At 39.6% G+C, this 141,493-nt stretch overlaps 5 protein-coding genes across 20 annotated transcripts in view; 2 read left to right on the top strand and 3 right to left on the bottom strand.

The window, feature by feature from the left end:
* Nucleotides 1–20,869: 20,869 nt before the first annotated feature.
* Nucleotides 20,870–34,977, bottom strand: ics (ras suppressor protein 1). Its single transcript, XM_053790060.2, has 7 exons — nucleotides 34,794–34,977; nucleotides 33,325–33,496; nucleotides 31,651–31,772; nucleotides 30,990–31,072; nucleotides 30,114–30,228; nucleotides 29,430–29,562; nucleotides 20,870–25,168 (listed from the first exon to the last, which is right to left on the bottom strand). Exons 1-7 carry the CDS (start codon nucleotides 34,900–34,902, stop codon nucleotides 25,072–25,074), a joined length of 831 nt encoding a protein of 276 aa, XP_053646035.1. The 5' UTR covers nucleotides 34,903–34,977; the 3' UTR covers nucleotides 20,870–25,071.
* A 4,779-nt stretch (nucleotides 34,978–39,756) lies between these two features.
* Nucleotides 39,757–42,647, bottom strand: LOC138854411 (glutamine-rich protein 2-like). 3 transcript variants are annotated; one of them, XM_070097462.1, is made up of 2 exons: nucleotides 40,392–42,647; nucleotides 39,757–40,361 (listed from the first exon to the last, which is right to left on the bottom strand). In XM_070097462.1, the coding sequence occupies exons 1-2, from the start codon at nucleotides 42,399–42,401 to the stop codon at nucleotides 40,041–40,043; spliced, it is 2,331 nt and encodes a 776-aa protein (XP_069953563.1). In that variant the 5' UTR covers nucleotides 42,402–42,647; the 3' UTR covers nucleotides 39,757–40,040. The 3 variants fall into 3 exon arrangements, with proteins under 3 accessions (XP_069953563.1, XP_069953565.1, XP_069953564.1); XM_070097464.1 differs by having other exon boundaries at nucleotides 39,757–40,421; nucleotides 40,782–42,647; XM_070097463.1 differs by having other exon boundaries at nucleotides 39,757–41,921; nucleotides 42,222–42,647.
* Nucleotides 42,648–47,266: 4,619 nt separating this feature from the next.
* Nucleotides 47,267–83,052, bottom strand: LOC128698026 (platelet-activating factor acetylhydrolase). Of its 6 annotated transcripts, XM_053790057.2 has the most exons (11): nucleotides 82,866–82,993; nucleotides 79,555–79,588; nucleotides 73,876–74,010; nucleotides 72,271–72,368; nucleotides 62,650–62,767; nucleotides 58,254–58,413; nucleotides 57,824–57,935; nucleotides 53,306–53,508; nucleotides 51,886–52,059; nucleotides 51,523–51,671; nucleotides 47,267–48,057 (listed from the first exon to the last, which is right to left on the bottom strand). In XM_053790057.2, exons 3-11 carry the CDS (start codon nucleotides 73,934–73,936, stop codon nucleotides 47,930–47,932), a joined length of 1,203 nt encoding a protein of 400 aa, XP_053646032.1. In that variant the 5' UTR covers nucleotides 73,937–74,010; nucleotides 79,555–79,588; nucleotides 82,866–82,993; the 3' UTR covers nucleotides 47,267–47,929. The 6 variants fall into 6 exon arrangements, 4 of the variants coding, with proteins under 4 accessions (XP_053646032.1, XP_053646031.1, XP_053646028.1 ...); XR_008408405.2 differs by lacking the exons at nucleotides 79,555–79,588; nucleotides 82,866–82,993 and adding an exon at nucleotides 77,768–77,906 and having other exon boundaries at nucleotides 51,523–51,618; XR_008408406.2 differs by lacking the exons at nucleotides 79,555–79,588; nucleotides 82,866–82,993 and adding an exon at nucleotides 77,768–77,906 and having other exon boundaries at nucleotides 47,267–47,696; nucleotides 51,523–51,618.
* A 13,509-nt stretch (nucleotides 83,053–96,561) lies between these two features.
* Nucleotides 96,562–118,879, top strand: GatC (glutamyl-tRNA(Gln) amidotransferase subunit C, mitochondrial). 3 transcript variants are annotated; one of them, XM_053790050.2, is made up of 6 exons: nucleotides 96,566–96,746; nucleotides 97,768–97,977; nucleotides 99,562–99,695; nucleotides 102,488–102,647; nucleotides 107,935–108,003; nucleotides 118,166–118,879. In XM_053790050.2, exons 3-6 carry the CDS (start codon nucleotides 99,581–99,583, stop codon nucleotides 118,335–118,337), a joined length of 516 nt encoding a protein of 171 aa, XP_053646025.1. In that variant the 5' UTR covers nucleotides 96,566–96,746; nucleotides 97,768–97,977; nucleotides 99,562–99,580; the 3' UTR covers nucleotides 118,338–118,879. The 3 variants fall into 3 exon arrangements, with proteins under 3 accessions (XP_053646027.1, XP_053646026.1, XP_053646025.1); XM_053790052.2 differs by lacking the exon at nucleotides 107,935–108,003 and having other exon boundaries at nucleotides 96,562–96,746; XM_053790051.2 differs by lacking the exon at nucleotides 97,768–97,977 and having other exon boundaries at nucleotides 96,565–96,746.
* A 9,175-nt stretch (nucleotides 118,880–128,054) lies between these two features.
* The window catches only part of wupA (wings up A), a 53,757-nt gene continuing 40,318 nt past the window's right edge, over nucleotides 128,055–141,493 (top strand). The window contains exon 1 of one of the 7 annotated variants that reach the window (XM_070097488.1): nucleotides 128,055–128,325. The gene's annotated coding sequence lies outside the window, so the exon portion shown is untranslated. The remainder of the gene's footprint in view (nucleotides 128,326–141,493) is intronic. The other 6 variants (XM_053790048.1, XM_053790049.2, XM_053790046.1 and 3 more) reach the window with 6 other exon arrangements.

Below are 141,493 nucleotides of genomic sequence, written 5' to 3'. Positions count from 1 at the left end.
TGGGAGGCACAAGTCGAAACTGCAGTAGCCAGGGTAAAGGTCCTAGAATTTGAGGTAAACAGGCTGAAGCAAGTCTCAGGGGTAGTGACCAGAGAAGACACACCATACAATGATGAGAGGCTGAACAGGAAGGAAGGAGATATGAATTATGCTAAGGTCATATCAGCCTGCAAAGAAGGGCCAAGGGGTGGAAGGGAAGAGCAGATGTGTGCAGATGGAGAGGGAGATAGGTCGAATGCTGAGGCACAACCATGCTACCAAGAGCCACTGGAAAAATCAAGGGAGAAAATGACCACATACAGACAGGAGCCAGAGTCACAGAGGAAGAGACAATGGGAGGAGGAAAGGGCAAAATCAGTGATTATCCATGGGCTTCGGGAGAGAGAGGAAAGGACACACACTAAAAGACGGCAGGAAGAAAGAAAGGAGATTGAGAAAATCATCACGGAAATAGGGGGAGAAGACATGGATGAGATTGTAAATTTTCAGAGAATAGGGGGGTACTTGAAGGGGAGAAACCGACCGATCAAGCTGATTCTCAGGACAGAAACAGTGCGGAACAGGATCCTCCAAGAGAAACCACGGTTGAAAAGTTCGGAAGAGTACAAGAAGGTGTTCCTAGACAGAGACAGAACACAAACAGAGAGAAAGCAGCTGAGGGAGAGGACAAAAAAGCGAAAGGAGCTAGGAAAGGAGACAAGGATGGAACCAGCAGAGGTCAGTCAGAGCAGAACAGAGCAGCAAGGGCAAGCACACACACAACTATCCTCAGAACCCCACAACCTATCACACCATCCCAACACACAATACAATCCATACCCACAGCTTCCACCCAACCCCCAACCATAGAATCCCACAGTATGCTACCAGGTCTCCCACCCCCACAGGCCCCCCAAACCACAGTGTTGGAAAGGAAACTGAAGGTATGGTACACAAACGCTGATGGAATAACAAACAAGTGGGAGGAGTGGTACGAAAGAGTCAAAGAGGCATCACCAGACATCATAGCGATCACAGAAACCAAGCTTACAGGTATGATAACAGATGCCATCTTTCCAGTGGGATACCAGATCCTGAGAAAAGACAGAAGGAACAGGGAGGTGGAGGAGTGGCAATGCTGATCAAACACCGATGGAATTTTGATGAGCTGGAGAGAGGAGACAGCGGAGAAGAAAGTGATTACATAGCGGGAACGCTTCACTCTGGTGGTCCCAAGGTGATAATTGCAGTGATGTATAACCCACCACAGAACAGCAGGAGGCCAAGGCAAGAGTATGACGAGAGCAATAGAGCGGTGGTTGACACACTGGCTGCAGTGGCCAGAAGAGCTCATGCATGCAGGGCAAAGCTCCTGATCATGGGCGACTTTAACCACAAGGAGATTGAATGGGAGAACTTGGAGCCACATGGGGGCCAAGATACATGGAGGGCTAAGATGATGGAGGTGGTACTGGAAAACTTCATGTACCAACACTTAAGGGACACTACAAGAGAGAGAGGAGAGGATGAACCAGCAAGACTGGACTTAGTATTCACCTTGAGTAGTGCAGATATTGAGGACATCACATATGAAAGACCCCTTGGGGCCAGCGATCATGTGGTTTTGAGCTTCGAATACACAGTAGAGCTACAATTGGAGGGGGAAGCAGGAAGGCCAGGACAAATGAAACCAAACTACAGGAAAGGGGACTACACAGGAATGAGGAACTTCCTGAATGAGGTTCAGTGGGACAGAGAACTGGCAGGGAAGCCAGTTAATGAGATGATGGAATATGTAGCAACAATGTGCAAGGAGGCTGAGGAGAGGTTTGTACCCAAGGGTAACAGGAATAATGAAAAAGCCAGGATGAGCAAATGGTTCACCCAAAGATGCAAGGAGGCAAAAACCAAGTGTGCTAGGGAATGGAAGAAATATAGAAGACAAAGGACCCAGGAGAATAAGGAGAGCAGTCGTAGAGCCAGAAACGAATATGCACAGATAAGAAGGGAGGCCCAACGTCAATATGAAAACGACATAGCAGAAAAAGCCAAATCTGACCCGAAGCTGTTATACAGCCACATCAGGAAGAAAACAACCGTTAAGGACCAGGTAATCAGGCTAAGGAAGGAAGGAGGAGAGACAACAAGAAATGACCGTGAAGTATGTGAGGAACTCAACAAGAGATTCAAAGAAGTGTTCACAGAGAAGACAGAAGGGGCTCCAGAAAGACGGAGAGGTGGGGCACACCACCATGTGCTGGACACAGTGCACACAACCGAGGAAGAAGTGAAGAGGCTTCTGAGTGAGCTAGATACCTCAAAGGCAATGGGGCCAGATAACATCTCTCCATGGGTATTGAGAGAGGGAGCAGAGGCGCTATGTGTACCCCTAACAACAATATTCAATACATCTATCGAAACAGGGAGATTGCCTGAGGCATGGAAGACAGCAAATGTGGTCCCAATCTTTAAAAAAGGAGACAGACATGAAGCACTAAACTTCAGACCAGTGTCACTAACATGTATAGTATGCAAAATCATGGAAAAGATTGTCAGGAGAAGAATGGTGGAACACCTAGAAAGGGATGATCTCATCAACAGCAGCCAACATGGTTTCAGGGACGGGAAATCCTGTGTCACAAACCTACTGGAGTTCTATGACATGGTGACAGCAGTAAGACAAGAGAGAGAGGGGTGGGTGGATTGCATATTCTTGGACTGCAAGAAGGCGTTTGACACAGTTCCACACAAGAGATTGGTGCAAAAACTGGAGGACCAAGCAGGGATAACAGGGAAGGCACTACAATGGATCAGGGAATACTTGTCAGGAAGACAGCAGCGAGTCATGGTACGTGGCGAGGTGTCAGAGTGGGCACCTGTGACCAGCGGGGTCCCACAGGGGTCAGTCCTAGGACCAGTGCTGTTTCTGGTATTTGTGAACGACATGACGGAAGGAATAGACTCTGAGGTGTCCCTGTTTGCAGATGACGTGAAGTTGATGAGAAGAATTCACTCGATCGAAGACCAGGCAGAACTACAAAGGGATCTGGACAGGCTGCAGACCTGGTCCAGCAATTGGCTCCTGGAGTTCAATCCCACCAAGTGCAAAGTCATGAAGATTGGGGAAGGGCAAAGAAGACCGCAGACGGAGTACAGTCTAGGGGGCCAGAGACTACAGACCTCACTCAAGGAAAAAGATCTTGGGGTGAGTATAACACCAGGCACATCTCCTGAAGCGCACATCAACCAAATAACTGCTGCAGCATATGGGCGTCTAGCAAACCTCAGAACAGCATTCCGACATCTTAATAAGGAATCGTTCAGGACCCTGTACACCGTGTACGTTAGGCCCATATTGGAGTATGCGGCACCAGTTTGGAACCCACACCTAGCCAAGCACGTAAAAAAACTAGAGAAAGTGCAAAGGTTTGCAACAAGACTAGTCCCAGAGCTAAGAGGTATGTCCTACGAGGAGAGGTTAAGGGAAATCAACCTGACGACACTGGAGGACAGGAGAGATAGGGGGGACATGATAACGACATACAAAATACTGAGAGGAATTGACAAGGTGGACAAAGACAGGATGTTCCAGAGATTGGACACAGTAACAAGGGGACACAGTTGGAAGTTGAAGACACAGATGAATCACAGGGATGTTAGGAAGTATTTCTTCAGCCACAGAGTAGTCAGTAAGTGGAATAGTTTGGGAAGCGATGTAGTGGAGGCAGGATCCATACATAGCTTTAAACAGAGGTACGATAAAGCTCAAGTTTCAGAGGGAGTGACCTAGTAGCGATCAGTGAAGAGGCGGGGCCAGGAGCTCGGACTCGACCCCTGCAACCTCAACTAGGTGAGTAACTAGGTGAGTACACACACACACACACACACACACACACACACACACACACACACACACACACATGGGTCATAAACACGCAGGTTTACCCTCAAATTCCTAAGGTGATTAAACTCACCGAAATTTGTTGACTTTATGGACTAACTAGTGTGCTCGTGTGTGTGTGTGTGTGTGTGATGAGTAGTTGAGTGTTAGTTCTTGGACCCGCGTCTTAAGAATCTATCGACTGGCGTTGTTCATTCCTGGCTTCATGAAACTCATCATACCTACTCTTAAAGCTGTGTATGCAGTATTCTTCCATCACTTCCTTAATCGCCTCGTCCTGCTGTCCCCTCCATCATGTCCTTCATATTTTCAATCCTTCTCTGCTTCTCTGAGATTTTATGTCCGAATCATGTCTCCTCTGATCCTATATTCCACTTATTGAGGAATACAGAGACAGACAGTATAATAACCTATGTGACATGTCAAGATATCTTACTGATGAAAATAAGATACCAGACATATTAAGCAGAGTTCCTAAATTTACTTGTAACAGATAAGTGAACTGTAGTTATAAATCCAGATGTACACCTGTTAACCCTCTTGGGGCCTAGTTCCTGGGCCTTTTGTGTATCCATATGCTCTCGCGCTACCGTCCACAGGATGGATATGGGGTGCAAAATAAACTTGCCACTTCGGTAGCAAAATCTAAAAAAAAAAAAAAAAAAAAAAAAAACTGGTTCTTCTCTCTTCTGAGGTTGTTAAGCTCGACGTCTTTAACCTTTTCTTTAAGCTCCGGTTCTACTCTCCTTGCATAGTTTTAACCATAATTATCTAAGTTTCTGAACATGCCTTTAAATATGTATTCTCCGTGTAAGCGCTGCTCACTCTGTCATAATCTTGACACTTCATGTAAAATTCTAATTAACTCTTCATTGTGCTCCCTCAATGCATTTCCAGGATTTTCTAACCTCGCCTAAACCGCTGATGTTTCGTGGTCTGTGTGTACCTTCAGTGATATGTTCGACATGCTGTTAACTTCCGGAGCTTTCACTTTACGCTTATGTTCATATTAGAGTTCTGGCTCTGGTACTCGTTCTCGAGGGAACTTATCTTCGTAATTCGAGTTGCAGTTGGAGTTGGGTTTGCAAGGGGGTCGAGTCTCTGTTACTGGTCCAGTAGCTTTACCTAGAGTAGGCTGTCATTTGTGATTCCTGGCCTAATGGGACCCGTCATATCTTATCTTGACACTGTGTATAGTGTTACCATTCACTCCTTCCTCATTTAACTTACGACTATGAATTTGAAAAGCTAGGTATCGTAATCATTACAGCCACCACCCACTACTACCACAACCACCCACTAACACCACCACCACCACCCACTGCCACCACCCTCTACCACCACCACCCACTGCCACCACCACCCACTGCCACCACCCTCTACCACCGCCACCATCCACCACTACCACAACCACCCACTATCCACCACTCACTTCCATCCACCAACAGCACCATCATCACCTACCCCCACAAACCCCCACCACCACCGCCCACCTACAACACTATCACCACCCGCTATCACCCATTACCACCACCCACTGCAACCCACCACCACCACCACTTACTACCACCCACCACCATCACTCACTACCACCACCCACTACCACCCACCAATACTACCCACTACCACCCACCACCACCACAACCACCCACTACCATCACCACCCACTACCACCGCCATCCACCACTACCACAACCACCTACTATCCACCACTCACTTCCATTCACCAATACTATCCACTACCACCCACTATCACCCACCACCACTCACTACCACCACGCACTACCACCCACCACTACTACCACAACCACCAACTACTACCACAACCACCCACTACCATCACCACCCACTACCACCGCCATCCACCACTACCACAGCCACCTACTATCCACCACCCACTACCACCCACCAATACTATCCACTACCACCCACCAATACTATCCACTACCACCCACCAATACTATCCACTACCACCCACTATCACCCACCACCACCACCACTCACTACCACCACCCACTACCACCCACCACTACTACCACCCACTACCACCCACCACCACCACTCACTACCACCCACCACTACCACCCACCACCACCACCCACCACTACCACTCACCACCACCACTCACTACCACCCACCACCACCACTCACTACCACCACCCACTACCACCCACCACTACTACCCACTACCACCCACCACCACTCACTACCACCCACCACTACCACCCACTACCACACTCACCTCCACAGAAGGCTTTGTTACTCCACGATCGATGTCTCCTCGACATGCATGCTTCACTCCAAGGCTGAGTGCAACCCTTGAGTGGACACACTTACACTTCCCAAGTCTGAGTATGACTTAGACACTTACACACTTCCAAACCAAGTGGACCATACACTTGAGAACATAATCGCTCACTGGCACTTCAGACCCATTTATTGATCTTTACGAATAATTCACAAGATTGTGGGATTAATTTTAGCTCTGGTTGTATTATTATTCCTGGAGGAGTATATGTATATGAGACAGCAGTATACTGGAGTAAGCTGGTGAGGAGGAGAGTGTGCTGTGTGTGTCTACCTGGTGTATACTGACACGGAAACTGGCTTTGGACTCCTGCTAATTCCATGCCCCTCCCACTATCCCTCTCCTACCCTCCCAATCCCCAACCATTCTTCCCTCTACCCCTCTCCTACCCTCCCAATCCCCAACCATTCCTCCCTCTATCCCTCTCCTACCCTCCCAATCCCCAACCATTCTTCCCTCTACCCCTCTCCTACCCTCCCAATCCCCAACCATTCCTCCCTCTACCCCTCTCCTACCCTTCCAATCCCCAACCATTCCTCCCTCTACCCCTCTCCTACCCTCCCAATCCCCAACCATTCCTCCCTCTAACCCTCTCCTACCCTCCCAATCCCCAACCATTCCTCCCTCTATCCCTCTCCTACCCTCCCAATCCCCAACCATTCCTCCCTCTGCCCCTCTCCTACCCTCCCAATCCCCAACCATTCCTCCCTCTATCCCTCTCCTACCCTCCCAATCCCCAACCATTCCTCCCTCTATCCCTCTCCTACCCTCCCAATCCCCAACCATTCCTCCCTCTACCCCTCTCCTACCCTCCCAATCCCCAACCATTCCTCCCTCTATCCCACTCCTACCCTCCCAATCCCCAACCATTCCTCCCTCTATCCCTCTCCTTCCCTCCCAATCCCCAACCATTCCTCCCTCTATCCCTCTCCTACCCTCCCAATCCCCAACCATTCCTCCCTCTATCCCTCTCCTACTCTCCCAATCCCCAACCATTCATCCCTCTATCCCTCTCCTATTCTCCCAATCCCCAACCATTCCTCCCTCTATCCCTCTCCTACTCTCCCAATCCCCAACCATTCCTCCCTCTATCCCTCTCCTACTCTCCCAATCCCTAACCATTCCTCCCTCTATCCCTCTCTCCTACCCTTCCAATCCCCAACCATTCCTCCCTCTATCCCTCTCCTACTCTCCCAATCCCCAACCATTCCTCCCTCTATCCCTCTCTCCTACCCTTCCAATCCCCAACCATTCCTCCCTCTATCCCTCTCTCCTACTCTCCCAATCCCCAACCATTCCTCCCTCTGCCTCCGACTCTCCCTTCATCGACCCTCTTTCCTCCCTTGTCTCTCCTATCTCCCTCACTTTTATATTTTATTACATAACTCCAGCTCTGTTGCAACAAAATCTTTGAGGCTAAGTCTACTGAAGTCTTCCAGCTCAGGTTTATACTACTGATGTGGAAAATTACATTTATCTGAATGTAACTAATTATGTACATAACAGTAAATGATAACAAAGATTATTATTTATCAATGTTACATAGACAAGTAGGAATCTGGGACACCTAGGTCGCAAAAAGTGTCCCCCTTCGATACCTACCACTGTTATAACCACAAGTTGCTCTGGACCTATTAATTAAATGAAATATACATCACCAGGAATACTGGTAAATATATAAATTTGTGGACTGTATATTAAAAATAATAAATGGTTATATATATACACAATTACGTAACAGAAGGAAAATATATCTTAATATCACTCACCAATTTGACTGGAGATTAATGTGTATCATACTCAGAAAAACCTCACTCTAACTAAATCTATGAAAATAATGCTGGCCAGAATTACACACAAATCTAGAGAGCTTATCTGAGGTTCCTGGAGCTGTCTTGTCCAGTCGTCTGATATCTCAAGTTATGCAGGAATGCACATCCACCAATTTCGCCTCCTATTTGAGAGGTGTCAACACAATTTTAACCTCTAGAGCACGAAAAATTCTTCCCATTACACCAACGTTTGTACAAAATTCAAAAACCAAAATGGCGACTGACCCCCCCCCCCCAGCCGCAGGTTTCCCATTTTCGATAACATACTTCTTTTAAAAATACAATATAGGGCATCTATTTACCTATAAATTACCGTATTTCCGGAAAATATGTACAGTATTTTCCACACTGCGGCCAGGCGGAGGTCGTTGCAAAACGACTCAAATTGCTGATTTGGCAACGGTGGGGGACCTGGATACATATAGGATCTGGCATCCACACGGTGACATATTACACAAGATTTAATCACCCTTTTTACACTTTGCCGTCCTTGTGGAATCCAGAAAGTTTCCCTAATACAATTTAAGGTATCTTGTACCCCACCATGCATTACATTTTTATGGGCATTTAGAACAATCAAATTTGTTAGATGATGAGTTTTGGGCAGTAAGATAGGGTGTTTAGCATAATCACCCAATTCAGCATTTTGTAACCTAACTCTGCACCTAATTATATTGTTCTCTAAATACAGCCCCAATTTCTCTATTATGGAACCATTCATAATTTTTCCTTCCATCATCAATTTAATCTCATTTCCATAGACTTCCTCCTGTACCATCTTTATCCAATACTCAAGAGGTTCTAAAAACTTAAATGAAATATTCATCTTGATTAGAAATTTAAACACCAACTTAGTTACATTGATTAGTTTGGGTAAAGAAGAATACCTATTTATATGAATGGCTAAGGAAGGACAAACTATTGGAGTGGTGGTCACAGCAATTTCAACAGGAGCAATATACGCCTTTCGTACAGGCCAATTAGCTTTATTTACCAACCAACTCGGTCCTTTAAACCATGATACAGCATTTACAAATTTAGCATAAGGTAAACATCGAGACAAGAAATCAGCTGGATTCTCCCCACCAGGTATACCTGGACTTTACCTGGAGAGAGTTCCGGGGGTCAACGCCCCCGCGGCCCGGTCTGTGACCAGGCCTCCTGGTGGATCAGAGCCTGATCAACCAGGCTGTTGCTGCTGGCTGCATGCAAACCAACGTACGAGCCACAGCCTGGCTGGTCAGGAACCGACTTTAGGTGCTTGTCCAGTGCCAGCTTGAAGACTGCCAGGGGTCTGTTGGTAATCCCCCTTATGTATGCTGGGAGGCAGTTGAACAGTCTCGGGTTCCTGACACTTATTATATGGTCTCTTAACGTGCTAGTGACACCCCTGCTTTTCATTGGGGGGATGTTGCATCGTCTGCCAAGTCTTTTGCTTTCGTAGTGAGTGATTTTCGTGTGCAAGTTCGGTACTAGTCCCTCTAGGATTTTCCAGGTGTATATAATCATGTATCTCTCCCGCCTGCGTTCCAGGGAATACAGGTTCAGGAACCTCAAGCGCTCCCAGTAATTGAGGTGTTTTATCTCCGTTATGCGCGCCGTGAAGGTTCTCTGTACATTTTCTAGGTCAGCAATTTCACCTGCCTTGAAAGGTGCTGTTAGTGTGCAGCAATATTCCAGCCTAGATAGAACAAGTGACCTGAAGAGTGTCATCATGGGCTTGGCCTCCCTAGTTTTGAAGGTTCTCATTATCCATCCTGTCATTTTTCTAGCAGATGCGATTGATACAATGTTATGGTCTTTGAAGGTGAGATCCTCCGACATGATCACTCCCAGGTCTTTGACGTTGGTGTTTCGCTCTATTTTGTGGCCAGAATTTGTTTTGTACTCTGATGAAGATTTAATTTCCTCGTGTTTACCATATCTGAGTAATTGAAATTTCTCATCGTTGAACTTCATATTGTTTTCTGCAGCCCACTGAAAGATTCGGTTGATGTCCGCCTGGAGCCTTGCAGTGTCTGCAATGGAAGACACTGTCATGCAGATTCGGGTGTCATCTGCAAAGGAAGACACGGTGCTGTGGCTGACATCCTTGTCTATGTCGGATATGAGGATGAGGAACAAGATGGGAGCGAGTACTGTGCCTTGTGGAACAGAGCTTTTCACCGTAGCTGCCTCGGACTTTACTCTGCTGACGACTACTCTCTGTGTTCTGTTAGTGAGGAAATTATAGATCCATCGACCGACTTTTCCTGTTATTCCTTTAGCACCCATTTTGTGCGCTATTACGCCATGGTCATACTTGTCGAAGGCTTTTGCAAAGTCTGTATATATTACATCTGCATTCTTTTTATCTTCTAATGCATTTAGGACCTTGTCGTAGTGATCCAATAGTTGAGACAGACAGGAGCGACCTGTTCTAAACCCATGTTGCCCTGGGTTGTGTAACTGATGGGTTTCTAGATGGGTGGTGATCTTGCTTCTTAGGACCCTTTCAAAGATTTTTATGATATGGGATGTTAGTGCTATCGGTCTGTAGTTCTTTGCTGTTGCTTTACTGCCCCCTTTGTGGAGTGGGGCTATGTCTGTTGTTTTTAGTAACTGTGGGACGACCCCCGTGTCCATGCTCCCTCTCCATAGGATGGTAAAGGCTCGTGATAGGGGCTTCTTGCAGTTCTTGATGAACACGGAGTTCCATGAGTCTGGCCCTGGGGCAGAGTGCATGGGCATGTCATTTATCGCCTGTTCGAAGTCATTTGGCGTCAGGATAACATCGGATAGGCTTGTGTTAACCAAATTTTGTGGCTCTCTCATAAAAAATTCATTTTGATCTTCGACTCTCAGTCTGGTTAGCGGCTTGCTAAAAACTGAGTCATATTGGGACTTGAGTAGCTCACTCATTTCCTTGCTGTCATCTGTGTAGGACCCATCTTGTTTAAGTAGGGGCCCAATACTGGATGTTGTTCTCGACTTTGATTTGGCATAGGAGAAGAAATACTTTGGGTTTCTTTCGATTTCATTTATGGCTTTTAGTTCTTCCCGCAATTCCTGACTCCTATAAGATTCCTTTAGCTTGAGTTCGATGCTTGCTATTTCTCTGACCAGTCTCTCCCTACGCATTTCAGAAATATTGACCTATTTTAGCCGCTCTGTTATTCTTTTCCGTCGCCTGTAAAGGGAGCGCCTGTCTCTTTCTATTTTACATCTACTCCTCCTCTTTCTTAGAGGAATAAGCCTTGTGCATACATCGAGTGCCACCAAGTTAATCTGTTCTAGGCATACGTTGGGGTCTGTGTTGCTTAGTATATCTTCCCAGCTTATATCGGTTAGGACTTGGTTTACTTGGTCCCACTTTATGTTTTTGTTATTGAAGTTGAATTTGGTGAATGCTCCCTCGTGACTAGTCTCATTATGTCGGTCTGGGGCTCCACGCATACATGTCTGAACCTCAATTATGTTGTGATCTGAGTATATGAATGGGTCCTAAGAAGCAAGATCACCACCCATCTAGAAACCCATCATTTACACAACCCAGGGCAACATGGGTTTAGAACAGGTCGCTCCTGTCTGTCTCAACTATTGGATCACTACGACAAGGTCCTAAATGCACTAGAAGATAAAAAGAATGCAGATGTAATATATACAGACTTTGCAAAAGCCTTCGACAAGTATGACCATAGCGTAATAGCGCACAAAATGCAAGGCTCCAGGCGGACATCAACCGAATCTTTCAGTGGCCTGCAGAAAACAATATGAAGTTCAACGATGAGAAATTTCAATTACTCGGATATGGTAAACACGAGGAAATTAAATCTTCATCAGAGTACAAAACAAATTCTGGCCACAAAATAGAGCGAAACACCAACGTCAAAGACCTGGGAGTGATCATGTCGGAGGATCTCACCTTCAAGGACCATAACATTGTATCGATCGCATCTGCTAGAAAAATGACAGGATGGATAATGAGAACCTTCAAAACTAGGGAGGCCAAGCCCATGACACTCTTCAGGTCACTTGTTCTATCTAGGCTGGAATATTGCTGCACACTAACAGCACCTTTCAAGGCAGGTGAAATTGCCGACCTAGAAAATATACAGAGAACCTTCATGGCGCTCATAACGGAGATAAAACACCTCAATTACTGGGAGCGCTTGAGGTTCCTAAACCTGTATTCCGTGGAACGCAGGCGGGAAAGATACATGACTACATACACCTGGAAAATCCTAGAGGGACTAGTACCGAACTTGCACACAAAAATCACTCACTACGAAAGCAAAAGACTTGGCAGACGATGCAACATCCCCCTAATGAAAAGCAGGGGTGTCACTAGCACGTTAAGAGACCATACAATAAGTGTCAGGGGCCCGAGACTGTTCAACTGCCTCCCAGCATACATAAGGGGGATTACCAACAGACCCCTGGCAGTCTTCAAGCTGGCACTGGACAAGCACCTAAAATCGATTCCTGACCAGCCGGGCTGTGGCTCATACGCTGGTTTGCATGCAGCCAGCAGCAACAGCCTGGTTGATCAGGCTCTGATCCACCAGGAGGCCTGGTCACAGACCGGGCCGCGGGGGCGTTGACCCCCAGAACTCTCTCCAGCTAAACTCCAGGTAAACACCAGGAATACTGGTAAATATATAAATTTGTGGACTGTATATTAAAAATAATAAATGGTTATATATACATATACACAATTACATAACAGAAGGAAAATATATCTTAATATCACTCACCAATTTGACTGGAGATTAATGTGTATCATACTCAGAAAAACCTCACTCTAACTAAATCTATGAAAATAATGCTGGCCAGAATTACACACAAATCTAGAGAGCTTATCTGAGGTTCCTGGAGCTGTCTTGTCCAGTCGTCTGATATCTCAAGTTATGCAGGAATGCACATCCACCAATTTCGCCTCCTATTTGAGAGGTGTCAACACAATTTTAACCTCTAGAGCACGAAAAATTCTTCCCATTACACCAACGTTTGTACAAAATTCAAAAACCAAAATGGCGACTGACCCCCCCAGCCGCAGGTTTCCCATTTTCGATAACATACTTCTTTTAAAAACACAATATAGGGCATCTATTTACCTATAAATTACCGTATTTCCGGAAAATATATACAGTATTTTCCACAACTGAAATCTCCCAGCTCAGACTGACACTACTGAAATCTTCCAGGTCAGGCTGACACTACGGAAATCTCCCAGCTCAGACTGACACTACTGAAATCTTCCAGGTCAGGCTGACACTACTAAAATCTTCCAGGTCAGGCTGACACTACTAAAATCTTCCAGGTCAGGCTGACACTACGGAAATCTCCCAGCTCAGGCTGACACTACTGAAATCTTCCAGGTCAGGCTGACACTACTAAAATCTTCCAGGTCAGGCTGACACTACTAAAATCTTCCAGGTCAGGCTGACACTACTAAAATCTTCCAGGTCAGGCTGACACTTGAAATCTTCCAGGTCAAGATGACACTATTAAGATCTTCCAGGTCAGGCTGTCACTAGTGAAATCTTCCAGGTCAGGCTGACACTAGTAAAATCTTCCAGGTCAGGCTGACACTAGTGAAATCTTCCAAGTCAGGCTGACACTACTAAAATCTTCCAGTTCAGGCTGACACTACTGAAATTTCCCAGCTCAGACTGACACTACTGAAATCTTCCAGGTCAGGCTGACACTACTAAAATCTTCCAGGTCAGGCTGACACTTCTAAAATCTTCTAGCTGAGGCTGACACTACTGTAGTCTCCCAGCACCTCCTGTGTGGTGGAATTTATCAGAGAAACATGTAGTCAGTACAAAATGTGCATGAATATCATTAACAATTAGGTATTTTGCCATATCCTGTAGGATTTGCATAAAGGTCTCTCTGAAAGGTGGATGTTGGGACACTAAGGTACAATGCTACAGTGTATGGCCATGTCTGTGCCCATATACTTTGCATTTTGTCATTGATATCTCCATACAACCCGTCCTGCCAGAGATGCTCATAGCTTAGCATTAGTCTAACATTAAAAACATCTTGCAATCTACTGACATTGTTACTTTCTCTGTAGACATGTTTAACTTATCACATTTCATTATGATGGAACTGATTGGCTAGTTCCTATCTGTACTATTCTAATTTCTTCAGACTCTTTTGCCAGTTTTTTTCTGGCAGTATTTATTAAACTTCTATTTGAGAAATCAAATTTATATTCGAAAATTTCTTTATTTAATGCTTCTCTGGCTAAGTTATCATTTTTGTCGTGCTTCTGGAGGACTATTTGTTTATTTGTTTATAGCTTCATACACAAGCATGTTACATTCAGGTCTCAGGTTATTTAGAACATGTAGTGGGCCCGTGACCTGGTAGGCAACACTCACTTCACACGCTGAGTGCCTGTAGTTCGATCCCCGGCGAGGGTGGAAACATTAGGTGTGTTGCCTTACACCTGGAGTCCCGGATCTTCTCAGGACCCCATGGAAATAAGTCACTTTATAATAATACTCTTTATTTCTACAAGTACATGTACAAGGTATACAGACCATAGCTGACATCAATGACTTACTACTATATAGAAAACCCCTCGTTATGCTTATTATTTCGGGCAAATTAGGTCAATTTTGACCCAGGATGAGACCCACATCAGTCGATTAACACCCAGGTACCTATTTTACTACTAGGTGAACATGGACAGCAGGTGTCTTAAGGAAACATCCTAATGTTTCCATCCATACCGGGGATCGACCCCCGGACCTACTTAGTTTATTCAGGCACAGGTATGTATTCATGTGCCTAAATAAACTAACTTACTCCTTATTGAGCCCTGCCTCCCCAGAAGTCCAGGAGGCAGAGCTCAATAGCGCTGCGCTTTGGCGGCTCTTAACAACGACACCCAAAAAAAAAAAAAAATCCACATCAGAGAACCTAAGTTGTGTGGGCGTTTGGCTCTTGTCTGGGACTAAATATATTCAGGTACAGGTACACATAAATACAGTTACAAAGTAAGTTTGTTCAGGTATACACAAATACAGTTACATAGATTATCATACATAGCAACATATGTACAGAACCTGGCATAACCCAAAAAAAGTCAGACAAAGTGACTTATTTCCATTAGGGTCCATCTGGCTTACTTACAAACTTCTAGTTTCTGTTTCTCTTGGCAGTGGAAATTAGTCACTTTTTGGGGGGTTATATTAGGTAATTTACACTATGTATGATAATTGTAATTATGTGTACCTGTACGTAAATAAACTTAATTAAGAGAACTTATCTTGTATTGCTAACATTCATGTACCTGTTATTATAAGCTGATCATTTCTTTAATGTTAATGTAAATTACTCAGTTTACCTTATTCTAGTGTATCTTTTATTGTAAATGATTTTCACACAGTTGAGTTACTTGGCTGTTTTAACTTTTAAGGCTTAAATAGATATTACAATAGATACTACAAAGACCCCAATGGAAATGTCACTGTCTGAATTTTTGGGGTTATCCCAGGTAATTTACACATGTTACTATGCATGATATAAGTGTATATAATCATGTATCTCTCCCGCCTGTGTTCCAGGGAATACAAGTTGAGGAACTTCAAGCATTCCCAGTAATTTAGGTGTTTTATCACAGTTATGTGTGCAGTGAAGATTTTCTGTACATTTTCTAGGTCAGCAATTTCACCTGCCTTGAAAGTTGCTGTTAGTGTGCAGCAATATTCCAGCCTAGATAGAACAGTACACCTGAATGTCATTCATATTTGTAGAATTGAGACACTTATGCAACATATGGGAATCTTTATTGAAGATTGTTGCATATGTGTCTCAATTCTTCAACTTGTCAGTTTTCAAAACCATTCATCATATTCATATATGTACAAACATTGTTTCAGGCTTAAGTAAAGTATTATTATTATACATAGGATGCAGCCTAAGCTGTCAGTGGTTCTTCTAATCCCAACAAAAAGATTGGGTAAATACGTTTGCCACTGAGTTTATCCCAATTGTCATGTAATGGGATTCCAAGTCCCTTGCAGTGCTTGTATTTAGTGCATAGTCTTGATTGTAACAATAATAGTAGTTGCAGTACTTGCCCTAGGTATCCATTCACTGCTTAATGGAAATAAGTCACTGAGCTTTTTAGGTTATCATAGGTAATTTATGCTATGTATAATAATTGTTTTTACATGTACCTGTGTCTAAATAAAGTTACTTCTCTTCTAGGTAAAATGCTATGTATGATTGGACTGTATAGCCCTTGTGGTTTAGCACTTCTTTTTTACTATTATAGTAATATGTACAATTGGGATGCATTTCTTTCACTGAATTAGATCAATAACTGTCTTGAACTTGACCAGCAATTCTCTGTTGCATTTTCCATCATCATTGCTTCCAGCCTTGAGGCAGGAATGGAGATGTTCCCATTACTGAACATGATGTTATCTGTTAACTATATCACCCATTGTACTTGTTTTGAGAACCCCCCCCTCCCTGTCTTGCCCTTTTATCCTTGTTTCACAATGCACTATCCATATATTTAATTGTGTCTCCAACAATAAGAATGTCCCTCCCTTTTTTTTTAGCACTGAGGCAGAAGAAAAAGAAGGTGAAAACAAGGCTTCTGACATCACTGAGCTCACACAAGAGTCAAGACACAGTACAAATCGTGCAATCATCAGGAAGAGAAGAAACCTCCAAGTAAACAGCACGTATCCTAAGAAAAAGAAGAGGGACTTCTGTGTCTGCCTTTTTTATGGAGTATGGATGTCACCCCTCTATCTTCACTTGAGTATTGATGATGACTTTTCCTGTTTTCTTTATTGCATCACTTGGCCATATCATACATAACCCACTGGGCATTTGGTTGTGGCTCCATAACAACAGCAGAATGCTGCAGAAGGCCTATTGGCTCATACTAGATAGATTCAAGTCAAACTCAGTCTCAATCACTCTTATACACTTCCAGTCAATGTTTAAAGGTAACTTAAGGTCTTGCTTCAATGACACTATCTGCAGTTGTATTATAGTGTCATTGCAATTGTGCTGTTGCCAAACCAGTCCCTTCTCTATCCCCTTTTTAAATATAAATTTGGTTAACTTGAATCCATTGCTACAAGTTTTGATTTGCTTTGATATTTTCAACATGTTATTTATATTCCTTTTATTTATTTCTGTTTTCCATTTGTACCCTAAGTCTTGTTCTGCCCTATTTCTATATCTTTCCTGAGAGTGCAAATTCGGTTCCTTCGGGCTTCAGCCTATCAAACCATGGTACTGGTGGGATTTGAACCCATGGTGAGTCGTAAAACTCCAGGCTGGCGTTCAAGCCACTCAGCCTCTATTGTAATAATGTAAAATAATGAATAATTAAAATTGACCACTCCATAACCCATGTCTAGTTTTAAGGAGTGTGTAAGCATTAGGATTAGTCTGCCCAAAATGCTCAGGCATGTTAGTGGCTTTCTTTGTGCTTAACAATATTTTATATGTAAATCACACATTCTATACTTTGCAAAGAAATAAAAATTTGAATCTGACCAGCTGGCTACAAAAAGACTCGTCCAGCTCCCATAGGGAGGTTAAATGTGTCCCACTAACCTCCTTATGGTGTATAAATATATCTAGTTGGATGAATCTTATTGTAGCCAGCTGGCCCAGTGGCTTACGCACTGGCCTGGAGTTTTATGACTCACTCACCATGTGTTCAAACCCCACCTGTTCAGTGGTCAGTTTTCAATCATGTTATTACAGTTTTGTGAGTCAGTTCAGCCTATCTTCATAGGAAAAATTTCTGACACAGGATTACCATCATTATTCTTGGTATATTTTCCAGTGCATTTATATTCTTTCTGTAATATGGAACCTGGAACTGAGAAGTGTACTTCAAATGAGGACTCCTCTTATTTATGCTTCTTGAAATGATACCAAGAATTCTATTAGCTTTATTACGAACACTTATGTACTGTTGTCTTTAAATTTCTCTTAAACTGAATTCCTAAATCTTTCATGCATTCTTTATACTTAGATTACATTATTTAGCCAAGCTTATATATAAGCAATATATATGTAGTTATTATCTTTTCTAGGATTAGAACTTTATATTTCTCTGCATTAAACTTTATCTGTCACTTCTCCAACCACAACATAATTTATCCAATTGCCCCTGTAGCTTTCTAGTGTCCTCATTGAAAACTATTTGATGGCCTGTTATAATGGTATCAGCAAACTTACTGTTGTCCCTATTTATTTCCTCATCTACATTATTTATGCATATTGTGAACAGCAAGGGTCCTGGTACTGTACTGAGCCCTGTGGCACACCTCCTGTCATGGGTCTCCATTTTGACTTCTCTCCATTTATGCAACCTCTGTTGCCTATTGGTCAGCCATTCTTTAACCCAGGAGAAAATTCTCTGCCTAAACCAAGTGCCACTATTTTCTTCATAAGTCTCTTAAGTCTCTTATGTGTAATTCTATTAAGAGACATCTCTGAAGCCCTTATATGCAATATCATTTTCTTTATCTTGATCTGCCACTTTGAATACTTTATTAATAAAGGTTAGTAAATTCATGAAGCAAGAATACCTCTTTATAAAACTGTGCCGAGATTCATTGGTCAAATTATAGCTTTCATGGTGATTTTGAATTGCATTTGCAATTATTGGTTCCATCAACTTTCCTACAATTTAAGGTAGACTGCTTGATCTATAATTTGAAGCCAGGGACCTGTCTCTTGCTTTGTAAATGGGCATCACATTTGTTCAAATTATATGGTAAGATACTCCTTTGTATTGATCGGTTGAAAAGACTAGTTAATGGTTTGCTAAGTTCCTCCTCACATTTCTTTGTCAAAAAGATTAAAAAGGCACATAATGGATCCACTGTCACATTTGTCTCTTGACCTCACTATGCTTCCCTACATATGGTAAGCTTCTCCAGGTTTCTCTGTGACTTAAAGCCCACTGTAGGTAAAACATCATCAATAAGGGACTACTTTATACTGAATTTCTTTCTCTTACCTCTTGGTTCATGGACATGGGCATGACCTACTTTAACCAGTGGTTCCCACCCACTTGTGATGTCTTAAACTGCTGCACCTCACAGTTTTTTTCCTCTTGCTCTAGTAACAGTCTCCTTCCTAATGATTGATAGATTGAAACAGCCTGCTGTAAAACTTGTAGCCAGCGAAGATATCCAGTCATAATTCCGTGACTGGACCAAAACACAAATAACCCTCACATAGGAGAGAGGAGCTTACGACTGTTCAGTCCAACTTGGACCATTTACAGTCACACTAACAGGAAGGAGAGGAGCCAGTATATATAGACAAGGTGGCAGGGACGTGGCAAGAGAGGCATAGGTAATAGTGGTAGAGGTAAGGCAGGTAGTGGAAGTAGAAGTGGTAGTGTGAAGTAGGGAGAAAGGTAGGAGGGACAAAAAAAATAGAAACAAAAGGAGGCAAAAGAGAAGGTAGGAGCCAAAGGTAGCAGGGAAGGAAGTAGTAGTAGTGGAGTCAGTCAAAGGCCATGAAGGAGGAGCACTACAGGAAAGCTAAGAGCCCACAAAGGGTAAGACCAAAACCACAAGGAGTGGAAAAAAGTGAAGGAAACACCCAAAGCAGAAGAAAGGAAACCCAAAACAAGAAAAATTAAAAAAAAAGGAAAGGAGAAGAGGAGAAAAAAGAATCAGGTTAAGTCACATGTATTCTGAAGTTTGGAGCATTTGAGAGTGTAATGTGAAAAGGAAGGTATCTGCAGAGACAAAGCCAGGACTAAGGTTCATACAAGGAAAGTTGTGTATAAGAGAGGATTCAACAAGACAGTGACTGTAAAAGTTAGAAGTAGGGTACAGTTTTAGCAGAAGACCAGTCAGTAGGATGACTGTGATCTGTAACATGACAGAAAAGAACATTGTTGGTGTCAGCAAGCCTAATACTTCTTTTATGCTCAGTGAGTGTCAGAAAGAGTACAGCCAGTTTCTCCAAAGTACTGAAAAGGACAAGAGGAACATGAAGTAGAGTAGATACCAGGGGCATCAATAGAGGGAGGAGAGGTACGAACAAGATTAGTGCAGTGGGTGTTAGTCTGGCAAAAAGTACAAAAGTAAGCCATTCTCTTTCTGACAGACTCAATGAGCACCAACACTGCTCTTTTCTGACATGTTAGAGATCAGTCATCCTATTGACTGGTCTACTGCTAAAACTGTCTACCCTACTTCTAACTTTCAAAGTCGCTGTCTTGTTGCATCCTCTCTTATACACAACTTTCCTTGTATGAACCATAGTCCTGGCTTTGTATATGCCTTCCTTTCCCATTACATTGTCAAGTGCTCCAAACTTCAGAACACATGTGACCTAACCTGATTCTTTTTTCTCTTTTTTTTCTACCTCTTCTTTCCTTCACTTTTCCACCCCCTGTGGTTTTAGTCTTACCCCTCTTAGCTCTCCTGCAGTACTCCTCTTTCATGGTCTTTGACTCCACTACTACTACTACTACTTCCTTCCCTGCTAACTTTAGCTCTTACCTTCTCTTTTGCCTCCTTTTTTTCTATTGTCCCTCCTACCACTCTCACTACCACTTCTACTTCCACTACCAGCCTTACCTCTACCACTACTTTCGTTTCTACTACCTGCCTTACCACTACCCCTCCTACCTCACTTTCCCTGTCCTGCCAGCTGACCTATATATATTGGCTCCTCCTCTCCTTCCTGTTAGTGTGACATTGTAAATGGTCCAAGTCCGACAAATGTTGTAAGCTCCTCTCTCCTATGTGAGAGTTGTTTGTGTATAACTCCTTACCAGCACTGTGTATTGCTAAAGCACATTCAGGATGTAAGGCTTAGGTTATAAAAAGACAACTATTGTAGTGCATATTTATTCATTATAAGGTTTTATACATAGAAACACCAATGATTTTATTAATACACATGTTAACTTTTACTTGCAGATACGTTCTGTGTGGTTAAATATATGTAATGGTAAGACACTGACTGCAGAAGCATCTTGAGTGGTACATTTTCCTAAAAATACATATTATTATTATTATTATAATCAAGGGGGAAGCGCTAAACCCGGAGGATTATACAGCGCCTGGGGGGGGGGATGTGGAAGGCATTCAGGCTTAATTCGGGGAACTGGAGCTCAGATCCAATTCCCTAAATCAAGAGCCCCTCACCAACATCAAGGAACCTTCCTTGAGGGGTAAAAATACATAATATATAACAAAAAATTATATCGTGTATAGTACATCCAGGACAAGTAGTCAGGTGCTGAGCAGGCAAGGTCTGAGCAGCAGGGAAGCACTCCCTTCTGGCCCATACTAGGTCTTTCTTTGTTCTTGTACAATGTGAGATATGGGTACAGAATCTCCTGGAGTGGGACAGAGCACACCTACTATTTTATGAAACTGATCCTTTTCCATTAAACAAACAAAATAGTGACATGTAGACTTCATATACACCCATAGCTCACACTACTTGAACAGAAACCTAGCATGGGCCAGCAGGCCTATTAGAGTGCTTTCCTGCCTCTCGGATCTTGCATCCCTTAACACTGGACTCCTAAGACCTCTACCATTTTGCACCTGACTACTCGGCCTGGATGCACTATAAAATTTGATGTTCTGTTGTATCTTATGTATTTGATAAAGCCAATTTGTGATGAAATGTTGTACCAATACACACACCTCTGCAACCAGTGTGTTACCCTGGAAATATTTGGACTGTTCTTCCTTTATTAGCTCCTTTTCTCTAAATGCAATATGGTACAAATCTAGAAGTGAATACAATCCCAGGACCAAAATGGTTTCTAATAAATATATCATAGCATTTGCTCACGTGTCTTCTTAAACCTTTACACTTATGTCAGTCCATTGAACTTTAAGTGTTCCCCTCACTGATTGTGTATTACAGTATTATATTCACAAAAAAGTGCTAAAATACATGGAGAGTATCATTTGCCGAATGAAATTTATAACTTAGAAATGTCGGAGGCAAGTTTCAAGTTATTTTTTAAAAATTATAAGTTTAGAACTTTTTTGTGTTAATTTGCAAGTGATAAAATATTATTACAGTATCCCCAGAGAGAATGCTAAACAAAGGGTTAAACCCTTGTGGGTTTAGCACTTAGATTTGATTGTAATAATAACAAGAGGTTGGCCTTACTGTAAAGTCAATTTCTCAAAGAACATTATTATAATCAAAAAAGCACTAAACCTTCAAGGATTACACAGCACCACCAAAGTATTACAAATAAATCATATAAGATGAATTTGAAATGTTAGCACAATAAGGCATCACAATGACATTATGAGAACAAATCATCTAAAATTAGTTTGTAATGTTAGCACAATGACTGATTACAACACACATTCAGTGTCATTATTTGCAAGAAATGTTTTTACAGATAGAGAAAATTAAATCTAGATATTTTCCTATAAAGTTCCAAAAATTAATTTGTTAAGATTAATAACTTAATCTATAACAATACAAAATAACAAATTCATATTTGGCACAAGGTTTTCCAGTCATGGACAAGGTCTACAAAACATCACATGATATACCTGTGACATACTTGTGACCAGATTCAGTTCTACTCCTGCAGTCCAGCCTGTAGCCAGACTAACCTGGCAACAGCCCGAACTGCCAGGATATTGCTACCTGGACCCGAGGCCCACCACAATCAAGTGCATTATCCTTGAACAAGGCCAATTAGTCTAAGTTTCGGCCTTGCATTTGCACACATTAGTTGTTAGGTTTCAAAAGGTGAATAAGTATCCCTGATTAATTTTTATGCTAAACTAGGTAGAGCAGAGGTATTTGTCACCACTGACAACCACCACTTCCCTGGTCAGTAAAAAACTAGTAAAAATATTCATTGGACCAAATTATTAAAGCGAGCACGAGTTCTGATGACTGACCTGTGACCTCACTCATGCAAGATCCACACTGTACCAAGCCATAGAATTCAAAATCTGAACCTGGCATAGTCAGTATTATTATTATTATTATTATTATCACACTGGCCGATTCCCACCAAGGCAGGTGGCCCGAAAAAGAAAAACTTTCACCATCATTCACTCCATCACTGTCTTGCCAGAAGGGTGCTTTACACTACAGTTTTTAAACTGCAACATTAACACCCCTCCTTCAGAGTGCAGGCACTGTACTTCCCATCTCCAGGACTCGAGTCCAGCCTGCCGGTTTCCTTGAATCCCTTCATAAATGTTACTTTGCTCACACTCCAACAGCACGTCAAGTATTAAAAACCATTTGTCTCCATTCACTCCTATCAAACACGCTCACGCATGCCTGCTGGAAGTCCAAGCCCCTCGCACACAAAACCTCCCTTACCCCCTCCCTCCAACCTTTCCTAGGCCGACCCCTACCCCGCCTTCCTTCCACTACAGACTGATACACTCTTGAAGTTATTCTGTTTCGCTCCATTCTCTCCACATGTCCGAACCACCTCAACAACCCTTCCTCAGCCCTCTGGACAACAGTTTTGGTAATCCCGCACCTCCTCCTAACTTCCAAACTACGAATTCTCTGCATTATATTCACACCACACATTGCTCTCAGACATGACATCTCCACTGCCTCCAGCCTTCTCCTCGCTGCAACATTCATCACCCATGCTTCACACCCATATAAGAGCGTTGGTAAAGCTATACTCTTATACATTCCCCTCTTTGCCTCCAAGGACAAAGTTCTTTGTCTCCACAGACTCCTAAGTGCACCACTCACCCTTTTCCCCTCAATTCTATGATTCACCTCATCTTTCATAGACCCATCCGCTGACACGTCCACTCCCAAATATCTGAATACATTCACCTCCTCCATACTCTCTCCCTCCAATCTGATATCCAATCTTTCATCACCTAATCTTTTTGTTATCCTCATAACCTTACTCTTTCCTGTATTCACTTTAAATTTTCTTCTTTTGCACACCCTACCAAATTCATCCACCAATCTCTGCAACTTCTCTTCAGTATTATTACTATCAAAAAGAAGCACTAAACCTAGGCATAGTCAGTAACATGACTATCTTAGATGAATGAGGTCAATAGAACAATCCTTGATAATACATTTACAAAATTTACTTTTATTATATTGTGAAACCAAATATTTGTTAAATACTGTACTCCCTATAAAGGTTTGCAAGAACAGGGGTTAGAGGAGAGCCATAGCAATACCTAAGGTTTGAGAATAAAAGTTACCTTGAAAGGAAAAAAAAAAAGTCACAAAAAGGCAAATAAGACTGAGAACATCAGTGGGTATAGGTGGTATTACTATGGTCTCTCTATCCAACTCTCTTGCTAACCTTTATATCAGAAAATCCTTGTTTCATGAGCATGAGTGCTTGGCTTGATAGGCATGTCAGCTTTCAGTGGATGTTGTAGTTAGTTACACCATACACTTTATGTGAGGTTAAAACATGTGTTACAGAGTAATGCACATGAAGACAATATATTAGCTATAAGCCACGTCAATACAGATCAAATTACACTCAACTGGGCACAATGTACATATAAAGTATAGAACAACACACCAGAAAGTAGATGATATGGATTCCCAAGTCACTGGAGCCTTCATTTGTGCCACATGGAAATTGTTATTACATTCAAAGGGAAGTGCTAAACCAAAGAGGACATACAAAAAGAGAGAAAAAACTCGCATACTTTTTAACCATTTCAGCATTTCACTCTAGCACTGATAAATCCAGTGATTTAAAAAGTTCTTGTCAACCTCTTTTCTACTTTATGGTTTTATTAATATATTATTATTATTACTTATACATCATGAGATCTGCAACTGGTTTTCATATACAATATATGTACAAAGTGATAATTAGATGCACTGACCCCAGAAACTTTTTTCATTGTATATACGTAGTACAGTAATTAAAAACAATAGTATTAAAAGAAGTACTGTACAGTATATAATATACCATACATCTTAAATCTATTAAAGCACAATCTTGGTTAAAGCATTTGTACAAAAGAAAACGTAGTTTCTACATATACGGCAGTGGAAGGCACAAATTTAACATGAATGTGCTCAAATTAAGCAGTTTCACGTTTGCGTGAAATCTTTCTATTCTTGGCTTCGAAGTTCTTTGGAGGTGGTTGGCTCCCAGCACCAATGTGCTTCTGGTAGAGGCTAGAAATATGGAAAATAATTATTACAAATTATCTTGTTAATTCTACAATAACATTATAAAATGATGGCTAAATCGGTATTAACAGACTAATAATTAGTATAGTATTAATATGGAGATGTCCTGTCTAAGGGCAATGTGTGGTGTAAATATTATGCAGAGAATTTGGAGTGTGAAAATTAGGAAAAGGTGTGGAGTTAATAAAAGTATTAGTCAGAGGGCAGAAGAGGGGTTGTTGAGGTGGTTTGGTCATTTAGAGAGAATGGATCAAAGTAGAATGACATGGAAAGCATATAAATCGATAGGGGAAGGAAGGCGAGGTAGGGGTCGTCCTCGAAAGGGTTGGAGAGAGGGGGTAAAGGAGGTTTTGTGGGCAAGGGGCTTGGACTTCCAGCAAGCGTGCGTGAGCGTGTTAGATAGGAGTGAATGGAGACGAATGGTACTTGGGACCTGACGATCTGTTGGAGTGTGAGCAGGGTAATATTTAGTGAAGGGAGAGAGAGAGATTTTGGGAAATGTTGAGTGAATGCGTGGGGAGTTTTGAATCAAGTGTGAGAGTAATGGTGGTTGGGGATTTTAATGCTAAAGTGGGTAAAAATGTTATGGAGGGAGTAGTAGGTAAATTTGGGGTGCCAGGGGTAAATGTAAATGGGGAGCCTTTAATTGAGCTATGTGTAGAAAGAAATTTGGTAATAAGTAATACATATTTTATGAAAAAGAGGATAAATAAATATACAAGGTATGATGTAGCACGTAATGAAAGTAGTTTATTAGATTATGTATTGGTGGATAAAAGGTTGATGGGTAGGCTCCAGGATGTACATGTTTATAGAGGGGCAACTGATATATCGGATCATTATTTAGTTGTAGCTACAGTTAGAGTAAGAGGTAGATGGGAAAAGAGGAAGGTGGCAACAACAAGTAAGAGGGAGGTGAAAGTGTATAAACTAAGGGAGGAGGAAGTTCGGGTGAGATATAAGCGACTATTGGCAGAAAGGTGGGCTAGTGCAAAGATGAGTAGTGGGGGGGTTGAAGAGGGTTGGAATAGTTTTAAAAATGCAGTATTAGAATGTGGGGCAGAAGTTTGTGGTTATAGGAGGGTGGGGGCAGGAGGAAAGAGGAGTGATTGGTGGAATGATGAAGTAAAGGGTGTGATAAAAGAGAAAAAGGTAGCTTATGAGAGGTTTTTACAAAGCAGAAGTGTTATAAGAAGAGCAGAGTATATGGAGAGTAAAAGAAAGGTAAAGAGAGTGGTGAGAGAGTGCAAAAGGAGAGCAGATGATAGAGTGGGAGAGGCACTGTCAAGAAATTTTAATGAAAATAAGAAAAAATTTTGGAGTGAGTTAAACAAGTTAAGAAAGCCTAGGGAAAATATGGATTTGTCAGTTAAAAACAGAGTAGGGGAGTTAGTAGATGGGGAGATGGAGGTATTGGGAAGATGGCGAGAATATTTTGAGGAACTTTTAAATGTTAAGGAAGAAACAGAGGCAGTAATTTCATGCACTGGTCAGGGAGGTATACCATCTTTTAGGAGTGAAGAAGAGCAGAATGTAAGTGTGGGGGAGGTACGTGAGGCATTACGTAAAATGAAAGGGGGTAAAGCAGCTGGAACTGATGGGATCATGACAGAAATGTTAAAAGCAGGGGGGGATATAGTGTTGGAGTGGTTGGTACTTTTGTTTAATAAATGTATGAAAGAGGGGAAGGTACCTAGGGATTGGCAGAGAGCATGTATAGTCCCTTTATATAAAGGGAAAGGGGACAAAAGAGACTGTAAAAATTATAGAGGAATAAGCTTACTGAGTATACCAGGAAAAGTGTACGGTAGGGTTATAATTGAAAGAATTAGAGGTAAGACAGAATGTAGGATTGCGGATGAGCAAGGAGGTTTTAGAGTGGGTAGGGGATGTGTAGATCAGGTGTTTACATTGAAGCATATATGTGAACAGTATTTAGATAAAGATAGGGAAGTTTTTATTGCATTTATGGATTTAGAAAAGGCATATGATAGAGTGGATAGAGGAGCAATGTGGCAGATGTTGCAAGTATATGGAATAGGTGGTAAGTTATTAAATGCTGTAAAGAGTTTTTATGAGGATAGTGAGGCTCAGGTTAGGGTGTGTAGAAGAGAGGGAGACTACTTCCCGGTAAAAGTAGGTCTTAGACAGGGATGTGTAATGTCACCATGGTTGTTTAATATATTTATAGATGGGGTTGTAAAGGAAGTAAATGCTAGGGTGTTTGGGAGAGGGGTGGGATTAAATTATGGGGAATCAAATTCAAAATGGGAATTGACACAGTTACTTTTTGCTGATGATACTGTGCTTATGGGAGATTCTAAAGAAAAATTGCAAAGGTTAGTGGATGAGTTTGGGAATGTGTGTAAAGGTAGAAAGTTGAAAGTGAACATAGAAAAGAGTAAGGTGATGAGGGTGTCAAATGATTTAGATAAAGAAAAATTGGATATCAAATTGGGGAGGAGGAGTATGGAAGAAGTGAATGTTTTCAGATACTTGGGAGTTGACGTGTCGGCGGATGGATTTATGAAGGATGAGGTTAATCATAGAATTGATGAGGGAAAAAAGGTGAGTGGTGCGTTGAGGTATATGTGGAGTCAAAAAACGTTATCTATGGAGGCAAAGAAGGGAATGTATGAAAGTATAGTAGTACCAACACTCTTATATGGGTGTGAAGCTTGGGTGGTAAATGCAGCAGCGAGGAGACGGTTGGAGGCAGCGGAGATGTCCTGTTTAAGGGCAATGTGTGGTGTAAATATTATGCAGAAAATTCGGAGTGTGGAAATTAGGAGAAGGTGTGGAGTTAATAAAAGTATTAGTCAGAGGGCAGAAGAGGGGTTGTTGAGGTGGTTTGGTCATTTAGAGAGAATGGATCACAGTAGAATGACATGGAAAGCATATAAATCTATAGGGGAAGGAAGGCGGGGTAGGGGTCGTCCTCGAAAGGGTTGGAGAGAGGGGGTAAAGGAGGTTTTGTGGGTAAGGGGCTTGGACTTCCAGCAAGCGTGCGTGAGCGTGTTAGATAGGAGTGAATGGAGACGAATGGTACTTGGGACCTGACGATCTGTTGGAGTGTGAGCAGGGTAATATTTAGTGAAGGGATTCAGGGAAACCGGTTATTTTCATATAGTCGGACTTGAGTCCTGGAAATGGGAAGTACAATGCCTGCACTTTAAAGGAGGGGTTTGGGATATTGGCAGTTTGGAGGGATATGTTGTGTATCTTTATATGTTTATGCTTCTAGACTGTTGTATTCTGAGCACCTCTGCAAAAACAGTGATAATGTGCGAGTGTGGTGAAAGTGTTGAATGATGATGAAAGTATTTTCTTTTTGGGGATTTTCTTTCTTTTTTGGGTCACCCTGCCTCGGTGGGAGACGGCCGACTTGTTGAAAAAAAAAAAAAAAAAAAATTCAGGGAAACCGGTTATTTTCATATAGTCGGACTTGAGTCCTGGAAATGGGAAGTACAATGCCTGCACTTTAAAGGAGGGGTTTGGGATATTGGCAGTTTGGAGGGATATGTTGTGTATCTTTATACGTATATGCTTCTAAACTGTTGTATTCTGAGCACCTCTGCAAAAACAGTGATTATGTGTGAGTGTGGAGAAAGTGTTGAATGATGATGAAAGCATTTTCTTTTTGGGGATTTTCTTTCTTTTTTGGGTCACCCTGCCTCGGTGGGAGACGACCGACTTGTTGAAAAAAAAAAAATTAATATGTCATAGGATAATAATTATAACACCATTATCATTAAATTTAACAGAATCACTACATTCATGTGGCTCTAAATCCACTATTAACAAATAGCTGAGCTCTTTGTTAACAGTGGTTTTGATATCATTAAATACAAATTACTTTAGCCTTACTCCATGCAGTCATGCATAATCCACTACTACACATTGAAGATGATCACACCTCAATTACCCACATACCTTTCATCTAATTTCAACATCGCATCTCTTAGGTACTCTTTACAAACAAAAAATATTATAGAATCATAATTATAACTGACTTCATGTCATCAGTTGTGTCAGCAAATTTAGACAATAGGAGAAATATCCTCATCATTAATGCTGAGAAATGCTGGGTTCTTAGCCAAGCAAGTGGTACCCCTCCCAGAAAAGAAGCCCATACCATTAGGCACAAAATACCCAAACCCTCCCAGTGCATTAAGGTGACCCAGAATCAGAGGACTGTACAATAATTAATGCCCTTCATCACAATTTAATAGTATATTTTACTCACAACTTGTAAGATTCATTCCGCAGCAAGTCCATAACATGTGATGGGCCCAGGAGAAGCTGATCAGCTATCATAGGCAACCATGGGTTACTTTCTAAACGAAAGCAACACCGATTTCCCAACAAGTCCAACTGCCCTATAAAAAAAAAATTAGTTTAGGCCCTGAAGTAGGTCTAGTAGTAGTGACGGGCACAACACTGGGTTGTGCATTAGCACAACCCAACTTTGTCTGGCAAGACAAACTGATAACCAATAATAGGCTTTCAGTCAAAATATGCTCATTGAATTTCCCATGCCCAAATCTGTTTTATTTGTTGTTGTTGTTAAATCCCTTATGAATGTCAATATCAGCTAGTTTAGAGTGGTATGTATTTCAAGATATGTTAAAAATCAAGGTGATGCTGGGTTTAGACCACATAAGAGTAAATTTGTACCACATGTAGTGAATTAGAAAAGGGATCATGTAAAAATTAAATTTGCACAAAGCAAAACAGCAAAATGTGAGGGTAAACCTGTACTTTAATATAAATTTATTTAAACATTATCATCTAAGCTTTATGTAAAATTATTAACTTTCTTGCACTTCTGGGAAACCATTTATGACGTCATTTACATGCCATAATTTGAAAATAAAATTATCTCCTAAAGCAAACAATTAGCTAGCAGCAAAAGCAGTGGGAAGCTTACCAATCTCAGGAGGAAGAACCTGTAATCTGTTCCCTTGAATATGTAATTCTCGTAAGCGTGTCAGTTCCCCAATTTCGCGTGGCAGAGCAATTAGATCGTTATCCCGAAGACTCAACTGAAATTTTAAAAATAATTAAGAAAGTTTAGAATAAAATAATGAGACTGATACACTGTTTACATGTTTTTTTTTTTTTTTTTTTCAACAAGTCGGTCGTCTCCCACCGAGGCAGGGTGACCCAAAAAAGAAAGAAAATCCCCAAAAAGAAAATACTTTCATCAATCAACACTTTCACCACACTCACACATTATCACTGCTTTTGCAGAGGTGCCCAGAATACAACAGTTTAGAAGCATATACGTATAAAGATACACAACATATCCCTCCAAACTGCCAATATCCCAAACCACTCCTTTAAAGTGCAGGCATTGTACTTCCCATTTCCAGGACTCAAGTCCGACTATATGAAAATAACCGGTTTCCCTGAATCCCTTCACTAAATATTACATGTTTACATGTATTATTATTAAAATCACGGGGGAACGCTAAACCTGTAAGGGTTATTCAGTGCCTGTGGGGGATGGGGGTGGAATGGAAGTTATTCAGGCTCAATTCAGGTCACTGGGGCAAAGATCCAATTCCCTAGATCAAGAGCCCCTCACCAGCATCAAGGAACCTCCCTTGAGGGGGTTAACTAGTATTAATTTAGCTTACCATAATTTTTACCTCACTTAACAGTAAAAAGAAGTAAGCATATGTCACAAAATGCTGTACACAAAACCCATTCTTTTAAAGCTCAAAATTAGTTATGCAAACATTGTATGTAGTGCTTAATTTCAAAGATATAGTGCAACTCATATATTAAGCATTTCACTTACAATTTGCAAGTTTCTCATGTTCTTGATATCTGGAGATAACACTTCAAAATCATTGTCCCCCATGTAAAGAGCTCTCAGAGATTCTGAAATTAAAACACAAAGATTTCTTTATATGAAAAAAAAATGTAATATGAAAAGTGCTATACAAATTAAAAGTGCTATACAAATGAAAAGTAGCGTACATTATGTGATACACTGCACAGTATGATACTTTAAATTTTTTCATCAACTTCAACTTTAATAAATACTTATTCTACAGATACTGTATGTAGGTTTTCTGTTGACAGTACTAAAGAAAACAAAGAGCATCCTATTAGTGTGACAATGTTATGTAAAACTGTATTAAGTCATGATAAACTTAATACAGCTCTACCCTTGATAAAGCTTATTATAATAAAAGACTTTAACTTGATAAAGCTCTACATTAGGTGAAATATGCCAATAAAAGCTTGCTCTGGCCCTATGTCTTTTATCTATTTATTCCATGTTATACTGTAGGTATTTACAGTGAAGCACTAAACCTATAAGAGTCATACAGTGCCTGGAAAATTGCAGGTAATCAGGTTTGATATGAGGAAGGAGAAGGCAGCTCCAATCCCCTGACCAGCATTAAGGCACTTCCCTTGAAGGCAACTACTGGATTACTCAATGGAATACTTACCCAGCATGAAGAAGTTGCCGGGAAGTGCCTCTCCTTCTGCAATATTGTTGTACGTGATGTCCAGGACCTCCAGGACGGGGAAGGAACCAAAGCCTCGAGGAAGAGCATCCAAACGATTCATCCTTAGAATCACCATGAAAAGTATGGAAGATACAGTGCTTGTACTCTACATTAAGTCAAGGTATATGTCTCCAAAATTATTTTCTTTAGTTATAACATTTCAATGGTAGATTTTGGTTTACCTCCCCCCCCCCCCCAAAAAAAAAAAAAAAAAAAAAATTAAATATGAGATGAAAATGGGTGAAAAAATGTTAGGAGGAGTTAGGGAATTAAAATTACAGACCAGTAATACTGCACAAACACAAAACAAAGAAATGAGACATGAAAAAGTATTACAAAGTAGAAGAATGGCTAGATCATTTGAAAATATGTATTATAAATGATTAAGAAAAACCTCTTGATGTATGAATAAAGGGCTTATGATACACTGACTTCTGGGAGAGAAATATATACAGAATACGACATTAGATGCAGCTGGCAAAGTGAGAATCTTAAGTACATACAGTAGTTAAAATCAACCAAGAAAGCACGAATTAAGAGAAGGATGGACGAGGACTCGAACTGTGGTCATGGTATGTAGTAGGCCAATGTTATACCATTTTATTGTTTACTAACTGAAAACTGTTCATTAAGACTTTAGTTGCAAGGTAAGCATGTTTGGCAGAAACAGGTGGATTACTATTATTAGATTCTTGAAGGGAGTACTAAACCTACAAGGGTCATACAGCATCTGGGAGAATGGGAAAAAAGGAGGTCTGATTCAAGGGAAAGGAGTTCAGGGCTAATTCTTCAGATCAAGACACCCTCACCAGCATCAGAAACTTCCTTTGAGGGTAAAAATAGGTGGAGAGGATTCTCCAAGTGTACATTAAATCAGAATGTTAAAAAAATCACTAAGTATTCTACTGTATGCCTATTATATTACTGTGCACACAATTTACAGGTATAATGCAATAAATATTGAGAATAAAACATTTAAAAGTACAATTTACCAAGTGGATTTTGTCTGTTACTGTAGAGGTCTGTTATATTGGGGTTTTACTGGGTATATCAAGATGAAATAGTGTCGAATACCATAACTGAGACATCTGAAGTGAATGACATGTCTCAGGCTTGTAAGCAAGATACAGTGTATATAAGAGGAAAATACAAAGGGTTAGATTATCATCATTACTGGTAGTAAAACATTCACGAGGAAGTACCAAACTCATAGGGGTTCATACAGTGCCTGAGAATGGGAGGCAATAAGATTTGATCAGAGGAAGGGGAGGGTAGATCTATTTCCCTGGATCAAGAGCCATTCACCAGCATTAAGGCACCCCCCTGAAGGAACAGTGGATTAAAGTAATGGTTAGACAATCTATTTCTGGAAAGGAAAAGTAAAAAATTAAAGGCGAAAATTTCATGAAGACACAAGAGATGTAGAAAAGGTCATACGTAATCTTTAGACAGGGCTTCCTAATATCTTACCTGTCATGCCTATCCTTAATGGGTGAGGAGAAATTGCCTGGGAGAAAATAAACAGAATCAATAACAAATATTACTACCTATGTTGTATTCATTCATATTTTCCCCTTATTAAAATTCACAAACAAATTAATACTCATGTATTACCCAACATTCAGGATGCGGAGTTTATTGAGTGAAGAAATAGAGGTCGGCAGCTCCTCAATGATGTTGTTGAAGAGATTCAGAATTTCTAAATTGATGAGATTTGCAATAGCAGGAGGCACCCTCGTCAGACGGTTGTGCGGCAGTGACAGGCGTGTGATGTACTCCATGGACACTGAAATATAACTAATGTTACAGATCACTGTTATATTATTGCACTATATTAATGGAAATAAGAGATAAACACAGGTGGCACATTCAGCGCTGCATGGTCAGGGAATGGCTAATATATGGAATGAAGTAGAAATACCGAGGAGGTGCAAAAAATCAAATTGAGAAAGTATACCTGGAGGGTGTTTCAGGGGTCAATGCCCCCCTGGCCCAGTCCATGTAGTAATTATTAGTAATTATAAAAAAAAAAGGTTTAGACACTTTTAGACAATAATTCACTTGGAGACTAAGTTTCTCAAGTCTACTGTAGACATAGAGAGTACAGTTAAAACCCAAGAATATATATGCAGGGTGAGAACCATAGCAGAGGTACAGGTGAACCAACAATGCATGAAAGTAGTTTACTTTTGTGCTTAACAACATTTCATTACATGTAAACTACATTTTGCATACTGCAGAAAAGGAATAAAGTTGTATTGTATTAAGTTAGGACAAAGTTATCCAAGCAAGATTATGATGCAGTGTGATGGATCTATGATTTGGATTCAGGGTATTTCTATAATTATTCTAACTCTACCAGTCCTAAATGTCAAGGCTGTTCCAGAGTATCAATATTGGTGGTTTGGCATAATTATGAAATCAAGAAAATCAAGGACCCAAATGGAAATAATACAAAAAAGTCAGTCTGACTTTTTTTAGTTATTCTGGTGGGTAATTTATACATATGTCACTATGACAATTGTGCTTATGTGTACCAGTACCTAAATAAACTTATACATACTAATAATAAATTTATTTCGTTTCTGCAGTATACAGGTGATGTAGTTTACATGTAATAATATATTGTAAGGCACAAAAGAAAGCCATTAGCATGATGTTAATATTTTTTATACAAAGTATTGTTTTTCAACTAATTTGGCTCATTATTATTATCACCATAAGCGCTAAACCCGTAGGGGTCATACATCACTGCTGGTATGGCATAAAATTATGTATGGTTAATATTACTTGTCCCTCAAGGGCGGTTCTTTGATGCCAGCGAGGGGCTCTTGATCCAAGGAAATGGACTTGCCCTCCCCTTCCTTGGATCGAACCTAAATTTCTCCCGTGGGTTTAGTGCTTCTTCATAAATATAAAGATTACTGGAAATAAGACACTTTGACTTTTTTGGGTCATCCTGGGTAATTTACACTATATATGATTATTATATTAATACGTACCTGTGAATAAATAAATTTACTTAATTAGAACTGAGAGTAGAGGTGCAGCTGCTGCTCTACTCTCACTATTACAATACTCACACAGGCCAGACACCTCCTCCAGGGAGGTTATCTGTTTGTCCTGGAGGTCCAGCTCTGGGTTGCCACTATCCCGCGCTTCCTCCACCACTTTCCTCACAGATTTCGACATTTTCTCCTGAAATTTTTCCAAAATTGACCCAACCCACAGAAATAGTCCAGCACGGCTGCCAACCCTTCCTAATTCTCCCCCACCATAACTCGACGTTTAATTACCATTTATTTCATCGTATATAAAAATAAGTTTTTGAGTCTAATCCTGAAATAAATTTGAATTAATAACTAATATAGGATTTACTTCATTTGAGTTTTTCAGAAGCGGAGATCAGGGTGACCAACCGCTTATCTTTGTTATTAAACAATATTTATAGTTAGTATAAGTATTTTTTTATTTTAAGGTTTAATAAATAAGTTTTAAGTTTTACAGTGGTTTTTATATATTGTAACTAATGTAGAAATTATCCTATGATAAACCAGTAAAGTATTATGTTTTATTACTAAATTTACGCAAAAGCTTATATTGAGAAAGTTAAAAAAGTTTATTATTAATTATTATTATTATTAGCAGTAGTAGTATTAACAGCTTCGTGGAGAACTGCAACACAACACAACACACTACAAGCAACAAGTACCTTAACACATAACACACTACAAGCAACAACTAATTCAACACATAACACACTACAAGCAACAATTCAACACATAACACACTACAAGCAACAACTAATTCAACACATAACACACTACAAGCAACAATTCAACACATAACACACTACAAGCAACAACTAATTCAACACATAACACACTACAAGCAACAATTCAACACATAACACACTACAAGCAACAAGTACCTTAACACATAACACACTACAAGCAACAACTAATTCAACACATAACACACTACAAGCAACAATTCAACACATAACACACTACAAGCAACAACTAATTCAACACATAACACACTACAAGCAACAACTAATTCAACACATAACACACTACAAGCAACAATTCAACACATAACACATTACAAGCAACAATTCAACACATAACACACTACAAGCAACAAGTACCTTAACACATAACACACTACAAGCAACAACTAATTCAACACATAACACACTACAAGCAACAACTAATTCAACACATACACTACAAGCAACAATTCAACACATAACACACTACAAGCAACAAGTACCTTAACACATAACACACTACAAGCAACAACTAATTCAACACATAACACACTACAAGCAACAATTCAACACATTACAAGCAACAATTCAACACATAACACACTACAAGCAACAATTCAACACATAACACACTACAAGCAACAATTCAACACATTACAAGCAACAATTCAACACATAACACACTACAAGCAACAAGTACCTTAACACATAACACACTACAAGCAACAACTAATTCAACACATAACACACTACAAGCAACAACTAATTCAACACATAACACACTACAAGCAACAACTAATTCAACACATAACACACTACAAGTAACAATTCAACACATAACACACTACAAGCAACAACTAATTCAACACATAACACACTACAAGCAACAATTCAACACATAACACACTACAAGCAACAATTCAACACATAACACACTACAAGCAACAATTCAACACATAACACACTACAAGCAACAACTAATTCAACACATAACACACTACAAGCAACAATTCAACACATAACACACTACAAGCAACAACTAATTCAACACATAACACACTACAAGCAACAAGTACCTTAACACATAACACACTACAAGCAACAACTAATTCAACACATAACACACTACAAGCAACAATTCAACACTTAACACACTACAAGCAACAACTAATTCAACACATAACACACTACAAGCAACAATTCAACACATAACACACTACAAGCAACAACTAATTCAACACATAACACACTACAAGCAACAATTCAACACATAACACACTACAAGCAACAACTAATTCAACACATAACACACTACAAGCAACAATTCAACACATAACACACTACAAGCAACAATTCAACACATAACACACTACAAGCAACAATTCAACACATAACACATTACAAGCAACAATTCAACACATAGCACACTACAAGCAACAATTCAACACATAACACACTACAAGCAACAACTAATTCAACACATAACACACTACAAGCAACAACTAATTCAACACATAACACACTACAAGCAACAATTCAACACATAACACACTACAAGCAACAACTAATTCAACACATAACACACTACAAGCAACAACTAATTCAACACATAACACACTACAAGCAACAATTCAACACATAACACATTACAAGCAACAATTCAACACATAACACACTACAAGCAACAAGTACCTTAACACATAACACACTACAAGCAACAACTAATTCAACACATAACACACTACAAGCAACAATTCAACACATAACACACTACAAGCAACAACTAATTCAACACATAACACACTACAAGCAACAATTCAACACATAACACACTACAAGCAACAAGTACCTTAACACATAACACACTACAAGCAACAACTAATTCAACACATAACACACTACAAGCAACAATTCAACACATAACACACTACAAGCAACAACTAATTCAACACATAACACACTACAAGCAACAATTCAACACATAACACACTACAAGGAACAACTAATTCAACACATAACACACTACAAGCAACAATTCAACACATAACACACTACAAGGAACAACTAATTCAACACATAACACACTACAAGCAACAATTCAACACATAACACACTACAAGCAACAAGTAACTCAACACATAACACACTACAAGCAACAAATAACTCAACACATAACACAATACAAGCAACAAATAACTCAACACATAACACAATACAAGCAACAACTCAACACATAACACACTACAAGCAACAAATAACTCAACACATAACACACTACAAGCAACAAATAACTCAACACATAACACAATACAAGCAACAACTCAACACATAACACACTACAAGCAACAAATAACTCAAACACATATCACACTATAAGCAGTAAATAACTCAACACATAACATTCTACAAGTAACTCTGAAAATACCAAAGGTTTTAAGTCTACCAACACCACGAATAACACTGTAAAACAAGATCTGTTAACTTATTTCAATTAATTAATATTATAATCAAAAAGAAGAGCTAAGCCACAAGGGCTATACAGCATTATTTCAATTAAATATCCAGTAATTGACTATAAATACTCATGCATTATTCTCATCTCTGTAATTCAATCACCCCTTATAGGCATCTCATTGATCTGATTATTATAATCAAAAAGAAGAGCTAAACCACAAGGGTTATACAGCACAGCAGGGCAGGGAAGGACGCAGGGGTTATGGGTAGCGAGAGGGAGAGGGATGATTATTAGGTTATGAATTGCAGTGGGGCACATTGATCTGATATATTATTAATTAATTATAATCATGGGGAGCGCTAAACCAGTTTGATCTGATATAAATTATCTGTAAATGTATAAAATTATATGTATTGAGTAGTATGTGAGCATTATGCTTTGCATAATTTGTGGCTTCGTTTTTTTAATATGATGTTGTATCAAATTGTATTTGTATTATAATTGTATTAAAACTGTATTATTATGGGGGAGCGTTAAACCCATGGGGATTATACAGCGCCTGTGGGGAGGGGGATGGAAAGCATCCAGGCTTAATTCAGGAAATTGGAGCAATTCATTCCCTACATCAATTATTATTATAATCATAACCAAGCACTGAACCTGTAAGGATCATACAACGCTGCTCCTTGGATCAAGAACCCCCTCACCAGCATCAAAGAACCTCCCTTGAGTGTCCTGCAGCTCGACTGCTAGCACACTCGGCTCACACACTGACGTCCAGGGGTCGATTCCTGGTAGGGGTGGAAACAATAGGATGTGTTTCCTTAAGACAACTGCTGTTCAGTGTTCACCTATCAGTAAAATGGGTACCTGAGTGTTAGTTGACTGGTGTGGGTCGCATCCTGGGACAAAATTGATTTAATTTGCCCGAAATGCTCTGTATAACAAAAGATTTTCTGTATAGTAGTATGTCTTTGATGTCAGCTAGGCCTGTATACCTTGTACATGTTTTTTTTTTTTCAACAAGTCGGCCGTCTCCCACCTAGGCAGGGTGACCCAAAAAAAGAAAGAAAATCCCCCAAAATTATTATTATTATTATTATAATCAAAAAGAAGCGCTAAGCCACAAGGGCTATACAGCGCTGCAAATCCCCAAAAAGAAAATACTTTCATCATAATTCAACACTTTCACCTCACTCACACATAATCACTGTTTTTGCAGAGGTGCTCAGAACTCACAGTTTAGAAGCATATACAATGTACGTATAAAGATACACAACATATCCCTCCAAACTGCTAATATCATGTACTTGTAGAAATAAAGATTATTATTATTATTATTATCAGAACTAACTAAATGAAACGTTAACCTAACTATAGTAACAATGTAATTTGTTCTAAAATTTTATATCTTTTTCTTTTAACTCACAGGCTGTCTCCCACCGAAGTAAGGTGATCTGAAAGAGAAGAAACACTTTCACCATCACTCACTATCAGTCTTGCCACAGGTGCACCAACATTACATTTCAGATGCCCTTCCAAACTGTAGTATCACCAACCCTCACTCAGAGTACAGGTACTGCCCTTCTCACTCCAGGACTCACGTCCAGCTAATTGATTTCCCTGAATCCCTTCATAAATGTTAACTCTACGTCCAGTTCCAATGTACAATTGTAACCACCCACCAAGCTAGAGTAACAAAAAATAAAAATGCTCTCCATCATTCGTTCAATAGCTGCCCTCCTAGAAAAGCACATACATCACAATTCAAATAAGAGCATTTATGTAACAAAAATGTGCAGGATAAGAATATAACTAATATTTTATTGTATATTTTATTGCATAGCACACCATATTATTAATCAACTGGTGCAACTGTAATAGCGTAAACTTGATCATGACTAGAAAATATTCAAGCAAATGTAAGGACATTTAATAATGAAAAGTAATAAAATATTGTAGCATTGTAACAAAGTAATAAAATATTGTAGCATTGTAACAAAGTAATAAAATATTGTAGCATTGTTACAGAGTAATAAAATATATCCATCTACCATGCAGTGCAATGAATAGTTCAGCTGCATCTAGGATGATCATTTATATTTATAATTTGACAAGGAAAACCTCATTCCCTGGAGGCATGACAAGGTAAACCTCATGGCTTGGAGGCATGACAAGGTAAACCTCATTGCTTGGAGGCATGGCAAGGTAAACCTCATGGCTTGGAGGCATGACAAGGTAAACCTCATGGCTTGGAGGCATGGCAAGGTAAACCTCATGGCTTGGAGGCATGACAAGGTAAACCTCATTGCCTGGAGGCATGACAAGGTAAACCTCATTGCTTGGAGGCATGACAAGGTAAACCTCATTGCCTGGAGGCATGGCAAGGTAAACCTCATGGCTTGGAGGCATGACAAGGTAAACCTCATTGCTTGGAGGCATGGCAAGGTAAACCTCATGGCTTGGAGGCATGACAAGGTAAACCTCACTGTCCAGAGGCATAGCAAGGTAAACCTTATTGCTAGGGGGCATATCAAGGTAAACCTCATGGCTTGGAGGCATGGCAAGGTAAACCTCATTGCCTGGAGGCATGACAAGGTAAACCTCATTGCTTGGAGGCATGACAAGGTAAACCTCATTGCCTGGAGGCATGACAAGGTAAACCTCATTGCTTGGAAGCATGACAAGGTAAACCTCAAGGCTTGGAGGCATGGCAAGGTAAACCTCATTGCCTGGAGGCATGGCAAGGTAAACCTCATTGCCTGGAGGCATGACAAGGTAAACCTCATTGCCTGGAGGCATGGCAAGGTAAACCTCATTGCCTGGAGGCATGACAAGGTAAACCTCAATGCTTGGAGGCATGACAAGGTAAACCTCAATGCTTGGAGGCATGACAAGGTAAACCTCAATGCTTGGAAGCATGACAAGGTAAACCTCATTGCTTGGAGGCATGACTAGGTAAACCTCATTGCCTGGAGGCATGGCAAGGTAAACCTCATTGCCTGGAGGCATGACAAGGTAAACCTCAATGCCTGGAGGCATGACAAGGTAAACCTCATTGCTTGGAGGCATGGCAAGGTAAACCTCATTGCCTGGAGGCATGGCAAGGTAAACCTCATTGCCTGGAGGCATGACAAGGTAAACCTCAATGCCTGGAGGCATGACAAGGTAAACCTCAATGCTTGGAAGCATGACAAGGTAAACCTCATTGCTTGGAGGCATGACAAGGTAAACCTCAATGCTTGGAAGCATGACAAGGTAAACCTCAATGCTTGGAGGCATGACAAGGTAAACCTCAATGCTTGGAAGCATGACAAGGTAAACCTCAATACTTGGAGGCATGACAAGGTAAACCTCAATGCTTGGAAGCATGACAAGGTAAACCTCAATGCTTGGAGGCATGGCAAGGTAAACCTCATTGCTTGGAAGCATGACAAGGTAAACCTCATTGCTTGGAGGCATGACAAGGTAAACCTCATTGCTTGGAGGCATGACAAGGTAAACCTCATTGCTTGGAGGCATGACAAGGTAAACCTCAATGCTTGGAAGCATGACAAGGTAAACCTCAATGCTTGGAGGCATGACAAGGTAAACCTCATTGCTTGGAGGCATGACTAGGTAAACCTCAATGCTTGGAGGCATGACAAGGTAAACCTCATTGCTTGGAGGCATGACTAGGTAAACCTCAATGCTTTGAGGCATGACAAGGTAAACCTCATTGCTTGGAGGCATGACTAGGTAAACCTCAATGCTTGGAAGCATGACAAGGTAAACCTCATTGCTTGGAGGCATGACTAGGTAAACCTCAATGCTTGGAGGCATGACAAGGTAAACCTCATTGCTTGGAGGCATGACAAGGTAAACCTCAATGCTTGGAGGCATGACAAGGTAAACCTTATTGCTTGGAGGCATGACAAGGTAAACCTCATTGCTTGGAGGCATGACAAGGTAAACCTCAATGCTTGGAGGCATGACAAGGTAAACCTTATTGCTTGGAGGCATGACAAGGTAAACCTCATTGCTTGGAGGCATGACAAGGTAAACCTCAATGCTTGGAGGCATGACTAGGTAAACCTCAATGCTTGGAGGCATGACAAGGTAAACCTCATTGCCTGGAAGCATGACAAGGTAAACCTCATTGCTTGGAGGCATGACTAGGTAAACCTCAATGCTTGGAGGCATGACAAGGTAAACCTCACTGCCCAGAGACATGACAAGGTAAACCTCAATGCTTGGAGGCATGACAAGGTAAACCTCACTGCCCAGAGACATGACAAGGTAAACCTCAATGCTTGGAGGCATGACAAGGTAAACCTCAATGCTTGGAGGCATGACAAGGTAAACCTCAATGCTTGGAGGCATGACAAGAAAAACCTCATTGCATAGAGTACCAAGATAATATCTTTGCTTAATATTCAATAGAAAACTTGAGCACAATGGTGTTAATTTCAGCCTAACATACATACGGATGCAGAACTTACAGCTGAAGTAAATAAACTACATAAATTTAACTTAATGTGAGAAAACTAATGTAGTGGAACTTCAATGAACATTTTTATTTCTAATCCTGATAAACTGTCCTTCACTCAGTATAATTATTACAGTATTCACATGCATATAAAATACACTGCATATATAAATGTTTTGACAATTCCACTGAAGATCACAAAACCTAGAAATTAAATTATCGTATATCAAAAGCAGTGAAATCGTGGTGCTAAAGTTGATTTCTGATCCAATAGCTTGAGATGTAGTGAAAATATATTAATTGGGTTAGTCCCAACATACAGGTAAAATAAATATTCTGTCATGCTCACAACTCTGCTGTTAAAGCTCCCTTGGAACTTGGATCAAACAGTTGGTAACTCAAGAAGTCTACAAAAATACAGACAACTGTACAAAAGGGCTCCACATGGGATTATTCCTTTTATTATGAGTAAGTAAGCAAGTTTATTCAGGTATACATAAATAAAGTTATATAGATTATCATACATAGCAGCATATGTGTATAGAACCTAGAATAACCGCAATAAAAGTCAGACAAAGTGACTTATTTTCGTTGGGATCCTTGAATGTAATAATAATTTACAAAAGTGTTTGTCAAAGAAGAACTTGTGGTCTACAGTGCCTAAGTGGCTCAGATTTTTCACATTAACTGTGCCTTTTTCAACCTCCCATTTTCTAGTGATGTCCTCATTAACTTGCCACACCTCTTTTACCTCAGCTATGTAGCACTTAATGATCTTTACAACACTGAGGTGCTACTTTAATCAGTTATTACTGGAATATTCAAATTCAGGCTTCCCTACAATGTCTGATTATCTGGGAAAACTGCCTCCAACATGCTAACTGCCCTCTAATTTTCTTCTCTCTCTACCATCTGTTTCACTTCTGCTGTGTGGCGGTGTAATGCCCATGAAGGTTCAGTGCTTTCCATGAATATAAATAAAAGTAATGCTACACATGTTGGAGACAGTGGAATGACTGTTGGACTAAACAACTTTTAAGGCTGAGGGACTGATCACCTAAAACTACTAGTGTATGCATCCTAAAAAAAAATCTCTTTCATGTTTTTACACCACAAAACTTTTATGATTAAGATGATTAATCAGGATTATTACATAAGTTGGACATTACTTTTACCACACTGGCATTTTCCACCAAAAGAACACATTCACTGTCATTTATTTAATAGTTGACTTGCTGGAAGTACACAGAGACTACATTTCAAATAACTCAGCAGATATCCCCACCCATCCTTCCGAGGCAAACATTGTACTTCCCATCACCAAAACTCATTCTTATAATGCAAAGCTTTTGAATGTGTTTCATTTTATATACAGTACTCACATCCATCTTATTTCTTAGAAAAAGATTAAATGGATATACTGCATCTTTTATACATTTAAGGGTGCAATCAACATGTAATTTTGGGGGAAAAACTCTACTGTAAAGAACTGCAATTTTTTTTAAATATTACTTCATTTTAAAAACAAGTAAACAAATATTACAATTAAACAGCTTTAATACTTGTAATTTATTGTATCTCTTACTATTTACACATGAGCTACATATTCCTAGCCATCAATAAAATATTCATTAATACATTCTAAATATGCATATAACTATAATGTAAAATATATTCTTTATTTACATAACACATCCCCTCTCTTACAGAGAGAGTAGGCTAGCACACACACACACACACACACACACACACACACACACACACACACACACACACACACACACACACACACACACACACACACACACACACACACACACACATTTAAATACAATAAAATTTATATGATTGTTTTAAAATCTACACTAGCAACATATATATTGGTACTCAGTGAAATGTTTATACAGTGAGACCTCACATAACATGGCAGTTATGTTCCTGAAAATGGCACTTTATGTAAATTCACACTATATAATATGATATATGTGTGAAAATAGGGTAAGCTATGCACACCTCCAAGAAAGCCGTTCAAAATATTTTCGAGTGCTTATTTCATCAAAATGATATAGTTCTTGATGCCTTACATTTAGATGTGGTTGTTTGTTAACCTAACACCACTATCTATCATCACCTATCACCACTACTACCACCTAACACCATCTATCACCCCCTACCACCATTACTTACAGCCAGTAATATTTTTGTATTGTAGCTGCTTACTAGCATTATCACCACTTAACATCATTTATCACTAACTAACACCACTTTTCACCACCACTTATGGCAGTAATATTTTGCATTGTAGCTGCTACCACATCCACAATCTACCAGCCCCATCATCTATGACTACTCACTAGCATTATCACCATTTATCACCAACTAGCACCCCCCTTTTGCCATCACATATGGCAGTAATGCAGTGGACCCCCGCTTAACGATCACCTCCCAGTGCGACCAATTATGTAAGTGCATTTATGTAAGTGCGTTTGTACGTGTATGTTTGGGGGTCTGAAATGGACTAATCTACTTCACAATATTCCTTATGGGAATAAATTCAGTCAGTACTGGCACCTGAACATACTTCTGGAATGAAAAAATATCGTTAACCGGGGGTCCACTGTATTTCATATTGTATGTACAAGCACCTCCACAACCTACCAGCCCCATCACCTATGACCATCTACTGACACTAATATCCAAAGATATGAAAGGATGATGAAATTATCCAAAATAATGAGCAACTAAACAAGAGACAGAATGGTATGAGATGCATCCACAAACTGACCACATGAGTGGGTCGTGGAAATAAACAGAGGAAGAGCCTTGAAACGAATGCTCCGAGTGGAAACCAATGCAATTTTTTTTTTTTTTCCAAATTTAAGGCTGGAGCCACGTTCCAATAATTTTGTATTATAAATATGATTAGAATCCTAATAAAAACGTGCTACCTAAATCCGTGTTATGAGAGGCCTATCTGTATATAAATTTTCATTATAAAAAGAAAAAATATACTTTATATTTACATAATTTGGCCCCCTTCAGTTACATTGGGGTAAGGAAAATAGTCACTGGGTCATGCAACACTGTTGCTTTAGTTCACACCACCAGGAAGTGTTAAGTTAGGTTACTGGCCAAGTTTTTATCTTAGTAAGTGATTAACCCATTCTCAGGCTGAGAGAGTCACCCTCAATTTGATGGACTTTAAAAAATAGAAAACAAAATTTGAAGGGTCATATGATAAGGAAACAATGGACAAACTCCACTGGTTACAGAATTGTCTATTATCATTACAATCACATTAGAAGAATCTCATCTCTATCCACCACAATCATCATTACTGGCCACCCACTCTCCCCTACTAGTCTGTTAAATTAAGAGTGTACAACACTTTAAACCAAGATATCCAAAGGAAAAATAAGCACCATGCCAACCCCTGAATAAACCAATGTTCCATGCATTTAATGCCATAAACATGTAATCACGGAGTAAAAAACTAGGCCCACACAAACTTCTGACTTTGTTGAATGAGCCACTGCCATTAACTGATGATTAAATCTGGTGTTGATTCCAAAGATGCACTACAGTACTATGATACTTAATTGTGTAAGCTTGTTTAATACCCGGCCTCAACTTAGCCTGAGGCAGATTTAATAGCAAAATAAGTTTTATTGCAACTTATTTTTTCCTGGTGATTTGACCTCCTATATATCCAGACACACATGTATGTATGTATGTACATATTTATTTATGTACATATGTATGGAAGTGGGGATTTTCTTTCTTTTTGGGTCACCCTGCCTTGGTGGGAGATGGCCAACTTATTAAAGAAAAAGAAAATGTATGGAAGTGCATATGTAGTTTTCAACAAGAATCTTACTAGTCATGAACTCATGACAAAAAATATCACATGAATTATTTAAAATTCTATGTCTTTGAGGTACTTGCAAGGTCCTGAAGGTTGATTACAGAATAACTCGTATTAGGTAATCTGATACCACTAAATATTCCTCAATGGTGACTGACACTATGGGAGACAGAGGACTGACATGAGATGCAGTGTTGATCTTTATACATATCAGCAAACACTAGGACATATTTATTAGAAAACGTTTCGGTCCTAGGACAAATTTATTAGAAATGTTTCAGTCCCAGGACTGAAATGTTTTCTAATAAATATGTCCTAGCGTTTGCTCACGTGTCTTTTTAAACCAATTTGTTGGTATCAATTACCAAGGTTTATACCAACCTTTATACAGTTCACAATTCATTAAAAATGTAAATGAACACTAAGGGCTTTTACACAAGTATTATTTTACCAATGACAGCAAATACACGAAACCTGTTAGCAGCTATATTTCAGTTTCGAAGAGCGAGCTTACCTGATAAATTATTACTGGTGTTCAAGAATACAACTTAATGCAATGATTTATATTATAAATAGAAATTAATGAAAATGCTTTTGATATATCCTGACTATTACTGCTGGAATGAATAGGAGTGTAAGGTAAATTTACTCAATATAAGTTCCGTAAGCCAATTAAATTATTATAAATAGTGTAGTAAAACCTTGACTTAATGTACTAATGAGAGGAACAAGTGGCCAGTAATAGTGCCTGTGGTGTTATAAATGGCATTATTTTCCAGTGATCACAACCTTAACGGACAATTCTGTAACCAATGGACTTCATCCATTGCTTCCAAATTAATTGACCTAGTGAATTTTTTCCAAAATTTAGAAAGTCTTTTAAATCAAGGTCCGTTTAATCAAGGATTTGCTGCTAATTTTCTAATAAATACATAAAAATACTTACTAAAATCCCCAAGAATGTAAATGAAATTTGCAGGATTTACCCCATACCTGATTTAATTTTCTTTCTTTTTTGGGTCACCCTGCCTCGGTGGGAGACGGCCGACTTGTTGAAAAAAAAAAAAAATTATTTACTGTATACAGTCTAATGAATTATAAATCCAGAAAATAAAATGATGAACTGAGGTAGACCGGCTGTCTCTCGCATGGCTGCACTCGGACTTTACACTTTAATACTGACATTATGGCAATGTTTTGAATAAGATTTTATGGCTCTTAATTGAACACAAAAGATGTTCAAAACTTCCTATGAGCCTTTATCAAGGATTGTCATTCATTACAAAGTCAGGTTCTCTTTGCCATATCTCAGGCAACTACAATTTTGATTTAAGATAAGGTTTCCTGTTTCTGTATAGCCCGTAGTCAAGGGAGCTCTGCCAAGTATCCAAGAACAGATCACACTTACTCTGAAGTTCTTTTCCTCCTGCGAAATGGAATTCAACCTGAGCAGAGGGTACATTATGCAACCTGCAAGTAGCTCTCCCTCCCTGCTAACTCAAATTAATAAAATTCATTAGTTTACTTTATTGGCACACTGAAACAATACTTAGAAAAAAAGCATAACTAAGCTAAGGCAGATGCACGTCTACACACTAAATCCTCCACCACAATCAAGGCTTGCACAGGTTTGTGTAAGTAGCAAGAAGGAATGTAGAATTAGACAGAAGTGTAACCCTCATCCCAGCCAAGCATGGCTTTCCCTTTACCGTGGAGACCATAAACCATATTATCTTGCTGGATCTCAAGATAAGGCACATACGTGTTGATAGTGGTACCCTGATCACCTGTGAATGAATGTTACAGAAATATATAGGATGAGAAAGCTGACCAAAAAAGTCAATAATACAGTAAAACCCTGGTAATACATACAGTGTTTGTAGAATGCATAAATTGATAATACACACAAATATATTGGACGCTATATTTTTGGAATACGCCATTATGTGAAATATATTTCTTTTAATTAAAATGAATGCCAAAGAGTAAAAGAGCAGTGAAAACTTTAAATAAAGTCTGGAAGAGTATTTGGCAAAAAATGACAATAGAAGACATTTAGTTGGCTTCTGTTTAGAAAGGTTTGAAAACAGGAAATACTGTATGATTAAGAAATTATTTAAGGTACAGTTTCTACTAAATGCTAGTAAATGAAAGATTGTAGGGTAAGCTTTTGCATGCACATTACATAATTTTTTGAGTGACTGAGATGTCCAGTCATTACTCTGTAGCTCCTAAAATAATATGAGTAACAATGAATAAATAGGTGGAAGTGAAAGAGTTTAAAAAAAATGGTTGAAGGTGAGTTGAATAAACAAATGTTGCATATAAACTTGACTGCTGTGAGATTAAGTAATATCATCATATTCATGGGAAGTGCTAAACCTATAACAGTACTTGTTTTTCACCTCTTCACTGAAGAGGTGAAAAAATAAATAGAAAGAGGCAGTTTTCAAAAGAAGGGCAATGGCAGAAAAATAAAAAAAGTGATCACAGTTCAGTGAGAAAGCATCAAGTATGTCGGCAAATTGTAGTGCAGATTAAAGAGTATAGTGTTAGTACGGGCTGTCAGCAAAGGCTTGTGGTTATACAGTGCCAAGTGCGGGAGGGAAGAGTAATGACTGGTGGAATGTTAACGATGGAAATGCTATTAGAGAGAAAATGTTGGAATGAAAGGTTTTAGGAATATAAAGTAATTCACGTTAGACAATCTGCATGGAAAAGGTTAAAAGTGGTAAAAAAAAAAAATAATGTTTGAAGAAAGATCAACAAAGTAACACAACCAAGGGAGCAAATACATCTTATTTGAAGATAAGATAAGATTTTGTTTGGATTTTTAACAAGGAGGGTTAGCCAACCAAGATAACCTGATAAAATCAGTATTATCATCTGGGACTGTCTGTCTTATTTCCATTGAGGGTTCTTTAATCTTGTCCCCCAGAATGTAACCCACCCACAACAGTCAACTAACACCCAGGTACCTACTTACTGCTAGATGAACAGGTGCAACAAGTGTAAAGAAGCATGCTCAATGTTTCCACCCATGCTGGGTGCACTATTAACCAAGCCACAGGACACAATGCCATAACATACAGTAAGACAGAAAGTACAGTAACAAACTGAATAAGAAGGTACAGCAGGGGTACTAGAGTTAGGGAAAGAATATTTTAAGGGTTTATTGTTAAATATACACTCCAGTCTACTTGAATTTGTAGAAAGCTAGAAATGAATGAGGGAAGCAAAACAACAGATGAATTCTGCAAAGATTAACAGGTGTTGATGAAAATGAGATTTTGAAAACAGATGGGAATAATGTGTTAGTATAGTGTCAAGATTGTCAGAAAGCCTGACTGGATTCCCACCAACTATTAAATAAAAGGAGTTATCCAAAGACTGTGAAAACCACTATTATTATTATGTTAATTAGAATTAAAAATATGGTATCTGTTATATATAAGGTCCAAGGAACACAACTACATGTACAGTATATTAACCAGGGTTTTAACTGAATACAAGTGTTTAGTTCATTAGATCACATGTCCATGCAATTTACCTAAATTATTCAGTATTTTATAGTTATACCTAAGTCACCAAGATGAATGTTAAGCTACCATAAGTAATAACAGTTTACTGTCATTTATGACCTGATCTTAATACATATACCATCACCAACAAAAAAATTAATGTGCCTCTTCCCAAACTTTAACACATGCTCATGCAGGTCAAAAAAATTTAATACCTTAATAAATTGGTCCGAACAGTAACAAACAGCCTTTTTTTTTAACATGCTCGATGTCTCCCAATGAGGCAGGGTGACCCAAAAAAAGAAAAACACTGTCACCATCATTCACACATAACCACTGTCTTTGAAGACACATAGATATAACAGTTCAGATGTCAAAGCATATTATATTACTGTATAATACCACAATGTATATACAGTACTTGGTGGGAATCGGCCAGTGTGATAATAAAAAAAAAAAAAAAAAATCTTATATTGAGGGACTGTGGCAAATGTTTTAAATTAAATCTACAATAAGGTAGCTACATGCTATGACTAAAATGATCTTTCATTAGTATTACTTTTTTATAAGTATGAGCAAACAAACATTTATGAAGGGATTCGTGTAAAAAGATTAGCTGGACTCAAGTCATAGAAGAGGAAAGTACAGTTTCCTGCACTTTCAAGGAAGAGTGAGAATGTTGCAATTTAGATGGTCACTTGAAACGTGACATCTGCAAAACTCTAGCAATGACTGCTATTGAATGTGTTTCCAGTTTGTCAGATCACCCCTACCTCAGTGGGAGACAGCCAGGGTGTTAAAAACTTTCCAATGCATGTCAATTTTTTTTTTTTTTTTACATTTATTACACGTTATTCATATACAGTACGTATATGAATTTTTTATGCAAAATTCCAGTGTTCAATTTAAATTTTATCATGAATATTATTACTAGCTTAAGTTTGCTCAAAATACTGTGTATAATTATCTATGCTGTTGTATTCTGGGCACCTCTGCAAAAACAGTGATTATGTGTGAGTGAGGTGAAAGTGTTGAATGATGATGAAAGTATTTTCTTTTGGGGATTTTCTTTCTTTTTGGGTCACCCTGCCTCGGTGGGAGACAACCGACTTGTTAAAAAAAAAATTATCGGCATTTACATGTAAGGCTAATGGTCTTGGAAAATAAAAATAAAAAAAAAAAATACACTGCTATGAAAGTAGAAGGTATAATGATCCTGACGATATGGATGACAAGACACAAGTGCATACACTCAGGACATTTAGGTCCTGGGACCTTGGTCACTTGTTTGGAGAGACCAAGGTCACAGGACTAAAATGTATTCAATAAAGATGTTCTAAGTGTCTTTTCATGCATAGTGTCAGTATCCTTCATCCATACATTGCTATGTTTATGCTAACTAAATAAATAACAGCCAGGTTGTCTAATAATATAACAATAATTGTTGGAGATAAGGTTCCAGAATCACAACTACTTTGTGAATGAACATTTTAGAGATTAGAGGTGATGGTCTGATAAACCTTGTGATCGAGGAACACAAATAAACTGTTTTTGTCTAAGGGAAAGAAGACAATATCTATAAAAGATTAAAGTGATTGGAAGTCCTTGCTCTCTGCCACAAGCATCTACATTTAAAATGATATACTAATCCTTGAATAAAAATTTTAATACAAATCTCATTAGCCACATTAATTACTCTTAATACATTACCTGGTATTATAGTATACTTACCAATATGCTTTGCAATAAAATTTAACATAAGCCTGTTGTTGATATCCATAGCAGTCTGGGGATCAAGAGGGGAAGACGCCCCAACAAACACTCGACCTATGTGTCCAACCAGGAATGGCGTATCACACTGATTTTGGTGTACAGTGCCTCTGATAGCACAATACATTAGTTAATTAAATTTACTATTTTATAAATGTCTGTGCTACAAGATTTCCTATTTTTCTGGTACACGTGAATTTCACGAATAAAATTAAAAAATGTACTCTAACATGCTTAATGAGGAAATATTTAATATTCACTTCACTGTTGTATTTTAGAATAAATTTAAGCTATGCGAGTAACAAACACACTAAAGGAACTTACTTGATTGTAATAAATTCAGTTGTTGTTTTATTAAGTTTTCCCATGGCCTGAAGATTTGCAATGGACTGAAATGCCTCAGTTGATATACACATTAAAGGCTGAGTGACATTGGGGCCAATATTATCAACTTCATCCTTTATAGGGAACATCCAGGGATCAAGAGCCACGCCCACTCTGAAGAAATATAAACAACAGTTACAACTTCTACTTACATCAAACAGGATCACAGTCAAACTATGGTAAATATATATGAATGTTACGCAGAGCAGAAGAGGCATTCTTGAGATGGTTTAATCATGTAGAAAGATTGGAGTAAGATAGTATATTTAATTAAAGGGGCATATAAAACAGGTGTCCTGTGGTTCAATTGGCAATGCACTCAACCCACATGCTGAGTGTCCATGGTTCAATCCCTGGCATAGGTGGAAACTTTGGGTATATTTCCTTACACTTGCTGTCCCTGTTCACCTAGCAATAAATAGGTGCCTCCGTGTTAGCTGACTGTTGTGGGTTGCAACCAGGGACACAAGATTAAAGGACCCCAATAGAAATAAAACAAGACAGTCCCTGATGACACATTGACTTTATTGGGTTATCTTGGGTGGCTTACCCTCTTGGTTAAAAATCCAAACAAAATCTTATCTTAGCAAGTCACGACTTGATAAAACCACACAGTAAAGCACTGTCCCAATAAAAGTTTTTCTACATGTAATATTTTGTGAAAAGATTCAGGGAAACCGGTTTGCTGGACTTGAGTCCAGGAGGTGAGCGGTACAGTGCCTTCAGTCTAAAAGAGAAGTTTGGGATATTTACTGTTTAGAGAGACATCTAAACTGTCATACCTGTACACCTCTGGAAAGACAGTGATAGTGTGAATGATGGTGAAAGTGTTTCTTTTTCAAGTCACCTTGCCTTGGTGGGAGGCAGCCAATATGTTAAAAAAAAAAACTTTTTTTTCATCACAATATGCCATTTGGATAAGGAAATATTACTAACTTTGCAATTACAGTATAGCCTCTCCTCACTTAACGACGGAGTTCCGTTCCTAAGACCACGTCATTAAACAAATTTGTCGCTAAATGAAGAGCATACTATAATGGTAGTGGGTTTGTGTCATCCATCTTTGATATTGTTTTAATGTCACCTCTGCACCATTTATAACATTTCTGGTATATTTTTAAATGTTTTTATGTTAGTATACTATACACTGAAATAAAAAGAATAGAGGAAATCAGCTCTAATATACATTATTTAGGTATAAATACTGGTCAGAGAGCCCATCGTAAGTGTGAGGCATCGGTAAATGAATATGTTACTAAATGAGGAGAGGTTGTATTATTTCCACAACAAATAAAATTTTCAGTATTACATATATAAACCCAAGGCAACATTTGCATAACCATAAACATTTTCTGCTTACTTGAATCTCTTGTCTTTAGCAAGTGTGGAGATGGCAGTCACACCTCCAAATGAATGACCAGTCATAATTGGATAAGTCAGGTCAAGATGACCATGTAGCTGCTGCAGGTCAAAATCCGAAGACAATTCATTTTTCACTTTTCCTTCATTAAGCATTTCCAGAACGTTTAATGCTCGAATACTCTCTTCTACTCGTATTTTGATCTGAAATAAGAAAGAATAATTTAAGAATAAACCCTCTGTATGCATACTACAAAAATATATGCACTTCTCAATGTATATACCCTTATCAATTAGGCAGAATTCAGTATTAGAGATACACAGCATAGAATCTACTATTACTGCTACTTACGCCATGACGTTTGAAGAAGAAGAATCGAGCACATGTGACAGATTATGAGTCTAACTTTGGTAAAGTTTGGAAACGCCGGTTGGTCCAAGTCGGACTGAAACGTCGTCATAAGCTCCTCTCTTCTATGTGTGGGTTATTTGTGTTTCAAATGTTTATTTTTTTTTCAGCGAGTTGGCTGTCTCCCACTGAGGTAGGGTGACCCAAAAAGAAAACACTTTCATCATCATTCAATACTTTCACCTCAATCACACATAATCACTGTCTTAGCAGAGGCACTCAGATACAACAGATTAGAAGTCCCTCCAAACTGTCAATATCCCAGACCCCTCCTTTAAAGTACAGGTCTCCCTCAACATTCGCGAGGGTTAGGGGATCAAGAACCTCGCGAATGTTGAAAAACCGTGAATGTTTGGTGCCCCAATATATTGTAGGGAAATATAATACAATACTGCTTCCTTAACTTGTTGAACCGTGAACAACCATAAAATACATGAAAATGTCATAAACTGTACTAAAAATATACATGTTATGCTTTAATAACATGTATGTTATTAAATACCACAGACTCCGCCATTGCCTCCACCACTTCCTCAACCACTGCGAGTCCCTACTACCCTCCCTCCGACCCGCGCAACTGGCAGCCAGCCCTCCCACCACTCAGTGTGGTGAGTGTTTTGTTTGTTCATTATTTGCTATTAAACTACAGTATAAATAATGCAAACCCATACATGACTGCATATTGGAATGGCTATTCGGACAGGTATTGGACGGTGACATCATGTGTTTACTCTTGAACACAGCAAAGAATCAAGCATTTCTGCTACTGCTAATAATAACAATAGTAATAATAATAATAATAATAATAATAATAATAATAATAATAATAATAATAATAATAATAATAATAATAATAATAATACGATATAATTGAAGAAGGAAATTGTACAAAAATACGAGGGAGTGGTTGACACATCGTCAGTGTGGCTTTGTTTATGTTGGAGTGAGCATTAGTCTCCCTGCTCTTCCAAACATTTCACAATAATTCAGCAGTTGAGGCAGTGGTATTTAATAACATATATGTTATAAATAATAATAGTACATATTATTAATAACATGTATTATTATTATTAATAACATGTATGTTATTAAATACCACTGCCTCAACCGCTGCCTCAACCACTGCCTCAATCGCTGCCTCAACAACTGCCTCAACAGCTGCCTCAATCGCTGCCTCAACAGCTGCCTCACCCACTGCCTCAATCGCTGCCTCAACCACTGCCTCAACCACTGCCTCGATTGCTTCAACAGCTGCCTCACCCACTGCCTCAATCGCTGCCTCAACCACTGCCTCAATCGCTGCCTCAACAGCTGCCTCACCCACTGCCTCAATCGCTGCCTCAACAGCTCCCTCAACCACTGCCTCAATCGCTGCCTCACCCACTGCCTCAATCGCTGCCTCAACCACTGCCTCAATCGCTGCCTCAACAGCTGCCTCACCCACTGCCTCAAATCGCTGCCTCAACAGCTGCCTCACCCACTGCCTCAATCGCTGCCTCAACAGCTGTCTCACCCACTGCCTCAATCGCTGCCTCAACAGCTGCCTCACCCACTGCCTCAATCGCTGCCTCAACACCTGCCTCAACCACTGCCTCAATCGCTGCCTCAACAGCAGCCTCACCCACTGCCTCAATCGCTGCCTCAACCACTGCCTCAATCACTGCCTCAACAGCTGCCTCAACAGCTGCCTCAATCGCTGCCTCAACAGCTGCCTCACCCACTGCCTCAATCGCTGCCTCAACAGCTGCCTCAACCACTGCCTCAATCGCTGCCTCAACAGCAGCCTCACCCACTGCCTCAATCGCTGCCTCAACCACTGCCTCAATCGCTGCCTCAACAGCTGCCTCAACCACTGCCTCAATCGCTGCCTCAACAGCTGCCTCAACCACTGCCTCAATCGCTGCCTCAACAGCTGCCTCACCCACTGCCTCAATTGCTGCCTCAACAATCGCTGCCTCAACACCCACTGCCTCAATTGCTGCCTCAACAGCAGCCTCACCCACTGCCTCAATCGCTGCCTCAACCACTGCCTCAATCGCTGCCTCAACAGCTGCCTCAACCACTGCCTCAATCGCTGCCTCAACAGCTGCCTCAACCACTGCCTCAATCGCTGCCTCAACAGCTGCCTCACCCACTGCCTCAATCGCTGCCTCAACAGCTGCCTCACCCACTGCCTCAATCGCTGCCTCAACAGCTGCCTCACCCACTGCCTCAATCGCTGCCTCAACAGCTGCCTCAACCACTGCCTCAATCACTGCCTCAACAGCAGCCTCAACCACTGCCTCAATCGCTTCCTCAACAGCTGCCTCAACCACTGCCTCAATCACTGCCTCAACAGCTGCCTCAACCACTGCCTCAATCACTGCCTCAACAGCAGCCTCAACAGCTGCCTCACCCACTGCCTCAATCGCTGCCTCAACCACTGCCTCAATCGCTGCCTCAACAGCTGCCTCAACAGCTGCCTCAACCACTGCCTCTACCACTGCCTCTACCACTCCAGTCACACTCAATCTACAAGCACCAAACAATGAATTATTGTGAAATGTTTGGAAGAGCACGGAGACTAATGCTCACTCCAGCATAAACAAAGTCACACTGACGATGTGTCAACCACTCCCTCGTATTTTTGTACAACATCCTTCAATTATATCGTATTTATTATTATTATTATTATTACTATTGTTATTATTAGCAGTAGCAGAAATGTTTGATTCTTTGCTGTGTTCAAGAGTAAACACATGATGTCACCGTCTAATACCTGTCCGAATAGCCATTCCAATATGCAGTCATGAATTGGTTTACATTATTTATACTGTAGTTTAATAGCAAATAATGAACAAACAAAACACTCACCACACTGAGTGGTGGGAGGGCTGGCTGCCAGTTGCGGGGGTCGGTGGGAGGGTAGTAGGGACTCGCAGGTGGTGGGAAACTTGAATATGATTTGGCGGCTGGGAATTTGGTGGCTGGGAATTTGGCGGTTGGGAATTCGCGAATGTGTGAAGCCCGCGAAAGCTGAAAACGTGAATGTTGAGGGAGACCTGTACAGGCATTGTACTTCCCGTTTCCAGTACTCAAGTCCGACTATATAAAAATAACTGGTTTCCCTGAATCCCTTCACTAAATATTATTCTGCTCACACTCCAACAGCTCATCAAGTCCTGAAAATCATTCATCTCCATTAACTCCTATCTAACACGCTCACACATGCTTGCTGGAAGTACAAGCCCCTCGCCCACTAAACCTCCTTTACCCCCTCCCTCCAACCTTTTCGAGGACGACCCTACCCCTCCTTCCCTTCCCTACAGATTTATACGCTCTCCAAGTCATTCTACTTTGATCCATTCTCTCTAAATAACCAAACCACCTCAACAACCCCTCTTCAGCCCTCTGACTAATACTTTTAGTAACTCCACACCTCCTCCTAATTTCCACACTACAAATTCTCCGCATAGTATTTACACCACATATTGCTCTTAGGACATCTCCAATGCCTCCAACCGCCTCCTCGCTGCAGCATTTACAACCTAAGCTTCATACCCATATAAGAGTGTTGGTGCCACTATACTTTCATACATTCCCTTCTTTGCCTTCATAGACAACATTTTTTGTCTCCACAGATACCGCAACGCACCACTCACCTTTTTCCTTCATCAATTCTATGGTTAACCTCGTCCTTCATAAACCCATCCGCTGACAAGTCAACTCCCAAATATCTGAAAACATTCACTTCTTCCATACTCCCCCTCTCCAATGTGATATCCAATTTTTCTTTACCTAAATCATTTGATACCCGCATCAGATGTTTATGGGTAATCTAATTTATTCTGATCATCTTCCTGGATACTGGGGTATCCAGAACACAGTGTTTTGTCTGCTAGGATTATCTACTTTTAAATTTAAAGTAGTCATTTTGGAGAGGCAACCAATATTCTTTTTAAAATGCTTTTAGAGTATGAATAACTCACTACTCTTAGAAATGAGTTAGAATACATTGAAAAGTTACAAAAATGACCAAGTTATGTGGTGAATATGAAAGCAGAGAACTGGAACAAAACCTGATCCAATATGATTAATACACAGGTAAATCACACACAGAGAAGAATATACCTGTTGATTGCGAAGTTCATATTCCTTCATATCAAGTGGTGTAGTTTTGAAGAGCATGTATTCCTTTTCTCCTGTCTCATTCAGAGTGAAACTTGCACAAGCTGATCTGTCCCTGAAAGGAAGTGAACAATGAGTAAAATTTTGTACATGTATAATGAAAGACTTTCATTGGACAAAAAGAAATACACAAATAACCCGCATGTAGGAGAGAGGAGCTTGCAACGCTCCAAGTCAGAACAAAATGACGTTGTAAGCGCCTCTCACCCATGTGTGGGCTATTTGTGTATTGTTCCAGTTATGGTATTGTGCTTCATTGTTCTTTTAGACAAAATGAAAGACTAGTGATAAGAGCAATGTGAGGTGGAATGAAGGTACTGGCTGCTGCAAATTATGTTGAAGTCAACTACAAAAGGAAGAAATCAATAGTTACCTATGTTCAACAGCTGCTACAAAAAACCCATGAGATGCAAGCTCAGTACAAACAGTGCTATATATAGAACGATGTGCACTCAGTCCATGAGAAAACACAATGACAGGAAATTTTCTGTCAGTCACAGGTGCCCCCCACACTGCTGGAGTGGCCACACCTCCTGCAAATCAAAAATATAAAAAAAATAACCAGAACAAGCTGAATTAACAAACTCTTAATATGTGAAATATGGAAAAAGTTTACAACATGCTTAGTGAGTAAATTATAAAGTAACTAATAAAGGACCATTATTAATTTACTCACATCTTGATATTAGTCCAGGATAGATTGAAACATCCAATTTTTATTTTTGTTTTGTGCTTAAATGTTGAAGGATAAGCTATGGCAGGAAAAGAGAGACTATAAATGTATAAATTCAAGGATTATGTGGAGTAAAATAAAGGTTGGATGTGAAAACTGGGTTATAGTAAGCGTATATGCACCTGGAGAAGAGAGAAGTGTAGAGGAGAGAGAGGTTTTGGGAAATGTTGAGTGAGTGTGTGGGGAGTTTTGAACCAAGTGTGAGAGTACTTGTTGTTCGGATTTCAATACTAAAGTGGGTAAAAATGCTGTGGAGGGAGTAGTAGGTAAACTTGGGGTGTCAGGGGTAAATCAAAATGGGGAGCCTTTAATTGAGCTATGTGTAGAAAGAGGTTTGGTAATAAGTAATACATATTTTATGAAAAAGAAGATAAATAATATACAAGGTATGACATAGTATGTAATGAAAGTAGTTTGTTAGATTATATATTGGTGGATAAAAGGTTGATAGGTAGGCTTCAGGATGTACATGTTTATAGAGGGGCAACTGATATATCGGATCATTATTTAGTTGTAGCTACAGTTAGAGTAAGAGGTAGATGGGACAAAACAAAACTGGCAACAACAAGTAAGAGAGAGGTGAAAGTGTATAAACTAAGGGAGGAAGAAGTTCAGGTGAGATATAAGCAACTATTGGCAGAAAGGTGGGCTAATGCAAGTATGAGTAGTAGGGAGGTTGAAGAGGGTTGGAATAGTTTTAAAAATGCAGTATTAGAATGTGGGGCAGAAGTTTGTGGCTATAGGAGGGTGGGTGCTGGAGGAAAGAGGAGTGAGTGGTGGAATGAAGTAAAGGGTGTGATAAAAGGTAAAAAGGTAGCCTACGAGAGGTTTTTACAAAGCAGAAGTGTTTTAAGAAGAACAGAGTATATGGAGAGTAAAAGAAAGGTGAAGAGAGTGATGAGAGTGTAAAAGGAGAGCAGATGATAGAGTGAGAGAGGCACTGTCAAGAAATTTTGATGAAAATAAGAAAAAATGTTGGAGTGAGATAAACAAGCTAAGAAAGCCTAGGGAACGAATGGATTTGTCAGTTAAAAACAGAGTAGGGGAGTTAGTAGATGGGGAGATGGAGGTATTAGGTAGATGGCAGGAGTGATAGGAGTGAAGAAGAGCAGGATGTGAGTGTGGGGGAGGTGCATGAGGCATTACGTAGAATGAAAGGGGGTAAAGCAGCTGGAACTGATGGGATCATGACAGCAATGTTAAAAGCAGGGGGGGATATAGTGTTGGAGTGGTTGGTAGTTTTGTTTAATAAATGTATGAAAGAGGGGAAGGTACCTAGGGATTGACAGAGAGCATGTATAATTCCTTTATATAAAGGGAAAGGGGACAAAAGAGATTGTAAAAATTATAGAGGAATACGTTTACTGAGTATACCAGGAAAAGTGGACGGCAGGGTTATTATTGAAAGAATTAAAGGTAAGACAGAATGTAGGATTGCAGATGAGCAAGGATGTTTTAGAATGGGTAGGGAATGTGTAGATCAAGTATTTACATTGAAGCATATATGTGAACAGTATTTAGATAAAGGTAGGGAAGTTTTCATTGCATTTATGGATTTAGAAAAGGCATATGATAGAGTGGATAGGGGAGCAATGTGGCAGATGTTGCAAGTATATGGAAGAGGTAGTAAGTTACTAAATGCTGTAAAGAGTTTTTTTTTGAAGATAGTAAGGCTCAGGTTAGGGTATGTAGAAGAGAGGGAGACTACTTCCCAGTAAAAGTAGGTCTTAGACAGGGATGTGTAATGTCACCATGGTTGTTTAATATACATGTATTTATAGATGGGGTTGTAAAAGAAGTAAATGCTAGGGTGTTCGGGAGAGGGGTGGGATTAAATTATGGGGAATCAAATACAAAATGGGAATTAACACAGTTACTTTTTCCTGATGATACTGTGCTTATGGGAGATTTTAAAGAAAAGTTGCAAAGGTTAGTGGACGGTTTGGGAGTGTGTGTAAAGGTAGAAAATTGAAAGTGAACATAGAAAAGAGTAAGGTGATTTTTTTTTTTTTTTTTTATTATCACACCGGCCGATTCCCACCAAGGCAGGGTGGCCCGAATGATTTAGATAAAGAAAAATTGGATATCAAATTGGAGAGGAGTATGAAAGAAGTGAATGTTTTCAGATATTTGGGAGTTGACGTGTCAGCGGATGGATTTATGAAGGATGAGGTTAACCACAGAATTGATGAAGGAAAAAAGGCGAGTTGTGTGTTGAGGTATATATGGAGACAAAAAACATTATCTATGGAGACAGAGAATGGAATGTATGAAAGTATAGTGGTACCAACACTCTTATACGAGTGTGAAGCTTGGGTTGTAAATGCTGCAGCGAGGACGCGGTGAAGATGTCCTATCTAAGGGCAATGTTTGGTGTAAAGGAAGGCGGGGTAGGGGTCATCCACGAAAAGGTTGGAGGGAGGGGATAAAGGAGGTTTTGTGGGCGAGAGGCTTGGGCTTCCAACAAGCATTGCGTGAGCATGTTAGATAGGAGTGAATGGAGACGAATGGTATTTGGGACCTGACAAGCTGTTGGAGTGTGAGCAGGGTAATATTTAGTAAAGGGATTCAGGGAAACCGGTTATTTTTATATAGCCAGATATGAGTACTGGAAATGGGAAGTACAATGCCTGCACTCTAAAGGAGGGGTTCGGGATATTGGCAGTTTGGAGGGATATGTTGTATATCTTTATACATACAGTGGACCCCCGGTTAACGATATTTTTTCACTCCAGAAGTATGTTCAGGTGCCAGTACTGACTGAATTTGTTCCCATAAGGAATATTGTGAAGTAGATTAGTCCATTTCAGACCCCCAAACATACACGTACAAACGCACTTACATAAATACACTTACATAATTGGTCGCATTCGGAGGTGATCGTTATGCGGGGGTCCACTGTATATATATATATACACGTATATAAGCCACTTCTTCGTACATATGCTGTATTTTTTTTCAAGATTGATGGACTGATTACATCGACTCAAGGCTGAGGGACTGATTACCTCAAACTCCTCCTGTCCTTCACCATTCTCCTTTATATGGACTGATAAAGTAACTGTGCGGCAAAACGTTTCCTCATTAAAGATACCCAAGTGTTGCACATTTGTCTAATTTATTAATTTGTCGGTTCTCCGAACCATTCATCTACAAGCACGAAGTATGTTTTGTCTATGTTGAGAGCGAGTTTGTTGGTCATCATCCAAGTATATATATATATTTGTTCATGACTAGCCATGTATGAAGGCTGATATGAAAGAGTACAAAATTATTGTACAGCAGATCGTCGTTTAACATGGTAGATACGATCCTGAAAATGCAGTGGTAGTTAAAACAATGTTAGACAAACTGAAGAACTTGTTGGAAAAATAGGGTTGCATTCCTGGGAGCCCCCAGGAAGCCAAACAACTTTTTTTCAGACCAACAGATCTTACAAAAATAAAACTGAATATGTAATTGTAGTTCATTGTCGTGATGTATTATGCTGATTTATTTATGTTATTGGGGGGTGGCAAGGGGTGGCAGGGGGTGGCAGAGGGTGGTGGAGGGTGGCAGGGGTGGTGGGGGATGGCAGTAGGTCTTCCCTGTTGACTCAATGGTCTAACCCACAGCCAGGCAAAGTGTATCCCGTGGGCAACGCTCCAAATTTTTTCCCCTCCCGCAAACTGAATGATGTTAAGTTAATTTTACGAAGTGTTATACAAAAATATGCAGCAATTCTTCAACAGTGCTATAACCAAAACATGCCAAACAAAACCGTGTTAAACAATGGTCTACTGTAAATGTATTTGTAACTTTCCATGGGGAAGCGGAACAGACTTCTTCCCCTGTAAGCTATGCATGTTGTAAGAGGCGACTAACATGCCGGGAGCAAGGGGCTAGTAACCCCTTCTTATGTATACATTAATAAAGTTAAAAAGAGAAACTTTTGTTTTTCTTTTTGGGGCACCCTGCTTGGGTTTGTCGAAAGAAGCAGTATTTGTAACTGTTCTACAGGAAATTATGCAGCTGGAACTCAAATTCATATACTTACGCATCTGCCAGTTAAAGAGCATGCTGAAGAGGGAGGGTATGGACGGAGCAATGAAGGAGGCCAAGCCTCGGGTGTATTCCTCTCCCAAGAACCACGGTGTCCACTTCTCAGTGTGGCTCTGTAAAAATCATCTTTTGTTAACAACTAGGCTGAATGGCCAAACTACTCTAGCACTTTCTATGAATACTGTATAATATTAATAACATCGTTAATAATTAAACTCTTCTGCCTTACCTAGATACACTTATAATACATAAAAAAATGAGTGATTTAAAATACAGTAGACCATCATTTAACATGGTAGTTACGTTCCTGAAAATGCTGTGTTAGGTAAAACCGTGTTAGATGAACTGAAGAACTTATGGGAAAAATACGGTTATGTTCCTGGGAGCCCCAAAAAAGTCAAACAACTTTTTTTTTAGGCCTCAACATCTTACAAAAATAAAAGTGAATATGTAATTGTAGTTCACTGTTGTGATGTATTATGTTGTTTTTACTGGTTAAGGCTACAAGTGTAACAGAAATAACAGTATTTCTTACCTTAAATTGTGGGTGCTGGTGTTTGTGGATGACTGTGAAGAGAGTGGAGAGTTATGTTGTGGTCCTACTGGGCTGAGGTGGATGGTAGAGGTTCTGGTACTGAAGTCGATGGTTGCACTGGAGTGTCTAACTTTAAGTCATTCAGTCAGTCAAGTCAGCAAGTCATTCAGTCAAGTCAGTAAGTCATTCAGTCAAGTCAATAAGTTGTTCAGTCAAGTCAATAAGTTGTTCAGTCAAGTCAGTAAGTCATTCAGTCAAGTCAATAAGTTGTTCAGTCAAGTCAATAAGTTGTTCAGTCAAGTCAGTAAGTCATTCAATCAAGTCAGTAAGTCATTCAGCCAGTCAAGTCATTCAGTTAAGTCAGTAAGTCATTCAGTCAAGTCAGTAAGTCATTAAGTAAGTCAGTCATTTATTAAGTCAGTCATTTAGTAAGTCAGTCATTCACTAAGTCAATCACACAAACTCATGTTTGCCTCTTTTTGTGTGTACAAAGTAACACTTCATTACGGTTATCTCTTGTCTAATATCTTTGTTTTCCTCGTTAATTCTAAGACTTAATGCTTATACCTTTTCTTGCCACTTTCAGCAACACTGGTATGCCTACTGGGTGTCATGACTGCTTGGCAGATACAAGATATAGTAATTAAAAGATCAAAACACAATTCACAAACACAGCTAGCTCGTAGCAGAGAAGTACATACTGGACTGGACACGTATGAAGTACGAATGCTAGGGTGGTGAGGTGGTGTTGAGAGGTGGCAGGGAATGGCGGGAGGTCTTCCCGGCTGATTTACAACAAGACGACCGCTTGAGGAAAAGGGAATTTTTTTTCCTTCCCACAAACTGAACCGTGTTATATAAATTTTACATGTTACATAAAATTGTGCCGCAATTCTTCAGTAGGTAAAATGAAAGGGGGTAAGGCAGCCGGGATTGATGGGATAACGATAGAAATGTTAAAAGCAGGTGGGGATATAGTTTTGGAGTGGTTGGTGCAATTATTTAATAAATGTATGGAAGAGGGTAAGGTACCTAGGGATTGGCAGAGAGCATGCATAGTTCCTTTGTATAAAGGCAAAGGGGATAAAAGAGAGTGCAAAAATTATAGGGGGATAAGTCTGCTGAGCATACCTGGTAAAGTGTATGGTAGAGTTATTATTGAAAGAATTAAGAGTAAGACGGAGAATAGGATAGCAGATGAACAAGGAGGCTTTAGGAAAGGTAGGGGGTGTGTGGACCAGGTGTTTACAGTGAAACATATAAGTGAACAGTATTTAGATAAGGCTAAAGAGGTCATTGTGGCATTTATGGATTTGGAAAAGGCATATGACAGGGTGGATAGGGGGGCAATGTGGCAGATGTTGCAAGTGTATGGTGTAGGAGGTAGGTTACTGAAAGCAGTGAAGAGTTTTTACGAGGATAGTGAGGCTCAAGTTAGAGTATGTAGGAAAGAGGGAAATTTTTTCCCAGTAAAAGTAGGCCTTAGACAAGGATGTGTGATGTCACCATGGTTGTTTAATATATTTATAGATGGGGTTGTAAGAGAAGTAAATGCGAGGGTCTTGGCAAGAGGCGTGGAGTTAAAAGATAAAGAATCACACACAAAGTGGGAGTTGTCACAGCTGCTCTTTGCTGATGACACTGTGCTCTTGGGAGATTCTGAAGAGAAGTTGCAGAGATTGGTGGATGAATTTGGTAGGGTGTGCAAAAGAAGAAAATTAAAGGTGAATACAGGAAAGAGTAAGGTTATGAGGATAACAAAAAGATTAGGTGATGAAAGATTGAATATCAGATTGGAGGGAGAGAGTATGGAGGAGGTGAATGTATTCAGATATTTGGGAGTGGACGTGTCAGCGGATGGGTCTATGAAAGATGAGGTGAATCATAGAATTGATGAGGGGAAAAGAGTGAGTGGTGCACTTAGGAGTCTGTGGAGACAAAGAACTTTGTCCTTGGAGGCAAAGAGGGGAATGTATGAGAGTATAGTTTTACCAACGCTCTTATATGGGTGTGAAGCATGGGTGATGAATGTTGCAGCGAGGAGAAGGCTGGAGGCAGTGGAGATGTCATGTCTGAGAGCAATGTGTGGTGTGAATATAATGCAGAGAATTCGTAGTTTGGAAGTTAGGAGGAGGTGCGGGATTACCAAAACTGTTGTCCAGAGGGCTGAGGAAGGGTTGTTGAGGTGGTTCGGACATGTAGAGAGAATGGAGCGAAACAGAATGACTTCAAGAGTGTATCAGTCTGTAGTGGAAGGAAGGCGGGGTAGGGGTCGGCCTAGGAAAGGTTGGAGAGAGGGGGTAAAGGAGGTTTTGTGTGCGAGGGGCTTGGACTTCCAGCAGGCATGCGTGAGCGTGTTTGATAGGAGTGAATGGAGACAAATGGTTTTTAATACTTGACGTGCTGTTGGAGTGTGAGCAAAGTAACATTTATGAAGGGGTTCAGGGAAACCGGCAGGCCGGACTTGAGTCCTGGAGATGGGAAGTACAGTGCCTGCACTCTGAAGGAGGGGTGTTAATGTTGCAGTTTAAAAACTGTAGTGTAAAGCACCCTTCTGGCAAGACAGTGATGGAGTGAATGATGGTGAAAGTTTTTTTTTTCGGGCCACCCTGCCTTGGTGGGAATCGGCCAGTGTGATAATAAAAAAAATAAAATAATTCTTCAATTGTGCTATACCCAAATCATGCCAAATAAACTAGTGCTAAATGAAGGTCTACAGTATATATGATACACACTTTCCATAACAACAGCCTGGCAGCTCTAATGTTATCTTAAAACTTCATGAAAACTGGCTTGATTTGATATATGTAACACGTATATTTCTTTCGAGTTAATATACAAATAATCTGCACATAGTAGAGAGGAGCTTACAACGACATTTTGGTCTGGCTTGGACCATTTGCAAAGCCACACTAACAAAGGAGAGAAGGAGCCAGTATACATAGCCAAGCTGCCAATTTTCCTATATATGTATATACTGACTGACAGAAAATTCCCTATCATCAAGCTGATGAGTAAGATACATGTATAACAGTTTGGTATCTTTACTGACAAGATATTTTGTCTACTCAGTGGGCTTCTTTGGTCTAAATACATAGGAAACAGCAGAGGCCATGGAAATATAGATATGAAGTGTGCTCAGCTACTGAGCTGAATGTACACAAAGGCTGACCACCTCAGCTACATCTCTACGACTTCTGTTGACTCCTCCATATTTCAACTGCAGAAGGCTGGTGAGCAGGCAAAACCTCATGCCCATAAAGATACCAAACTGTTGCAAGTGTCTTACTCACCTTTAAAGGAGCTATCAGAGCAATGCTTGTAGTGTCCTGCTGTCAGTATTACTACTGAAATAGTACGTATATGCTTGTGTAGTATATTGTAGATCGTATCATCCATATATACATTTAGGCTCCCTGCTCAGCTAGGCCCAGTGGCTAGCATGTGTGACGTCACGCAGTGACTCATGTGAGTATCTTTCACCCTGCCTCTCTCTCAGTTCCCGTATTGGTATAGGAGAGATAGGTAGGGCTGGGCTAAGTTTCCCTCACGACTCTGCCAATGTAAGTGATTACAACCAACCAAGTGTGTTTATCTCCAACCATCATATCTCCAAGGAACCCTCACAATAAATGGTGACAGCGGTGGGTCCGTAATTCGGATGATTACGGCGATATAAGGAGATAATCTTCTACCAGCTGACAGATGTTGTGTCTTGTGCCGGCAGCCATTTTGTGACTGCCCTAGGCCTGCAGAAAGAGAGAAACTATCTTCCCATCCCAAGTCAGCACCTACCAGCCTGTCTGCACTGCTCCCTGGTTAGTCCATGTGCCTTATCTGCTTATTTGCATTACTTCCAAGGGGTTAACCCGGGTTTGCAAATTAATCCAATCCAGTCTGTGGGGGGATCTGCCATCTACAATATTTATTAAGTTTCCCACAAAACACTCACACCCTCCAACACTACTTACCACATTGGAGTAAAGAAGAAATCTAAAGATGCTCTACCAAGCAGTGTTTTTAACTGGAGTGCAAAGAGTATTATTAATAATGTTCCAAACTCAAATAATCATTTAGTGATGATAAAAAAAAAATTCTTCTTATTCTTTCTAGTAATCTTTACAGGAAAAGGGGTTACTAGCCCATTGTTCCCGGCATTTTAGTTGACTTTTACAACACGCATGGCTTACGGAGGCAAGATTCTTATTCCACTTCCCCATGGATATAAAAGGAAAAGTAATAAGACCAAGAACTATTAAGATAAAATCAAAGAAAACTCAGATGAGTGTGTATAAATAAATGTGTACATGTATGTGTAGTGTGACCTAAGTGTAAGTAGAAGTAGCAAGACATGCCTGTAATCTTGCATATTTATGAGACAGACAAAAGACATCAGCAATCCTACCATCATGTAAAACAATCACAGGCTTTCGTTTTACACTCACTTGGCAGGACGGTAGTACCTCCCTGGGTGGTTGCTGTCTACCAGGGTAATATTTAGTGAAGGGATTCAGGGAAACCGGTTATTTTCATATAGTCGGACTTGAGTCCTGGAAATGGGAAGTACAATGCCTGCACTTTAAAGGAGGGGTTTGGGATATTGGCAGTTTGGAGGGATATGTTGTGTATCTTTATATGTGTATGCTTCTAGACTGTTGTATTCTGAGCACCTCTGCAAAAACAGTGATAATGTGTGAGTGTGTTCACCACACTCACACATTATCACTGTTTTTGCAGAGTGTTGAATGATGATGAAAGTATTTTCTTTTTGGGGATTTTCTTTCTTTTTTGGGTCACCCTGCCTCGGTGGGAGACGGCCGACTTGTTGAAAAAAATAAATAAATAAAAAATAAAAAAATATATTATTTTGAGGAATTGAGCAGACTATTTTTTTCAATATTCCAGCCAAACAGACTGCCCAGTTTACACTGCTCAGACCACTGATCAAACTGACTTCCACCTTTTCATGGATATTTAAAAATTTGAACAGTTATGTAATCCACCTATTCTACAAATCATTTTGATGTATGATTAATCTTAAGTCTACCCAATATGCATAAAAGAACTATAAGCTTATCTATATATGATGATAAAATGATGATTGTAACATGGACAATAAACATTACATTATTATTCTTTGAAGTCCCATATTCTATCATATCAAATTCTTCTATCTCCTGTGTTACTAAATGATGGGTGAGTTTTTCACAGTTTGTCTTGTATGCACATTACTTATAAACAAAATATTTTGACTTGTAAACTGGTATGAGAATTTTATAGAAGTACAGTATTCACATTTGCTCAACTCAAAAACTAAAACAGCTCCACACCTAAGAATTTTCTCTACTACTGAATAGTTTTACTCCTAGCTTAAGTCTTCCCAAAATACTGCATGCACTAATAGCATTTAAATTTTTTAACTCTTGTATGCATTTTTTTAAATAAAGTATTACTATTATTAGTACAGTAGTAGTATCAGTGCATATTATTATTAGTATTATTATTTTTTATTATCACACCGGCCGATTCCCACCAAGGCAGGGTGGCCCGAAAAAGAAAAACTTTCACCATCATTCACTCCATCACTGTCTTGCCAGAAGGGTGCTTTACACTACAGTTTTTAAACTGCAACATTAACACCCCTCCTTCAGAGTGCAGGCACTGTACTTCCCATCTCCAGGACTCAAGTCCGGCCTGCCGGTTTCCCTGAATCCCTTCATAAATGTTACTTTGCTCACACTCCAACAGCACGTCAAGTATTAAAAACCATTTGTCTCCATTCACTCCTATCAAACACGCTCACGCATGCCTGCTGGAAGTCCAAGCCCCTCGCACACAAAACCTCCTTTACCCCCTCCCTCCAACCCTTCCTAGGCCGACCCCTACCCCGCCTTCCTTCCACTACAGACTGATACACTCTTGAAGTCATTCTGTTTCGCTCCATTCTCTCTACATGTCCGAACCACCTCAACAACCCTTCCTCAGCCCTCTGGACAACAGTTTTGGTAATCCCGCACCTCCTCCTAACTTCCAAACTACGAATTCTCTGCATTATATTCACACCACACATTGCCCTCAGACATGACATCTCCACTGCCTCCAGCCTTCTCCTCGCTGCAACATTCATCACCCACGCTTCACACCCATATAAGAGCGTTGGTAAAACTATACTCTCATACATTCCCCTCTTTGCCTCCAAGGACAAAGTTCTTTGTCTCCACAGACTCCTAAGTGCACCACTCACTCTTTTTCCCTCATCAATTCTATGATTCACCTCATCTTTCATAGACCCATCCGCTGACACGTCCACTCCCAAATATCTGAATACGTTCACCTCCTCCATACTCTCTCCCTCCAATCTGATATTCAATCTTTCATCACCTAATCTTTTTGTTATCCTCATAACCTTACTCTTTCCTGTATTCACCTTTAATTTTCTTCTTTTGCACACCCTACCAAATTCATCCACCAATCTCTGCAACTTCTCTTCAGAATCTCCCAAGAGCACAGTGTCATCAGCAAAGAGCAGCTGTGACAACTCCCACTTTGTGTGTGATTCTTTATCTTTTAACTCCACGCCTCTTGACAAGACCCTCGCATTTACTTCTCTTACAACCCCATCTATAAATATATTAAACAACCACGGTGACATCACACATCCTTGTCTAAGGCCTACTTTTACTGGGAAAAAATTTCCCTCTTTCCTACATACTCTAACTTGAGCCTCACTATCCTCGTAAAAACTCTTCACTGCTTTCAGTAACCTACCTCCTACACCATACACTTGCAACATCTGCCACATTGCCCCCCTATCCACCCTGTCATACGCCTTTTCCAAATCCATAAATGCCACAAAGACCTCTTTAGCCTTATCTAAATACTGTTCACTTATATGTTTCACTGTAAACACCTGGTCCACACACCCCCTACCTTTCCTAAAGCCTCCTTGTTCATCTGCTATCCTATTCTCCGTCTTACTCTTAATTCTTTCAATTATAACTCTACCATACACTTTACCAGGTACACTCAAGAGACTTATCCCCCTATAATTTTTGCACTCTCTTTTATCCCCTTTGCCTTTATACAAAGGAACTATGCATGCTCTCTGCCAATCCCTAGGTACCTTACCCTCTTCCATACATTTAGTAAATAATTGCACCAACCACTCCAAAACTATATCCCCACCTGCTTTTAACATTTCTATCTTTATCCCATCAATCCCGGCTGCCTTACCCCCTTTCATTTTACCTACTGCCTCACGAACTTCCCCCACACTCACAACTGGCTCTTCCTCACTCCTACAAGATGTTATTCCTCCTTGCCCTATACACGAAATCACAGCTTCCCTATCTTCATCAACATTTAACAATTCCTCAAAATATTCCTTCCATCTTCCCAATACCTCTAACTCTCCATTTAATAACTCTCCTCTCCTATTTTTAACTGACAAATCCATTTGTTCTCTAGGCTTTCTTAACTTGTTAATCTCACTCCAAAACTTTTTCTTATTTTCAACAAAATTTGTTGATAACATCTCACCCACTCTCTCATTTGCTCTCTTTTTACATTGCTTCACCACTCTCTTAACTTCTCTCTTTTTCTCCATATACTCTTCCCTTCTTGCATCACTTCTACTTTGTAAAAACTTCTCATATGCTAACTTTTTCTCCCTTACTACTCTCTTTACATCATCATTCCACCAATCGCTCCTCTTCCCTCCTGCACCCACTTTCCTGTAACCACAAACTTCTGCTGAACACTCTAACACTACATTTTTAAACCTACCCCATACCTCTTCGACCCCATTGCCTATGCTCTCATTAGCCCATCTATCCTCCAATAGCTGTTTATATCTTACCCTAACTGCCTCCTCTTTTAGTTTATAAACCTTCACCTCTCTCTTCCCTGATGCTTCTATTCTCCTTGTATCCCATCTACCTTTTACTCTCAGTGTAGCTACAACTAGAAAGTGATCTGATATATCTGTGGCCCCTCTATAAACATGTACATCCTGAAGTCTACTCAACAGTCTTTTATCTACCAATACATAATCCAACAAACTACTGTCATTTCGCCCTACATCATATCGTGTATACTTATTTATCCTCTTTTTCTTAAAATATGTATTACCTATAACTAAACCCCTTTCTATACAAAGTTCAATCAAAGGGCTCCCATTATCATTTACACCTGGCACCCCAAACTTACCTACCACACCCTCTCTAAAAGTTTCTCCTACTTTAGCATTCAAGTCCCCTACCACAATTACTCTCTCACTTGGTTCAAAGGCTCCTATACATTCACTTAACATCTCCCAAAATCTCTCTCTCTCCTCTGCATTCCTCTCTTCTCCAGGTGCATACACGCTTATTATGACCCACTTCTCGCATCCAACCTTTACTTTAATCCACATAATTCTTGAATTTACACATTCATATTCTCTTTTCTCCTTCCATAACTGATCATTTAACATTACTGCTACCCCTTCCTTTGCTCTAACTCTCTCAGATACTCCAGATTTAATCCCATTTATTTCCCCCCACTGAAACTCTCCTACCCCCTTCAGCTTTGTTTCGCTTAGGGCCAGGACATCCAACTTCTTTTCATTCATAACATCAGCAATCATCTGTTTCTTGTCATCCGCACTACATCCACGCACATTTAAGCAACCCAGTTTTATAAAGTTTTTCTTCTTCTCTTTTTTAGTAATTGTATACAGGAGAAGGGGTTACTAGCCCATTGCTCCCGGCATTTTAGTCGCCTCATACGACACGCATGGCTTACGGAGGAAAGATTCTTTTCCACTTCCCCATGGACAATAGAAGAAATAAAAAAGAACAAGAGCTATTTAGAAAAAGGAGAAAAACCTAGATGTATGTATATATATATATGCATGTGCGTGTCTGTGAAGTGTGACCAAAGTGTAAGTAGGAGTAGCAAGATATCCCTGTTATCTTAGCGTGTTTATTACAGTAAAATTATCATTTACTCCATTGCAGAACATGTATGTGAAGTAGAAGAAAAAATTCTCTAGTACAATCCTTAATTAATACTATACATTTAAAGTATTTTTTATCTTACCATAAGATCTGTGAGTTTTGATGGATAGTAGAGACGCATTAGTGTTCCATCTTTAGTTCGTCCAATCATGATGTCTGTGGCACCTACCACATGTGGCCCTGACAACCATGAGAAGAATATATATAGTTAAAAACATGAGAAGAATATATATAGTTAAAAACAAAGGCTTTCTCCTGGTAAAGTAACAATGTGTGCTATGTATCTGACATCTTCCGCTTTTAACTGTAACTACAGTATCACTGAAAGAAAAATAAGATTATTTGGCATTATTTGGCTTACAAGAGGAGCAGCAGCAGGCATAAGGACACTTGCCCATGCATCTTTCTCATTTGGGAAATTGAAATCAAGGTACTTAGGGTCGTGAGCTGCATGCTCATTACTGAGCTATGGAATGCCACATACCAGGGGTGGATCTACTATGAAATTAATGAAGCTTAAGCTTCAGGGCTCCTAATCCTGGAGGGGCGCCAGAAGTGACTATAGTACACGCTGGTTAAAATTTTGGGTCTACTGTATGAGAAGGGGTTGCAAAGGGGCCCCCATAACAGTTCAAGCCTCAGGGCCCCAAAAATGTAGATCTGCCACTGCCATGCACTCCACAATTTTTTTTCTCACTGGCCGTCTCCTGCCAAGGTAAGGTCACTCAAAGAAGACAACACATTCACCATCACTCATTCAACTGCTGTCTTTATTTATTAAATGATTAAAACAATGGTGCTGTACGAACTTGTGTATACATAGTAACATTTTTATGAAGCTTATATTATGCACAGTGTTTTGGGTATGGCTTAAGTTAACACAGAAAATTAATTAAAAGCATATACAGTGATACCTCGGGATACGAAGAGCTCAAAACGCAAACAATTATGTAAGCGTATTTATGTAAGTGCTTTTTGTAAATGTATTTTTGGGGGTCTGAAACGGATTACTCTAATTTATATTATTCCTTATGCGAACAAATTCATTCAGTATCAGCACTCGAACAACCTTCTGGAACGAAATAAGTTCATATCCCACGGTACCACTGTACTAAGAAAGAAAACACTTATATATTACACATCTAGGAACACAAGTGCATATTAAATACACCATAACAAATGTATTCTCTTTATATCATAACCTGCAGCTTTAACCTTGTTCAGAAAACTTTTATCAATACAGAGCATCACCCTTTCATATGCATGTATGTCATGTTTGCATGATAATGGTAATCACGGCAAATTATAAAAATATGCTACTCACAAGAGCACTAGAACTAGGACACTCAGTAATGTGACAAGATGAGTTAGCTAAGTGACAAGGAGACAATATCAAGACTAATAAATATCCCAGGAAAGATTGTGTAGGGGTGGAGATATGTTGCAGTTTTTGAACTGTATTATTGGCATGCCTCTGGCAAGACAATGATGGAGTGTGTGATGATGAGAACATATCTTCTTTTTGGGTGGGTTACCCCTTCCTAGGTGGGAGACAGCTGATATATTAATAAATAAAAATTAGTAGTTTATATTTGTGTGTCCGTCATGCTGAAATACATAAAAGAAAGGTGTTCACACATCAATGAATTTCCAAAATCTTTACCATACGCTTTCACATTAAATATACCTTGAGGTAGAGGCGTGTGGTTGGTAAATCTTGAACAAGTTTTTCCTGCCATTGTCTTCATAAATTGTATTGAAACACCTCCCAAAGAGGTCGGACACCTTGAAGCCGCAGCCAAAAAGTATATTGTGTGTAGACCTGTAAAAAATATTAGGCAAAATATTAGAGGCAGCAAATAAAGCACTAAAAATATATAAAACATTTATGTTGAAAATGGTATAAAATACCTACAAATTGATAATTAAGACACATGTGCAACAGCTGGGTATCTTTATTGTTGAACTGTTTCACCTCACACAGTAGGCAAAAACTTCAACAATAAAGATACCCAATTGTCACACATGTGACTTAATAATCATTTAAACCAGTAAATCAACATTTACAATACAGTGCACATCCAAACACACAGTTACATGACTGACAAGCTATTTTAAAAGCAATTCATCCACATGCAGCAAGATAATTTACAGACATTTTAAAGAAAGTAAACAAGTTCCATGAAATTTCAAACTCAAGGAACATCAATGCATGACCCATCATGCAGCCATTGGCAAAATTTGTTAAGTCATACCAGCAGGCAGGGTCTCAAGACAAGAACTGCCAGAGTGGACTCTTACTCCCCTAATAGTAAGAAAATCATATCCAAGGTGGAAAATGCTCATATTACTGGGGTTGCCCATCAAGCCATTGGTAATTATGCTGCAGCCTAATGCCATCAACATGTCATTAGGCACCAATATTTATTACCCGGCATGTCAGTAGTTGCTACTTGCTGTGCCTCCACAATAGAGCCAACAGCACTACTGAATGACTCGTATAGCAATGAATGTGTCGAGTGATTTTCCACAGCAAAACCAATTTCAACAGCGGGTACAGAATAAATCTCTAACATAATAGTAAATGTGTTCTCAAAAGCAAATATTGTACTGAAAAAAGACTGTTAAGATAAAAAATATTGGTCTCTATCTAATCATTATGAAGATAGGTGAGAAAGTGAAATACAGTGGACCCCCGCCTTACGAACGCATCGTGTTACGTTAAATCTGCCATACGAAGCATTTGAACGCAAAAATTTTGCCTTGCCTCACGTTAAAAAACTCGCCTTACGTGATTCGTCCAGGACGCGTCCCACATGTGGCCTCAGTGCCAGTGTTTACAAGCCAGCCAGTACGGTCACATCTATGCATACATTCGGTACATTTCACATTATCCCAGTGTTTTTAGTGCTTGTAATTGCAAAATAAGTCACCATGGACCCCAAGAAAGCTTCTAGTGCCGTCCCTGTGGTAAAAAGGGCGAGAATTAGTATGGAATTGAAAAAAGAGATTAAGGAAATGTGTGCAAAGTGGGTTGAACTGCAAACCTTTACGGATGAAAATCACCCTGACACAGCTACTGCAAGCCATGTTGGCAACCTGTACAATGACAATGTTATGGCCCATTTTAGGAAAGTCTTAAAGGAACAGGAGGTACAGAGTTCTATGGACAGATTTGTTGTGCGACAGAAGTCCAGTGACTCTCAAGCTGGTCCTAGTGGCATTAAAAGTAGAAGGGAAGTAACCCCGGAAAAGGACTTGCTACCTCAAGTCCTAATGGAAGGGGATTCCCCTTCTAAACAATAACTTCCACACTCTCCCCTCCTCCCATCCCATCAATTATCACCAGATCTTCAATAAAGGTAAGTGTCATGTACGTATTCTGTTCTTAGTAGAGTAGTAATTGTGCATGTCTTCTTCAGGTTGTGTGTATTAAAATTAATATTTCATGTGGTAAAAAAAAAAAAATTTCACTCCTATCGAATACGCTCACGCACGCCTGCTGGAAGTCCAAGCCCCTCACCCACAAAACCTCCCTTACCCCTTCCTTCCAACCTTTTCGAGGAAAACCCCTACCCCGCCTTCCTTCCCCTGCAGATTTAAATGCTCTCCATGTCATTCTACTTTGATCCATTCTCTCTAAATGACCAAACCACCTCAACAACCCCTCTTCAGCCCTCTGACTAATACTTTTATTAACTCCACACCATCTCCTAATTTTTCACACTCCAAATTTTCTGCATAATATTTACACCACACATTGCCCTTAGAAAGGACATCTCCACTGCCTCCAACCACCTCCTCACTGCTGCATTCACAACCCAAGCTTCACACCCATATAAGAGTGTTGGTACTACTATACTTTCATACATTCCCTTCTTTGCCTCCATAGATAACGTTTTTTGACTCCACATATACCTCAATGCACCACTCACCTTTTTTCCCTCATCAATTCTATGATTAACCTCATCCTTCATAAATCCATCCGCCGACATGTCAACTCCCAAGTATCTGAAAACATTCACTTCTTCCATGCTCCTCCTCCCCAATTTGATATCCAATTTTTCTTTATCTAAATTATTTGATACCCTCATCAAATATAAGTGTGTCATTTACATACAAGAGATCCAACGTTTTTACCTTACTTAAGCTTTTTAGACAGAAAATTCTTGAAAATTTTTAAAGATGATATGATTGCCTGACAAAAAAGAGGTGACAAATGATATACTGTTTACCAGAGGGTGTGCTGTGGTGGCAGTGTTATCACTACTATCAGTTCCTGCTGACCTATGACACTCTTACCCAGCCAAAGGTCGTGCACTGATAAGCAGAAATCTACAGTGTCAATAATAATGTTACATTGTAGAGAGAGCTTACTGTACATATGACATAGTGAACTTAAGACAGCATCTGTTACCTTAATGGTGAATGTCTGCAGAAAGCTTTTAATAAAAAGTAATTAATACAGCACAGTCATTTCTGCATACAAAAAAAAAAATTATTTAATTGACCCCTCAAAAATTTAATTTAATGCCACCTAAATTTCATTTTCATAATCTCCAGTGCCTTCAAGCTTTCCTCAGACACCTCCTTCCAGCCACATCAACCTTGCACATCATTTTATCTACCTGTTTGTCAGCCTTTATAAATCAGCAAAGCATCTCAAAAATAGAAGACAAGAAAAAAGCACTACAGTAGACCTATTGAACCATACTACATAAGTCCTATCACACCCAACTCTTCCCACTCGTGTAACTATCCAACTCACACACACATTATTAGCTTCAATGACTGCTTGACAGTAATAACTATGTCCAAACACATCTTGAAACCTTATTGAGTATTCGTCCATTATTCGTCCTCCTCTGCTTCTTGTTTCAACTGTTTCCCTATTCCCATAAACATATTGTACCATATGCAAAATAACCACAGGGGGAATTGAATGATGGCTCTAGGCCTTTCATGTTGCCAACATATCATCAAGAGTTTACAATGTTGCAGAAATAGAGCAGGACCTTGATCATATTCCCATTCATTAATGCCTTTCAAAAAATTTAGGTTCAAGGCTATTACTCTATTTTCATAAGTGATAATCTACAACAAATTAATTTTGTCAGTCTTCACCATGTTTTCACACTGCACATCTATACACTTCTCACCAGGATAACCCAACATAGCCAAACACTATGATTTGTTTCCATTGAGATCCCCTCTTAGGATGTGACACACAAAAGACAATTAATACCCAGGTACCTATTTATGGCTAGGTGAACAGGCCAGTGGCAATGCCAAAATTTCAATACTGGGGGGAGGGGGTTGGAGACTTGTCTTGAAGCAGCATTATTATCACTGTTTGCATTTGAAGGGGCTGAAGCCCCCCTGAAATAGGGGCATCAAAAGTAGGAAGACTTGCCATATGTCCAGCCCTACCTGAGAATTGAATTGGTTTTGAGTCATGAATTTTTAATACTGTTTTATAAAATCAACCTCTGAATTACAATATACTCTACACTCATAAAAACAGTCTTCACATCCCACAAAAGTGTTTTCAACTATCACTAACACAGTTTCTAGGACACCTGGTTTCACAATGAGGAGCACACAGTCACCCACTGACAACTGGCGAGTGAATGAGGTTTCAGTGGGGTACAAAGCTGAAACATGCTGTTGCCAGCTACAACTAATACCAATTTTACAGGTCATAGTCACGGAAGATTAGCCAACAGATTTTACAAAAAAGTATTATATGCTGCATTCTTAGTTTTATATAATAAAACTTACTTAATAATATTTTCTTAAAAATTCTTTATAATGAAGTAAAAAATAATTAAAAATATCATCTACAAATACTCTACACTAAAAATGAGCCGTCGTAAAGTCCATGGCCATATATCAAACAATGTTCGCACGATGACATTAACAACAGCAGATAATAAAGATATGCTATGGACAATAACACTCAGAACTAGGACACTAGGTAATACGACAAGATAAGGTAGATAAGTGATGAGACAATATTAAGGCTAATAATATACAGCACCAAGAATGGGTGTGCACAATAACTGATAAACACCTAATTGCAAAGATGAATTATACGTACAATAAGAGCTAAATAATTTATTACACAACAAACAGCATATAGCAAATCCCCACTCCCGCCAGCATACTCCACCAATTTTCAAAAGGCTGAATCTGCTTACCATTAAGAACATCCATACTTATTCATGTGCCTACTACATACACAGAACAATACATGCAAATATAAACCCCCCACTCAAACTTTTCCTCACCAACCTAAACAGGACACATGACCACAACACAAGACACAGATCTCTTTTTGATATACCTTGTGTCCATATCACACTGTGTAAAAACTCTATGCACGTAAAGGACCCCAAAATATGGAATTCATTACCAAAGATAATAAAGTAACCCAGTCTGAAAATCAATTTAAGACTCTTCTCAAAAGCCACTTAATCACCCTAGACTAAATGCTAAATACACAGTATACATTTACTCACCTATGTACTCCCACATCATAACTGAAACAATCACATTGAGCCTTTTATCCATTGTTGACAGGTCTATAATTGAATCATAGTTTTTTACAATAGCATTTTAGAATATAAATATGTATATCTTTGTATAATACAAATTTTGATTCATTTATAATTAATATTCTACTGTACAACTATGAAATAATTACTTTCCTACTGTACAACTATGATATACTCCTCCTTAGTATTAAGTAGAATGTAACCCAATAATGTTAAGTTGACCCATAATGCCAAGGCATAATAGAGGCTCTCTTTGTATTGCAACCCACTATTGTATATACACAATCTCAATGTACTGTTTGCAAAGACATTAAATAAATAAATAAATAAATAAATAAATAAATAGAAGCTAAGAGAACTACATTTATATTTGCTTAGATCATAAGTGAAAAAAAAAAATAAAAATATAAAGGCAAAGTTAAGAAAAACTCAAAAGGCCAAGTGTACAAAGATTAACAAGTCAAAAGCACTAATATAATTTCAGAAAGTTATTCCATTTTGAACACACATGAACAAAATTTATGTCAATTTGAACACAACAGACGAGTATGATATGAGTGAATGCTATTTACAATACACGTCAGTGGGTAATGTACGATAACTGCAACACAAAACTAAACACAAAGACACAAAAACACACTTAAGTCAACAGAAAAAGTAAAAACAAAGAAGAGCAAGTCACAAAAAATTTCAGCAAGCACACCAGCCATGAGTTAAATATCAAAATCATCCAGGGACAAGCAGGAGGAGGAGCAAAGGACGAAAAGCACATAAGAAAATGCGATCACAAGAGAGGTTCCTGTACCCACCACCATATGTTTACATCAGTCCTCGGTTAATAGTCTGAAATTAAAAAAATAGCATTAGAATACGACAGGTCTTGTCAAAGAACAAGAGCTTCTGCCTTTACTCTGTCTACCTGAAAATCTTTGACTTTTTTGGCTTTATCCCAAGTAATTTACACAAGTTAAACTATAGTACAGTGGTCCCTCGCTTTTCGTAGTTCTCGGCAATCGTAAATTTTGCCAATCATAGGGGTATTTTCATATAAACATGGACTCGCTTTTCATAGGTTGACTCGCAAATAGTAGTTCGTCCGGGATGCGTACACACGGTGTTAGCCAGGGAGGCCTCCCTACCCAGCCAGTCTGGCATTATTTACCAGTGAGTGAAGGTCCCCTCAAGTGCTCCTACGAAATATTTCATAATATTCCACTCATTTTAGTGCTTGCAAGTACTAAATAAGCTACCATGGCTCCAAAGAAAGCTCCTAGTGCCAAGCCTGTGGTAAAGAAGGTGAGAAATATGTACAGTGACAAAGTCCTGGGCCATTTTAGGGAAGTGTTAAAGAGACGCCAGAAACAGAGCTCTCTCAACAGTTACTTTGCGAGACAGGACTAGAGTGACTCTCAAGGTGGTCCTAGTGGCATTAAGAAACAGAGAAGAGAAGCAACCCCAGAGAAGCAATTGGTACCTGAGGTGTTGCTGGAAGGGGATTCCCCTTCCAAACTGTAAACAATCCAATCTCTCTCCTCTTCCAGTCTCCCATACACTAAGAAGAATCTCCAATAAAGGTAAGTGTTATGCTGTTAATGTTTCATTCATCATTTCCCATTGTATTGTTTATGTACTACATGTATATTTCATGTAAAAATTTTTTTTGTTTCAATACTTCTGGGTGTCAGGAACGGATTAATTGTATTTACATTATTTCTTATGGGGAAAATTGATTCGCAAATCGTAAATTTCGTTTATAGTAGCTCCTCCAGGAATGGATTAATTACGAAAAATGAGGGACCACTGTACATGATACTTGTACTTACGTGTACCTATTCCTAAATAAACTTGTTAGCATGGCTCAATAATGCCTAATATTGAATTAAGCAAATCTGCTTTTAGAATGCCAAAATTAAAATGCTGTGCATGCACTCAAACTTGAACATAACAAAACTTCTGAGGCTAACCAAAAGTTTTCGACCTAACTTCCCATGCAAATCTGGAAACTGGTATATGTGAGACACTCACAACCTAGCTGTACTCACCTGACTAAAAGTTTCTACAGCCTGAACACTCAACAGTACTGTACTTTAAGTATACAAGATAGAGAGGAGTGACAAAGTTCATTATCTGTATCAGGAACCTTTCGTATGAAGACAGACTGAGAGACCTGAACTTACACTCAGAAGCCATAGAATGAGGAGAAATTTATTTGAGATGTGTAAATGAAAGATGAGCATAAATATATGGGATATAAGATGTTAAAAGCATGGAAACAATGAGTTCAAATGTAATAAATTCAGTTATGGAAAAGCACTGGTTTAGCAATGAAGTTGTAGGTGAGTGGAACAACCCACTTAGAGATGTCATTTATGCCAATACAGCACTTTGGGTAGCAGTATAGACAGGATGAACAGATACAGTGGCAATGGTTGGGTGTGGGCAGAACCTTTCTACCATGGACCAATAGGACTACTGTAGTGCTTATTTCTCTTTATGTGAATATGAGAAAAGTGTAGATGTGGAGTAAGTGTGCTAATACAAAAGAGGGGTCAGTGGGAACAGGCAAGGAAGAATATGAGGAGACATTCTGAGTAGCATAGGCATGGTATATAAAAATACTGCAGTTACATGAGCAAATGTGTTATGTCAACAATTTTCAATTAAGGGAACACATTTACTGCCACTCATTCAATGGATAGATGCCCTGCAAGAAATGTGCAGACATTACAGTAAGTAACTTTAACTAGGTACAGGTACACCTAAATACAATTATCATACATAGTGTGAATTTACAGTGACTTATTTCCACTGGGGTCTTTACAAACTTCAACATCCCCACCATTATGCTAATTAAATCCTGATGCATGTATCACATCTGACTGACCCATATGTTCAAAGATCTTGTCTCTGCCCCTTCTGCATGAGGGACCAAATATAGCAATCAGATATGGAATATCAATATTTATGAATATTAATGTAGCTAATAAAATAATTAGGTTGGACTATTATAATAAAGAAAATTTTTCCTTCAAATGCCAAGTACAGTATATACAGAGTTTGTCATGTGTAAAATTTAGCAGTGACAAACGGATGAACTGTACGGAGTTTATGTTTAATATAAAGATATATAGGGGTGGAATAAGTACAGGCATCACAGGAAAGCAAAAGAAATTAATCAAACATTAACACTGGGCCACCCACAGAAGCTGGGTGGCCCAATATATATATGTACTGTATGTATGTATACATATATATATATATATATATATATATGTACTTTATCTCCATGGGGAAGTGGAATAGAATTCTTCCTCCGTAAGCCATGCGTGTTGTAAGAGGCAACTAAAATGCCGGGAGCAAGGGGCTAGTAACCTCTTCTCCTGTATATATTACTAAATGTAAAAGGAGAAACTTTCGTTTTTCCTTTTAGGCCACCCCGCCTCGGTGGGATACGGCCGGTGTGTTGAAAGAAAAGAAAGAATATGTACTTTATGTATGTATACACATATATATATATATATATATATATATATATATATATATATAAATATATATATATATATATATGTACTGTATGTATGTATACACACACACACACACATATATATATATATATATATATATATATATATATATATATATATATATATATATATATATATATATATATATATACATGTATATATATACACACACATACATACATACAGAGACAGGATGTTGCAAAGAGGGGACACAGAAACAAGGAGTCCCTCTTGGAAGTTGAAGACTCAGATGAGTCAAAGGGATGTTAGGAAGTATTTCTTCAGTCACAGAGTTGTTAGGAAGTGGAAAAGTCTAGCGAGTGATGTAGTGGAGGCAGGAACCATACATAGTAAAGCTTTAAGACGATGTATGATAAAGCTCATGGAGCAGGGAAAGAGAGAACCTAGTAGCATTCTGTGAAGAGGCGGGGCCAGGAGCTGAGTCTCGACCTCTGCAACCACAATTAGGTGAGTACATACATACATACAATGATCAAATGTAGCCGATTTAGTTAATTCAAGAGGTTTATTATGCATTCTGATACCCATCCTGATGCTGCTCAGTGAGGTCAGCATCACACACCATCATAACCCACCTGACATCTCGACGTCCTTTGTATACCCAGACGAGATGACTGAAAAGGTGAATTCTGTGGGTATCTGACGGTGCGTCCCAGGTGTCATCCAGGCAGCAGGGACGCAGGAGGGACGTAGCAGGGACGCAGCAGGTAGCAGGGACGCAGCAGGTAGCAGGGACGCAGCAGGTAGCAGGAACGTAGCAGGGACGCAGCAGGTAGCAGGAACGTAGCAGGTAGCAGTGAAGTATCAGGATGGTGCACCTCCCAACACTGTAGTTATTGGGTTAGCAAGCAGCCTTGGCACCCTGCACTCATCCATACACGTGACCCTGGCACCCCTCTCTTTATAAGTAGATTTACTTATTATTATAGCTGTTATAATCACACCTAGGAGCTAAACCCGTAAGGATCATACAGCGCTGCATATATTTACGAAGAATTTAACCTAGGATAACTCAGTGAAGTCAAAAGAATGTTGTTTATTGATTCTGATGCCACGGGCATCTTCCATGGTGAGACATCAGTAAATAATTTTATAAGTAGGTTTATTTAGGCACAAGTACACATAAGTACAATTATCATACATAGTGTAAATTACCTAGGATAACCCCCCAAAAAGTCAAAGTGACTTTATTTCCATTGGGGTTCTTGTCTTAGCTTTAAGTGGCATTGATTGGCACAGAGAATTTGTTCGAGTCGTGAAATTGATCAATGGGTGTGAATTCCCCCCCCCCCCCAAAAAAAAAAAAATTACAATATACAAAGAGACTAAATATCCCATAACTTCCAATAGCATCCTCAGGATGCTATTGGATAAAAAAATCTGTATGAGAAATAGTTCAGATTGTGCATAATTACTAAGGATCAGACCAAAGAGAGAGTTCCGGGGGTCAACGCCCCCTCGGCCCAGTCTGTGACCAGGCCTCCTGGTGAATCAGAGCCTGATCAACCAGGCTGTTACTGCTGGCTGCACGCAATCCAACGTACGAGCCACAGTCCGGCTGGTCAGGTACCGACATTAGGTGCTTGTCCAGTGCCAGCTTGAAGACAGTCAGGGGTCTATTGGTAATCCCCCTTATGTATGCTGGGAGGCAGTTGAACAATCTATACTTGCCACTCAAATGAAGAAGTCTAAACAACTTTATTATGAAAGCAGATTTAATCAAATAAAAGTGGATATGAAAAACTGGAAAACCCTCTCCGAAATCCTGGGCTCTCGAAATCCGTCCATAGTCAGTTTTATAGACCTAGCTAAACCAGATGAGCCTCATATCCAGTCTGCAGAAACAGCCAACATACTAAGTGATTTCTTCTCTGCTATAACATCAAATGGAAATAAATATAAGGATCTCAATGGAAATAAGTCACTTTGATTTTTATTTTTTGGGGGGGAGGGGTTATCCTAGGTAATTTACTTATGTATGATAAAATGTCTAATAGAATTTATGTGATGATGTGTACCTGTACCTCAATAAACTACCTAGCATAGACCAGTAGGCTTACTGCAGTGCTCCACAATTCTTGTTACTACTACTACTTCTGCTAGTTGTGAATCCCGTCCCCTCCAACGTCTTTGAGATCTTTCGCCTTATCTTCGACAGTATTTAAGACTCCATTCTCATTCTTCAGGTTAGTCACATCGCCTCCAGAGAATCACTGGAATCGCTCTGGCATTCGGGCTGCGGCCCGAGTGCCAGAAATGGCTCAAATGGAACACGGCTTTTTTATTTGAAAGCCTCGTACCAGGGAGAACACCGGCTCTGACACCACTTGAACCCAAGATGTGCTGTTCCTCAGTTCCAGGGCTTCGATGACGATTGTAGCTAACTACTACACCACCTGTGCTGAAGAAGACTCACAGTTCCCTTGTCATAGGGCTGCCCCCACCATGGCCTGTAAACGGTACTACACGTAACACGAAGGCTCTTCGCGCCCTTGTCATTGGGCTGCCTAACTAAACCTTGTCATTGGGCTGCCTAACTAAACCTTGTCATTGGGCTGCCCAACTAAACCTTGTCATAGGGATGCCTAACTAAACCTTGTCATTGGGCTGCCTAACTAAACCTTGTCATAGGGCTGCCCCCCGCCAAAGGACTGTAAGCGATACTCGACCTGAACAAGATTCACTGCGTCCTTGTCACAGGACTGTAAACAGTACTCCACCTGACACGAATGCTCACCATGCCCCTGTCATAGGACTGTAAACGTGTACATCACTTGTACAAACTCCAACACTCCTTTGGGAGCCACTGCCGGGTCACCACATGAAGAAGACCCGTCCTGGCTAACCTACCTGAAACTGAACCTGCCTCAGGTTCATATCGTTTCAGACCATGGAGCTGAACTCTTCAAGTTTGGTGGACTGATTACAATACATTGCTTCACACGGCGAGGGTCCGGGTTCGATTCCCGGCGAGGGTAGAAGCATTGGACGTGTTTCCTTACACCGGGTGTCTTATTTGCCCCATCTGTAAAATGGGTACCTGGGTGTTAGTCGACTGGTGTGGGTCGCATCCTGAGACAACACTGACCTAATTTGCCCGAAATGCTCTGCATAACAAGCGGCTTTCTATATACAGGAAAAGTTGGTAGATGGATCTCTAATTTCCTAACAAATAGAACACAGAGTAGTAGTAAACAGTAAAGTCTGAGGCGGCTACTGTAAAAAGCTCTGTTTCACAAGGCACAGTACTCGTTCCCATCCTGTTCCTCATCCTCATATCCGACATAGACAGGGCTGTAAGCCACAGCACCGTGTCTTCCTCTGCAGATGACACCCGAATCTGCGTGACAGTGTCTTCCAAGCGGACATCAACCAAATTTTTAAATGGGCCGCAGAAAAGAAAATGAAGTTCAATGAAAAATTACAAATACTCCGATATGGAAAACGTCAGGAAATTAAAGCTATATCGCATTATAAAACAAATTCCAACCACACAAGAGCGAAAAACTTATGTAAAAGACCTGGGAATAATCATGTCAGAGGAAACCATACCCCCGGCCGGGATTGAACCCGCGGTCATAGAGTCTCAAAACTCCAGCCCGTCGCGTCAGAGGATCTCACCTTCAAAGACCATAACGTATCAATCGCATCTGCTAGAAAATTGACAGGATGGATGAGAACCTTCAAAACCAGCAGTGTCAAGCTTGTCGCTTGTTCTATATAGGCTGGAATATTGCTGCACACTAACAGCACCTTTCAAGGCAGGTGAAATTGCTGACCTAGAAAATGTACAGAGAACTTTCACGGCACACATAACTGCGATAAAACACCTAAATTACTGGGAACGCTTGAAGTTCCTCAACCTGTACTCCCTAGAATGCAGGCGGGAGAGATACATGGTTATATACACTTGGAAAATCCTAGAGAGAGATTAGTACCAAACTTGCACACGAAAATCACTCCCTATGAAAGCAAAAGACTCCGCAGACGATGCAACATCCCCACAGTGAAAAACAGGGGTGCAACTAGCACGGTAAGAGACAACACAATAAGTGTCAGGGGCCCAAAACTCTTCAACTGCCTTCCAGCATACATAAGGGGGATTACCAATAGACTCCTGGCTGTCTTCAAGCAGGCACTGGACAGACCCCTAGAGTCAGTACCTGACCAGCCAGGCTGTGGTTCGTACGTCAGGATGCGTGCGGCCAACAGTAACAGCCTGCTTGATCAGGCCCTGATCCACCATGAGGCCTGGTCACAGACCGGGCCGCGGGAGCGTTGACCCCTGAAATCCTCTCCAGGTATAGAAGTATGTGGAAAAAGACACTAATGTACAGATCAAGATATTAAAGGAAACGTTTCGCCACGAGTGGTTTCTTTAGTCCTAATACAGAGAAAACTAAGAAAACGCGTATATACATAGTGGCAGGAGTCAGGTGGAGTATCGTGTGGGTAGCGGTAGTAAGTGGTGGTGGAAGTAATGTGGTGAGACGGGTTGGGTTCGAGATATCATGTTACAGCAGTCTCCAGAATGGGTAATATCCTGTTGATTAGCAATTTAGAGATACTGTAAATAACAAAAAGGCACAATACCGTGACTGGAACGATACACAAATAACCCGCACATAAAAGAGAGAAGCTTACGACGACGTTTCGGTCCGACTTGGACCATTGACTTTGTCAATGGTCCTGACTATGGAACTGAACTTCTCCAGGCCGAGGGACTGACAACCTCAAATTCTACGACTTCAAGGGTGATGGACTGATTACATCGTCTTCACATCTCTACTGTTCCTGCCTACTTTCTGTATTCGACTGAAGAAGCCTACTGTGTAGGCGAAACGTTTCGGAATAAAGTTGCCTAACTGTTGCCTATGTGTCTTACCTACCAGTCCATACGTAGGAGAAACTTGAAGAACAATAGGAGAATGAGGTAATCAGTCCCTCAACCTTGAGTCGATGTTCAGTCCATCAATCTTGAATAGAATACGGCATATGAGCGGAGAAGCAGCTTATAAACCGGTTTATAAGGAGAGGTGCACCTCTCCTGCCATACGGTTTATAAGCTGCTTCTCCGCTCATATGCCGTATTCTATTCAAGATTGATGGACTGAACACATCGACTCAAGGTTGAGGGACTGATTACCTCATTCTCCTATTGTTCTTCAAGTTTCTCCTACGTATGGACTGATGAAACCACTGTGTGGCGAAACGTTTCCTCAATAAAGATACCCAATAGTTGCACATGTCTAATTTATCAACATGTCGGTTCTCTGAACCATTCATCTACATATTGTATTACTACTACTACTTTTGTCACTACTACCACTAGTGAACATCTAAATGGTACCTCACTAGTATTGCACCTCACTCTGAGCCTTTATATACCCTCTGTGTCCATGTATTGTTTGTAATGGCTTGATAAAGCTCCTGGAGAGTGAAACGTTGCCACAATAAAATGTCATATTAGTTGCACTTGTCTCCTTTTACCTTACATACAACATTGTCCCTGTGTTGAACACAAGCGTGGCGAAACGTTTCCTTTAATAAATGTCCTGAACTGCACATAAGCGTCTTAAGAACATAAGAACATAAGAACATAAGAACGAAGGAACACTGCAGAAGGCCTACTGGCCCATGCGAGGCAGGTCCAAGTCTCCTACCGGCTTAAGCCAATGCACCCAACCTAGTCAGGTCAGGTCACAGTGACTTAAGGGAGGAACACGGCAACCGACCTGGTAGCACAAGCTATCAGGTCTAACTCACACCCACCCACATCTACTCATGTATTTATCCAACCTATTTTTAAAGCTACACAACGTTCTGGCCTCTATAACGGTACTTGGGAGTTTGTTCCACTCATCCACAACTCTATTACCAAACCAGTACTTTCCTATATCCTTCCTGAATCTGAATTTTTCCAACTTAAAACCATTGCTGCGAGTCCTGTCTAGGCTAGATATTTTCAGCACACTATTTACATCCCCTTTATTTATTCCTGTCTTCCATTTATACACCTCAATCATATCCCCCCTAATTCTACGTCTTTCTAGAGAGTGCAGTTTCAGGGCCCTTAGTCTATCCTCATAGGGAAGGTTTCTGATACATGGGATCATCTTTGTCATCCTCCTTTGTACATTTTCCAGAGAATTTATATCCATTCTGTAATACGGTGACCAAAACTGTGCAGCATAATCTAAATGAGGCCTAACCAAGGATGTATAGAGTTGAAGAACAACCTGAGGACTCCTATTATTTATGCTTCTTGATATGAAGCCAAGGATTCTATTAGCTTTATTGCGAACACTTATGCACTGTTGTCTTGGTTTCAGATTACTGCTAACCAGAACTCCTAAATCTTTTTCGCAATCCGTAATATTAAGATCTACATTATTTAGTTTATATGTGGCATGGTTATTGTCCTGTCCAACATTTAGAACTTTGCATTTGTCTATATTAAACTGCATCTGCCACTTCTCCGACCACTGCATCAGTCTATTCAAATCTTCCTGGAGTGCTCGAATGTCCTCGTCAGAATGAATTCGACGGCCTATTTTGGTGTCATCGGCAAACTTGCCGATGTCGCTCTTTATGCCCTCATCTATGTCGTTTATGTAGATTGTGAACAGCAGGGGGCCCAACACTGACCCCTGTGGAACACCGCTCGTGACGCTTCCCCACTCTGATTTCTCCCCATTTATGCAAACCCTCTGCTGCCTATTTGTCAACCATGCCTCTATCCAGGAAAAAATTTCTCCTCCTATTCCATGTGCTTTAATTTTCCTCAATAGTCTCTGATGTGGGACCCTGTCAAAAGCCTTACTGAAGTCCATATACACAATATCATATTCATTACCATGATCTACCTCCTCAAATACCTTAGTGAAAAAAGTTAATAAATTCGTAAGGCAGGAACGCCCCTTTGTAAAACCATGCTGAGATTCGTTGATTAATTTATGCTTTTCAAGATGGCTACGAACTGCCTCGGCAATTATTGATTCCATAAATTTTCCCACTATGGAGGTTAGGCTTATTGGTCTATAGTTCGAAGCTAAGGACCTGTCACCTGTTTTGAAAATAGGTATCACATTTGCCATTTTCCACTTATCTGGCACCATGCCAGTTTGTAGTGATATGTTGAAAAGATTAGCCAAAGGTGTGCTAAGCTCCTCTTTACATTCCTTTAGAACCCTTGCATACAGTTCATCAGGGCCTGGGGATTTGTTAGGTTTTAATTTATCTATTTGCCTAAGGACCATGTCACTTGTGACCCTAATAGTGCACAGTTTATTATCGTCCTGTTCTACATAATTTATCATTACTGGAATATCGCTGGTATCCTCCTGTGTAAAAACTGAGAGGAAGTATGTGTTAAAAATTCTACACATTTCCTTATCACTGTCAGTGAGCTGACCCGAGGAACTTTTGAGTGGGCCTATCTTGTCCCTGATCTTACTTCTGTATACCTGAAAGAATCCTTTTGGGTTAGTCTTCGATTCTTTTGCAACTTTAACCTCATAATCTCTTTTTGCTTTTCTAATTCCCTTTTTTATTTCTCTCTTTAACTGAATATATCGATTTCTTAATTGCCCCTCTCCTCTTTTGATTTGCCTATATATGCCTCTCTTTTGACCAATCAGATTTTTTAATCTATTGTTCATCCATTTAGGATCATTTTTGTTTGATCTGATTTCCCTATTTGGAACATAATTTGACTGAGCAGCTAGAACTATGCCCTGGAAAGCATCATATCGGCAACCATCACCACCTACCTGACCCTTAGTCAGGTCATTCCAGTTCAGCCCACCTAAGTAATTTTTCAGTCCTATGAAATCAGCCAAGCGAAAATCAGGGACGGAGACTTGATTGCTATTATTAGGGGAATTCCATGATATATTAAAACTGAGTGATTTGTGATCCCTCTCCCCAAGCTCATCATTAACCTCAAGATTATTAATTAGTGTTTCCCTACTGGCAAGAACCAAGTCAAGGAGGTTATTTCCCCTAGTTGGCTCTGTCACAAACTGTTTTAAAAAACAATCCTGGATCGTATCAAGAAAGTCACCCGACTCTAAATTTCCTGTCAAATTGCTCCAGTCAATCTGTCTATAGTTGAAATCTCCCATTAGCACAACATTTTCGTATGTAGATGCCTTACGAATTTCGTCCCATAGAAGTTTACTGCACTCCCTATCAAGATTTGGGGCCCTGTAAATCACACCCAAAATTAGTTTTTCTCGGCCCTCGAGAAGCTGTAACCAAACAGATTCAGTGGCTGACGCTTCTAATTTAATATCTTGTCTAACACAACAATTTAAATTGTCTCTGACATACATCGCTACTCCACCACCTTTCCTGTTGACCCTGTCAGTGTGGAATAATTTATAGCCTTGTATGTGACATTCAGAGGGCATCTCTCTATCTTTCAGATTGAGCCAGGTCTCTGTTATAGCAATAATATCTATGTTTCCTGCACTTGCAATTAATCTTAGCTCATCTATCTTATTTCTAACACTCCTGCTATTAGTATAGTAAACTTTAAGGGAGCTAGTCCCTTGCTGCCCTCTGCTGTCCCCCTTTGTTTGCTGACCTGTTCTATTGTCTTTATTTATAACTTCATGCTGAATGCCTTTTATACATTTACTGTTTCCAACCCTAGTGTTGCAACCTGCTTGTTTCCCACACACACCCATACCTCTATCTTCCATCAGTTTAAAATCATAGGCATTTCACCAATGGCCTTCTCAATCGAGTCTGCAAGTGCTACCACCCCTGCCCCAGAGAGATGTACCCCATCCCTTGCATACATATCATGTTTGCCATAAAAGTTGTTCCAGTTGTCAATGAATGGGATTGCAAGTTCCTTGCAGTATCTGTCTAGCCAGCAATTTACACCAATTGCCCTAGACAACCATTCATTTCCTACTCCCCTTCTAGGCAAGATGCTACATATGATTGGGATCCCTCCCTTAGACTTAATGAAATCTATAGCTGACCTGTACTTATCTAACAGCTCTTCTCTCCTACCCTTCCCAATATCATTTCCACCAGCACTGAGACAGATAATGGGCTTGTTCCCATTACCTGACATGATATTATCCAGCCTGTTGACAATGTCCCCAACACCAGCTCCAGGGAAGCACACTCTATCTCTCATCTTCTTATTCCTATTACAAAAAGCACGGTCAATATATCTTACCTGAGAGTCACCAACCACAAGAATGCGCTTACCTTCATTAGCAGGGGCAGTAGTACCCTTACCTTCACTGGCCACTGAAGTACATTCATCCTGGAGAACAGAGAAGCGATTTCCTACCTTCAGATCTTCACTCTTAACTTTCCTTACTCTGATGCGCCTCCCATTACTGTGAACAACTCGCCACTTGTAGCAGGTGCTGGGCTGCACCTCACTGCTGGTAACCGTTGCTACCGCCCCAACTACAGCCTCCTCACAGCGAGAGACAGACTGCACCTCACTGCTAGAAGTCTCATTCCCCACAACTCCAGCCACCTCACACTCTCTCCCAGACCCATTGAGGTGGACCTTCAGCCTCCTAATCTCCTCCTGGAGAAGCAAGACCTCCTCCTTCAACTCTCCAACCTCAGTTTTTAAAACACTGCAGAAGCAAGCCATGCTTTGTAACCGTCCACGCTAATCCCCAAAGCAGCTCAGGGTCTGTGACCTCACGTGACGACTGGGACCTCACGTGACGACTCATCTTGTCGGTGGCCGGTGGCCTGGTGGCTAAAGCTCCCGCTTCACACACGGAGGGCCCGGGTTCGATTCCCGGCGGGTGGAAACATTCGACATGTTTCCTTACACCTGTTGTCCTGTTCACCTAGCAGCAAAATAGGTACCTGGGTGTTAGTCGACTGGTGTGGGTCGCATCCTGGGGGACAAGATTAAGGACCCCAATGGAAATAAGTTAGACAGTCCTCGATGACGCACTGACTTTCTTGGGTTATCCTGGGTGGCTAACCCTCCGGGGTTAAAAATCCGAACGAAATCTTATCTTATCTTATCTTACCATACCATTTCTTCATAGTAGTATGTCATTGATGTCAACTATGGTCTGTATATAAATTAGACACATGTGCAAAACTTGGGTATGAAAGTTAAGACACTTGTGCAACATCTGGTTATCTTTATTGTAGACGTTCCGTTATCCAGTGGCTTTATCCAAGAATCTGTATTGATAAAGCCACTGGATGGCGAAACGTCTACAATAAAGATAACCAGATGTTGCACAAGTGTCTTAACTTTCATCTTGTCGGTATTGTATACCTGTCTTGCACAAAACTTGGGTATCTTTAATGAGGAAACGTTTCGCCACACAGTGGCTTCAGCAGTCCAATACAAAGCAGGTGTAAGGAGAGGAGGAGTTTGAGGTAATCAGTCCCTCAGCCTGGAGTCGATGTGTTCAGTGTCTCAATCTTCAACTTGTCGGTTTTTCAAACCATTCATCACAACTAGTCAGGTCAGGTCACATTCACTTAAGGAAGGAGCACGGCATCTGTCCTAGTAGTACAAGCTAGCCAGGTCCATTTCACACCCACTCATGTATTTATCTGGAGTTTATTTTTAAAACTACACGTTTTAGCTTCTATAACGGTACTTGGGAGTTTGTTCCACTCATCCACAACTCTATTACTAAACCAGTGCTTTCCTATATCCTTCCTGAATCGGAATTTTTCCAACTTAAAACCATTGCTGCGAGTCATGTCTTGGCTAGATATTTTTAGCACGTTACTTACATCCCCTTTATTTATTCCTGTTTTCCATTTATACACCTCAATCATATCCCCCCTAATTCTACGCCTTTCTAGAGTGTTGGTAGAATTACTGACAGTGTGTTAGGTACAAGGACACAAGTGCAACTGCGACATTTTATTATGGCAACATTTCGCTCTCACGTACTCACGTACCTTTCACCCAGGTAGATCTGTTTTGTGACTTGATAAAACCCACTGTGTGGGCGAAACGTTGTCAGTCCAGGATCACTTTATAATGCTTATGTGTTTATTCCTCCATTCTTATGCATCAGGAATCTTTCTTAGGGAGACAAAGCCCTGAACCTAAATTCTTTGGAATATGCTAAGAAACTTTATGCCCCAATTAAATTCAAAGAAACTTTTAACTTGTACTTACACATGAGTACCACTAGTATCATGGCTCAAGGAGAGGCCTTGCGTTGCAATTTCCTGTCCAATTTGCTGCTACACTTTTCACTAGGGCTCTTATAAGATCCGATTCTTCTAACAAAACTGAGGTTATGCAGACTCGAACAATACTGTCTGTTCACTAGGCCTTCTGTCACAGGATCAGATCTCTCTTGCTTCACGCTTCCGCTTCAGTTCTGTCCACTCTCTCGCACTGACTCACAAGTGACACTGAGCGGTTGTTTCACCGGTTTAATACGTCCCTGGCACCACCCCCAGGAGGTGTAACCTAATGTCATGGGATAATGATGTAAGAAAATGAGAATGGAGAAGCAGCAGGCCTGTTGGCCCATACTAGGCAGCTCCTTCACAATCCATCCCACTAACAGAATATTTGCCTAACCCAATTTTCAAAGCTAAGTAATAAGCTTTGATTAAAGGCATAGTTCGTCAGATCCAGTTGCATGATGGGTCTCTTCTAGAATATGTAAGCAGACACAGGTATCTACGCTTTGAGGTTCCACTACTTGGACCTGTTGTAACGAGACTGTCGCCAATACAAAGAAAGGCTGAGAGCACTTAGAGTTGTGGCAGGTTTTCATCCCAGGTATGGAGCTAAGTAAGTTTATTCAGGTATACACAAATACAGTTACATAGATTATCATACATAGCAGCATATGTGTAAAGTACCTAGGATAACCCAAAAAAGTCAGACAGAGTGACTTATTTCCATTGGGGTCCTTTGACCCCCCATGTTAAAACTGTGAAAATGATGTATCTTGCTTATATTAGATCATTGGTTGATTATGCTGCGCCATTACTCGTGTCTGACTGGAAGCTTGAAGAATTGAGACACTTATGCAACATATGGGAATCTTTACTGAGGAAACGTTTCGTCACACAGTGGCTTCATCAGTCCAATACAAAGTAGAAATGTGTTCAGTCCATCACTCTTGTAGGAAGTACAGCATAGGAACGAACGAACGAACGAACAAGTTCAGGTAAGATCCCAATGGGATGAGCGGGGAAGACGGGACAGACGGAGAATAGCTCTGGAGAGGAGTGTTCTTAGTCGTAGAAATAGAGCCAGGGCGATCGTGGGACAGACATTAAGAACAGACATACCAGGCTCTTCTGTTGGGACTCTTCTTCTTATGACCAGAGCTTTGGTAAGATGGGTAAGGAAGAAGGATGGGTAAGGGTAGAAATATTGGAAAAGGGTGGGAGGGGGGAGAGAGGTAGGATATTAAAGGTAAGTGGCTCAACCACTTTGGTGTAATTTAAAAAGAGTATGTGAAATGATAAGATATTCTTTAAGGGGTATAATACTAACCCATCAGAGACACATAGATATAACAGATATATAAGTACATGACTCCGAATTGGTAGTAATTATACAAGTTGCAATTGCTGATGAGAGTAAGACACTTGTGCAACATCTGGGTATCTTTATTGTAGACGTTTCGCCATCCAGTGGCTTTATCAATACAAATTCTAGGACATAACTTGAAGACAGAAGAACTATGCTTTTTTTTGCGGTTGCACAACGGATATTTATGCGACAATGAAGGCAATAGTTTTCTGGCCAGTTTATAGAATTACGTGACAATGGCTTCTTACAGGTGGTGTCCAGCCATAGTAAATAGCATAATTTTTACATTAGATTGTTATATAAGATGTCTCCCTAATTGGGGGCGATGATTTTCTCAGTACACATAGAAGGGTTCTGGTGTTACCCAATCTTCTTCATCAGGGAGGTTGCTCAATATCATGGGTCGATGGTAATCATCTTTATGGATAAAACGACGGACCCTCTGTGGGAGAGTCATTCTTTGAGTCCTGTGAGGAGGAGTATTGATGATATAATCCGTGGTATTTACCACTTGTATAGGATGTTCTCTATCTGGCATGTATAGTTCTTGCATTGTATAGTGTTGGGACTCCGGTGGGGTGATCGGGGAGGACGGGACAGGCGAAGATTAGCGCTAGAGAGTGTAAATTGAGCCTTGGCTTAACCCAGCAGCTAATGCGAATTTGGGTCAAAGGTACCTTTCAGAGAAACCAAAGGTTATTTGTAGATAGGGTTGAGAGCAGGATCATACAAGGAGTAGAAGAGGTTGTGTCGGTTTGTGGGTCTGCGAATGTCTTCGTCAAGGAGAGAGGTCCAGTAGTCATGTCGTGTCTCAAGTTCATCTATCTGTGTGTCACTGAGCGTCTTCCAGTACAGATTCAGCGCAGGGATGTCTAATTGGGCATGGAGATACTCGCTTGTGGCGAAGTCCTCCCATCTGACATCAAGCACCCAGCGCTGCGCAGCGCCTTGTTCTGGACACGCTGCAGTTTAAGTAAGTTTGTTTTAGCTGCAAGAGAGGGAGCTAGAGAAGAGTAAGTTATCAAAGGACGTATTAGGGATTTGTAGAGGTTTAGAGGTGTAATTTGGTGCGTTGGGAGGCATGTTACAGCTTGTAGAGGCCTTTCGGGCCTCTAAAAGCTGCAACATGCACATGTGTCTAATTTATGTATATTGGAAAGAACAACGGGCCTAAAACTGATCCCTGTGGAACGCCACTTGTTACAGAGCCATACCCATTTATGCACACTCTGCTTTCTGTTCGTGAGCCATGACTCGATCCATGACAGCACTTTTCCCCCATTATAAAAAATAATATTGCAATTAATGGTTCAAGCAGTAATATTTCATGGATTGGCAGATGTTTAATAGACTAGAGGTCATATAATATAATATTTGGAAGAGTTGCTTCAAACTGATCAGAAGTTGTTTTGGTTGGCTTGGTTAGGATTGAGAGATGAGATGATTTTTAAGCAAAGTCCTAAATTTATAAGTAGTCAGGGGATCCTTTACCGGTTCAAGTACTGAATTCCAGATCTTCGGGCCCTTTATGTGCATTGCATTTTTGCATGGCGAGACTGTCACGAGGGATGTCCAAGAGTGGCCTTATGAACCCCAACAGTCACTCTTGACTTTTTTGGGTTATCCCAGGTTCTCTACACATATGCTGATATGTATGATAATCTATGTAACTATTTGTGTATACCTGAATAAACTACCTTAACAACAGCACCCAGAAGGCAGGGCTGGATACGGCGTTAATGGCTTATGCTGTCACTGGCCCTGATAAACCCAACAAAGATACGGCGTTAGCTGTCAACGGCCCTGTAAACCCCCAAGAAGTAGTAATGTGGCTTATTTCCGTTGGGTTCTTAGGTTCCTTCCAAGGTTCTTTCCTGTAAAGTGACCTACTACAACCGGCTAACCTGCAGTCACCTATTTACAGGTAAAAACCATGTATATGATGCCGACAAATTGAAGTAGACTGGAGTTAAAGGACCCCAATGGAAATCAGTCACTTTGATTTTTTGGGGTTATCCCAGGTTCTCTATACATATGCTGCTATGTATGATAATCTATGTAACTGTATTTGTGTATGCCTGAATAAACTTACTAGCAGCAGGACATAAATCACTTTGACTGAGTTAGGTTATCCTCATGGGTAATTTGCATACATGTTACTATTTAAGATAATTGTTACCACCTAAAACTTGTGTATTTGTATTTACCGTATCTGTAATTATACCTAAATAAATTTACTGTCTTTTTCCTGTCTCCTAAACTATATTACTGTTATTAATATTTATTATATAAATTCCTTGATGATGCTGAAGGACTCCAAGGAACCGGTGCAACCCTCATTTTCCTTGGATCAAACCTCCCATTTCCTAGGTACTATAACCCCTGTAATGCGAGTTGTATCGAGGACTGACATTCAGGAATATCTCTCTTCTGTTACAGCATTTACAGGAGACATGGAATAATCATCATAAATTATTGGCCTATATTAATCATAATATCACTAGTATATGTTAATTATGATAGGTGTAGGTAAGCATGTATTAATTATTTTTATAAGTGTTCTGATGTCCTAGGTTAAGTTATCATAACATATTCTACTAGTTTTGATGTGTAACATGTTATAACGATTAATATAATTTATTTTTCTTTATTATATGTTATTTTTTTACAGATGTCTAAACAAGGTAGATGATTTTAAATCCTTTTTGGGAATTTTTGCCCAGTAACCCCACACCTGTCCATATGTATGGACTACTTAAAACCTAAAAGTCAGATATTTCCTTAAGACCTATTACTTCAGGCATTAATAACAATAATAATAATCTTTATTTCTACAAGTACATGATACAACTTATACAGACCTAGCTGACATGAATGACATACTGTATAGAAAGTCCCTGGTTATGCAGAGCATTTTGATCAACTTAGGTTAATTTTGTCCCCAGGATGCAACCCACATCAGTCGGCTAACACCCAAGTACCTACTTACTGCTAGGTGAACAGGGAAGCAGGTGTATTAAGGAAACACACCCAGTGTTTCCACCTGGACCAGGGATCAAACCACAGACACTCAACACATACGCTCTACCCGAGCTACAGGAAACCTTGACGGGTACACTAGTCAAACATCTCTTGAAACTCCTGCGCTTCATCAGGTAAGTACATCTTAAACATTCTGGGACCTCATCAACTGCATAAGTGACATTGATATCAAAAAGAAGATTCTCACTAACATACTCACCAGGAGTAACATCAACATATTCGCCATGATGTCTACTACAATTAAGGAACTAGTAATGAGAAAGAAAACAGTCAGACTCACAGAATCTAAAGCAGCAGTATTATGTAATCCTGTTTCAAGGATGTGAGGTATACGTGGGAGAAACTCTTATAAGGTTGGGGTAACGTGCAGGAGAACACACACATGCAACCTCTCCTCACTTAATGATAGAGTTTCGTTCCTAAGACCACGTCGGTAAACAAATTCATTGCTAAGTGAGGAGCATAGTGTACTATGTATTCTAATAAACAGAATAGAGGAAATCAGCTCTAATATACATTATTTAGGTATGCACACAAATCAGAGAGCTCATCGTAAGTCCAAGTTGTCGGTAAACGAGTACGTCGCTAAGTGAGGAGAGGCTGTACATAGGGATGACAAGAACAATGCATTATCCACCATAATTCACACAATCATCTCAAGGGGTTTGACAAGGCCAGATATATCATCAGTGAAGAAAATCTACACAAACATTACTGTAATTTTTTACTAAAGCTATCATCAATACTCCCAGAACAGTTAGTTTTACTGTATCTCAGAAATTTCAGTTAAATTAATTCTACGCTTCCAGGATACTAGAGTTAGATGAACAGAAAGCCACACCCCACTGCACCAGACTTCTTCCTCACCGCTGATAGTCTTCCTGTCTTCACTATATGGTATAAGCCCTGTTTTGCCTCTCTCTGTATTGGACTAATAAAGCTCTGAGAGTGAAACTTTTCCCCAATAAGTAATCTAATACAGTAGACCCCCGGTTAACGATATTTTTTCACTCCAGAAGTATGTTCAGGTGCCAGTACTGACCGAATTTGTTCCCATAAGAAATATTGTGAAGTAGATTAGTCCATTTCAGACCCCCAAACATACAAGTACAAACGCACTTACATAAATACACTTACATAATTGGTCGCATTCGGAGGTAATCGTTATGCGGGGGTCCACTGTACTATATACATGTCTTATTTACATGTTGGTATTTAATGGTTTCTTTTACCTAGGAACTATAGAACTATTCTAGATTAAGTCATCACAAAATGTTACCTTTGTGTATCTGTAATGACTATATACAGTTAGCCAGGGAATTGTATATTTTCTCTTATTTAGGCACAGATATGAGTGGCTATAAATGATATTGGATAAAAAAGACTTACTGCTGACATTAATAAAGAAAAGACACATGAGCCAAGTCAGCTTGCATTGTGACTACATTTTGCTATATATAGAGCTTTATATAAACGTAGGGAAATATCGTCACAATATAAGCTGCTCTGCACTTGCATCTTAAAAAAAAAAAAAAAAGATTTTTAGATAGTTTATCGCATTCTTAACCATTGGGTACAGCCATGTTTAAGAATTCTGTTGGTTAATTCTGGCATTTATGTATTTTTTAATGTTCCATAATAGTTTTCCAAACATATGGGTACAATGAACTAATAATGCTTTTTCTATTACATTTCAGAGTGCTGGAAATCCCAGAGATGGAGGTAGCCTGTCTGCGACAAGGTCTACTGAGATACACTTGGAGGAAGCTCTCTGCAAGGATCAATTTTTCTAATGTGACAAGCCAGCCAGCTTTTGTTACTGCTAAGCAAGGTTAATGAGCACTACATTTGCACAAAAGAAATATATTTTGAGTAGCCATATTTTGGATTCCAATTAAAATTTACTTTGGAAATGAAAGCAAAAATCTGATTGTGTTTTGCCCTCAGCTAAGGCCCTCTTCAGCACTTTTCTAAAGAGTTCCTCAGTTGAAGCAGCAAAATATATTGAATGCTGTAAATGTTTATTTTTGTATCGAAAGCGGGTTTTAATTGGAATTTACCAGTATGGTACACTACTTTTCTTTTTTTTAACACACCAGATGTCTCCCACTGAGGCAGGCTGACCCAAAAAAGAAGAAACAAAAATTGTCCTTTTTTCATTTACTAATTTACACAGGAGAAGGGGTTACTAGCCCCTTACCTCTGATATTTTAGTCGCCTCTTATGACACGCATGGCTTACGGAGGAAGAATTCTTTTTTCACTTCCCCATAGAGAAGACGTAGCACTGGGTGAATCAAATTAAAAGGGGGCAGGAGAGCTTGAAAGGAAAAGAGGAGAGCTAAAGGATTACATACCTTTAATAAGGAGTGCCTTAACCCTTAAACTGTCGAAACGTAGATCTACGTCCATGTACGGGGGGCTCTGAATGTAGGTCTGCGTTTTTTTACATGCTTTCAAATGGGGAAAATCAAGGTCGGAGCACTACGCACATGAACGTAGATCTGTGTTTGGACAGTTTAAGGGTTAATGCCATTGAAGGGCTCTTGATATAAGAAATTGAAGCTATCCTCTGTTTTCCTGGCTTGAATCTGATTGCCTTCCATTCTGCAGGTGCTGTATGATCTCTTTATGACCTCCATGAATGAAAAAAAAATAGCATTGTTGAATGAAAGTCTGTAAAAAATATTATTAGGGGCATAAATTAAAAAAATGTAGTTTAGCATAAAAGTAGGATGCAAGAAATGTGTAATAAAGTTTTTAAGATGAGGAAAGTACAGTGGACCCTCGACTAACGCTATTAATCCGTTCCTGAGAGCTCATCGTTAGTCAGAATAATCGTTAGTCAAGTTAATTTTCCCCATAAGAAATAATGGATATCAAATTAATCCGTGCAAGACACCCAAAAGTATTGAAAAAAAAAAATTTTAACACATGAAATATTAATTTTAATACACACAAACTGAAGAAGACATGCACAGTTACATGACACTTACCTTTATTGAAGATCTGGTGATGATTGATGGGATGGGAAGAGGGGAGTGTGTTGATGGTCTTAGTGTTTAGAAGGGGAATCCCCTTCCATTAGGACTTGAGGTGGTAAGTCCTTTTACGGGGTTACTTCCCTTCTTCTTTTAATGCCATTAGGACCAGCTTGAGAGTCACTGGACCTCTGTCGCACAACATATCTGCCCATAGAGGCCTGTACCTCCCGTTCCTTTATGACATTCCTAAAGTGTTTCACAACATTGTCAGTGTCACCATTAAATACTTGTTCAGGTTTCAGTCCTTCACTGTCTATGTACTCCTTGAATTCCTGCACATATTTTTTAGCTGCTTTTTGGTCCAAACTGGCAGCCTCACCATGCCTTATCACACTATGTATGCCACTACGATTCTTAAATCTCTCAAACCAACCTTTGCTGGCCTTAAATTCACTCACATCACCACTAGTTGCTGGCATTTTTCTAATTAAATCGTCATGCAACTTCCTAGCCTTTTCACATATGATCGCTTGAGAGAAGTTATCTCCTGCTATCTGTTTTTCGTTTATCCATACCAATAACAGTCTCTCAACATCTTCTATCACTTGCGATCTCAGTTTCGAAAACATAGTTGCACCTTTGGCAAGAACAGCTTCCTTGATTGCCGTTTTCTTGGCCACAATAGTAGCGATGGTTGATTGGGGTTTTGTGTACAGCCTGGCCAGCTTGGAGACATGCACTCCACTTTCATACTTAGCAATGATCTCTTTCTTCATATCCATAGTAATTCTCACCCTTTTTGCTGTAGGGTTGGCACTAGAAGCTTTCTTGGGGCCCATGGTGACTTACTTTGCAGGTGCAATCACTAAAAAGGCTGTGATAATATGAAATGTTCCGATTGTATGCTTGGAAGCGACCGCGGTGGCTGGCTAGCTTGTAAACACTGGCCAGAAGTGGACGCGTCTCAGATGGAACGAATAGTGTTGGTCGAGTTTTTTACCGCTAATCGAGGCAAAATTTTTGCGATAAAATGTATCGCTAGTCAGATTTATCGTTAATCGATGCCATCGCTGGTCGAGGGTCCACTGTATTGGGTCACGATGTCTGTGCCCTTCTAGAAAGGAAGCTAAAGGACAAGTGATGGCCAATGCATTTTTGTCTTTGCATCATTTTGTTTTTAGCTCTTATTAAGTACTAAACCCAAGTGGGTCATTCAGCTCAAGACGTGATGGAGGCTTGATCCTCCATCCTCTGAGTTCGAGACAGATGCACTTCCTATTTTCTCTCTCTCAAAAAAAAAAAAAAGATATTTCAGTACAGTGGACCCCCGCATAACGATCAGCTCCCAACTCGACCAATTTTGTAAGTATTTTTGTAAGTGCTTTTGTAGGTGTATTTTTAGGGGTCTGAAACGGACTAATCTAATTCACAATATTTCTTATTGGAACAAATTCGGTCTATAACGGCACCCAAACAGACTTCTGGATTGAAATAATATCGTTATGCGGGGGTCCACTGTATATCTACAGCACAGTATGTAAATGCAATTTTTTTTGGTTTTAAACCTATAAGCTTTCCCAGTTTTGCCTGTCATTGCTTAGAACTATGACTTTTTTTTCTGTTAATTCTATTATTTACAGAGAGGTCAAAAGTGCCACAACACCCAGTTAGTCCTAGTATCAATGAAGATCTCCCACCAAAGACAGAAGTGGATCTTCAACTAGTGCAGCGGCTAGAAAAACTATCACTCGTTGATTTTGTAAACAAGGAAGGTCTTACCCGGTTGGAGGCTGCAATAAGGTATGAGGCACAACCTTTTGCTTTTGTCAAATAGTATACAGCCTCTCCTCCCTTGACAACTGAGTTCCGTTCCTAAGACTACATCAGCAAACAAATTTGCTGGTAAGCTAGGAGCATACTATAATGGTAGTGGGTGTGTCAACCATCTTTGATGTTGTTTTAATGTCACCTTTGCACCATTTATAACATTTTTAGTATATTTTTAAATGTTTAAACAATAGTGTACTATATATTGTAATAAACAGAATAGAGGAAATCAGCTATAATATACATTATAGTATTTAGGTATGCATACTGGTCAGGTAACCCGTCGTAAGTCTGAGTCGTCGGTAAACAAGTACATTGCTAAGTGAGGAGAAGCTGTGTTGCCCTTGTTATATATCATATATTGTTAATGATTGCCATAGTGTACGCACTGTGATACCATTTGTGGGTAACCTAAATGCTTAAGTGGTAGAGATTGTTGCAGAGGGTAGAGCAGGTAAGTTTGGAGTGCCAGGTTAAATGAGAATGGGGGCCTCTAATTGAATTATGTATAGAAAGAATTTTGATAATATCTGTAATGCTTATTTTAAGAAAAAAAGGATAAATAAGATTCCAGGACATATAGTGCACTATGACAGCAATTTGCCAGATTATGTATCAGTGAATAAAAGGATGATGAGTAGATTTTTGTATGTGTATGAGTTTAGAAGAGCAACTGTTATGTCAGATCATTATTGAGTGATAGCTACAGTATGAGTAAGAGGTAAATGGAGTATGAGAAAGGTTGGACTTTGTGGACAAAACTTTCATTGGACTTCATTGTATTTTTATATTACTAGTTTATACCTAGTTGTGCTTTAGTTCATTCCAGCACAACACATAGACAACATCAACTTCATTATGTGTAATAGTGACTACTCTATATGACCAAAATACTCTAGCTATATACTTGTCCAAACTTCCCACCACTACAGATATCAGTACTAGAACTCAACACACAACTCAGGATATAAATAACCACAATTTAAACCTAGAAGATGATTGATCACGTTGACCCTGATCTAAACCTCCATAATCTGACACCCAATCAAAACCTATTGGAAAGTAACTGCCTTTATTACACAGCATCACAAGCCAGCACTATCCTAAACAATGCTAAAAGTCTATCAGTACTTAACTACAACATCAGGTCCTTAAGCAAACACTATGATGACCTCCTGGCACTCCATGAATCACTAAAGACACCCTTCTCCTGCATTATTCTTACTGAGACCTGGCTTAAGCAGGACACAATAGATATCTACCCTCTACCAGGATACACAGCAATTCACAACTGCAGACCAAACCAAGTTGGGGGTGGTATTGCAATCTATTACTCTAACCAATTATCTTGTATTAGCACCACTTGCTTTAGTGAGGAATATGGGGAATACATTTTTGCTAATTTTACTGTAAAAAACCTTAAGACACCTATAACAATCGGTGCCATTTACCGGATACCTCACACAAACATCCCAAATTTCAGTGAGAAATTGAAGTCACTAATAACAAACAGACAAATGAATAAGCACCACCTTCTCTTAGCTGGAGACTTCAACATCAACCTTGGCATACTAGATGATCAGCCTGTAACTGATTTCATCAACAATATGAACAACACATTTCTCATACCAACAATAATTAAACCAACCAGGCTCACTGAGACAAGTGCAACCATAATAGACCATATATGGACCAATATACTAGCCCCCCTTAAATCAGAGATAATCACAGATAGCACTACAGACCACTACCCTACCTTCCTCCTGACAAACATTAGTAAACCACCACTTGAATACAACAAAGTCTCATTTAGACTCCATGACGAGGCTTCAATAAGGAAGTTCACAGCTGACCGAGAGACTGTTGACTGGCCTACAGAATTCTCCAAGGCCAATGGTATTGATGACTGGACAGACATTTTTCTTAACAAATTATACTTAGACTATACAACAAACATTGTCCTATAAAAACGAAACGGATCACAAACAGACGGCTTGGTTGTCCATGGCTAACCACCATTCTGAAATCCATTGACAAGAAACACCAATATGAAAAGCAATATAGACAGGGCTTAATACACAAAGATATTCTTAAACACTATTCATCAGTTCTCACCAAAGTAATAAAGACAGCCAAACAACTATACTACTCCAGTAGATTCACAGACACTAGAGGAGATATAAAAAAGACCTGGAAAACACTCTCTCAGATTCTAGGGACCCACAAACTGAAAAAAAACAAGAATATTGTCCTAACTAAACCTAATGAAACACCACTACATCCCACTGACACAGCTAACAAGATAAACAACTTCTTCTCAACCATAGGATCTAATCTCGCCAATAAAATCCCACATACCAATGCCCATGCCGGGGACTACCTAGATGGGAATTTCCCAAATTCCTTCTATCTTGCACCAACTGAGCCCACGGAAGTCACCGAGATTATAAAGTCACTTAAAAATAACTCAGGGAATCTGTTTCATGTCCCACCATTACTGTACAAGCGAGTGGCCCATGTCCTTTCGCATGCTATTTCATTACTTTTTAACACGTCACTAGAAACTAGCACCTTCCTGAAACTACTCAAGATGGCAAGGGTTACACCAATACATAAAGGTGGTGACCCTACAGACTTAAACAACTATAGGCCAATATCAAACTTACCATTGCTATCCAAAATCTTTGAGAAACTCGTGCACAGGAGACTATATTCATTTATAACGGCACAAAACATACTCAACCCCTGCCAATTTGGATTCAGGAAAAATAAAAGCACTAATGATGCAATCATAAAAATGCTAGATCTGCTTTACACAGCATTGGAAAATAAGGAATATCCACTAGGAATTTTTATTGACCTAAGAAAAGCTTTTGACACAGTAGACCACGACATCCTACTCCACAAACTTGACCATTACAGTATAAGAGGCCATGCGCTTGCTTATTTCAAATCTTACCTTACTAATAGGTATCAGTATGTCACCATTAAAGACACAGCATCAACAACACAGCCACTTGATACTGGAGTTCTGCAGGGAAGTGTCCTTGGTCCCCTGCTCTTCCTCATATACATCAATGATCTTCCAAACGTATCCCAACACCTGAAACCCATTCTCTTTGCTGACGACACGACTTATGTCATCTCTCACCCTAATCTTGCCACCCTCAACACCATTGTTAACGAGGAGCTGATCAAAATATCGACTTGGATGACAGCCAATAAACTTACGCTTAACACTGACAAAACCTACTATATATTATGTTTGGTAGCAGAGCAGGAGATGCACAAATTAACATTAAGATCGACAACACTCTAATTACCAGACATAATGAGGGCAAATTCCTAGGCCTATACCTTGACAACAACCTGAATTTCAGCACCCATATCCAACACATAACCAAAAAAGTATCCAAAACGGTTGGGATCCTCTCCAAGATACGATACTACGTGCCGCAAAATGCCCTTCTCACACTATACCACTCACTTATTTATCCATACCTCACCTATGCTATTTGTGCTTGGGGATCAACTGCAGCAACACATCTAAAGCCAATAATAACCCTACAAAAAGCTGCAGTAAGAATAATCACTAAATCCCATCCCTGGCAACACACCTCCCCACTCTTCATAGATCTAAACTTACTCCCTGTTCAGTACATCCACACTTACCACTGTGCAATCTACATCTACAGGACCTTAAACTCCAATATCAACCTTGACCTAAAATGCTTTCTTGATAGTTGTGACAGAACCCACAGGCATAACACCAGACACAAACATCTCTATGACATTCCCCGTGTCCGACTAAATCTTTACAAAAATTCAATGTACATGTATGTCAAAGGCCCTAAAATCTGAAACACCCTACCTGAGAACTCTAGAACTGCAGACACATTTATCTCCTTCAAAACTACCATTAGAAAACATCTTATCTCCCTGATACACCCCGTCAACTAACTACACGAATACCACCTGGTGGTTCACACTTACACTCACTCACCCATTTGACCATGAACAGAAATATTAATCTCAATCTTAAAATAATGAATCCTGTGATACTCCAATACTGAAACTATGTACTGTGCCAAAACAAAAGCATTCACATTGCTAAACTCACAAACTAGTATTTAGTCACTTAGCCATAATACCAACTTACCTCTTTTTTTTTTTTTTTTTTCAACAAGTCGGCCGTCTCCCACCGAGGCAGGGTGACCCAAAAAAGAAAGAAAATCCCCAAAAAGAAAATACTTTCATCATCATTCAACACTTTCACCACACTCGCACATTATCACTGTTTTTGCAGAGGTGCTCAGAATACAACAGTCTAGAAGCATACACATATAAAGATACACAACATATCCCTCCAAACTGCCAATATGCCATATGCATATCCATATGCACTGGAAAATAATTATAAATTATAAATTGCTCACAAACAGTGTCCAGAATATCTTGCTGCCAATTTTGTCAAGGCTGGGAACCAAGGCAATCATAGTATTAGGGGGAGAGAATACAACTTTGTAGCACCCACAGTCAGTGGCCAGGCTTCAAATACCTTTTATTGCACAGCAATAAAGGAATGAAACAGACTGCCCACACATGTCAAAGCCAGTCATAGCATGAACCAGTTCAAGAAGAGAGCCAAAAGGTGTCTGATGAATGTAGCTACAGAAAGGGGGGGAATGATTTTTATTATTTTTTAGCTAACACACGTGTAATTTTACCTTATTCCTGGTAATGACCCTCGTATTGTAGAAAGTCTTAATGACCCTCGTGTAGTAGATAGTCTTTTTAGTATGATAATAAGATGTTATCTCCATTTTATAATAATAATAAGATATAGCCTTTATATTATAATAATAAGGTCAAAGGACCCCAATGGAAATAAGTCACTCTGTCTGACTTTTTTGGGTTATCCTAGGTACTTTACACATATGCTGCTATGTATGATAATCTATGTAGCTGTATTTGTGTATACCTGAATAAACTTACTTACTTACACTAAGGAAAATACACCCCTCCTGTGTTGTGGTCTCACCTTTTTGTAGATTTGCTCTTTGATTTCTTAACTGACATTAGTGTGCTACTGCAGTTGTGATTCCCCTCCTTTCTGTTGATGTCTTTCTCTCAGCACCCACTGCTTCATCTCTACCATCTTTCACCTCTGCTCTGTAGCACTCAATGACTCTTATGGGTTTAGCTCTTTCCATGAATCTAAGAATGATTTTTGAATAATAGAATAAAATTGTTTTTCCAGCATGGCCGATCAGCTGTGTGTGGTGAACACGGAGGGTGTGGAGCCCATGATTACTGTACTTGAGGATAGGTATGTGAAAAAATTTATGTAATATAGCTAATTGTGAGCAAGGGGCTAGTAATCCCTTTTCCTGTACAAATTATTGAACCTGTTTTTCTTTTTAGGTCACCCTGCCTTGTTGGGATATGGCTAATTGTAAAAACCTTCCCACTCACACATTCCTAAGAGGATTCTGAAATACTGTAGTTCAAAGGAGAATAAGTAGTAGAATTAGGGGTGTTTCAGTGTTCCTCCTTTGTTATGTTCTTGTATAGTATAAGTGGCAGAGACTATGTGATGGCAGGGTTTACTGATTTGAGGAGGAGTTTTGCTAATACTTCAGAGATGATGAAGCTGCAAGAAAAGAGCTCTTCAAATCATCAGTTCTCCATGCACCAACACCACTCCTAACAAAGTTATCATCCTTCCCAACAGCCAGGTTGCATTGAATGTTTCCAAGGTACTCACACAAACTAACACTAGAGTCGCCAGCACTTCCATAAGGGATCTAACCAGGGCAAAATCGAACCACCATGAACCAGTCAATGCAGGAGTATACACTATACCTTGTGGAGGCTGTAACAAGATATATGCAGGTGGAACAGCAAGGAACCTCGAAACATGCCTCAGTGAACACATTAACCCTTTCAGGGTCTGTGCCGTAGCTCTACAGCTTTATGTTCAGGGTCCAAACCGTAGATCTACGCCATGAGCTCAGCTCACTCTGATAAGCTGTGAGCAGTAAATTTGGGACTAGATATGAGAGAATACATCTATGTGGTATGTGTGCACCACATAAAACAAATCCTGCTGCACACAGTGCATAATGAGAGAAAATAATCTGAGACCATAATTTTCGATTAAAACCGACTTTCCAGTGTTTTTTTCATATGTTTTTATAGTTGTATTTGCAATTTCTTGGTCTCATTTGATAGAATGGAAGATATACTACAGAAATAGAGATGATTTTGATTGGTTTTATTACTTGAAATGGCTTGAAACTGAGCTCAAAGTAGCGGAAATGTTAAATTTTTGCCGATGTTCAAGAGTAAACAAATGACCTTACAAGTCTAATACATAACAGCTGGTGGGTCTAATATACGTTCACGAATGTGGTGATATTTATACAATTATTACAGTATTGCATAACAGTAAATCTTTTATTTTTTGGTTTGAATAAAAATTCATTATGTGAATAAAAAATCAAAATGGAATTCATTTGTAAAGCCTGAAAATGTAGCTAATGAACAGAGGAAATGTTACTTTAGTGCCAGGAATGCCTGCATTGTTTATTCTGGACCCTATTTTGAAATTGGAATATTTTTAACTTTGCACTAAATTGGCAAATTACCAATTTCCTGTCACTTTATTTTGTTGTTGAAACAGTTGACTTGGCGATTTCTTGTGCTCAATTGATAGAATAGAAGTAATACTAGTGAAATAGCTAAGAATTTGGCTGACTGGAATACTGTAATTGGCCTAAAATGGGAGTCAAAATCGGCAAAACCGCTGATGCGTAAATATCGCTGACACATCAAAATTCGCAAGAGCATAATTTTGTAAATTTTTCATCAAATTTCGTACTTTTTGTTTTATTACCTTCAGAAAAAGATTCTCTACCATTTCATGTAGGGCGAAATGACAGTAGTTTGTTGGATTATGTATTGGTAGATAAAAGACTGTTGAGTAGACTTCAGGATGTACATGTTTATAGAGGGGCCACAGATATATCAGATCACTTTCTAGTTGTAGCTACACTGAGAGTAAAAGGTAGATGGGATACAAGGAGAATAGAAGCATCAGGGAAGAGAGAGGTGAAGGTTTATAAACTAAAAGAGGAGGCAGTTAGGGTAAGATATAAACAGCTATTGGAGGATAGATGGGCTAATGAGAGCATAGGCAATGGGGTCGAAGAGGTATGGGGTAGGTTTAAAAATGTAGTGTTAGAGTGTTCAGCAGAAGTTTGTGGTTACAGGAAAGTGGGTGCAGGAGGGAAGAGGAGCGATTGGTGGAATGATGATGTAAAGAGAGTAGTAAGGGAGAAAAAGTTAGCATATGAGAAGTTTTTACAAAGTAGAAGTGATGCAAGGAGGGAAGAGTATATGGAGAAAAAGAGAGAGGTTAAGAGAGTGGTGAAGCAATGTAAAAAGAGAGCAAATGAGAGAGTGGGTGAGATGTTATCAACAAATTTTGTTGAAAATAAGAAAAAGTTTTGGAGTGAGATTAACAAGTTAAGAAAGCCTAGAGAACAAATTGATTTGTCAGTTAAAAATAGGAGAGGAGAGTTATTAAATGGAGAGTTAGAGGTATTGGGAAGATGGAAGGAATATTTTGAGGAATTGTTAAATGTTGATGAAGATAGGGAAGCTGTGATTTCGTGTATAGGGCAAGGAGGAATAACATCTTGTAGGAGTGAGGAAGAGCCAGTTGTGAGTGTGGGGGAAGTTCGTGAGGCAGTAGGTAAAATGAAAGGGGGTAAGGCAGCCGGGATTGATGGGATAAAGATAGAAATGTTAAAAGCAGGTGGGGATATAGTTTTGGAGTGGTTGGTGCAATTATTTAATAAATGTATGGAAGAGGGTAAGGTACCTAGGGATTGGCAGAGAGCATGCATAGTTCCTTTGTATAAAGGCAAAGGGGATAAAAGAGAGTGCAAAAATTATAGGGGGATAAGTCTGTTGAGTGTACCTGGTAAAGTGTATGGTAGAGTTATAATTGAAAGAATTAAGAGTAAGACGGAGAATAGGATAGCAGATGAACAAGGAGGCTTTAGGAAAGGTAGGGGGTGTGTGGACCAGGTGTTTACAGTGAAACATATAAGTGAACAGTATTTAGATAAGGCTAAAGAGGTCTTTGTGGCATTTATGGATTTGGAAAAGGCGTATGACAGGGTGGATAGGGGGGCAATGTGGCAGATGTTGCAAGTGTATGGTGTAGGAGGTAGGTTACTGAAAGCAGTGAAGAGTTTTTACGAGGATAGTGAGGCTCAAGTTAGAGTATGTAGGAAAGAGGGAAATTTTTTCCCAGTAAAAGTAGGCCTTAGACAAGGATGTGTGATGTCACCGTGGTTGTTTAATATATTTATAGATGGGGTTGTAAGAGAAGTAAATGCGAGGGTCTTGGCAAGAGGCGTGGAGTTAAAAGATAAAGAATCACACACAAAGTGGGAGTTGTCACAGCTGCTCTTTGCTGATGACACTGTGCTCTTGGGAGATTCTGAAGAGAAGTTGCAGAGATTGGTGGATGAATTTGGTAGGGTGTGCAAAAGAAGAAAATTAAAGGTGAATACAGGAAAGAGTAAGGTTATGAGGATAACAAAAAGATTAGGTGATGAAAGATTGAATATCAGATTGGAGGGAGAGAGTATGGAGGAGGTGAACGTATTCAGATATTTGGGAGTGGACGTGTCAGCGGATGGGTCTATGAAAGATGAGGTGAATCATAGAATTGATGAGGGAAAAAGAGTGAGTGGTGCACTTAGGAGTCTGTGGAGACAAAGAACTTTGTCCTTGGAGGCAAAGAGGGGAATGTATGAGAGTATAGTTTTACCAACGCTCTTATATGGGTGTGAAGCGTGGGTGATGAATGTTGCAGCGAGGAGAAGGCTGGAGGCAGTGGAGATGTCATGTCTGAGGGCAATGTGTGGTGTGAATATAATGCAGAGAATTCGTAGTTTGGAAGTTAGGAGGAGGTGCGGGATTACCAAAACTGTTGTCCAGAGGGCTGAGGAAGGGTTGTTGAGGTGGTTCGGACATGTAGAGAGAATGGAGCGAAACAGAATAACTTCAAGAGTGTATCAGTCTGTAGTGGAAGGAAGGCGGGGTAGGGGTCGGCCTAGGAAGGGTTGGAGGGAGGGGGTAAAGGAGGTTTTGTGTGCGAGGGGCTTGGACTTCCAGCAGGCATGCGTGAGCGTGTTTGATAGGAGTGAATGGAGACAAATGGTTTTTAATACTTGACGTGCTGTTGGAGTGTGAGCAAAGTAACATTTATGAAGGGATTCAGGGAAACCGGCAGGCCGGACTTGAGTCCTGGAGATGGGAAGTACAGTGCCTGCACTCTGAAGGAGGGGTGTTAATGTTGCAGTTTAAAAACTGTAGTGTAAAGCACCCTTCTGGCAAGACAGTGATGGAGTGAATGATGGTGAAAGTTTTTCTTTTTCGGGCCACCCTGCCTTGGTGGGAATCGGCCGGTGTGATAATAAAAAATAAATAAAAAATTCATAAGAAAAAATAACAAAATTATTTTTTGAAAATTCTTGGACCCTGGTGCACACTTTGAAATTTGGCCTCTAGACCCTGAAAGGGTTAATGCATGTAGGACTGATAACTTGAACAACGCCTGCGTACAACACCAGAATTCCACCAATCAACTCATGAAATTCAATGATGCCCGACTAGTGATCAGAGAGCCTAATTTCCACTGACATAAATGCCTTGAATCATCGTTAATCACTGTTTCTAACACAATCAAGCAAAATAAAGGCAGCTTCATCATCTCTGAAGTACAGTGGACCCCCGGTATATGATACTAATCCGTTCCTGAGAGCTCATCATATGCCAAAATTATTGAAAGGCGAATTAATTTTCCCCATAAGAAATAATGGAAATCAAATTAATCCATGCAAGACACCCAAAAGTACTATGAAAAAAAAGTTTTACCACATGAAATATTAAGTTTAATGCACACAAACTGAAGAAGACATGCACAGTTAGTAGTACTCTGCTAACAATAGAATACATGACACTTACCTTTAACCCTTTCAGGGTCCGTCCCGTAGATCAACGGCTTTACGTTCAGGGTCCAAACCGTAGATCTACGTCATGAGCTCAGCTCACTCTGATAAACTGTGAGTGGTAAATTTGGGCCTAGATATGAGAGAATACATCTATGTGGTATGTGTGCACCACATAAAACAAATCCTGCAGCACACTGTGTATAATGAGAGAAAAAAACTGAGACCATGATTTTCGATTAAAACAGCGACTTTGCAGTGTTTTTTCGTATGTTTTTTATAGTTGTATTTGTGACTTCTTGGTCTCATTTGATAGAATGGAAGACATATTACAGAAGTAGAGATAATTTTGATTGGTGTTAGCACTGGAAATGGCTTGAAATTGAGCTCAAAGTGGCGGAAATGTTAAATTTTTGCCGATGTTCAAGAGTAAACAAACGACCTCACACGTCTAATACACGCCAGCTGGTGGGTCTAATATACATTCACAAATGTGGTGATGATATTTATACAATTATTACAATATTGCATAACAGTAAATCTTCTATTTTTTGGTGTGAATAAAAATTCATTATGTGAATAAAAAATCAAAATGGAATTTATTTGTAAAGCCTCAAAACATAACTAATGAACAGAGGAAATGTTAGTTTAGTGCCAGGAATACCTACATTGTTTATTCTGGACCCTATTTTGAAACTGGAATATTTTGAACTTTGTGTTAAATTGGCCAAATTACCAATTTCCGGTCACTTTATTTTGTAGTTGAAACAGTTGACTTGGCCATTTCTTGTGCTCAATCGATAGAATAGAAGTAATACTAGTGAAATAGCTGAGAATTTGGTCGACTGGAATAATGTAATTGGCCTAAAATGGGAGTCAAAGTCGGCAAAATCGCCGATTCGTAAATATCGCTGACACATCAAAATTCACGAGAGCATAATTTCGTCAATTTTCCATCAAATTTCGTACTTTTTGTTTTATTACATTCACAAAAAGATTCTCTACCATTTCATAAGAAAAAAATAAAAATTTTTTTTTTTGAAAATTCTTGGACACTGGGGCACCACTTCAGATTTTGGCCATGGACCCTGAAAGGGTTAATGAAGATCTGGTTATGATTGATGGGATGGGAGGAGGGGAGAGTGTCGAAGTTGTTTCGAAAACAGACATGCACCTTTTGCAAGAACAGCTTCCTTGATTGCCGTTTTCCTGGCCACTATAGTAGCGATGGTTGATTGGGGTTTTGTATACAACCTGGCCAGCTCCGACACACGCACTCCACTTTCGTACTTTGCAGTTATTTTTTTCTTCATTTCAATAGTCATTAGCACCCTTTTTCTCGAAGGGTTGGCACTAGAAGCTTTCTTGGGGCCCATGGTGACTTATTTTGCAGAAACAAGCACCAAAAACACTGTGATAATATGGAATGTACCGAATGTATGCTTAGATGCGAGCACACTGGCTGGCTTGTAAACACTGGCACGCATGGGGCAGTTCAGGCCACATGTGGACTCATCCTGGACGAATCGCGTGTGGCGGGTTTTTTAACGAGTAACGAGGCAAAATTTTTGCGTTAAAATGTATCGTATACCGGATTTAACGTATACTGATGCCATCGAATGCCAGGGGTCGACTGTATTAGCAAAAATCCTCCTCAAATCAGTAAAGCCTGCCATCACAGTTTCTGCTGCTAATACTACACAAGAACATAACAGAGGAGGAACACTGAAACAGACCTTCTCAAATCCAACCACCTACAGAAATCTTCTTCTTTCAACAAACCTGTTGTATCCCACCGAGGCAGGGTGGCCCAAAAAGAAAAACAAAAGTTTCTCTTTTTAAATTTAGTAATTTTTACAGGAGAAGGGGTTACTAGCCCCTTGCTCCCGGCATTTTAGTCGCCTCTTACAACACGCATGGCTTACGGAGGAAGAATTCTGATCCACTTCCCCATGGAGATAACAGGAAATAAACAAGAACAAGAACTAGTAAGAAAATAGAAGAAAACCCAGAGGGGTGTGTGTATATATATATATATATGCTTGTACATGTATGTGTAGTGTGACCTAAGTGTAAGAAGAAGTAGCAAGACGTACCTAAAATCTTCCATGTTTATGAGACAGAAAAAAGACACCAGCAATCCTATCATCATGTAAAACAATTACAGGTTTCCGTTTTACACTCACTTGACAGGACGGTAGTACCTCCCTGGGCAGTTGCTGTCTACCAACCTAGGACCTACAGAAATATTTGTCTAAATTATTTTTTATGCTACCCAAGTGATAACTTTTATAACCTTTACTCATGTGCAAGTCGATTGTTCTACCTTATTGTATTACTACTACTACAGCTAATATTACTACTACTACTACCTCTAGTTTTACACATAACTAAGCCTAGATATACCCTTTGTGTCCATGTATTTTTTGTAACAGCTTGATAAAGCTCCTGGAGAGTGAAACGTTGCCACAATAAAATGTCACATTAGTTGCATTTGTGTCCTCTTATTTAACGAGAGTAAGTAGCTTATCAATATTTATTAAGGAACAGCTGAAATGTGCTGAAGTCGTAGAAAAAATAGAGGCATACTGAAGTAGGGCCTATGCTAAGCATGTCTTAATCACACAAGTGTTCTCACTCGTGTATTTTCTGGAAAAATAAACACATAAGCAGTATAATGTGATCCTTTATTGACGTTTCGCCCACACGGTGGGCTTTATCAAGTCACAACTTCTCACCCAGGTACATCTGTTTGTGACTTGATAAAGCCCACTGTGTGGGTGAAACATTGTCAATAAAGGGATCACATTATACTGCTTATGAGTTCATTTTTCCATTGTGTCGGTATTTTATACCATTTACTTCCATCGTATGTTTGTCTAATCTAATTTTAAGCTGCCCAAAGTATAATATTACTATAATTCGGGTAGCTTAAAATTAGACAAAGTACATATAGTATTTGCTTCACTGGCATTACTATGCTTAACAGTGTGTTCCACTATCTATCCTATTGCCAAACCATTGCTTCTTATAGCCTTTCTAAATTTAACCCTTTGACTGTTTACGTCGTATATATACATCTTATGCGCCACTGTTTCTGACGTATTTATACGCGTAAATTCTAGCAGCTTCAAATCAAGCAGGAGAAAGCTGGTAGGCCCACATGTGAGAGAATGGGTCTGTGTGGTCAGTGTGCACCACATAAAAAAAATCCTGCAGCACGCAGTGCATAATGAGAAAAAAAAAACTGATTTTTTTGGGGATTAAAACGCTGACTTTGAGGTGTATTTTTGTATAGTATTTATCGTTGTATTCTCGTTTTCATGGTCTCAGGTGATAAAATGGAAAACATATTACAGAAATAGAGATGATTTTCATTACTTTCACCATGAAAACGACCTTGAAATTGAGCTCAAAGTAGCGGAAATGTTCAATTTTTACCAATGTTCACGAGTAAGCAAATTACACCACATGTCCAATACACATCAACTGGGGAGTCTAATATTCTTTCACTAGTGCACTGATATTATTTATACCATTTTTACAATAATGCATTAGTCTGCATAACAGTAAATTTTGTATTTTTTTGTATGAATAAAAAATCAAAATAGAAAGTAATAGTAATATAAGAGGGGCCTAGAGACATGACTAATGAACAAAGGATATGTTATTTTAGTGCTAAGAATGTCTACATTGTTTATTCTGGACCCTGTTTTGAAATTGGCATCTTTTCTAATTTGCATGAAATTGGCCAAATTGCCAATTTCTGACCACTTTATTGGGTAGTTCAAATTGGTAAATGGGCAGTTTCTTGTACTCAACTGATAGAAAAAATGGAGTTCTAAAGAAATAGCTATGAGTTTGGTCAACTGGAACAACGGAATTGGCCAAAAACAGGGCCCAAAGTCGGCGAAATTGCCGATGTGTATATGTCGCCGAGACCGATAACTTCGTGGGAGCGTAATTCCGTGAGTTTTCGACCAAATTTCATACTTTTGGTGTCATTACCATCGGGAAAAGATTCTCTATCATTTCATAAGAAAAAACAATTTTTTTTTTCCAAAACTTTTGCAATATAGAATGACAGTTTCAGAAAGGGGCTTGCGAAAGTCAAAGGGTTAAAATTTATCCACCTTGAAGCTATTGTTGCAAGTCTTGTCATGGTCAGATATTTTCATCACCTTATTTATATTTAATTTATTTATTTCTGTTTACCAGTTGTACATTTCAGTCATATCCTCCCCTATTCTACACATTTTTTATGGACTGTAAGTTCAGTACTCATAATCTTTCTTTCTTTTCCAGTGCATACTGTATGAATTAGAGGAATGATTTCTGTTTGAAGGCTGCTAAGAGAAACAAGGACAGTGAGAACACATTAGTTCATGCAAATTTGATAAGAAAATAATTGAACATTAAAATGGTATGAAATACCGACAGATTGTTAGGTAAGACACATATGCAACAGTTAGGTATCTTTATTTCGAAACGTTTCGCCTACACAGTAGGCTTCTTCAGTCGAGTACAGAAAGGTTGATAGAAGCAGAAGATACTTGAAGACGATGTAATCAGTCCATCACCCTTAAAGTTTTGAGGTGGTCAGTCCCTCAGTCTGGAGAAGAGCATTGTTCCGTTGTCTGAAACGGAACAATGCTCTTCTCCAGACTGAGGGACTGACCACCTCAAAACTTTAAGGGTGATGGACTGATTACATCGTCTTCAAGTATCTTCTGCTTCTATCAACCTTTCTGTACTCGACTGAAGAAGCCTACTGTGTAGGCGAAACGTTTCGAAATAAAGATACCTAACTGTTGCATATGTGTCTTACCTAACAAGAAAATAATTACATATCACTTTGTTTCCATGATTTTTCTCATGTGCACTCCTTAAGGGAACGTTTTTTTTAATGTTGATGAAGTGCTCTTGACCAAGAAATTGAAGCTACCCTTTTCTTCCTTGAATTGAACTTAATTACAGTACCTCACATTTTTCAGATGCTGAAATATATACCCTTGTATGCAACCATATATTACAGCTTTATCTTAAAGCTGCTGAAAATTCTGATAGCCAGACGAAACAAAATCAAACATATCAAGTCCCAAATTTGTGTGTGAAAGAATGATGTGATGGAATGAGAGACAGTATGAATATATACTGTAAAGTAAATATATCATTTCAATTTCACACTAATTGTATTAAGTATCACCCTGTACCTTTTATGTGTCTCCCTACAAGTTTAATTATAATATGCATCAACATTTACCCTTTAGTTCCCTCAATTCAAAATCAAGAATATTAAGCATAGGTAGTTTTACAAAGGTTGATTAGCTTTTAAAACAGATTAGACAGATATATGATCGTGAAGGGTTGGGTTTGAGGACCTGTCTAGCATGGGTCAATCAACCTACTACAGTGCTCCTTTATTCTTATGGTCTTTAAGCTTTACTTTGTACCCTTCAGGTCTTTGCCACTTGCAGAAGATGAAGTACATTCTGGTGACTTGAGTGAGGAGCTGCTAGCTTGTGCACAAGAGACTCTCGAGGACTACTTCGTGGTGCCACCTGGCAACATCACTTACTCGGAAGAAAAAGGGTATTATCGTGAACTGGATCAAGGAGAAGAGGACATATGAAGACTGCAGCATTGCTAGTTGTAATATTTTGACTTGTAAAGTAGCTCTTAGAAGGGTATATACACCAAGTGGTGTGTATATTTGCTGGGAGTTCACTTTGATCCCTACTTTAGGGGTTAATGTATCATTGAATGGGGGTTTATAGGTAACATGCAGCCTTATATACCCTTGTTTAGTTAATAAACTTTAAACCTAATAAATGAACCAATCAACAGTATCTCTCATGTACCTGCAACTGGATTCAAGAGTTCTGCCCTTTAGGCTTGTACTTCTAATAAGAATTCAATACTTTTCAGCATAACATGATGTGCAACATGAACAAAAAGGCACAATACCATGACTGGAACAATACACAAATATCCTGCACATAGGACAGAGGAGCTTAGGACAACATTTCAGAGGAACTTGCGTCATTGTAAGCTCCTCTCTCCTATGTGTATGTTATTTGTGTAATGTGCAACATGGTTTAACACATTTAGGGTTCTGAAGACTAGACTCAGTTTAGTATGTGTAATATATTTCAAATAAACTTTTGTTTAAAACTGCATTGTTTTCATATCCTTGTTTTCCCAAATGTTTGTTAATATAGCATTGTAGTGGCAATCCAAACAATGTCTGACTTGCATGAGAAATGGAAGACTTCCTTAAGAGTCAATACATGGAGGTCCTTTAATCAGTTACTGTCATTAAGGTCTGCAATATTCTAATCTTAGTGATATATAGTACATAAATGACAGGCACTATTACTCTATTCATTTATTTATTTTTTTAACAAATCGGCTGTTTCCCACCGAGGCAGGGTGACCCAAAAAGAAAGATATAACTTTCATCATCATTCAACACTTTTACCATCATTTATACATAATCACTGTCTTTGCAGAGGTGCTCAGTTATGACAGTTTAGGTGTCCCTCCAAATTGCCAATATCTCAAACCCCTCTTTTAAAGTGCAGGCATTATACTTCCCATTTCCAGGACTCAAGGGGCCCCTCAAAGGAGGTTCCTTGATGCTGGTGAGGGGCTCTTGATCTAGGGAATTGGATCTGTGCTCCAGTTCCCTGCATTGAGCCTGAATGCCTCCCATCCCCCCCCCCCACTTGTGCTGTATAATCCTATGGGTTTAGCACTCCCCCATGATTATAATAATAATCCAGGACTCAAGTCTGGCTAACAGGTTTCCCTAAATCCCTTAACAAAATATTACCCTTCTCACACTTGAACAGCTCCTCAAGTCCCCCAAAACCATTCGTCTCCATTCACTCCTATCTAACACGCTCACACAGTATCTTACTCTGAGGAAACTTCCCCCTCATCCCACTTGTTGCTGTTCTTGCAGCATTGCATAGCTCGTGATGATGCACAGAGATGTGTGAAAGGTCTTTAGCTGAAGATTTCCATCCCATGTGGCTTGTCTTGCATTGTTAAGATCGTTTGTCTGCAATTGTACTGCATACATTCATACATGCACACAAGCAGATGTATGTAAAAAGGATGGAACAGAATAGGATAAACAAGATAGTGTATAAATTCAGGGTGGAAGGAAGGAGGCATAGGAGGTCGTCCCAGGAAGGGTTGGAGGGAGGAACTTAGTTTTAAATAGTAGGAGCTTGAACATCCAGCAGGCATGCATGAGCATGATAAATCAGGTTGAGTGGAGACAAGAATATTTAAGGTTTTGATGTTTTGTTGGAGAGTGAACAGGCATTTAAGGAAATTAGTTAGCCATTCTTAAGTTCTAGAGGTGAGAAGTAATGCCTGCACTCTGAAGGAGTGGTGTATATGTTACACTGACATTTATATATCATGTGGTCATCCATTTTGCTACTTGCCTTACTACTTAGTGCTGCCACCACCCACATGATCTGCATCTTGGCAGATACACACATGTGGGTACTCCCAATGGGGTCAGGATAAACCCATAAAGACCATCCAACACTGTGGGAGAAAGGGTACAGTACATGATATCTATTGTCATATTATTTATAAAAAAAAAGAATCACCAGTTGCAGGGATACACAGTACACCTGAACCCATAAGGGTCAAAAAACTACATAGGAACAGTTAACTTACATAAGAACAAATACTAGAGAATACAACAAATGTGGTTACTTACTATTTCCATCACAGTATCAGACCATGAGTGACAAACAATGTAAGAATGTCAGTGAGGTTCTGAGTAAACTCTGGAGTGTCTGTGCTTCCTTATATAATCTCCCTGATGCCCAGCCCTTACATACACTATCAGTATACATTTCCCATACCCTACCTCATTCTAGGCTAATCATGTCTGCTCAAGCCACCTACATCAAAATGGCCAGGCCTCGTGCTGTCTCACCACATTATGCTCACGTGGTGCCTCACTAAAATGGTCCCAGATTATCATATATAAACTCCCAAAAGCTGATCTATCAAGGGCTTGAACATCCAGACCAGCGAACCAGCCGGATATGGCGACTGCAAGTATTTTTTGTTTAAACAGAATTATAGAGGACATAGTGATGTTATGTTTATAATTGGTTAAAAGTCGTATTCCACATCAAATGGTGGAAGCAGTGTTGAAAGTGTTAGTAGTGGTAGCAGTGTTGGAAGTGTTAGTAGTGGTAGCAGTGTTGGAAGTGTTAGTAGTGGTAGCAGTGTTGGAAGTGTTAGTAGTGGTAGCAGTGTTGGAAGTGTTAGTAGTGGTAGCAGTGTTGGAGGTGTTAGTAGTGGTAGCAGTGTTGGAAGTGGCATTAGTGATGGTAGCAGTCTTGGAAGTGGTGGTAGTGTTGGAAGTAGTGGTAGCAGTGGTGTTAGTGGTGGTGGTTTACAAGATGGGCTGGTTGCCAGCAGTCGTTCTATTCTTGTCGCACGCTGTTGCTCTTACAGGAACCCACAACACACTGCCACACAACCACACTGCCACAACCATGCTACCACATGGCCATACCACCACACTACCACAACCATGCTACCACACTGCCATACCAACACCATCCAACCACACCACAGCACTACCACAACCATGCTACCACACTGCCATACCACCTCCATCCAACCACACCATCACACTACCACACTAACCATGCTACCACACTGCCATACCACCTCCATCCAACTGCACCACCGCACTACCACATCCACACTACCACTGCCATACCACCACCATCCAACCACACCACCACACTACCACAACCACACTGCCATACCACCACCATCCAACCACACCATTGCACTACCACAACCATGCTACCACACTGCCATACCACCACCATCCAACCATACCACTGTACTACCATAACCACGCTACCACACTGCTATACCACCACCATCCAACCACACCACCGCACTACCACAACCACGCTACCACACTGCCATACCACCACCATCTAACCGCACCACTGCACTACCACATCCATGCTACCACGCTGCCATACCACCACCATCCAACCACACCACCATACTACCACAACCACACTACCACACCACCACCATCCAACCACACCACAGCACTACTATACTAACCATGCTACCACACTGCCATACCACCACCATCCAACCACACCACCACACTAGTACAACCACGCTACCACACTTCCATATCACCACCATCCAACCACACCACCGCCATTCAACCACACCACCGCCACCCAACCCCACTACCGCTATCCAAGTACACTACCACACCACCGCCATCCAAGCACACCACCGCCATCCAACCACACTACCGCCATCCAACCACACCACCGTCATCCAAGCACACTACCACAGGCACCTAAAATCAGTACCTGACCAGCCGGGCTGTGGTTCGTGCGTCGGGTTGCGTGCGGCCAACAGTAACAGCCTGGTTGATCGGGCTCTGATCCACCATGGGCTGTATAGTCCTTGTGGCTTAGCGCTTCTTTTTTGATTATAATAATAATAATCTGATCCACCATGAGACCTGGTCACAGACCGGGCCACGGGGAGGTATACCACACCACCGCCATCCAACCACACTACCACACCACTGCCATCCAACCACACTACCACACCACTGCCATCCAACCACACCACTGCCATCCAACCGCACTACCACAGTCTAACCACACTACCACACCACTGCCATTCAACCACACTACCGCCATCCAAGCACACTACCACACCACTGCCATCCAACCACACTACCACACCACCGCCATCCAACCGCACTACCACAATCTAACCACACTACCACACAACTGCCATTCAACCACACCACCGCCATCCAACCACACTACCACACCACCGCCATCCAACCACACTACCACACCACTGCCATCCAACTACACCACCGCCATCCAACCACACTACCGCCATTCAACCACACTACCACCATCCAACCACAATACCTCACTACTGCCATCCAATCATTCTACCACACCACTGCCATCCAACCACACTACCACACCACATTGCTACACAACCATACAATACCCGGCTCAAATACGCCAATACCTCACCCTCATCCAACTCATACAGTACAGTACAAAAAGTCCAGGAAAGACCCCAGAAGGATATTTCAGAACATAGCAGGCTGCCACGCTCTAACAGTTGTTCTGGAGGGGAAGGAACAAAATCTATGACAGGTAGACAGGTTAGGTTAGGTAAGGTTTGTCAGGAAACAGGACGATGACGGTTTATACTCGAGAAAATGCAATGTGTTAGTCTAAGCTGGGAGACTTCCACTGGACAATGATTGTATCGTCAAGTCTTTCACTATGAATTCAATAGCTTCTAGAGACTGAAAGGTTTCATCCCATCTGCATTTAGGAGCCAGGGAGGGTGAGGTTATTTACAGTCAAGGAAATCTACTGGTCTTGACAAGTCTTACATAGGTAGTTCCTCTCTTCCTCTGATTTCTATGATAAACACACACACACATATCTCTCCACTTCTGTGATATCCTTATCGCCTTAATGAAGTCTCCTAGCTTAGGCTGACAGATTTTAATACCATGTGACCCTGCCTGTATGACTGAATATGACAGGGAAACGTGACGCATATAATGTTGCTAAAATTCCTAGGAATCCACCTCGATAATAGACTCAAATTTCATACACATATACAACAAATTTCTAAGAAAATCTCCAAGACTGTAGGCATACTATCGAAGATACGGTAATATGTTCCACAGTCAGCCCTCCTGGCCCTTTATCACTCTCTTATTTACCCCTATCTCACCTATGGAATTTGTGCATGGGGCTCAACAACAATTAACCATCTCAGACCACTAATTACCCAACAAAAGGCTGCAGTTAGAATGATAACAAATTCTCACTACAGGCAACACACTCCACCAATATTCAAAACACTCAACCTACTCACCATACAAAACATCCATACTTATTATTGCACCTATTACATACATAGAACACTTAACTCTGATATTAACCCTCCCCTCAAACATCTCCTTGCCAACCTCAACAGAACACATGACCATAACACAAGGCACAGATCACTCTTTGATGTTCCTCGTGTCCATCTCACGCTATGCAAAAACTCAATGCACATAAAAGGCCCTAAAATCTGGAATTCATTACCTGTAAATATAAAAGAAACACTACCTGTTTATAAATTCAAGTCTCTTCTCAAAGATCACTTACTCACTCAAAACCAAATAAATACTGAATAACTGAACCTTATAAATTGTATGTCCTATATGTTACTCACAATAATATCACACAAATGTTAAACCTAGGACCCAATCTAACAGACCTAACAGAATACTCCATTCGACTGAATGTACAGCAATGCAAGCAACCATATGACCTGTCTTTGTAATACTCATTTGTGCTTTATAGTTATCTGTTTACAATAATGTTTTATCACTGATTTCATCATTGCTAAGTTAATCTTAAGTTAATTTTAAGCCAGCCCGTAATGCTATGCATATAAGTGGCTTTGGCATGCTGCTCTTACCTGTATTTTTTGTACCTCTGTTTGTATGCTTAAATTACTAAATAAATAAATAAATAAATAAATACGTATTGTATAGGCAGGCTGTCCTGAGATGGTATAGTAACTCCAAAATCTGCTGGAGGGAAATCTTTGCAGATTCCTTTGCTGATGAACCCAAGGTGGAATAACCTGCTGAAGTCTGCTAACAAGGCTGAGAAATTTCATTGCTTACTGTATGCAAACTATCCTGAGTAATGGAATGTGACAGGAAAAACATTTAGCTTGTCTTCCTCACAATGTAACAATCATTTAGCTTGTCTTCCTTACAATGTAACTATCAAATATTTAGCTTGTCTTCCTCACAATGTAACTATCATTTAGCTTGTCTTCCTCACAATGTAACTATCATTTAGTTTGTCTTCCTTACAATGTAACTATCATTTAGCTTGTCTTCCTCACAATGTAACTATCATTTAGCTTATCTTCCTCACAATGTAATTATCATTTAGCTTGTCTTCCTCACAATGTAACTATCATTTAGCTTATCTTCCTCACAATGTAACTATCATTTAGCTTGTCTTCCTCACAATGTAATTATCATTTAGCTTGTCTTCCTTACAATGTAACTATCATTTAGCTTGTCTTCCTCACAATGTAACTATCATTTAGCTTGTCTTCCTTACAATGTAACTATCATTTAGCTTGTCTTCCTCACAATGTAATTATCATTTAGCTTGTCTTCCTCACAACAATGTAACTATCATTTAGCTTGTCTTCCTTACAACGTAACTATCATTTAGCTTGTCTTCCTCACAATGTAACTATCATTTAGCTTGTCTTCCTCACAATGTAACTATCATTTAGCTTGTCTTCCTTGCAATGTAACTATCATTTAGCTTGTCTTCCTTACAATGCAACTATCATTTAGCTTGTCTTCCTTACAATGTAACTATCATTTAGCTTGTCTTCCTCACAATGTAACTATCATTTAGCTTGTCTTCCTTACAATGTAACTATCATTTAGCTTGTCTTCCTCACAATGTAACTATCATTTAGCTTGTCTTCCTCAAAATGTAACTATCATTTAGCTTGTCTTCCTTACAATGTAACTATCATTTAGCTTGTCTTCCTCACAATGTAACTATCATTTTGCTTGTCTTCCTCAAAATGTAACTATCATTTAGCTTGTCTTCCTTACAATGTAACTATCATTTAGCTTGTCTTCCTTACAATGTAACTATCATTTAGCTTGTCTTCCTCACAATGTAACTATCATTTAGCTTGTCTTCCTTACAATGTAACTATCATTTAGCTTGTCTTCCTCACAATGTAACTATCATTTAGCTTGTCTTCCTTACAATGTAACTATCATTTAGCTTGTCTTCCTTACAATGTAACTATCATTTAGCTTGTCTTCCTCACAATGTAACTATCATTTAGCTTGTCTTCCTCACAATGTAACTATCATTTAGCTTGTCTTCCTCACAATTTAACTATTATAAAGAAGAGGGAAGCAGCCTACTAAAGATGTATATTTCTTTAATAAAAATAGCAGATTAAAGATGATTCTTTCATTTACATAAAAAAATTGTGGAAATGCAGAGGTGGATTTTAACACAGATGATCCAAGTGTTTACACAGAGATTTATAAAACGAGAAGACGATTTTTGTAAAAGGTCCCTGGAGATCATGGCCCCCGTGACCTGGTCTCAGACCAGTCCTCTTGACGTGGTAAGGAAATGTTACAGGAATAGGAAGTACTGCATTACGAAATGGGAAAGTGAAGTGTATAATGATTTTAAGTATAAATTTGTAGAAATTTACCTGTCATACATATTTATTAAACGGAAGGAAAATTATGATCAGCAATTCTGCAATAGTGAAGAACGTTTAACAGGCTTCCGTTTTACATTCCAATTACAGAGCCTACTACCAGAGTTTACAACTTTTAACAGACTCCTGTTTCACATACACATGACAGAACGGTAGTACTTAATGGTTGCTGTCAACCAGCCTATTACCATAGTACAAAACTTTTGACAGGCTTCTGTTTCATATAGGTACCAGGGCAGTAGTGCTTCCTGGATGACTGCCAGGGTGCAAAACTTTTAACAGGCTTCTGGAGAGCAGAAGGATATCTGGTGGGTAGTACTTCCCTGGATAGCTGCTGTCTACCAAGCTACTGCTATCAGACCTATTGACAGAAGCTGATGCATATTTATAGGTGTTAAGCTGAGAGTGCTCTGGCAGGGTAGCTCTCTAAGGAGGGTGCCAGGGTTAGGGTGAATCTGTAGGAAGGGTGGCTCTGTAGGGAGAGTGCCATGGTTAGGGTGAGTCTGTAGGAAGAGTGGCTCTGTAGGGAGGGTGCCAGGGTTAGGGTGGCTCTGTAGGGAGAGTGCCAGGGTTAGGGTGAGTCTGTAGGAAGAGTGGCTCTGTAGGGAGGGTGCCAGGGTTAGGGTGGCTCTGTAGGGAGGGTGCCAGGGTTAGGGTGGCTCTGTAGGGAGGGTGCCAGGGTTAGGGTGGCTCTGTAGGGAGGGTGCCAGGGTTAGGGTGGCTCTGTAGGGAGGGTGCCAGGGTTAGGGTGGCTCTGTAGGGAGGGTGCCAGGGTTAGGGTGGCTCTGTAGGGAGGGTGCCAGGGTTAGGGTGGCTCTGTAGGGAGGGTGCCAGGCCAGGCTGGACTTTCTAATCACTTCCGTACTGAGCAAAATATTTTTGGGTAGTGGTTGCTGCCTGTCTATCTTAAGTCCATACCAAATTAGAGTATGGGTGAGTGGGCGTGTGTAGGCGTGCGTGTGGGCGTGTGTGTGGGCGTATGTGTGGGCGTGTGTGTGCTCACGTAACTGTGGTTGCAGGGGTCGAGTCACAGCTCCTGGCCCCGCCTCTTCACTGGTCGCTACTAGGTCCACTCTCCCTGTGTGTGTTCACCTATATGTGGTTGCAGGGGTCGAGTCATAGCTCCTGGCGTGCGTGTGTGTTCCTTTGAAAGAAGAAAACGTAGCGAAGGAAACTCTAGGAACGAGAAAACTTGAAATAAATGGAAATGAGAAACAAACACATAAGTTGATGACATACATTATGAGATGAATAACAGAGGAATTAAGTAAGAATGAGTGTATTACATAAATCTGGATCTGTATTCTCTGATTGCCAGATTATTATTTTTTTCCTAAAGAACAAATAGGCACAATACCGTGACTGGAACAATACCCAAATAACCAGACAATAGCAGAGAGAAGGTTATGGCGATGTTTGGGTCCAACTGGGACCATTTACAACGTTACACAGTAACAGGAGGTAGAAAGTTAACAAAAATTTAGAAATTTAACAGTTAGAAAATTAACAAGCGTGAAAAAGTTAACAAAAGCTAGAAAGCTAACACAAACTAGAAAGTTACCAAGAGTTAGATAATTAACAAGAGCTAGGGAGTTAACAAGACCTTGAGAGTTAACGAAAACTAGAAAGCAAGCAAAAGCTATAAAGTTAACAAGAGTTAGAGTTAACAAGGGCTAGAAAGTTAACAAGAGCTAGACAGTTAACAAGAGCTAGAAAGTTAACAAGAGCTAGAAAGTTAACAAGAGCTAGAAAGTTAACAAGAGCTAGAAAGTTAACAAGAGCTAGAAAGTTAACAAGAGCTAGAAAGTTAACAAGAGCTAGAAAGTTAACAAGAGCTAGAAAACTAACAAGAGCTGTAAAGCTAACAAAAGCTAAAAAGCTAACAAGAGTTAGAGTTAACAAGAGCTAGAAAGCTAGCAAGATCTAAAAGACTAGCAAGAGCTAGAGTTAGCAGTTGAAGTAACAGTATTCAGGTCTGGGCACAGGGGAGCGCCTGGCCCCCTCCTATTTGGGCAAGTGATGGCGGCGGGTCACGTGACTCCCCCTCCACCAATCACCCGCTAACTTTGGCCGTGTGACGTGACCGCTCAACCCACCCAATCACAGAGCAGTGTGGGGCCCCGTCACGTGACCCGAAGGGACCAATGGGAGAGGCGGGGAGAAGTTAGAGCGTAAGAGAGGCACTGGGAGGATCTACAGTCAGTGCTTTGGGCGAATTGACTGCACACGCCACCCGCGTCGCTCTAGCCCAACCTCTTTAGGTAAGTATTTAAGGTTGCCCTTCAAGAGGGTGGCTGGCGTCTTCAAGAGGACAAGTGGTGACCCAGGAGCCCCTTGGATCAGCCGGTCAAGTCGTCAGAATATTTGCTGCCTTCAGTGACAAGCGAGTGGTTGATATACATTACACACAAAAAAGACAACTCGAATCGAGAAATATTTTTTATCGGCTAAAATAATCTTCACTCGTAACACCGTAAAAAAAAATTAAAAAAATCTTGACCCCCTGACATCCGTGAAAAAAAAAAAATCTTCACTCCTAGCATCCGTGAGAAAATTTTTCACTCTTAAGATCCGTGAAAAAAAAATATCTCCTAGCATGTGAAAAAAAAAACCTTGGTCCTGTGAGAATAAAGCTAAAAACTGAAAAAGAAGATTGAGTCCATGATCTCAAAGAGAACTTTACATTTATTAGCAGTATGCTCAAGAATAACTCAGGAGAATAATATATGAAATGCTATAAGTATATAATATACTTCAAGGTAAAAGCTATACACCATATACAAATACCTTCCAAGGCTCGTGATTGGAGGATGGTTACATGAAGCAACAAGGTGATTGGAGAACGTTATATACACGTCAATGATTAACGATACTGTAAACTGCAGTCTTATTGTTACACTATTGTAAACTGCGCAGAACTGAAAGATTTGTAACCTGTACCTTACTGGTGGACCGTACTGTAAGGTGTAGTGTGATTGGAGTATCAGAGTGTAAGCTGAAGCATGATTGGTGGAAGATAATGCAAGCTGGAATGCGATTAGTGAACGATACTGTTGGCCGCAGCGTGATTGGTGAATATTGTAAGCAGCAGCGTGATTGGTGGGGAATATTGTAAGCAGCGTAATTAATGAATATTGTAAGCAGCAGCGTGATTGGTGGAGAATATTGTAAGCAGCAGCGTGATTGGCGGAGAATATTGTAAGCGTATGAGTGTGGTTGGTGGAGAATATTATAAGCAGCAGCGTGATTGGCGGAGAATAGTGTAAACAGCAGTGTCATTGGTGGAAAATATTTTAAGCCGCTGCAAGATTATCGCTGAGGTTATTATAAACCAGCTTGGCAAGTGAAAGCTGTTATAAGCAGCATCGTAGTTGAAGAATATTGTAAGCAGCAGCTTGATTGGTGGAGCTGGATTTCCTTAATGGCTGCCATTCACAACTGTAAACAAATAACCATAATAGGTTCATCTTAACAAAAAAAAAATGCTACTCACTACAGTAAATTTGCCCAAGGGCGCTCCGGCTGCCAGCTAATGTCCGCTGCCCGTGGGTATTTTGGGACCAGGGGCGCCGGCACCAGCAGAAATGGGCAAGGGTGAGCAGGAACATGAGAGAGAGAAAGAGAAGAGAAATAAAGAAGAGGTAGGAGAACTTTCTAGACAATAGTAGCTCTTATTAAAATAAAATTAGATCATTACCTAGATTTTGTAGTATGTTTACTGTAGTTTTACTAACCATTAGTTTCTGGAATTCCTGGGAGTAAGATAATTAAGGATTTCTGACGCCTAATATTGTCTAAGTGGATCCGTAAGTCCCCACATTTTTATGATAAAAAAAATCTGCCCCAAAAATGTCTCGTGGAGACTGGAAGAAGCAGTAGTCGGGATTAAATGAGAAATAACTGCGATTTTTTTTGTATAAAGCATGAAATTTCTGATTGAGAATAAATCAGCTAATTTCTATTTGCGAGTTTTGTCTGAGCCAGCATTCCAAAGTAACTTATTGAATCCGTGCCAAGTTTGGGTGTGATGTTGCTTCGAACATAGCACGTAAGTAGTTCTCGAAACTACAGGCGAGGGCAAATTATAGATCAAGGTCACTAGGGCGATTCAAGACTTATTTTCATGCGTTAGCTAATTTGGTTTACAACCTATCGACCACACGCAACCTGTTCACCACTGTATGTATGTATATATATATATATATATATATATATATATATATATATATATATATATATATATATATATATATATATACATATATATATATATATATATATTTTTAAAAAAAAAAAAAAAAAAAAAAAAAAAAAAAAAAAAAAAAAAAAAAAATAAAAAAAAAAAAAAAAAAAAAAAAAAAAAAGCAGTGAAAGAGTGAAGAGTTTTTACGAGGATAGTGAGGCTCAAGTTAGAGTATGTAGGAAAGAGGGAAATTTTTTCCCAGTAAAAGTAGGCCTTAGACAAGGATGTGTGATGTCACCGTGGTTGTTTAATATATTTATAGATGGGGTTGTAAGAGAAGTAAATGCGAGGGTCTTGGCAAGAGGCGTGGAGTTAAAAGATAAAGAATCACACACAAAGTGGGAGTTGTCACAGCTGCTCTTTGCTGATGACACTGTGCTCTTGGGAGATTCTGAAGAGAAGTTGCAGAGATTGGTGGATGAATTTGGTAGGGTGTGCAAAAGAAGAAAATTAAAGGTGAATACAGGAAAGAGTAAGGTTATGAGGATAACAAAAAGATTAGGTGATGAAAGATTGAATATCAGATTGGAGGGAGAGAGTATGGAGGAGGTGAACGTATTCAGATATTTGGGAGTGGACGTGTCAGCGGATGGGTCTATGAAAGATGAGGTGAATCATAGAATTGATGAGGGAAAAAGAGTGAGTGGTGCACTTAGGAGTCTGTGGAGACAAAGAACTTTGTCCTTGGAGGCAAAGAGGGGAATGTATGAGAGTATAGTTTTACCAACGCTCTTATATGGGTGTGAAGCGTGGGTGATGAATGTTGCAGCGAGGAGAAGGCTGGAGGCAGTGGAGATGTCATGTCTGAGGGCAATGTGTGGTGTGAATATAATGCAGAGAATTCGTAGTTTGGAAGTTAGGAGGAGGTGCGGGATTACCAAAACTGTTGTCCAGAGGGCTGAGGAAGGGTTGTTGAGGTGGTTCGGACATGTAGAGAGAATGGAGCGAAACAGAATGACTTCAAGAGTGTATCAGTCTGTAGTGGAAGGAAGGCGGGGTAGGGGTCGGCCTAGGAAGGGTTGGAGGGAGGGGGTAAAGGAGGTTTTGTGTGCGAGGGGCTTGGACTTCCAGCAGGCATGCATGAGCGTGTTTGATAGGAGTGAATGGAGACAAATGGTTTTTAATACTTGACGTGCTGTTGGAGTGTGAGCAAAGTAACATTTATGAAGGGATTCAGGGAAACCGGCAGGCCGGACTTGAGTCCTGGAGATGGGAAGTACAGTGCCTGCACTCTGAAGGAGGGGTGTTAATGTTGCAGTTTAAAAACTGTAGTGTAAAGCACCCTTCTGGCAAGACAGTGATGGAGTGAATGATGGTGAAAGTTTTTCTTTTTCGGGCCACCCTGCCTTGGTGGGAATCGGCCGGTGTGATAATATATATATATTATATTATATTATCCTGATGCTGGTCCATCAGTGTGGTCTTGACACCAGATTTGTATTGTCTCGGTGATATTGGTCCACTAGTGTGGTCTAATATATTTTGAACATGCTGTCTGTTCCTGAGGGTGAAGGTAACTACACTCAAGAACAGCATCGGGAGTAGTAGTTATCTTTGAGGTTACAGAAGGAGAGTTATGCACGTAGGATCACAAAATTCAGTATTAAATTGATCTTATATTTAACAAAAAAATGGTGGTAGTATTGACAGTGAACTGTTGTGGAATGGGTAGTACCATGTCCCTGCTGCAGTAGCAACGATACCCCCTAGGCTACTTATGTACGTCTCACGGAAACGTACTGTAACCCAGTAAAAAAAACCATACCACGGGCGGGATTTGAACCCGCGGTCAGAGTCTCAAAATTCCAGACCGTCGCGGGTTCAAATCCCGCCCGTGGTATGGTTTGTTTGTAATCGTGTCATTACGATTTCGTAAGTCATGTAACTCAGTAGTTTCCTAACTACTAGTGACTATCAAATAGTGGCAGTAAGCGATCTAAGAATCACATATGGCTCAGCGTTACACCGTTCAGCTCATTTTCTGTGTGGCACGTGAGGTATGAGTCTTCTTACACCTACTGTCCGGTAGATAGAGTATATTGGTAGCTGGTGCAATAAAATCGAGATACATCGTGCCTCCAGTAGTCTCCACGGAGGACAGACAATTAAAAATGTGCTAAGCACATAATGGTGGGATTGGCATGTCTGCGTTCTATTTATGTCTTCCAGACCAAACCTTCATAAGTTCTATACGTATATGTTTCCACCCTCACGGGTGGAAACCTCTGTAAGTTTACCACCTTCATTGGGGAATACCTCCTGCCTCAGTAGTAGCATTTTATTGAGTTTGGCTTACACCTCATTTTATTTCCGGAAGAGATCTACTCAATTAACCTACACTCTGGAGAGGAAACTCGGAACTACGTTTCGGTCCTTCCTGAATCATCATTTCACAATATGAAGATGGTGTATATTGGCCCATTAAGCTCGGTACTTACATACCAACTCTGTCATGTATGTAGAAAGGACTGGCCCATCGTAGTGCCTCCAGCGTGACTCTCATTGCCTTGTTTTAGATCACTTTCCAGTTTTTAGATAGCTGTCGTCTACAACGAAGCAGGCAGTATAGATGTAGACCTTGAGTAAAATTCAATACGAACTGTAACTAAATCTTCTCAATAGATAGCCTCCATGTGAACTGGAAAAATCTTGTATCTACCTTTCCCCTGGAGTTTTCTGCCTGTCCGTAACTTTAGATGTTAATTATATCTGGTGGTGTAAATACACACAGTTCCTAATGTGCATAGTGTTTGAATCTTAAGCAGGGAAAACTATGTTGAATTTTATCACATTAACTCTGCCACTGCTGGTCACTAGTGTCAAATCGTCTTGAGTAGCTCGGTAATCTTACATTGTTTCTGGAGAGAAAAAAAGAACATGACCTCTGGCAGTGTCAGGGTGAACCAGCTGGACAAGGTTTCACTGAATACCTCTTTGGTGTAACCAAAATATGCTTGTGCAGAGGTTTAACATTCCGGATTGTTACTGCACTCGCGGGAAAGCGCTAAACCCCCATAGCACTTGAGGAATTGGAGACGGTCAAATTGAATCATGTTTCCTGGATCAAGAGCCCTTCACCGGCATCATGGCACCCCAGTTGAAGGGGGTCAACATTCCGAAGTAAATACTGAATTGTCGTTTCTGTCACCTTCCTTAGGTAACTGGCCTCGCCTCTTGACTCTTGTCGACCAGCGTTACGTATTTATAGCCTCAGGGCCTGATCGTAGATTTGAAACTCTATGGTATTTGCCTTCCTCTTTCATTTACTTTTTGCAACTTACCTCATGAGGTAAAAAAAAAAGAAAAAAACTTTCTGACACCCTTGTGGCTCACATGTGTTTGACTGTAGTCTGTGTACATGCTCTGGCTCTATCTCGTGGCTCACATGTGTTTGGCTGCGGTCTTTGTACCTGCCCTGGCTCCATCTCGTGGCTCACATGTGTTTGGCTGGGGTCTGTGTACATGCCCGGACTTCATCTCGTGTGCTACACTTAGCCAGACTGAAATTTTTGGAAACATCTGCTTATTTACAGTGAAGTGGTAATATTTCGGTCCCAAAACATTAATCTCAGCTAAGAGGGTCATACCGACTAATTATTAAATTTACTAAATCTAGTAATCTGCCGTGTGCCTACACATATGTAGGAATTAGTGGGAAAACATATTTACAATATTTTTCATGTCATATCATACAAAATGGATTTCATAAAAGCTAATGAAATATTTCAGCCTGAGTTGGTGACTATACCCAGTAATTTTGTATCATCTGATGATAGAAAATTACTGGGCATAGTCATCACCTAAGTGAATTTTTTCCAGCTTGAGCTGGGAAATTTCAGTTAGGCGATGCAGATATCATTAGGCATACTACTACGGGTTGAGTAGTTATGCCAACTTCAATGTTTTCCTTCAGTTGAGGTTACTCGTAAAGCCTAGTGCATATGACCAAAAGCGCTACGGAGCTGGTCATCATATGACTTAATATTCGTATCAAAAGAAACTGCTCCGGTACTGACCAAAAAAAAAAAAAAATACCACCACTGGAACGAAGAGCTGAGAGGAAACTGAAGTAATTGGTGCAAAACACCAGCAACTGGTGCGCACATCTCCCCATTCTTCTCCCTCCATCCTCTATCCCTTCACTATCAACCCCCTTCCCCTCCCGCCTCCCCTCACCATTTCCGTGCCGGGTATGACCAGAAATAGAAATGGTTGGCAGCTGACACCTCTGGCTTGCGTGCGCTCCACCACCCTCAATTTTCTTTCATTCCATGGTCTTGAGGGAATTCAAAAGAGGTGCTGTGATGTTTAGTTCTAAGGACTGCATCTACACCCTCCCCTTCCTTAGCTCAAATTCACTTACCTTTCATTCCACAGGTGTTCCATGACTCCTACTCTTATTCATAAACTTTATAATAGTCTTGGTCTTCAACCTTGTTTATTCACTTGAATGTAATTACTGAATCAGTTCACTTCGTTGTTATTTCATGAAGACTGAAGCGCAATACATACAGTTTGTTTAATATTACAGACAACTGAATTCACTAAATGTATAATACAAAATATACTATTTATACAGTAATTAGCCTTCTTCACATATACACGGAGAGGTGCATGTCTCTCCGTGTCTATACACTGGAAGGTTGTTTTAATCCCTTTCTAAGGTATTAAAGTATTTTTGGCTGGTGGTTAACGCGATATGCAGCCTTAATGGCCCTCGTGTAGTAGATAGGCTTAAAACCCCATTAACCTGCAGGGGTTTGGCGCATTACCTTTTACTATTAATAATTATTTATAAATACAGACAGGTTTAGCGCTTCCCATGATTAAAATAAAAACTATTGGTTGCCAGATGCGCAGTAAGATATAAATTAGTAGCCACTGGAGACTCGAACCGGCTGACCTTTCAGGTGTTGCCTTAAGGCCGGTGAAGGGGTCTCTTGATGCGACGAATTGGAGCTATCCTCCTTTTCCTCTGATCGCCCCAGGCGCTGGGCCACCTTTACGCGATGAGATTTGAATGGATTCTAACTTTTGCCACTCCTTACAGGATGTTCCTCCCCACAGGATGGCACTCCCCCCACAGGGTGCCACTTCCCTTATAGGGTACTACTCTACCCACAGGGTGCCACTTCCCTCATAGGGTACTATTCCCACGGGGTGCTTTCCTGACTAGGAACCCAACATCTCCTTAGGTATAAATACTGGGGATATTTGCACTTTCGTCTGGCCGGTGACATGGAACAAATGATGCATATGGATTACGCAGCGCAAAAGCCCGCTTTAATTAGTTTTACTTCGTGATTAATTGATCACGACAATAGCAAGTTCATAAGAGTGTAATTCTGATAACGTTAAAACTGTTAATAAAAACAAACCTCTTCTCGCATCCAAACTGATTTCCTCTCATTCTCCAGGCGATATGTATGTGCTCTTACGGGTTTAGCGGTTCTCCATGCATACAATATTGGTAGTACTATATATCGATACCCCTCAAAATTATATTACGACAGTATGCCACATACTGACGTTTAAACAAGTCTCAGAAAGGACTCGAACCCATGTCAAGCAAGTCCTAAGACTCGCAGGCCAGAGTTGTATACTGGTGTGTGTGTGTGTGTGTGTGTGTGTGTGTGTGTGTGTGTGTGTGTGTGTGTGTGTGTGTGTGTGTGTGTGTGTGTGTGTGTGTGTATGTGTGTGTGTGTGTGTATTACATCAAATTTGTATACCGGTATGTGTGTATTACGTCATATATTGACATTTACTGGTGTGTGTGTATACTACGTCCTATTTTGACGTATACTGATGTGTGTATGCACTTCTCTATATTAACGAATGTTGGTGTACATATTACGTCATGTCTGACGTATTAGGGTAATATATTGACTTTTTATACGGGTGTGCGTATAAAGTCATATATTGACGTATTCCAGTGTATGTAACGTATACTGATGTATGTGTATACCTAGCACATATTAACATATGTTGATGTTTATATTGTTATATTCGCGTATACTGATGTATATATTACGTCATATATTGACATACATACATATTACGTTATATATTAATGTATATTGCAGCGTTGTATGACCCTTACATGTTTAGAGCTTAATTTTATTATAATTGACGTTAATAGTGCAAAAATTACGTCACATATTGACGTATATTTTTGCATATATTACGTCATACATTGAAGTATGGGGATAAACGTACTCCCATCATACACCAACGTTATACATTGTCTAAATTGCCAACATTTACACACACACACACAATATATATATATATATATATATATATATATATATATATATATATATATATATATATATATATATATATATATACATATATATATATATATACATATATATATATATATATATATATATATATATATATATATATATATATATATATATATATATGTCGTGCCGAATAGGCAGAACTTGCAATCTTGGCATAAATAGCAACGCTCATCTTGCCATATAGGACAAGTGAAAATTTGTGTATGCAATAATTTCGCCAAAATCGTTCTGAACCTAACGAAAAAAAATATATTTCACTGTGTTTGTTTATTATTAAATTATTGTAAACAAATCTGAAATATATTTAGTTGGGTTAGGCTAAAATAAATTGCTCTTGTTATAATAAGGTTAGGTAAGTTTTCTAAGTTCCTTTTGGTGCAAAATTATAAATTTTTACATCAACATTAATGAAAAAAATATATCTTTAAACGTATAAGAGAAAGTTTTAGAAAGGACTTAATTTTAAATGAGTTCTTGCTAATTGACCAGTTTTACATATTCGGCACGACATATATATATATATATATATATATATATATGTCGTGCCGAATAGACAGAACTTGCGATCTTGGCTTAAATAGCAACGCTTATCTGGCCATATAGGACAAGTGAAAATTTGTGTATGCAATAATTTCGCCAAAATCATTCTGAACCTAACGAAAAGAAATATATTTGATTGTGTTTGTTTAGTACTAAATTATTGTAAACGTATTTAAAATATATTTAGTTGGGTTAGGCTAAAATAAATTGCTCTTCTTATAATAAGGTTAGGTAAGTTTTCTAAGATTCTTTTGGTGCAAAATTAAAAAAAATTACATTAACATTAATGAAAAAATACATCTTTAAACGTATAAGAGAAAATTTCAGAAATGACTTAATTTTAAATGAGTTCTTGCAAATTTACCAGTTTTACATATTCGGCACGACATGTATATATAAGTTGTTAATATTCTAGTGTATATATCTCCCCATTTCCACATATATACACCGAGAATTTCCTTTAATCACTATTTTTACGTTTACAAATATTAATGTTTAGATGAACTGCGGCCTTAATGACCCTCGTGCAGCTGATAGGTTTATACCTAATAAACTGTTTTAGTGTAACAGGATGTATACATCTAGAAGTGTATACACAGGATATATACACCTAGAGGTGTATACATCCTGTGTATATATACACAATTTAATTTCAACTCTATTATCAGAAGTATTTTTGTTGCTAGTGTACAGGTGGTATGCAGTGTTATTGCCCCTCGTGTAGTCGATATTAATGATTTAAATCTTTTGAAATATCTAATCCCCTGGATGAAACTTGATTACCTCCCACCGAGGAAATGGGAGGTAATCAGGTTTGATCCAAAGAAGGAGAGATCAGCTCCAACTCCTTTGATGGACATGGACAACCCTTCATTAGTATCAAAGCCCACCTTGAATGGAGCTTGATCCTGAGGGTGTTGGTTGGTTCATGTAGTTTAAAAACGTATCGCTTACACGAGGGTCATGAGGACTGCACGTACACTTTCCACCACCAGACAAAAATACTTTAATCCCTAAAATAGAGGTTAAAGTAAACTCTCAGCGTATATAAGCTGAGAGAAATACATCTCTTGGTGTGTGTATCCCGTTCTAAGGTGATGAACAATGGGAATTTTATGGTGGTGTCTGGCATGGGTCAAATATCAGTGCCCATTTATGGTGTGACAAGACTGCAGCAGGTGTTGGCACCCTGGCCTTCCACCTTTGCCAACACTTCCTCTTGCACAGCAAAACTTGCCTGGTGCTATAAAATTGTGTCAAATAAGCAGGACTGTGTCAAATATATTCTTGATTACTGACACTATGTTTTGACATTAGGCTCCTTTCACGTTTTGATTTTGTTCCGCTTCAAAATGTATGGAATGTACGTATTGCATTTTGAGAAACACCCAACTTATACGAGAAAGATCAAGATTTTGGAAGATATAAACAGGAATTTTAGAAAAGAAATGACCACATGGTGAGGAAACCAGGTCACATGCTCTTGAAAACCCCAATTCGTGATAGGAAAACTAATTTTGATTAAAAAAGGTTATATAAAGAATCCCAGGCCACAAAAAAACAGATTACACGAAAGCAAGATCACATAGAAAGTAATGTACATTTGGTAATATTTATAAACACTGTGACTAGAATGGCAGCAACAATCGAGCAAAACAAATTATATTGGAAAACATAGTTTTTTTTTTTTCAAAATAAGGTGTTGAAAACTTAGTATTGCTTGTAGCACATGACTGCAAGAAACTTTATAATATTAACAAGAACTTGGAACTTAAGTGTTACTTACAGAATATTATTATAATAAAATTTTTAATGCCAACCAGAACCTTAAATTGAGTATTTCTACTTACATATTACTATAAGAAAATAGTACCGATAAGAACCAGAACTCAACTTAGCAGGATTAACGAAGTTTAGATAAACAAATATAACTAAACGAAGACCTGAAATGTGAAAGGAATTTATATATGAAATTCCATATAATGATCATTAACGTGTGTATTACAATGATTGAAGAAAGCCAAGAATTTGATTTGTGTCAGAAGACTGAAGCTTCAACTTGACTGACGAAGAAGATTGGAAATTTCCTGAGGATTTCAAGTCTCTGAACAAATTAGTAATGAATTCTAATTTCTCTTTATATTCCAGACTTGTCAGTTTTTAGTTTATATACATCGTAATCCTTTTTACATTTTATGTCATATATTATATCTTTAGATTAGTTAATATTGGATTAATATTTTTGTAGTAATGTTGTTAAGGTAATGTACAGTTTTCCATTATAGACTAACTTGAGTATATAAATGCAATAAGATCACAGTAAACAGGTGATATCAATATGCAAAACAACCACTGTGAAAAAATAGTGAAATTCCAAGCGCTTTCGTGATTTCTCACAGTATCAAGAACTATAAAAATGAAAGGTTAACAAGAAGGCATATAAGGACGAGATTACACCTCACTGCTACCCCACAACAACAACAATCTGTTGGGGGTGATAGCGAAGTGTAGTCTCGTCCTTATATGACTTCCTGTTAACTTTGAGTATACATATATATATATATATATATATATATATATATATATATATATATATATATATATATATATATATATATATATATATATATATATATATGCATATATTAGTTTTACAATAAGTTATAATTGTTAATGTGCTATAGCCGATGAATCAAGTTATTTAGTAACTGAAGATAAATTTTTAATGTGTCCAGACTCCTTATTCTGATTTAAAGTAATTTTTAAAATTATCCACTTTTACAAACAGCTCACTATATACATAATTACAGTGTTTCATTCATAGTTGCCACTTTACAAATATACAGCTAGGTATAGATATTCTTATATAATTTAATATTTAGTCTATGTACTAGAGATGCTAGTATGAACACTTCTTTACACTTGACACCATCACAGATCTCCAGACAATTAGTAGGATCCCATAGGTACATGGATCCACTCCTGAATACTGTATGACACTGAATTTCAAAATCATAACTAACCCTGAACTCTGACGAGGAAATTCTAGACGATGTTTTGGTTCATCCATGACAGACCGAAACGTCTAGTTTCCTCTCTTGCTTCCGGGTTAGTTGTGAACTGTGCCAACCACGGTATTAAATCTTCCTTACATAAAACACTGAAACATATCAAGAAAGACTTTCTTCCTAGTGAGCGGTAAGGCCTCCAGGCTAGCCTACTCTAGCCTCAACATGACTAGTAAGTAGTCTAAGTGGGGATGACGACCTAGTTTGGAGTGGTGCCACCTATCCCCTACCCCCCTCCCCCATGCCTCACCCTCTGCCTCAGTCACTTTCAACTGAAAAATTAAAAAATATAATTTTGTTATAAATATATGATTTATTTTAAAGTGAGCAGACTTCTACAAATTTGAGCTCAATATTCTCATAGACTTGTAAGTAAACAAGGTAAAATTCTTTTTTTTTTTAAGGCTAGAGATCAGCTGCTTGTATTTTGAGTTTAGCAGTAAGTTATTATGTAAATTTCCCAGTGTTAAGTGGGTTGTGTAATGGAGACGGTTATATTTTGGGCCTAACCTAGTCAGATCTAGCCTAGATTAGGAATTAAATTCTAGGTTACGTTAAGTTGGGTTACTTTATTTTGGTTACCCAAAAAAAAAAAATTCCCCATAGATCCAAAATATAACTGTTTCTATTGTACAACAGATTTGATATTGGAGAATTTACATGATAAGAAATACGAGGAGCTCATCTCTATATTTACCATTTTGTAAATGGCATAAAGGAGACACAGTGGATTTGCCAAGTTAAAATTTCTGTTTAGTTTGCCAGTTGATTGTGATGTCATCAAGGCTTGTTGGGTGACTTGGAATTAAATCAAAACTCCAGTGATTTAATTTTGAGCATTCCAGTGTGACACTAAGATGCTTAATTGACATTTCATCATTACATTATTTTGAGCTAACCAAAACAATAATTTTATTTACATTTTCAGTCAATATGATATAACACTATTTTATCCCTGTGTTATGAAGTACCATGCTCCTTATTTACCCTAAAATTGTTTGAGGGATGTTATTTTGAGCGTTAATTCCTATGACTGAATCATACCGCATGTATAATATGACGGAAATAGACCTCATGGAATTGGCATTTGCGACTCAAAATAACGTCTCATTTGGCAGTTAAGTTAGTCTTTTAACACAGACCAAGGTTATGGATCAATATTTTAATAATGGTACGCAATTCCGACAAGTTGATGAATAAGACTTATGTGCAATCCTTTAGTATCTTTCCGAAATGTTTTGCGTACACAGTAGGTCTCTTAAGTCGA

Source organism: Cherax quadricarinatus, chromosome 58 (genome assembly GCF_038502225.1).
Source record: "Cherax quadricarinatus isolate ZL_2023a chromosome 58, ASM3850222v1, whole genome shotgun sequence".
In the NCBI taxonomy this organism is placed as follows: Eukaryota; Metazoa; Arthropoda; class Malacostraca; order Decapoda; family Parastacidae; genus Cherax; species Cherax quadricarinatus.
This window is presented reverse-complemented; position numbering and strand designations above follow the sequence as displayed.

Excerpts from the sequence above, each read along its gene's own strand:
- ics (XM_053790060.2), bottom strand. The coding sequence starts at position 34,902 with ATGTCGAAATCTGTGAGGAAAGTGGTGGAGGAAGCGCGGGATAGTGGC. Across the intron at positions 31,773-33,324 it reads CTCCGCATCCTGAATGTTGG|GATGAATCGTTTGGATGCTC; the intron begins GTAATACATGAG and ends GGTGATTCTAAG. Across the intron at positions 30,229-30,989 it reads ACATGAGAAACTTGCAAATT|TTGAGTCTTCGGGATAACGA; the intron begins GTAAGTGAAATG and ends TTAAAATTTCAG.
- LOC138854411 (XM_070097462.1), bottom strand. The coding sequence starts at position 42,401 with ATGTATGTTAGGCTGAAATTAACACCATTGTGCTCAAGTTTTCTATTG. Across the intron at positions 40,362-40,391 it reads TCATGCCTCCAAGCCATGAG|GTTTACCTTGTCATGCCTCC; the intron begins GTTTACCTTGCC and ends CCAAGCAATGAG.
- LOC128698026 (XM_053790053.2), bottom strand. The coding sequence starts at position 77,891 with ATGACCTGTAAAATTGGTATTAGTTGTAGCTGGCAACAGCATGTTTCA. Across the intron at positions 74,011-77,767 it reads GCTCCTCATTGTGAAACCAG|GTCTACACACAATATACTTT; the intron begins GTGTCCTAGAAA and ends TATTTTTTACAG. Across the intron at positions 72,369-73,875 it reads CCACACGCCTCTACCTCAAG|GGCCACATGTGGTAGGTGCC; the intron begins GTATATTTAATG and ends CATGGTTGTCAG.
- GatC (XM_053790051.2), top strand. The coding sequence starts at position 99,581 with ATGGAGGTAGCCTGTCTGCGACAAGGTCTACTGAGATACACTTGGAGG. Across the intron at positions 102,648-107,934 it reads CGGTTGGAGGCTGCAATAAG|CATGGCCGATCAGCTGTGTG; the intron begins GTATGAGGCACA and ends TTGTTTTTCCAG. Across the intron at positions 108,004-118,165 it reads ATTACTGTACTTGAGGATAG|GTCTTTGCCACTTGCAGAAG; the intron begins GTATGTGAAAAA and ends TGTACCCTTCAG.